The following is a 110,957-nucleotide window of genomic DNA, read 5'->3' as shown; positions in this document are numbered from 1 at the left end:
AAAATACAGAAGTACATACAAATTCCTGGACTCCTTTTATCGTCCTCTGTCTATCCTCACTAGAAGCCTCATTCAACTTGTTGAAGAGACTATTCCAGCAGCCACTGAGAGAATGGGGTGCACAAGCTGCAGATTGTGGCACACACTGAAATAAATGATACCTGTCGTCTGGGCCCCAAAGTCATACTTGGGTCATTCCAGCGACTGACAGAGAATGTTCAGAGGACCAGCTTCGTGAATGGAGTTTCAGTGAAGCCCACAGTTTCCAGTATTGTCCCCAGAACTGATCATAGCCCATTGGTCCTCACTGAAGTGGAAGGAGTGAAACAGAGCCTTCGAAGGTTCTGAGACAAGCTAGGCTGTAACTTCCTGGACTTGTGCCATAGGGTTGAGAACTGTAGAGTCCACCCAAATGGGTCAGGTGTGGTCTATACATCAGGGGCTGCTACTATGGTAACTAACTGCATGAAAAATGAAATGATCATATGGCACAGTTGGCCGGGAGGCCCCATGCGGTAGAGTCTGGCCACCGTATTGCAAGTCCTTTTTAGTTGACACCACTTCGGCAACTTGCGAGTCAGTGATGATGAAATGATGATGAAGGACACACAACACCCAGTCATCTCGAGGTAGAGAAAATCCCTGACCCCACCGGGAATCAAACCTGGGACCCTGTGCACGGGAAGCGAAAACTCTACCGCAAGACCACGAGCTGCGGACACTAACTGCATGTAGTGTGCACACAAGGTTTTTGTTTTTTTAGATCAAGTAACTTTCCATCTGATCCAGCTATAGGAAACCCAGAAATATCAGTGTAAGATTGAAAGAAATGCCTCCCATAGTTGAGAGTATTAAAATCCTGATGGTTAGCTGCTGAAATACTCGCAACGCCAGAGTTTGACGCACTCGCAGAAAGCAGTGAAGCTCACATAATACTAGGTTCAGAAAGCTGGTTGAAACCTGAAATTGATGGCAGTGAGATTTTGGGAAAAATTTAAGTGTATATCAAAAGGATAGGCAAATGTGAAATTGATGAGGCGTATTTGTCATAGCAGACAAGACACTCAAATCCACTGAGATTGAGGCTGTATGTGAGATTGTTTGGACAAGACTTTGTATCAAGGGTGGACATAAAATAAGTGGATCCCTCTATTACTCACCAGACTTATCCCCTCATGGAACCGAACACTTTAGAGAAAACCTCAGTTCGTTTGTAAGTTCCCCAATCTTACTGTACCCATCAGTGGAGACTTAAATCATCCAACAGTTAATTGGAACATTAGAGTTTTGTTAGTGGTGGGCATGATAAAGACATCCGGTGAAACATTGTTAAATGCCTCCTCTGAAAACTACCTAGTGACGATAGTTTGGAACCCCACTCATGGTGGAAATATATTGGATGTAACAGCAACAAATAGACCTGATGTCCTTGAGGATGTCCACATCGAAACTGGTACCAGTGACCATGACACTATGGTGGCAACAATGATTACTGAAGTACAAAGGTCAACTAAAACACGCAGAAAGGTTCAGTAAAAAAGATAAAAAGAATCAGTAGTGTCATATCTCAATGAGGAACTTGAAACTTTCAGCACAGGACAGGAGCATGTTGAGGAGCTATGGCTCAAGTTTAACAGAATAGCTGATCGTGCACTGGATGGATACATACCCAGTAGAACAACTCATAATGGGAGGAAACTTCCCTGGTATACAGCCGCTGTAAAGAAACAGAGGTTATTGCATAACAAGTGTAAAACGAAGTGTGGGGCTACAGATAGGGAGATGCTGAATGGAACACATAAATGATAATTCATAAAACCCAAAGAAATTCTAGTCACATGTAAAGGCTTTTAGTGGCACCAAAGTTAGCGTCCAGTCCCTAGTGAATGAGACAGGAACTGAAATTGAGGTTAGCAGAGCAAAAGCTGAAATGCTTAACTCAGTTTTCAAATGTTCCATTACAAAGAAAATCCCAAGAGAATTGCCCCAATTTAATCCTCATATCACTGAAAAGAAGAATGAAATAAGTATTAGTGTCAGTGGTGTTGATAAACAGCCGAAATCATTAACATTGGACAAAGCTCCAGGGCCTGATGGAATCCCCGTCACATTCTATACTAAATTTGTGGCTGAATCTCTCTTCTATCTGTAATCTATCGTACAGCCCTAAAAAAAAACCTACTGTCCAGCATCCGTGATACTGATTTGTTGTGGAATCTTAGAACAAATTCTGAGCTCAAACATAAAGAGGTTTCTTGAACAGTCTCAATGTCAACCAGCATGGATTCCAAAAACATTGATAATGTAAAACACAGCTTGCACTTTTCTCACATGATATACTGGAAGCTATGGTTCAACTGGATTGAGGATTTTTTTGTATGGAGGAAGCCACAAGTTATCTTAGAAGGAGAGTCATCAGCAGATACTGAAGTAACTTCATGTGTGCCCCAGGGAAGTGTGTTGGGACCCTTGCTCTTCATGTTGTATATTAATGACCTTGCAGACAGTATTAATAGTAAAATGAGGTTTTTTGCAGATGATGCAGTCATCTAAAATGAAGTAATAACTGAAAGAAAGTGCATCAATATTCAGCCAGACATTGATAAGGTTTCAAAATGGTACAAAGATTGGTAACTTACTTTAAATCTTCATAAACGTAAAACTGTGCACTTTATAGAAAAAAAAACATAGTATTCTATGACTGCAATATCAATGAGTCACTTTCGTGATCAACCAACTCATACAAATACCTGGGTGTAACAATTTGTAGGGATGTGAATGGAATGGTCACACAGGCTGAGTGGTGTGTACACCATATGGCAGATTCGGTTTATTGGCAGAATACTGAGGAAATGTAATCAGTCTATGAAAGAGATTGCTTACGAATCACTCATGTGACCAGTTCTAGAATATTGCTCAAGTGCGTGGGACCCATACCAAATAGGACTGATAGGGGATATTGAGTGTATACAGAGAAGGGCAGCTACAATGGTCATGTTTATTTGATCTGTGGAGAGTGTTGCAGAGATACTGAAGGAATTGAACTGGAAGACTCTTTAACATAGACATGAAGTATCCACAGAAAGTTTATTAATAAACAGATCAGGAATCGGCTTTAAATAATGACTCTAGGAATATCCTACAATCCTCTACATATCACTCACATAGAGTAATGAGGATAAGATCAGGATAATTACTACATGCACAGAGGCATTGAACCAATCATGCTCCCCATGTTCCACATGTGAATGGAACAGGGAGAAACCCTAATAAGTGGTACAATGGGACATAGCCTCTGCCACGCACTTCACAGTAATTTGCAGAGTATAGATGTAGATGTAGAAGCGATGTTTAGGTAAAAGCTGCAGTGCCTACCTGTATTAATTTCCAGGCAGTATGCAGATTTTTAAATGCTCTGTCTGATGATATTTCAGCTCTAAGAAAGGTTGAAAAACTATAACGTAAACAAAGTTTGCAACACGTATGTAAATGAATACACGTTCCTATCAACAGCAGTGAGGAAAATGAAGGAAGAAAAAAGACACAGTGGACCATTTTGACATATGTGAAGGTACTGAAAAGTAAAAGCTACAGCAGAGGTTAGCCAGAAAGCTTCATGTGGAAAACATGGCAATAAACAAAATGTTTATTACCATATGCACTTCTTCAGTCTATCAATATGGAACATTCCCGTTCAAATAACTTATGAAAAAGCAGCTGGGTGATGTCATCCACAGCCACAGATATTTGAACAGGTGCACAACCTGTCATTTTCATGTCAAAACTGCAGCAAGTAAGGTAATGTTGGTAAAGCCCCATGGTTTTCATTTTTCCAATTATTGTGGCCAATGAGGGGTTGATTTTCCCACAATTTCAAAGTGAAGTCACAGCTTGGATTGTTACCTATACCCCATCCAAATCCGAACTCAATCTCACTACAAATTACAGAGAATTTACAATTTAGCAAAAACGTAAATTGCGGGTTTCACACCACAAAATGGGGTAACGCCCCACAGGTGGGTCTTTGCATCATTTGAGATAAACATTGATGACTGCATAATGAAAACATTTGAAATAACTCTTCGTAACATTACTGTACACAGTCAAGATATTCACCACAATATTGAACTGAAATGTCTCAAATTTGGACGTAGTGCTTAAAAATACTTGTAAATAAATTATACTTTCTCCTCCATGAAAGAAGTAGTTGTTGTGGTCTTCAGTCCTGAGACTGGTTTGATGCAGCTCTCCATGCTACTCTATCCTGTGCAAGCTGCTTCATCTCCCAGTACTTACTTCAACCCACATCCTTCTGAATCTGCTTAGTGTATTCATCTCTTGGTCTCCCTCTACGATTTTTACCCTCCACGCTCCCCTCCAATGCTAAATTTGTGATCCCCTGATGCCTCAGAACATGTCCTACCAACCGGTTCCTCCTCCTTGTCAAGTTGTGCCACAAACTCCTCTTCACCCCAATTCTATTCAATACCTACTCATTAGTTATATGAACTACCCATCTAATCTTCAGCATTCTTCTGTAGCACCACATTTCAAAACCTTCTATTCTCTTTTTGTCTAAACTATTTATCGTCCACGTTTCACTTCCATACATGGCTACACTCCATACAAATACTTTCAGAAACGACTTCCTGACACTTAAATCTATACTCGATGTTAACAAATTTCTCTTCTTCAGAAACACTTTCCTTGCCATTGCCAGTCTACATTTTATATCCTCTCTACTTAGACCATCATCAGTTATTTTGCTCCCCAAATAGCAAAACTCCTTTACTACTTTAAGTGTCTCATTTCCTAATCTAATTCCCTCAGCATCACCTGACTTAATTCGACTACATTCCATGATTCTCGTTTTGCTTTTGTTGATGTTCATCTTATATCCTCCTTTCAAGACACTGTCCATTCCGTTCAACTGCTCTTCCAAGTCCTTTGCTGTCTCTGATAGAATTACAATGTCATCGGCAAACCTCAAAGTTTTTATTTCTTCTCCATGGATTTTAATACTTACTCCGAATTTTTCTTGTGGTTCCTTCACTGCTTGCTCAATATAAAGATTGAATAACATCGGGGAGAGGCTACAATCCTGTCTCACTCCCTTCCCAACCACTGCTTCCCTTTCATGTCCCTCGACTCTTATAACTGCCATCTGGTTTCTGTACAAATTGTAAATAGCCTTTCGCTCCCTGCATTTTACCCCTGCTACCTTCAGAATTTGAAAGAGTATTCCAGTCAACATTGTCAAAAGCTTTCTCTAAGTCTACAAATGCTAGAAACATAGGTTTGACTTTCCTTAATCTAGCTTCTAAGATAAGTCATAGGGTCAGTATTGCCTCACGTGTTCCAATATTTCTACGGAATCCAAACTGATTTTCCCCGAGGTCGGCTTCTACTAGTTTTTCCATTCGTCTGTAAAGAATTCGCGTTAGTATTTTGCAGCCGTGACTTATTAAACTGATAGTTCAGTAATTTTCACATCTGTCAACACCTGCTTTCTTTGGGATTGGAATTATTATATTCTTCTTGAAGTCTGAGGGTCTTAAAATGTCTTTTAAATATGTCTGCTTGTGTCTGTATGTGTGGATGGATATGTGCGTGAGTGCGAGTGTATACCTGTCCTTTTTTCCCCCTAAGGTAAGTCTTTCCGCTCCCGGGATTGGAATGACTCCTTACCCTCTCCCTTAAAACCCACTTCCTTTCGTCTTCCCCTCTCCTTCCCTCTTTCCTGATGAGGCAACAGTTTGTTGTGAAAGCTTGAATTTTGTGTGTATGTTTGTGTGTCTATCGACCTGCCAGCGCTTTTGTTCGGTAAGTCACCTCATCTTTGTTTTTTTTTATATATATATATATATATATATATATATATATATATATATATATATATATATATATATTTTCCACGCAGAACATAAACAAAAATCTCCATCTGTACTTAAAACATTACTTACTAATTGAATTTCAACTACTTTTCAATAACACCATCACAATAGGTGGAAGTGTATGCCAGAATATCCATGTTGTTATATACTTTAGGGTGACATGCCAAGACAATGTTCTGCAATAGGAGGTTTGCACAGCTGTTGAAACGTGTGATATTTATGCTCAGGACACTGATCCTCCACAGCCCTGATAGTCTAACTGATATATGGCATGCCATGACTGCAAGGAATATGGTAGACATCGACCTTACACGAACCAAGATCACTCCTTATGGGTCCTAACAGGGCCCTAATCTCAGACAGTATTTTAAAAAAACACATTTCACATCATATTTCTGAAAAAATATGACCAATGTTGTTAGAAATGCTTTCTGTGTAAGCAAAAAGGCCATAGATATTCGTGTCACCTCATTACTATCATCGCTTACCCAGTGCGTGGTTTGTCAATAGCGCAACTTGCGTCTGATCTGTCTTTTGCTATATATCCATTCCGACAAAAGGTGACCCAAAAAGGGCTAACTCAGCTGACATACTCTCAGAGTCCAAGCTGACATGGGCCCTGAGAACCAAGGTACGAAAGACCCCTTCACACTGAGTTGGATGGTGACAACTGTCAGCCTGTAGGTACAAGTCAGTGTGAGAGGACTTCTTGTAAATGGCGTGTCCCAAGTTATCATTATCTTTACTCCTGACCACCCATCAAGGAAGGGAAAGGAGCCATCCTTTCCCACCTCCACTGTGAAACAAATATCTAACTGAATTCAAGTGTTCTAAAAAGTTGTTCAAATTCTCACTGCCACGAGGCCAAACAATGAAAGTATCATACACAAATCTAAAGAAAACACGCTCGCATCAAAGCCACCAACTCCAATGCATGTTCCTCGATGTTTTCCACACATAAACTGGAAATAATAGGTAACAATGGGTTTTCCACTGCAACTCCATATGTCACTGAACAAAAAGCAAGCACAAGCCAACTCACGAGTACATAGATTCATTAATTCAAAGTCCAACCTAACCTCAATTAACCACAACGAATCAGACAGAGGAACACAAGTTAAGAGACAGACCACATCAAAACTTTCTAGAATATCAGAGTCATCCAGAAACATTCCCTCTAATCAAAATAATAAATCTTCCAATCTTAATGTGACGGTCACATTAATGTGTTTACATTGGCCAACATTTGGATTTCGTTTCCAGAGAACTGTTTTGGATTCATTTTAAAACTGCTTGAAAAATAACAGCTTTTTCTTGGAACTGGCTGGAAGGTGCCACATGGTCGCAGTCTGACAATGAATTTCTGCAACTGCCTGGTATTTGAAAAGTTTCTGTGGTTTGAAATCTAGTACTATATCTCAACATTCTGCGATGAATCACGTGGAGAAAGCAGCTTTATCCATGCTAGGGAATGGTTCAAATTTTGAACTGATGCCCAAGAATTTGCCAGTGGTTGATTGTATTAGTTCTGTGGCAAAGGGTGTTTTTAAACTATCTTCTGATGTTGCAGAGGAGGCTAGGAGGGAGACATGTCATGAGTTGACTGGGACACATCCAGCCAAGAGTAATACAACAGCAGCTGAGGGAGCTGCTTTACATTCACTTAGAGTTAATCCAAATATTGTTATTTTATCTATGGACAAGGGCAATGCTACGGTTATTTTGATCAAGCAGGATTACATTAAAAGAAATGCAGTTTTTAGTGTATGACACAGTGTTTGGCAGCATTGGTGCTGACCCCCGAAAAAAGTGTACAGAGGAAAACAGGTTCCTGGAGAAAAGTACATTGTGGCAGGAGACGAGTAAGAGTCTTAATTATTTGAGAAACATGCACTGGAGTTGACTTTGAAATCTGTGTGCTTTTTTTTCAGATATGCATATGATGCTTTTGTTGTTTGGCCTCATGACAGGGAGCATTTGAACGACTTTTTAGAACACCAGAATTCAATCCAGCCGAATATTTGTTTCATGACAGAATTGGAAAAGATAGCTCCCTTCCCTACCTTGATGTGTTGGTCAAGAGGAAGGATGATGCTACCTCGTACCATGCCATTTATAGGAAGCCTACTCACAGTGTATTTACAGGCTGCTACTGGTCACCACCCACCTCAATGTGAAGGGGTATTTCATACCTTGGCTCACAGGGCCCATGTCATCTCAGACTGTCAGAGTTTGTCATCTGAGTCAGCCAATCTTTAGTGAAAGACAGCTCAGACTGTGTAGCACTATTGACCAAACGTGCACTGAGTGAGTGGCACCAAATGTTATGTCCTCTTTACCTTACCTCAGAAGCATTTACAATAGAATTGGTCATATTTTGCAGAAATACGATGCAAAATGCATTTTTTAAAATCATCTGAGTTTAGGGCCCTGTTAGGTTCCATAAAGAGTGATTTTGGTTTGTGTAATGTGAGTGTCTACCACATTCCTTGCAGTTGTGACATGTCATATATTGGTCAAACTATCAGGCAAGTGGAGGATCGATGTAAAGAGCAGTTGTCCCACATGCTTACAACAGCTAAATAAATGTGCTATTGCAGAATATTATCTTGGCACACGTCGTCCTATGGAATAAAACAACGCACACATTCTGGCATGCACTTTCAGCTGTGTGATAGTGTTATTAACAAAGTCATTGGAATTAAATTAACAAGTATTCTTATAAATATAGGTGGAGGTATTTGTTTAAATTCTGCATGGAATCCTGCTCTCTCCTTTGTCAAAAAACACACACAAGCATAAGAGTTAATGCTACGTCAGCTGTGGGTTATTAATTTTTCAGTATCAATAACTTCCGACGTTGATCTGTGGTTGTGTGACGGTGCTAGTGTTAGCAGAGACTGTGACTGTGACTGTGTGTGTGTGTGTGTGTGCGTGTGCGCATCTTTTGGGAATTGCTCCGCAAACCAAGTTGTTACATTCCCTTGCATGGTTGTTACTTGCTGCAGTTTTCCTTTGAAAATGACACGGTGTGCATTTGTCAAAATATCAGCAGTTGTCGATGATGTCCCCAGACTAAGTCCCCATAAGTTACTTAAACACTGTATATGCCAGGAGAAATTTGGGGAAAACATTCCTTCCTATACACAGATGTTTACTGCTGACTGCAGAAGCAGACCCACTCTTAAAAAATAAATAAATAAATAAATAAAAATAATTAATTAAAAAAGGAAAACACTGAACTGTTGAATGTTGCTTGTTTCAATAGTTTTCTGAACGAATTACTTATATCAGTATGTCCAATGCCCGAGTGAATTCTTTTGGGAGGCTTCTGATTTAATGACTCATATAAGCTTTCCATAACAAAATTTTCTTTTTCAATATTAGCATTTCTTCACATGAGACATTATACCTTTTCGATAACATTTTTGTACCTAAAACTCCTAGGTTAAATAATAATATAACTATGATAATATTCACTTGCAAATAATTTGAGGAACAGCAAAACATTTAGCCACCTCCTGCTAATAGTCTGCCATGCTGACATATGAAAATAATCTGAAAACAGCAGCCTCTAAATTCAATAAACATTTCTTCCCTGTAGCTGAAAATATAGGAACACAAAACACCCACCCTCCTTTGGAAGCCACAAAACAATTTAATCTTACTCAATACATACCAACGGCAGTGCACTTCAAATGAAACTAATGAAATTGTATCATATGATCCCTAAAAAGAATCAGCTCTTCTGGCTACTGTTGAATATCAGATAGGACATTAAAATTATGAGGTGTCTTAATCAGCAACACAATATGCTATTTATGTAACCAGTTTCTGAAAACTGGGCTATTTCCTTATAGACTAAAACATGCTATAGTGATGCCAATACACTATGGTGATGAGAGACATGTTAATACCCAACTACCAGCTTACCACTCTGCTGCTAGTTCTTCCAAAAACATCTGAGAATGTTTACAACAGGCTACATGTACATCTAACACAACATGGCTCACTGACTCCCTCCCTGTTTGATTTTCACAGTCAACTCCCCAGAAAGAGCAATATTCACACTTTCACAAAAGAAATTCTAAGTAAATTAATTATAAAAGATATCCTATGAGTGTGTTTTGTGATCTCGAAGCTTCTGACGGTGTAAAAAACTTTCACACTATGGCATCAAAGACCAACATTAGCTTGGGTAGAATCCTACTTACATAACAGGAAACGATGAATTGACCAGACAGGTGAAAGTCAAACAATAAAATCAGAGTGGAGAACTATTAAATACAGTGTTCCCCAAGTCTCTAAACATGGAACACTATAATCTTCTTAGATAATACTAATGACCTACCAGCACTCGTAAACAAGGCAAATACAAGAATGTTTGCTAATGATATAACTGCCTTGATAAACAGTGTGAAATCCTCAAGACAGATTACAACTGAAACACCAGGTATACAAACGGTTCACAGAAAATAGTCTATCATTAAACCTCTCAAAAACAAATCTAATATAGTTTCGGACAGCAAATAACAAGCTACAAGGTTTCGGAGGATGTATCAATGTTCAAAAAATTCATGAAACTCCATCTATAAGATTTATAAGGTTACAAACGGATTATCAATTAAAATGGAATGTACACATTGATCAGGTCAGCATGCTTTAAACTAAGAGATATTTTGCCCTATAGAGCCAGGAAAGTAATTTTTGTCATATTATGCTTATTTCCACTCTCTGATTTTCGTTTGGTGTAATATTCAGAGGAAATGCTGCAAATTGATCTGTGGTTGGACATCCTGTAGGCACCTATCCAAGACCCTTGGGCTACTGACTCACAAGTCAGTATATCTGCTCACTGATGATATTTGTAATTAATAACAAAATGCTTACCCAAACCAACTGTGACACTATCCCAAATTATTCGCTGAATGCGGATTTCACGACATCAGCTGCAATGAGTACAGATGTACTACCCAGTTGTGACATATGAAAAATTTTGTCAAACTGGGACTCAAACAGTTATCGGTTTAGGCTAGAATATGTGTTTGGATAGCCAAAGAGGTTAAGGCAACTGTTTGCAGTAAGTGGGAAATCCAGGTTTGACTCCCAGTCTGGAAAAAGTTTTCATATGTCACAATTGGGGAATATATCTATACGAATTGCCATGAAATTCACATTCAGCGAATAATTTTGAATAACCCTCAGCCATAACACAAAGCAGAAGCAAAGCCTTCACAAAGGCTCAGTAACTCAATATAGTGCAAAAATAGTTATAAAGTCTTTAATATGGGTTTGCAATAAGCTTATACTGAATATAAAAAGGGACATTAACAGGCCTTATATGCTCACGAGAAAACTGACAATTTCTCATAAACCATATTTAATTAAAATAAATTTCTAGAGCTGTAAGTTGTGTAAAACACATATCATTATAAATGATATTGTAATATTGTATGCCTTGTATGTAAATTGTTTGCCATATTGTTTTCATTCTCTTATTATCCATACAATATTGTATTCTCTGACTTCCCCTACATTACACGACAACCTTTGTCCAGAATATAATTTAAGATCATGAAGTAAAAATCAAATCTACTAAACTATTTGTACAAATTAAATGTCTTTTTTGTCCTGATCTCCAAGCAGAATGAACATATTTCCTTCCCCAGTACATATTAGTACTTCCTGAAAAGGCAGTGGCCATCAGACAAGCTCGTCACTTCATAAGGCCACTGGGAACAAGTTCCTGATCCTGTGTCATTAAGTGTATTATAGCATCAGCTCCCCAGCAAGCTGGAAAGGCAGCAAAGTTCATCTTATGAATATGATGCAGAAGGTTGTTGAGCCACACTAATATGGAACATGGGTGAACTTTCTCTGAGTACCTATGCAATGCAGCAAGGCATTTTTAAAAAAAAAAAAAAAGTATGTGGACCTCCTCCCTAATGGATGCAACACACTTCACTTCAGACTTCTGATTAACCCTTATTTCAGTGAACCCGGCCGTTACCGTAACTTAAAGCATGGACATAATAATGCAAAGAAAGAAGAGTTGGAGAGAGGAAAAGAGAGGGGGAAACCACCAATGCTATAATTTACAACATATTTCCCCAAAAGAATGTGGGTTATGGAGTGGACATGAGCTGGATAGCACTTAACATACATTAGGAATATGTGATCCCATCGTGGGAAATTTTCCAATCACCTCCACAGGATAAAAATGAATGACACTCAACTTTTTTGTCCAATTCAACTTCAGAAATTGGTTTAAATCACTTATTCTTGTAGTGTATGGATTTTCCTCTTGAGAAAAGTGTTTTCTCACATATTACCAAAGCATCTAGTTTTGGTTAATTTAAATACTTGTGGTATGAATGCCAGCAGTTCTATTCACAGATTTTGAATTCTTAGTTTTTCCTCAAATTCTTCTATCCCCAAAAATGTCCTATGTGTTTCCATATAATTCTATCCATTTATTGTCAGAAGTACACTTCTTGTGTCTTCGAGTGTAACTAAATGAACAAAATCTTCTCCCTCATTCTTGAGAAGATAACATAAACTGTAACCTCTTACTTCCAGTCACCTTCCATCTATAGCTCACGTGTAGAGAAAATTACATTTCGTAATCCGCAGATTGCTTCTGTTTTAATATTCTCTAAAATCAGTAATTACTGGTAGGTAAACTTAGTTATCCAATACACAAATACATATTCCAGTGTTTGTCTACAGCAACCCAAAGAAAATGTAGCAGAAGACAGGATTTCCAAATCTCCTCTCCCTTAATAAGAATGCAGTGACTCTCAATTACTGCATGACCATACTCAGGTCCATTATGTATAGGTATATTAATGTCTGATAATGTTTCCACCAAACCTAGAATCTAGCAGCCCCCTTTATTATTAATTAACACTATCATCTTACCTCATAAAATTCTGTACAGTGTGTTGGTTGAACACACAATGCTGGAATGCTGGGGTAGCTGTTTGGCAGGTCGACTTGGGTGAGTGGTTGAGTCAGACGGAGTAGAGTGGAGTGGAGTGAGGAAGAAAGAGGAGGTAAGCAGGATGAAGGGTGGGGGAGGGGTAGCTGGCACTTCAGATGGAGGCATCAGGTGGGTTGGTTAGGAATGCAGGAGAGAAGGTAACAAGTGCACGGGTCAGGAATGTGACAATACAGGCACTGGACCAATTGAAATTGTGCACTCAGCAAACACGATGACTCGAAGACATGGATTGGGATGCAATGATAGGACAGAGGAAGGAGAAAACATAAAACTGAACAACAACAATGGTGAAATGATGTGAATTGGGAAAACACAAAACTCTCAATGGAAGAGAAAACAGCCATGCACAATCTCATAACAGACCCAATTTAATCATCTTCCCTGCAGACAAAGTGTCCACCATTGTTGTGATGAATAGCAGTGCTCACCAGCAGAAGACTTCTGACTCCCTCACCTACAAGCTCTGCCATAGGTATACTAAAAGTCCAACATAACTTCCAAACACTGATCAAATCCCTAAGCCAATTCCAGAATCTCTCTCCTGAACCCATCTCTCTCATCACCCCAATGACATCCCTGCACACCCACCTTCTACATGCCTCCCAAAATCCACGAACTGAACAATGCTTGATGCCACATTGTACCTGGTTACTGAGCTCCCACTAAAAGAATCTCCACTCTTGTTGGCTTACAGCTCCAACCAACTGCTCATATATCGGTATCAAAGATACAACCCACTTCCTTCACTGGCTTCCTGCTATCCCCACCCATTACCACCCAGATCACTACTCATCTCTGTTGATGCCACTTCCCTATACACCAAGGTCTCTCATGTCCATGTCCATGTCCTTCCTAATATCAAATGTCCTCTCTCCCAAAGTTCTTCTGATTCCAAACCTACTACCTCTTTCTTTATACACTCTATCAATCACATTCCCATATACTATTTCTTCTCCTTTGGGTGAGTGGGGGGAGGGAATTATAAAGTGTGATTCACCTGCCTCTACCGCTGTCACTTTTGCAACCCACAATGTTATAATTGGTGTTCATAAACCACACTTTGAGATTTTTGTATTCTCTCATTTCTATGCATTATTAGTCTTACAAAAAAATGAACAGGACCTTTTCATAGGAGTTTTAATGTATTTAAATTTTGTGTTGGGATACTTTTTCATCTGAGGCTATAGTTTTTGAGTTAATTCAAGAAAAACGTACAAAAATAACCAAAAACAACCCCATTATCACACACAGCCCACACCTGCCATGGCCTGTTCCTGTCACACACTTATTCCACACCATTAGAGACAGTACCAACTTCTCATATACCACTTATACCAGCTCTGCTACAATTACTGCACAGAATTTTATGTGGGCATGACCATCAACCAGCTGTCAACGTGAAAAAAAAAGGCCACTGCCAAACTGTGGCCAAGAACAGAGTTGATCACCTAGTGGCAGAATGTGCTGCCAAGCACAACATGCCTTAATTCAATGACTGCTTCACAACCCATGGCATCTGACCCATTCCTCCAGTACCAACTTTTCTGAACTACACAGATCAGAATGATCCTTGCACCACATCCTTCACTCCTGTAATTCTCCTACCTTCAATCTCCGCTAACCCACTGCATGCACAGCCTCTACTCAATGGAATCCTCCCCTCCAACCCACACATGCAATTCACATAATCTTCTTTGTGCACTGCATGAACTCACCAGTCTGATGCCCATGTGCCATATTCCTATTCAATGTCACTGCTGCTTCTCCCTTCCTCATTCCTAACCCCTGCTCGTTCCCTCCCATCTGACAACTACCGCTTCCCAACCCCTCATCTCACTTCCTACCTCTACCATCCCAGTCGACTCAACTCCTCACCCCAGACTATCTGCTGAACTGCAACCCTGGCTTTGCATGTTCAGATGACACAACGTAACAGCATAGGTGTGTGGGGGTGGGGAGGTTGGGGGGGGGGGGGGGGGGGGGGAGCTGAGGATGGCATGGAAGCTAATTGGATAAGTATGGTGACATGGGTGATGTGCAAAAATTATAAGATGGAAAGTAAGTAAAGGAAAATCTAGTGCTGAAGTAGAAGAGGAAGCAGGAGTTACTGTAGATGATGACTGAATGACTCTATTGAGACCTAAAAATCAGCAGCTATCCCACATAAAAAGTAATGCTTACTTAGTTCACCAAGTGATAAATATATATATATATATATCTCTTTTTCAGATTACACATTTGCAGACATTCAAAGGCTCTGACAGAATCACAAGCATCAAGCAACTTTACAAAAGCCAACAAGTCTTTGCTATTCCATTACTTACAAGATAAACATAGATCCTTGATGGATTATTTACACTAATGAAGTCAGCTCAAGCTTTTATAGTTGGTTATCTGTACTGACATATATATACTCTAAGTATTGCCAGTTTTAACACACAGAGACAGAGAAACAGTCCAAAATCTGCATGGGATACAATGTATCCCATATGCCAGAATGACTTAAAGAAAGCTGTAAGAGAGGAAAAAATGTAATGACTCACAATAGTGCAAATTTTCTGCAGTTTCAAAATTCAGCACGACATTCTGACACAGATCTAATGACTGTTCCCCTATCATAATATATTTTAAACCAGGCTTATTTAGCCTTCCATTCAACTTATCAAAATAATACAATGTCCACAACAACACTTTAGCACATAAGCTATGGTAACATATTGTTACAGCAATGACAACTTCACCATTTATATAAAACTGTTTACAAAATTCTTATAAGTACACCGAATTCCATTTTCAGCATTAACTCAATGCCGACCACTATCTCCCATAGAAAATATCACAGCTGCAATTATGAATTGACTAACAACATTAAATTGTAACAAGAGATTACCTCTTGTACTGAACATCATCAAACTGTTCACTCAAAATTCCACAAGATAAATTGTGAATACATGCAATGAATACTATATGTTCTCTTTGATCCATTCCTGTTAGAATTTGTTGGTCATTCTTATTTTCACCATGTTTTTATTCATTCAGAAAAATATTTAAGACAAATTCTAAATGCAATCGTAATCGCTCAACATCTTTAACATGAAAAAGTAACATATCAAACAGACTGTTACAAGTGCATCAGTGTCACGATGTCTACGCAGTCTTTTTGTCAGAAGCATATTTTTCTGGACCAATAAATACTATTAATTTGCTAGTGCATCAGATTGCAGAAAGTGGAGTTATATACCAATCTGATGGTATGAACACAACATATTATCACACTTTACAGGAATGGATTAAACAGTAGGAACTTCTAATACAATGATGGTTATGCTTTTCACCATTTTTCAATTCTTTTTCATTCTATGTCCCACATACCACATATTGCTAAAGAGAGAAACCTCTTGCGTACACACATTTAAGTTGCTTCAAAAACTCTCTGCTGACTTAAAACATTAAATGAAATTTGGTCAGCTTATGAAACACAATTTTCACAAGATTAATGCTAAATTAAATAATGTTAAAATCATTACTTCATTTGTCTTTCTAAACTTTATGAGAAATAATTTCCTTTTCAGTGCACAAGTAACACAACCTGAGAATCAGTTCAGCAGTCTTACAAAGAGCAACATTATCAAACAAATATAGTTCATTCCACAGAGTAATAATACAGCAACTTTACTGATCATGCCTGAACCATGGCTGTTTAACAAAAATCAGAAGAGACTAATACCAAGTCACAAAGCAAAAACATGATATAACATTTTAACTCTCTATAATGTCCTTTACACAAAAGGACTGCAAAACAAAAGCAACATTCAGTAACAGTTTCCGAGTATTGCTACACCTACTTCATTACCTTTCCCTGCACATCCTTGTTTAACAAGAAAGCAACAAAAAGTTTCAAAACAGCAAGTAAAACAAAGTGTTTGAAAATGACCATAATAAAAGACACAATCTAAGAATATTAGATTTTTAAGCGTATCCAGAAGTGTTCGTGTGAGCACATGATCACTGACAAGGCAAGGAAGAAATAAAAGGAACAGTGAAAAAAGGTCTTATATGTTATAAAATGCCAGAATGTTAAGAACTGCACAACAAGCATTCTTATAGCAAGTCTTTTATATGAACAAAAATTTCATGTGATTTTTTTTTTCTATCCTTCATTTGGGTTCCCTCTCTTATGAGTGGTGTATCATCTTCAGTAAAATTAATTAAAACCAAACAACGGCATCCTATATTTCAGTAGAAGGGAAGGATAAGAAAAAGAAGGGAGTGGTGAAGAAAGGAAACAGAGAAAAGTCACAACCATCCTGAAACTAGATGTAACTAAGCAACTGGACATTTGCTTCAACAAAGCAAGAAAGAAATGCAAACACATCGAGCAATGAACTTCATAGGAGATGTGTAGTATGTATTTAGATAACAGACTTTTTTCCATCAGCTTTTACCTATTAATGCATGGAACTGCACAAACTGCTGACAAGTATCTCAACAATCTGCAAAAGCAAGTTAACACCACATTTCAAGCCAGGTGTCACTAGTTTTCGTGATTTCATTTTAGCAACAGAATACAAACCTACTTTATGAAAACAACCAAGCAACTAAACACAGATGAATACTACCTACTGTGCTAATAGATTCCTTTTCACTCCAAGACCACCGGACAAGTAATTAAAGAATAAAATTATTTTATAGTTGGTGAAACTTATGTTCTGTTATTTATATGGACTTAGATGTGGACACTACTCATCATGTAATAAGCCTTTATAATTCCTAGGTTCAGATGAAATTAAAATGCACTTTTAAACTTTGTAAGAGGGTGAAAGGCAATGACATGGAAAACAATGAAATTTGTCATATTAGTGTTCCACTCTAAAAAGGATCCAAAACAGATACAAAAATTGTTATTAACATGCCAACAGCTGGAACTACAGTCATGACATACAGATGAATGTAGCAAGATATTTGCCAAGATATGTACACTTCCTGCAAATCAAACACAATCAAATGAGTTTACGTGCCTCATCAAAAGGTAGGATTCAGTCCCAGTGGGTATCACATTATCCTCTGAAAAGGAATAAGCAGTACACGCTACAGACGTAGACGGGACAGTATAAGGTACCAACCTATATCCTCCTTACTGTTTTGCAATAATTCATTGCACGAAAAGAGATAATTAAACAATTTGTAAAAGCACATTTCATATGATTATAAATACTGTCAGTTAAGTAGTACCAGTAGCAGATTCTGATCCCTTTTCAGAAAAGGGATGATAATAACAGTACTTAACTTTGAAGAAGAGCAGTGACACTAACATGACACATCTCTACCCTTTCTGTGATGATAACAACACCACTTGTTAAAACCGCAACCTATATAAATTAAATTTTCTGAAAAATATGAAAGGTATAAAATGTCACTGTGCAGCACAAAGACTTTGATGCCTGTGTATTGAAAAATTACATTGAAGTTAAATTGGTATAATTATACAGGAAGTAATATTAATATCGATCCAAAATGGCCAGTAGTTAAAATGTAGCCACAATCATAAAAAAGGATCCACATCAAGCCTCCTTTGCAACATGGATGTCAAACACAAGCAATCTGGATGTCAAATAAAGAGGGCTGACTAGTATTTTTCTCTAAGGAAAGAAAAAAGATTAAATACATCAATAAAATATCATAACAAATTTTGTGTGTGTGTGTGTGTGTGTGTGTGTGTGTGTGTGTGTGTGTGTGTGTAGGAATATTGACATCAGACACTGGTTGTATGACAAACATTGACTATAACCGAAGGAGCAACCTTAACACTTCCAGTTGTTTCAGTGGTTATGAATACACATTGTACAATAAATTAAAAAATATGAAAATAATATTTCTAGAGAACAGGAAAACAGTGAAAGATCTTTACACACATATAAAGAAAGCAGTATAAATATTCATGCAAAGACTAAGTTTGCATAACACTATCACAAATATCTTCAGTGATACTGTGGTAATCATTTCAGATATTTACTTCATTTGTCACACCATTCTTCTGGCAATATCAGAGTACATCAACACTTCTTCTGCTGTATAGCTTATATGCATACTTTCACAAGGAACAAAAATTATTTGCAAAGGAACTAATGAACCTCTTAGGGACTGAAAGTCTTACTTCATATCTCAGATGTCTTTGGGTTCACTTCTAGTGATCTTGCCACTATACTACCATCATTTAGCAGTCCACTTATATAGTATGTGATTAAGTAAAACTTTTAAAAACAGAGTATCCACAAACGATTTGCCCCATTTATTATATACTTCAGTACCATTAAAGCAATTATGGAAGTGAAATACACAACGAGGTTGGCAGTAGCAACATTTCATTTCACCTGCAGGTTTTGGCTGTCTTTTTTATGAGATAAGATGTTCAAGTGCCTGATCTCTGTCATTGTTACAGTTTGCCAGAGCTTCGGCAACACGGTCCTCAGGGAATCCTAGGTCAAGAAGCTGTGTTGTGGCCTCCAAACAACGTTCAGCTTCTTTCAGATCACATTCATTCACCGTCAGTGCTCGTTCTGCCCTATCTCCTGGATACCCTCTCTCCTCCAGTGCTTGCACCAATAACAGGAACTCAACCATCTATAAAACAGAACTGCTGTTAGTGATGACTAACCAACTTAACCAACTAACAAATAAATAAATTAAATACTTCAAACCATGAGATATTATTGTAAGGTGTAATAATGACAGTCAACGTATGTATGAAGAATTATCTGTATAATTCTTTAATCTGCCTGCTCCAAAATACTGTTCACAGCCAGAGGATTTACCACTCAAATTGTGAATACAAATATTCTTCTGCAAAAAGCATAGTAGCATATGCAGAAAATCAACATACAGAGAACTAAGAAATAAAAATCTCCTTCAAATTAAATTTTTAGGTTTTTACTATCAAAAAGAGAAAATTTTGAGGAAGAAGCAAGTGATCTGAGACTGTTTTCAACAAGTTACAGATAGATCTCAGTTAAGTGTGCAACTTGGCATGCGTCAGATGTACATACTTCAAACACTCTTGGAATGAACTGAAATTCCAACCTAGCATCATTACACTCTTTCCCATTTTCAATTGACTGTCTCATCAAACTTGGCATAAAATATAAATATTATAAAAGTAATTATTTTAATAAATATTTATTTAGAGATGGTGATCTTTTGGAGGGCTCACTACTTGCATACTTGTTTCTTTGAACACTAAACATATTTTGAGGATTATTCCCTGAGCAAAATACAATTCCTTGTTTTTCCTCTCTTTATCCTTACACGCTTTGGTTATATAACACAATCATGTTTACCACTACCACTGACTGTTCATGTTGCTTCCTGTCTTGCACAGATTGCCATCTGCAATTTCGTCGTTGGCGGTATTGGTTTTCAGATTGTCACAACTCTGTAAACCATATTCACAACACAAGAGTTTCAATGCTTTTTGGTTATCCAGTAGTCACGAAAGCACTCTGTGGTGGATGACAGAGAGTACATAAATTCAGAACAGCAGCAAATGTAGATGCACAGAAGTAATCTCCTTAATGCTTTACTTACAGAGCTAGCAACTGGTAACAGGAAAATCATTAGGCAGCAGTTCTGAAACCTCTCTAAGCTAAACATTGTCATGCACATAAGAACTAACACATGTTCTCTTCTTTCTTTTATGGCATCTTTTTCCTGCAGTCATAGCTATACAAATTGTCCATTAAACTGATTTTTGTGATTGTAAGAAAAGTCTTATTATGACCAAAGGTATTTCACTTTAAAATAAAGCATCTTCAGTGGTCACTGCAACAATATGGCCTTTCTTAGAAATTTGTTTGCTAGGATCATGAATAATTATTATGCTTTGGATATAGACTATAAACAGAATTAAGTCATTATTGTTACTCAAGCCCAAGCCCCCCTGTACTTCTACACATGTTACGTAGATTTTAGCACAAATCACTTTCACTAACACTAACAATAATAATTTAACACTGTTTATAGAAGACAGTGAAAGCTTAAGAACTACTTGTGATCCTAGCAAACAAAATTGTAAGAAACAACACATTGTTGCAGTGACCATTGAATGGGCTTTAAAGTAAAGTGATACACATTTAATCATAAGAGACTTTTATTACAGTTGCAAAAGTCGGTGTTAACCTATATAACTCAAATAAGAATTAAGTTTTGATGAAATTCAAAATTTTCATACATATGTTGTGCTTCATACTTCTAACATACAATAAAAAAATTTAGGTCTTTCCGCCAATCTCATGAAAAAGGAAACAGCCTAAGACATACATCATTTTAAAAATGTCACCTAAGGACAACAACCATTGTGTCTTGTAATACACAAACTATCTGAGACTCTCAATTACACTTTACTTTTCAACTTTATGGAAACTGGGGGGATCAAATGACGAATTTACAGTGGTAGAAGTTGGAAAAAGTTACAGCTATTGAAAATGGTTAAAGGGAAACCTCACTAATTCCTATTTCTACTTTGTTCAGAACAGTTCCTTGAATAATTGGTTTGATGTGGGCCACCACAAATTCCGCTCCTGTGCCAACCTCTTCATCTCAGAGTAGCACTTGCAACCGTGTACTCAAATTATTTGTTGGATGTATTTCAATTTCTGTTTTCCTCTACAGTTTTTACCCTCTACAGCTCTCTCTGGTACTATGGAAGTTATTCCATGATGCTGTACCAGATGTCTTACCATCCTGTCCCTTCTGCTTGTCAGCATTTTCCATATATTCCTCCTCACTCCTTACCTTATCAGCCCACCTAATTTTTGACAGTCTTCTGTAGCACCACATCTCAAATTCTTCATTTGTCTTCTGTGCCGGTTTTCCCACAGTCCATATTTCACTACCATAAAATGTTATGCTCGAAATGTACAGTCTCAGAAATTTCTTCCTCAAATTAAGGCCTATGTTTTATACTAGTAGATTTCTCTTGGCCACAAATGCCTTTTTTGCCAGAGCTCATCTGCTTCTTATGTTCTCCTTGCTATGTCTGTCATAGGTTATTTTGCTGTCTAGGTAGCATAATTCCTTAGCTTCATCTACTTCTTGATCATCAAACCTGATGTTAAGTTTCTTGCCATTCTTATTTCCAGTACTTCACATAACTTTCGTCCTTCTTCAATTTTCTCTTAATCCACATGCTGTACTCATTTATACCATTCTACATCCTACATCTATACTCTGCAAACCACCATTAGGTGCATGGCAGAGGGTATATCCCATTGTACCAGTTATTAGGGTTTCTTCCCGTTCCATTCACATATGGAGTGCGAAAGAATGACTGTTTGAATACCTCTTAGAGAACTGTAGTAGGTTCCTAGAGACACTAAAGCTAGTTCTGGAAACTTTGTTAATAGGCTTTTTCATGATAGTTTATGTCTATCTTCAAAAGGCTTCCAGTTCAGTTCCCTCAGTATCTCTGTTCCACTCTACCACAGATTAAACAAACCTGTGACCATTCATGCTGTTCTCCTCTGTGTACATTCAATATCCCCCATTAGTCCTCTCTGATACGGGCCCACACACTTGAGCAATATTCTAGAACTGGTCATCCCCCACCACTCCGCTTTATTTATTTATTTATTTATTTTTTGGTTGGTGCTTTAGGGTGTAAAACTGCTAAGATTGCAAGTGCCCATATCGTAAGAAAACACAAGCGGTAAATAAAAACCTGAGGCGAAAAAGGCAAAAACCCAATCAAGGAACTTTAAAAGAGGAGCAGCTAAGGACAAAGACATCCCTACAGAAAATTTCTCAGAATATCGTGAAATGGCAGAGGTCCCCACCAGGGGGATCAAATTTGCTTTGCAATGCCACTGCGGAAAATAAAAAGTGAGACACGATCAACAAAACACACATCATCATCTGCTAAAACATCTGACAAAGTAGACACCAAGCATAGATGTGAACATAAATATTTAAAAAACAGGCACTGGGTCAGAAAGCGGTACACCATCAAAGGCAGAGAGCAGTACGCAGAGTGTGGGACATGGTCACCCCTTAATAAATGGCACTGACTAAAATGACAGTGTCAGACAGCAGCCGGGCTAGAATGACCTCCTCGTGATGTGAGGGCCTAGGGGAAGTCGACCATACTATTGGGAGAGATTTAATGTCCCGGAGTTTGTTCCCCAGGAGAGAAGACCATTGTGCACTCCAAAAGGAACCTGTATCATGCCGACACACAGCAACACAAAGATCATTCATGGGAACAGAATGACTAGCAAGCTGAGGAAGAGAGCTGCAGCCTTTGCAGCAGCACCAGAAGCCTCATTCCCTGGAATCCACACATACACCACGTTGGTTCCAAAGGGTGAACTGAGTACAGCATGCGACAGCTCTAATGAGTACTGAGAGAATCCAAACAAATGACTAAATTTGGAAGCCTGTGACGCCAGACGTACTAGTTGGCCTGATGAAGGTCATAGAGCTTTGTGGTAAAAAAAATCTAGCACTAGTCAAGAAGGCAAAATAGCATCACCAAGTACAAAGACACACCTAACACAATGGTTGGTCTTGGAACTGTTGGTGTAGACGAAGACACTGTCCCCAATCTGCATACGAAGTGCAAGAAACTCACTACAATACACCAGGCCAGGACTGGTGTCCTTAGGAAGCAAATGGAATCCAAAATGAACACATACCTTGTCAAGAAGCCAGGCCAGTGTAGAGCTCACACCCATGGGGAACGTGGCAGGAAGCGTAAAGATACGCAGTGAACTCCTGGAGTCAACAGAGACAATGGGCAAAGCCCATATGGTGGTCTAGAGAATGATCAAAAAGAGTATAGGATGGGTGACTGGGCACAGAAGACAGACAGCTCACGTGTCTGAGGAGAACATCCTGCTGGTAGGGCAACAGTAAGTCAGCAGTCTCAACATAAAGACTATCAATGAGACTAGTACAGAGGGCACCAGTGGCTAAATGTATCCCGTTATGGTGGATGGCATTAAGACGACGTACGATAGACTGACATGCACATAAATAAACAATACATCCACAATCCAGTTTCGAACGGACAAGGGACTGGTATAAATGGAGGAGGATGGTCCGATCTGCTCCCCACAAGGTACCACCAGAAGTTCATACAGACAGTGGAAAGCCAGAAGCCATTGCTGATGCTCCATGAGTGAAGATGATCGAGACACCACTGATGACGCCGTTCATGTAGACAGGTTCATTTTGAGAGCTGCAATAGATCGCAAAGTCATCAATGAAAAGAGAGCTTGAGATACCTGGAGGGGAACAACCCATAATAGGGTTAATGCCACGGCAATTACGACCACGCTGAGCACAGAACTCTGATGCACCCAGTTCTCTTGAATAAAAGTATCTAAAAGAGTCAAGCTTATATGTACCTTAAAAACAAAGCTTGATTTGTGCATAATACTGAGGATACTGTCTCCAAATCAAAAAATAAGCACAGTTTGGCACTTCCACAAAAATTGTTCATAATATGACAAGATGACAAGAGGATCAACTGCAGTGTGGTGCCTACGGTATCCACATTGGGCATTAGTGAGGAGGTTCTGAGGCTCGAGCCACCAAACCATTTGACTATTAATCATACGTTCCACCACCTTGCAGACGCTACTGGTGAGGGAAATTGGGTTGTAGTTTGAAGTAAAATGTTTGTCCTCACCAGGCATGGGAATGACAATGGCCTCACACCAGCGATTGGAAAATGTGCCATCTGTCCAACTGTTTTGAGGAGAATGCGTAGACCCTCAGGAGATAGGTGTTGCAACATCAGAATGTGAATGCCATCTGGTTCTGGAGCAGATGACTGGGACGAAGTTAGTGCATGTTTAAACTCCTTCATAATAAAAGCAGTATTGTAACATTCATGATTCTGGGAGGAGAAAGATATTGTTCTTCTCTCCATTGCCCATTTCAGAGGGATGAAGGCAGGATGGTAGTGGGTGAAACTCAAAATATCTGCAAAATACAGACTCAAAGTGTCTGAGATACCATTGTTCACTATGGTCAGACAAGGAACCGGGGAATAAACTATGGTTCCTGAAAGTCAATGCGTTTACCCCAAACAACTGAAGAGAGCGTAAAACTGTTAAAACAACTTTGAAAAGAAAGCCAACTAGGTTTTTCACTATCCCTGAAAATGCGGCAACACTGTGCATGTAGCTGTTTATAACAGATACAGTTCGCCATTGTGGGATGGCATCTAAAAAAGTGCAGAGCTTGTCTCGACATGTGGATTGCATCATCGTATGCCTCAGTCCACCAGGGGCTGGGGGCATGTCACGGCGAGGAAGAGGTAAGAGGTATGGAAAATTCTATGGCAGTAAGGACAGCATTTGTAAGGTCATCAATGCAGGGGAAATGGTGTTCACTGAAAGTAGCCAGTTAGGAGCAAAGCTGCCAGTCAGTTTTGTTAAGCTGCCAGCTGGTTGGATGCACAGATGGGATAGGCATTATCAAATGAATGAGGCAAGTGCAATTGTTACTCGGGTGTGTGTCGGAGAGAACACACCACCCGAGATGATGAGCAAGCTGAGCAGTGCAGATCAAAAAGTCCAAATGGGAAAAGGAGTGTGTGGAATCGGAGAGAAATGTGGGTGTACCTGTGTTCAAACAGATTAGACTGAGCTGGCTAAAGATATCTACTAGTAGAGAGCCTCTCAGACAGGGGTGTTGAGATCCCCTAAGGGGACAGTGGGCACTGAAGTCACCGAGCAACAAAAAGAGAGGAGGAGGTTGAGCAATAAGTTGCAAAATGTCTGCCACAGTGACAGCAGAAGACAAGGTTGAGTAAACGTTGCAAAGAGAGAAGGTGAAACCGGGAAGGTAAAGATGGAGAGCAACAGCTTGAAGCTGGGTGTGCCAGGAAATTGTGTGACTACAGACATCATCTCGAATTAGCAATGTGACTCACCCACATGCCGGAGTCCCTGCCTCTGGGGGTAGGTCAAAATGGACTGGAGTGAACTGCCAGAGGTGAAAGTGATCATGAGGATGTAATTTTGTTTCCTGGAGGCAGAAAACCGCTGGACAATATCTGATGCTGTGAATATTCCATTGGAGAATAAACATATCCAATGATAGACAGGAGGTGGTCAAATAAGGGAGCAGTAACTGTGGTGGCTGCCAAGTGCCAGAATTTGAACATGCACAATGACCAGGTTCAGAGGCTGGAGGATCTTCATCTATTAGTTTGACAGAAGTGTCTGTAATCACCTCCAGTTGGCCAGTGAACTAGTTGTTGGCAGTGCGTCCTGGTGAAATGAAGGTCAGCCAGGTGAAGGTATCGAATGGTGACACTGTTGATGAAGAACATCGAGGTGGGCAAATGGAAGATTGTTTGCCTTTGTTTGACTGCTTAAAACCTTAGTGTTTGTCAGGTGCAGACCCAGACATCGCCTGGCTAGATGTGCGCACAAGGTCATTGTACGGAACTACTAATTTTTTAATTTCCGTGTTCCTGTTTGCGAGGCATGTAATTTCGCTAGTGCAGGCAGAGGTTTGTTGGTATGGTGTGCACCCATAGCAGGTGAAGACAAGGACATGAGCTTGGAGCTGGACGATTTCAAAACTAGGCACTAAACTGGAAATCGCAAGTCTGCATAGCCATCTCCTTCATAGCTCGGAGTGTAGTTAGAACTGTGCTACAATTGCCAGTGGGTGGTGTACAATGTTTGTGGCTAGCAAATATTTTCTGTGTAATACGAATAGGAACCTTGTTCTTCACCTGGATCTCCTGAACGGCTCTCTCATTGAGGTAGATTGGACAGTCACATGAGGAAGCAGCATGATCACCCTTGTAGTTGATACAGTGAGGAGGAGGAAGAGGAGACACGCACCCTCATGAGCATCCATGCCACTGGTTATGGATTTGGCTGCATTTTCACAAGATTCATGGGTGTGGTTGTAGCACTGACACTTATAGCAATGTGTGGGATTCAGGATATATGGTCTGACAGTAACGGCTTTGTAGCCACCATTAACTTTTGATGGAAGTACCAAATGGTCAAATGTGAGGAAAAGAATATGGGTTGGCACTAATTCTTTATCAACTCTTTTCATGACACAGTGAACTGCAGTGACTCCCTGTCAGTGAGATAGGCTGTTATTTCAGCCTCGGTCAGGCCATCAAGTAGCCAAGTGTATATGACAACATGGGAGGAGTTCAGAGTGTGGTGGGCCTCTACTTCAACAGGAGAGCTGTGAAGAAGTGTTGCATTAAGCAGTTTCTGTGCCTGAAAAGCTCTATCCATCGCCAAAAGCAAAGTCCCATAACTGCAATCTAAAGTACGTTTTCACAGGACCCCTTCTGTATAACAAACTGATTAACTGTTATGAAATTGTGACCGTCTTCCATGCGCAACACCACCGAGGTATTCGGGTGCAGGCGGGAGAGCTGTCTATTCTTTCATCTCAACCCATTTACGTTTGTGAGATGAGGGACTTACTGCAGAGAAATCCCCCATGATTTCCAGTGTTTCCAATGTCACACTCATTCCTGCTGCCCCCACCCCTCAAGGCAAGGGGGGGGGGGGAGGCTCACCTGCCTTAGGTGATAGCCCACACTTCAGGTCACACCTCCCAGACTCCACAGGGGGCTCAATTGGCATAGAGGGAGGTACCAGCTCAGGCAATCACCCCTCCCTGGACCTGGCCTTTACCAGGGGGAATGAACGGGTCCTACTTGTCGAACTGGGGCTGGGAATCATGTGTTGCCCAGTCACCTTTTATGCATCAAATGTTTGGGTTTGCCTTCTTGGACGCACATGAAGGAAGAAAAAAGTAAGGAAAAAGAGACTACAAATGCCAAAGCAGAGAAAGGGTAAGAAAAGGATGGACTAGGAAAGAAAGATGGATGGACAGGATGAAACCATACACAGTTTTACCAAGAACTTTCGTTTCCTGAAGAAGGCACATGACTCATTCCCCAAGGGATGGGAAAGGAACAGGAGGGGGATAGACAATGCAGCATGGAAAGGGAAGTAGCACTGCAAAGGCTGGGGCCCTGTGGTAGCCAAGCACGTACTCACCAAAGAGTGGCGAGCCCCATGGGGTAGAACTGGTCGCATGAGTGATTTGTAAGCAATCTCCTTTGTAGGTTGATTGCACTTCCCCAATATTCTACCAATAAAGCGACATCTACCACATGCTTTACCCACGACTGAAACTATGTGCTCATTCCATTTCACACCCTCACAAAGTGTTACACACAGCTATTTGTACGAGTTGGCCGATTCCAACAGTGATTCAGTGATACTCTGCTTTTTCATTTTGTAAAGTGCCCAATTTTACATTTCTTAACATTTAAAGCAAGTTGTCAATCTCTGCAATACTTTGAAATCTTATCAAGATCTGACTGAATATTTATGCAACTTCTTTCTGATATTACTTCATTATAGACAATTGCATCACCTGGAAAAGGTGTGATTTTACTATTATTATTGTCTGCAAGGCCACCACAACATGAACAACAAGAGTCCCAACACACTTCCCTCGGACACACGTGAAGCTATTTCTACATCTGAAAATGACTCTTCATCCTAGATAACATGCTGCATCCTCCCTTCCAAAATGTCCTCAATCCAGTCACAAATTTCTCTTGATACTCCATGTGATCGTACTTTTGACAATAATCATAGGTGTGGTATTGAGTCAAATGCTTTTCGGAAATCAAGAAATACAGCACCTACCTGACAGCCTTGACCCAAAGCTTTCAATACATAATGTGAGAAAAGTGCGAGTTGGTTTTCATATGATCGATGTTTTAGAAATCCACGCTTGTTGGCACTGAGGAGATCATTCTGTTCAAGATACCTAATTATGTTTGAGCTCAGAATATGTTCTCAGATTATACAACAAATCAATGTCAAGGGTACTGAACAGCAGTTTTGTGGATCATTTCTACTACCCTTCTCATAGATGGGTGTGACCTACGCCTTTCTCCAAGAACTGGGCACGGTTTCTTGTTCAAAGGATCTAAGGCAGATTATAGTTAGAAGAAGGGTTAACTCAGCTGCAAATTCGGTATAGAATTTTACAGGGATTCCATCAGGCCCTGGAGCTCTGTTCAACTTTAACAATTTCAACTGTTTCTGAATGCCACTGACACTATCACTTATTTCATTCATCTTTTCAGTGGTACGAGGATTAAATTGTGGCAAGTCTCCTGGGTTTTCCTTTGTAAAGGCACATTTGAAAACCAAGTTAGCACTTCAGCTTTTGCTTTGCTAACCTCAATTTCAGTTCCTTTATCAATTGCTAGGGACTGAACACTACCTTTGGTGCCACTAACAGCCTTTACATACGACCAGAATTTCTTTGGGTTCTGTGGAAGATCATTTGACAATGTTCCGCTACAGTAGTCACTGAAGGCTCTCTTGACAGCCAAACATGTTTTATTTAGTGTGTCTCTATCTACAGCCCTACACTTTGTTTCACACCTATCATGCTGTAATCTCTGTTTCTTTACAACTTTCTTTTCAGTGCCTGTATACCATGGAGGTTCCCTGCCATTATGAGCTGTTATACTGGGTACATATCTATCCAGTGCATGGTCAACTATTCTTTTAAACTTGAGCCATAGTTCCTCTACATGCTCCTGGTCTGTGCTGAGATATGACACTACTGATTTTCATCTAGTTTACTGAACATCCAACAGATGCTGTAATTCTTCTTCACTTTCAATGAGGATAGCAATGTCATCAGTGAATCTTATAATCAGTATCCTTGCACACTGAATTTTAATTCCATTCTTGAACCTTTCTTTTATTTCCATCGTTGCTTCTTCGATGTACAGACTGAACAGCAGGGGTGAAAGCCTACATCCCTGTCTTAGACCCTTTTTAATCAGAGCACTTCATTCTTGGTCTTCCACTCTTATTGTTTCCTCTTGGTTCTTGTACATATTGTATATTAATCATATGTCCCTGTAGCTTGCACCATTTGATACTGTCTTGACACTGTTTCCAGGTCAACAAGTCCTATGAACGTGTGTCTATTTTTCTTCAATCTTGCTTCCATTATCAACTGCAATGTCAGAACTGCCTATCTGGTGCCTTTACCTTTTCTAAGGCAAAACTTATCATCTGACAGATCCTAAAGTTTCTTTTTGATTCTTCTGTATATTATTCTTGTCAGCAACTTGGATGCACGAGCAGTTCAATTGATTGTGCAATCATTCTTGCACTTGTTGACTCTTGCAATTTTCCGAATTATATGGATCTTTCTCTGAAAGTCTACTGGTTTGTAAACTGTCTCATATATTCTATGCACCAATGCGCATCATTAAAAGTTGCTTTGCTGCCAATTCCCTCCATTATTAGTACTTTTATTTAGGTAGCAGAGTAGTATTTGATATTCCTGATGCAGTGTGGGAAACAATTTATGATGAGAATAATTAAATTTGAATTTAAATTCAGGCAACCACCATACATGGACCCTGTTTGTCTATTAGTTACCAAGTTAACACTGAACTGTGTAAAATACTGTACTGTCTCCTTAGTGCCAAACATAAAATAACATCAAAGAGAATTAAGGTGATACTATACATGAACAATGTAAACTTCGTAGAATGGATGAAAAGCAGGTTAGTTGGTTTAAAAGAGGGGGAAAAGGACCAAACTACGAGGTCATCAGTAGCTTGTTCCTAATAATCCTAATAAAACAATGCCACAAGTGTGAGAATAAAACAGACGAGACATATAACACAACAGAAAGAAAGGAAAGACCACAAGAACGAAGGAAAGGCAGCAAACACTAAAAGGAACAAAAGAGGACAATAGAACAACAGAGAGATCCAAGAAACAGTTAGACAAAACTAAAACAAGGAGGCAGATTACAGTGGCTGGCCAACCACGAAAATAAAGGAAAAGCCAGCCACCCTGCAACACATTAAAACCTTCACCCTAAAAGCACTAGGGTGGAGGACACAGAGAGACAAACGACAGGCGCTAAAATGCAGATCGAATGATAAACCCACCCTCACAGATGAAACGTAAAACCAAATCAGCCAATGAGGCATTGCCTGCTAAATTCAATGATAACAAGTCCAGCAACTGAAGATGAAGTCGTAGGGCAGCCAAAGAAGGACATAGCAGAAGAATATGGGCCACTGTCAACTGGGCGCCGCACCGACACTGAGCTGGGTCTTCACGGCGCAGGAGGTAGCCGTGGGTCGCCCACGCATGGCCAATGCGGAGCCTGCAGAGAACCACAGAGTCCCTGCGAGACACCCTCTTCTAGGACTTACACACATTTGTGGTCCCCTTAACGGCTCACAGTTTGTTGTGCATACTGAGATTTTGCCATTCCGCCTCCCAAAGCTGAAGAGCCTTGCGGCGTAATAACGAATGCAAGTCAGTTGTGGGGATGCCCATGTCCAGAAGTGGCTTCTGTGTAGCCTGTTTGGTCATCCTGTCAGCAAGTTCATTTCCTGGGATTCCGACGTGAGCAGGGGTCCAGGCAAACACCACTGAACGACTGGACTGTTCCAGGGCATAGATGGACTCCTGGATAGACACTACCAAAGGATGACGAGGGTAGCACTGGTCGATAGTTTCCAGGCTGCTCAAAGAGTCAGTACATAAAAGAAAAGACTCCCCAGGGCATGAACGGATATACTGAACTGCACGAGAGATGGCCACCATCTCTGCAGTGAATACACTGCAGCCCTCGATTAAGGAATGCTGTTCAATATGGCCACCGTGCATATAGGCGGAGCCAATGTGACCATCAGCCATCGAGCCGGTGGTGTAAACCACTTCAGAGCCCCGGAACACGTCAAGAATCTAGAGGAAGTGACAGTGGAGAGCCACAGGGTTAATGGAGTCCTTAGAGCCACGTGAAAGGTCCAGATGAAGCTGCAGCCAAGGTGTACACCTTGGAGGCGTACGTGAATGGACTGCAAGTAAAGGTGGTAAAGGGAAGGACACCAGTTTGGAGAGAAGGGACCGCATGCTAACTGCAATTGTAAGCCCAGACCTGGGCTCCGATGCAGGAGAAGGACTGCTGCAAGTGGGAAAAGGAGATGGTAATTCGGATATTCAGGTGAACTACGAATGTGTGCTGCATAACTGGTGAGCAGTTGTGCACGTCTGATCTGCAATGGAGGGAAACCAGCCTCCACCAGTATGCTGGTCACCGGACTCGTCCTAAAAGCTCCTGTTGCTAGGCTAACCCCACAGTGGTGCACAGGGTCAAGTAAATGCAATGCTGAAGGTGCTGCTGAACCATAAACCACACTCCCATAGTCAATTTGGTATTGGACAAGGGCTCCGTAGAGCTACAGCAGCGTAGATCGATCTGCACCCCAATTGGTGTTGCTCAGGCAACGAAGGGCATTGAGGGGCAGCAAGCACTTCTGCTTAAGCTGAGGAAGATGAGGGAGCCAAGTCAATCGAGAATCGAAAACCAGTCCTAGGAATCAATGTCTCCACTACAGTGAGTGTATCGTAATTAAGGTAAAGTGCGGGTTCCGTGTGAACGGTACGATGCCGAAAAAAGTGCACGACACACGACTTTGCGGCTGAAAACTGGAAGCCGTGGGCTAAAGCAAATGACTGCGCCTTGTGGATGGCTCCCTGCAGGCACTGCTCAGCAACACCAGTATTGGAGCAGCAGTACAAAATGCAGAAGTCATCTGCATACAGAGCAGGTGATACGGAGGGCCTGACAGCTGCTGCTAGACCATTAACGGTCACTAAAAATAGAGAGAGACACTCAATGCAGAGCCCCACGGGACTCCATTCTCCTGGATATGGATAGAACTATGGGAGGGACCAACTTGGACATGGAAAGTATGGAGTGACAGGAAGTTTTGGATAAAAATCAGGAGTGGACCCCAGAGACCCCACTCATACAAAGTGGCAAGGATAAGATGTCGCCAGGCTGTGTTGTATGCTTTACGTAAGTCAAAAAAAGAGCAACCAAGTGTTGCTGTCTGGAAAAGGCTGTTCGGATGGCAGACTCAGTGGACACAAGATTATCAGTGGTTGAGCGACCATGGCGGAAGCCACCCTGACATGGAGCCAGCAGGCCACATGACTCCAGGACCCAACCCAACCGCCGACATACCATACTTTCCAAAGCTTACAAAGAACGTTGGTGATGCTGATGCGCCAATAGCTGTCCACATCAAGCAAGTTTTTACCGGGTTTGAGCACCAGAATGATTGTGCTCTCCCGCCATTGGGACGGAAAGACGCCATCGCATCAGATCCAGTTGAAGATGACGAGGAGATGTCGTTTGTAGTCATCTGGCTGTGGATCCGATCAGGCCCAGGAGCTGTGTCGGGGCAATGTCGACTTCTTAAGTAATAAAACCCAGTACGTTGTCCTCGATGGTGAATGTTCATCAGAGGTGAGGGTATCATCTGGAGAGCCCTATGGAAGTGTGGTAGGTCCACTGCTGTTTTCTATCAACATAAATGATCTTTTGGATAGGGTGGATAGCAATGTGCGGCTGTTTGCTGATGATGCTGTGGTGTGCGGGAAGGTGTCGTCGTTGAGTGAGGAGGATACAAGATGACTTGGACAGGATTTGTGACTGGTGTAAAGAATGGCAGCTAACTCTAAATATAGATAAATGTAAATTAATGCAGATGAATAGGAAAAAGAATCCCGTAATCTTTGAATACTCCATTAGTAGTGTACCACTTGACACAGTCACGTCGATTAAATATTTGGGCGTAACATTGCAGAGTGATATGAAGTGGGACAAGCATGTAATGGCAGTTGTGGGGAAGGCGGATAGTTGTCTTCAGTTCATTGGTAGAATTTTGGGAAGATGTGGTTCATCTGTAAAGGAGACCGCTTATAAAACACTAATACGACCTATTCTTGAGTACTGCTCGAGTGTTTGGGATCCCTATCAGGTCAGATTGAGGGAGGACATAGAAGCAATTCAGAGGCAGGCTGCTAGATTTGTTACTGGTAGGTTTGATCATCACGCGAGTGTTACAAAAATGCTTCAGGAACTCGGGTGAGAGTCTCTAGAGGAAAAGAGGTGATCTTTTCATGAATCGCTACTGAGGAAATTTAGAGAACCAGCATCTGAGGCTGACTGCATTACAATTTTACTGCCGCCAACTTACATGTTGCGGAAAGACCACAAAGATAAGATAAGAGAGATTACAGCTCATACAGAGGCATATAGGCAGTCATTTTTCCCTCGTTCTGTTTGGGAGTGGAACAGGGAGAGAAGATGCTAGTTGTGGTACGAGGTACCCTCCGCCACGCACCGTATGGTGGATTGCAGAGTATGTATGTAGATGTAGAATGTGCAAGGGCACTGAGGAGCTCCATCTCTGGGGCATTATAGGATTCACTGCAGCATGTAGTACATGAGAGGACATTCCCTTCCAGTCACCGCTTGAGTGTGCGAAAGGCTGGGGGATAATTCTCAGATGCAGACTCTCAAGCAAAGTGATCGGCAAATGTGTTTGCGTCGGTAGATAACACGCCATTTATGGTAACACCAGGGACACCTGTTGGGGCCTGGTACCCGAAAAGATGTTTGATCTTTGCCCAGACTTGGGAAGGTGACATATGGCACCCAATGGTCAAGACTGCAAGGCAAACTACTCAAGACACCCCTGTGTACCATATAACATACACAAGCACTTGCAGGTGCAACCAAGAGGAAAACAATTCTTCAAAACAAAGAACTTGCTAGAGACTAATGCGAACCTTTTTCTGCAGAGGTTGCCTCACAGATACAGGGAAAGTTGGAGTACTCCGCCGGCCTCCGCTGGCTTTATAAGGCCAGCGCAGCAGTAGTACAGCCAGTTCCTCGCCCAGCTAAAACCAGCTCTGATGGACCTCACTGACGCTCTTGATGAATGGTTGTCTACAAGTTACTTGTTTTTGTGTGTATATAGTGATTGCTCGAGAAGAGTAGTTCAGTTTCAATGAACGACATTATACTGAGTGTTCTACAATACTGAGTATTCTCCAGTGGCGACGAGTATAGTGGAACGAACTGACGAAATCATGCTTACGACAACAGCACCTACGGAATGGCAACAATTCTTTCAAGGACTTCCATCAGTTTTCGAAAACTCAGACGCAACTGATTGCCGAAATCTGAAGCCTCCACTGCCCCACGACGCCACCGCCTTCCCAAGCATTCAACAATGAAGTCGAAGAATGGGAAACATACAAACAGCGTATCCAGCAACACTTCACGATTCATCAAGTCACCCAAGAAGACAGGCAGCGCGCTTTTTTCTTGTCATGGAACCAATCGAAAATGTATGTCCTGCTCACGAAACTACAGCCGCTGGACTCCGACTCCCTCACATTCACTGCCATCTGTGCGACGTTAAATGCCTACTACAAATGCCGATATCATGTACTCGCAGCCTGTGTCAAGTTCTACCAATGCCAGAAGAAACCCGAGCAGACCTATCGTGAGTGGGCCACCGAGCTGCAAGGTCTCAGCAGGAAATGTAAGTTTCACACACATCTTTCCAAGGAATCATACACTGATGACATAGTGTGTGACCACTTGATACAGGCAGTGCCAGATGCCGCTTTCTGCCACGACGCCCTCAAGTTAGAAGACCCGTCCCTCGAGCAGGTCATAGAACTAGCCTATAAGTTCGAAATGTCTACAGCCGCTGATCGTCGACTGGAATCCTGGGCAGATGTAGCAGCAATCCGTGACGACGCCATGACGGACACTCAAGACGTCGCAGCAATCCAAGGCTCAACGCCGCGCTCCTACCCCCACCATGGTTGGAGACTGCCTCCACAACAAGACGCCGAGTTGCATCATCCCTGCCGGAGCCAGAAGCCACTTCAGCAACAACACAACCAGCAACGTCATCGTGGGGATTTTCTCCGCCTGTCCTCCTACCCCACCTGCTATTCAACACATGACAGAGAAGATTGCCCAGACCGCTGGGCGCAATGCACACACTGCGGAAGGGAAGGCCATTTAGCGTCCGTTTGTCGTGCAAAAACAACCACCTCCAGCAACCGCCAGCCCAGGCCATATCCAGATGGCTTGAACAACACCCCAATGGATGTCAACCAGGTAGACAACTCCTTGACATCAAAAATTTTTATAGACGTCACTATCAATAACAAGCCTCTGCGTCTGCAAGTGGACACAGGTGCAGCAGTATCCTTGATTAATTACACTTCATATACCAACATTCCTCCCTCCCATGAACCATGGACCTTGCCGTTGGTGGGGAGGCTTGCATTCCTCAGTGATACAGATAGCCGTACCGTAGGTGCAACTGCAACGGAGGGGTATCTGTTGAGAGGCCAGACAAACGTGTGGTTCCTGAAGAGGGGCAGCAGCCTTTTCAGTAGTTGCAAGGGCAACAGTCTGGATGATTGACTGATCTGGCCTTGTAACAATAACCAAAACAGCCTTGCTGTGCTGGTACTGCGAACGGCTGAAAGCAAGGGGAAACTACAGCCGTAATTTTTCCCGAGGGCATGCAGCTTTACTGTATGATTAAATGATGATGGCGTCCTCTTGGGTAAAATATTCCGGAGGTAAAATAGTCCCCCATTCGGATCTCCGGGCGGGGACTACTCAAGAGGATGTCGTTATCAGGAGAAAGAAAACTGGCGTTCTACGGATCGGAGCGTGGAATGTCAGATCCCTTAATCGGGCAGGTAGGTTAGAAAATTTAAAAAGGGAAATGGATAGGTTAAAGTTAGATATAGTGGGAATTAGTGAAGTTAGGTGGCAGGAGGAACAAAACTTCTGGTCAGGTGACTACAGGGTTATAAACACAAAATCAAATAGGGGTAATGCAGGAGTAGGTTTAATAATGAATAGGAAAATAGGAATGCGGGTAAGCTACTACAAACAACATAGTGAACGCATTATTGTGGCCAAGATAGATACGAACGCATTATTGTGGCCAAGATAGATACGAAGCCCACACCTACTACAGTAGTACAAGTTTATGTGCCAACTAGCTCTGCAGATGACGAAGAAATGTTTGATGAAATAAAAGAAATTATTCAGATAGTGAAGGGAGACAAAAATTTAATAGTCATGGGTGACTGGAATTCGAGTGTAGGAAAAGGGAGAGAAGGAAACATAGTAGGTGAATATGGATTGGAGCTAAGAAATGAAAGAGGAAGCCGCCTGGTAGAATTTTGCACAGACCACAACATAATCATAGCTAACACCTGGTTTAAGAATCATGAAAGAAGGTTGTATACATGGAAGAACCCTGGAGATACTAAAAGGTATAAGATAGATTATATAATGGTAAGACAGAGATTTAGGAACCAGGTTTTAAACTGCAAGACATTTCCAGGGGCAGATGTGGACTCTGACCACAATCTATTGGTTATGACCTGTAGATTAAAACTGAAGAAACTGCAAAAAGGTGGGAATTTAAGGAGATGGGACCTGGATAAACTGAAAGAACCAGAGGTTGTACAGAGTTTCAGGGAGAGCATAAGGGAACAATTGACAGGAATTGGGGAAAGAAATACAGTAGAAGAAGAATGGGTAGCTTTGAGGGATGAAGTAGTGAAGGCAGCAGACGATCAAGTAGGTAAAAAGACGAGGGCTAGTAGAAATCCTTGGGTAACAGAAGAAATATTGAATTTAATTGATGAAAGGAGAAAATATAAAAATGCAGTAAATGAAGTAGGCAAAAAGGAATACAAACGTCTCAAAAATGAGATCGACAGGTAGTGCAAAATGGCTAAGCAGGGATGGCTACAGGACAAATATAAGGATGTAGAGGCTTATCTCACTAGGGGTAAGATAGATACTGCCCACAGGAAAATTAAAGAGACCTTTGGAGATAAGAGAACAACTTGTATGAATATCAAGAGCTCAGATGGAAACCCAGTTCTAAGCAAAGAAGGGAAGACAGAAAGGTGAAAGGAGTATATAGAGGGTCTATACAAGGGCGATGTACTTGAGGACAATATTATGGAAATGGAAGAGGATGTAGATGAAGATGAAATGGGAGATACAATACTGCGTGAAGAGTTTGGCAGAGCACTGAAAGACCTGAGTCGAAACAAGGCCCCCGGAGTAGACAACATTCCATTAGAACTACTGACGGCCTTGGGAGAGCCAGTCCTGACAAAACTCTACCATCTGGTGAGCAAGGTGTATGAAACAGGCGAAATACCCTCAGACTTCAAGAAGAATATAATAATTCCAATCCCAAAGAAAGCAGGTGTTGACAGATGTGAAAACTACCGAACTATCAGTTTAATAAGTCACAGCTGCAAAATACTAACACGAATTCTTTACAGACGAATGGAAAAACTAGTAGAAGCCGACCTCGGGGAAGATCAGTTTGGTTTCCGTAGAAACACTGGAACACGTGAGGCAATACTGACCTTACGACTTATCTTAGAAGAAAGATTAAGGAAAGGCAAACATACGTTTCTAGCATTTGTAGACTTAGAGAAAGCTTTTGACAATGTTGACTGGAATACTCTCTTTCAAATTCTAAAGGTGGCAGGGGTAAAACACAGGGAGCGAAAGGTTATTTACAATTTGTACAGAAACCAGATGGCAGTTATAAGAGTCGAGGGTCATGAAAGGGAAGCAGTGGTTGGGAAGGGAGTAAGACAGGGTTGTAGCCTCTCCCCAATGTTATTCAATCTGTATATTGAGCAAGCAGTAAAGGAAACACAAGAAAAATTCGGAGTAGGTATTAAAATCCATGGAGAAGAAATAAAAACTTTGAGGTTCGCCGATGACATTGTAATTCTGTCAGAGACAGCAAAGGACTTGCAAGAGCAGTTGAATGGAATGGACAGTGTCTTGAATGGAGGATATAAGATCAACATCAACAAAAGCAAAACGAGGATAATTGAATGTAGTCAATTACGTCAGGTGATGCTGAGGGAATTAGATTAGGAAATGAGACACTTAAAGTAGCAAAGGAGTTTTGCTATTTGGGGAGCAAAATAACTGATGATGGTCAGTAGAGAGGATATAAAATGTAGACTGGCAATGGCAAGGAAAGCGTTTCTGAAGAAGAGAAATTTGTTAACATCAAGTATAGATTTAAGTGTCAGGAATTCATTTCTGAAAGTATTTGTGTGGAGTGTAGCCATGTATGGAAGTGAAACATGGACGATAAATAGTTTGGACAAGAAGAGAATAGAAGCTTTTGAAATGTGGTGCTACAGAAGAATGCTGAAGATTAGATGGGTAGATCACGTAACTAATGAGGAAGTATTGAATAGGATTGGGGAGAAGAAAAGTTTGTGGCACAACTTGACCAGAAGAAGGGATCGGTTGATAGGACATGTTCTCAGGCATAAAAGGATCACCAATTTAGTATTGGAGGGCAGCGTGGAGGGTAAAAATCGTAGAGGGAGACCAAGAGATGAATACACTAAGCAGATTCAGAAGGATGTAGGTAGCAGTAGGTACTGGGAGATGAAGAAGCTTCCACAGGATAGAGTAGCATGGAGAGCTGCATCAAACCAGTCTCAGGACTGAAGACCACAACAACAACAACATACCAACATTGGTTCACCACCCCTCTCTCCAGCCCCTAAGCGCCTACTGGCATACAGTAAGCAAGAGATAGCTCTCCTAGGGCAATTCACGGCTCAAGTCAAGTACAAATCGGTTCACCGTCCACTCATGTTTCTGGTTGTAAACAATTCCTCCACAGCAGACTTATTCGGACTGGAAGCCTTCTGCTTATTCGGATTTTCCATTGTGAACAATGTTCACCTAGTGTCTCAGCATGTTCCTTTTCCTGAAGTTGATGCGCTCTGTAATGAATTCCAGGACCTGTTTTCACCGGGCATAGGCTGCGCCAAGAACTTTGAGGCTTCGCTCCAACTCCGTCCCACCGCCCGGCCCCGCTACTTCAGGGCACACCACGTACCAGTGGCGCTACAACAGCCACTCAAAGAACAACTCCAACGTCTTCAAGATGAAGGGGTTCTCCAGCCCATGTGGTTCAGCTTGTGGTCCACGCCTTTAGTCATCATGTAGAAGCCAGACCGCCGCCTTCGCCTCTGCGGTGACTAAGTCTACAGTCAACCCACAGCTTCTCGTTGACGACTATCCCCTTCCACGACTGTAAGATCTTTTTCGCAAATTGGCAGGGGGCTCCTTTACCGAAATTGACCTAGCAGAAGCATATCTCCAAATTCCTCTTTATCTTTCCTCCCGACGATACACTGTTATAAATACTCCTTTCGGCCTCTTCCAACTAAACCGACTCATGTTTGGTTTACCCAGTGCTCCTGCAATCTTTCAAAGATACCTTGAACAACTTCTCACTGATATTGCGGGCTGTATAAATTACTTAGACGACACTGTCGTCATGGTGTCCTCCTCCGAAGAGCACACAGCCAACCTCCGCCTCCTCTTCCTCCGCCTTCAAACTGCAGTTCTGAAATGTAATATTTCTAAATATTCATTTTTCCAACAATCTATTTCCTATCTGGGTCACATCATTTCCCAGAATGTCATTTCTCCATCTTTCTCTTATATCGACGCCATGAACAACCTGCCCCATCCCCGGGACCTTCATCAGTTGAAATCCTTCTTGGGCAAAATTTCGTATTACAGGAAATTTGTTCCTTCTGTAGCTTAAGTGGCAGCACCCCTGTACCACCTTTGCCACAAAAATGTCCCATTCTGTTGGATCCCAGTCTGCAAGACCGCCTTCCATACCCTCAAACAGCATCTCCAATCCGCTGCATGTCTTATGCCTTATGATCCAAATCTTCCTTTGATACTTGCTACAGACGCCTCTGAGTATGGTGTGGGAGCTGTCCTGTCTCACAAATTGCTGGATGGCACAGAGCGTCCCATAGCATACGTCTCAAAAGCTCTCTCCACAGCACAAATCAAATATTCCCAAATCGAGAAAGAAGCACTTGCCATGGTTTTTGCCTGTTCCAAGTTCTCTCTCTTTCTCTATGGCAAGTCCTTTCACATTATTACTGACCACAAACCGCTCCTCTCTTTATTTGCGCCTTCCGCGCAATTACCAACCAAAACATCCATCTCCAGTGGTGGGCATTGTTCCCATCCCAGTTTCGCTACACCATGCATTTCCGTACCACCTCCCAGCATGCGAACGCGGATGCCTTGTCGCATCTATCACAAGGTCGGGACCCTGCTTTTGACCATTTGGACCTCCTTGTTTTTCAGATTGATGACGATGTCCAAGAGGCCCTGAAGGCATTTCCTGTTACAGCTGTCAAAGTAACTGCACCCACCGCAGAAGATTCCCTCCTCCGTGTCGTCCGACACCGCGTTCTCCATGGTTGGCCATCCTCGCCGCATACTCAGGATCAACACCATCTCCGGTTGTACTATTCCATCCGACACCAGCTTTCGGTGGTGGATGGAGTCCTCCTCCGCTTAGCTTCAGCAGAACCGAGGGTCATCGTTCCGAGATCCCTGCAGCCGACAATCCTCCACGTTCTTCACCAACGGCATTGAGGGATTGTTTGCACCAAATCCCTCGCAAGAAGGCATGGTTTTTGGATCGGCCTCATGTCTGACATCACAGAGATGGTGCAGCGCTGTACCGTTGTGCCCAACAATTGCCCCGCCCCCCCAAAAAATTCCTTCTCTGGCCTATGCCGAACGGTCCCTGGGAACGCATCCACCTTGACTTCTTCAAAACAAACAGAACTTGCTAGAGACTAATGCGAACCTTTTTCTACAGAGGTTGCCTCACAGATACATGAAAAGTTGGAGTACTCTGCCGGCCTCTGCCGGCTTTATAAGGCCAGCACAGCAGCAGTACAGCCAGTTTCTCACCGAGCTAGGACCAGCTCCGACGGACCTCACCGACGCTCTTGATGAATGGTCGTCTTACAAGTTAGATGTTTTTGTGTGTGTATAGTGATTGTCTGAGAAGAGTAGTTCAGTTTCAATAAACGACATTATACCGAGTGTTCTACAATACTGAGTATTCTCCAGAGACGAACCTCTCGAAACCCTCCTGCTTCAGTCATTTGTTAAGGTAGCAAACACGGGCACGGAGCCATTTAAAATCTATGAGGTTCTCCAGGGAAGAATGCCGCTGTAGAGCTCACTGACGCTCCTTAATCGCTTCAGTGACTTCAGGCAACCACCGAGGGACTGCTTTACGCCTCGAGCACTCTAAAGAGCGAGGGATCGTGTTTTCTGCCACAGAAACAATTGTTGTTGTTACCCGCTCAACCATCACATCAATGTTACCGTGTGGGGGAGATTCAACAGTGACAGCAGAGGTGAAAGTTTCCCAGTCCAACTTGTTTAAAGCTCATCCTGGCAGGTGTCCATGAGCCTGATGCTGGGGCAGTGACAGGAAAATGTGTAAATGGTCACTACCACATAGGTCATCATGTGCTCTCCAGTGGATAGATGCATGAAGTCCTGGGCTGCAAATTGATAAATCAATGGCCGAGTAACTACCATGAGCCACAATGAAATGTGTGGTGGCCCCAGTGTTTAAGAGGCAGAGGACAAACTGAGACAGTAAAGTTACGACATGTCTGCCTCGACCAGTAAGCATGGTACCACCCCACAAGGGGTTATGGGCATTAAAATCTCCCAGAAGTAGGAAAGGTTTAGGGAGTCTATCAATCAGTGCAGATAATACATTCAGGGGTACTGCACCATCTGGAAGACGATATACATTGCAGACAGTTATTTCCTGGGTCATCCTTATTCTGACAGCCACAGTTTCAATAGGGGTTTAAAGGGGCACATGTTCACTACAGACTGAGTTTAGGACATAAATGCTATCTCCACCTAACACTTGGTTATAGTCGCTATGGTTCCTGTAATATTCCTTATAGCCCCGGAGGGCACGGGTCCGCATTGCCAGGAACCAGGTTTCCTGGAGGGCAATGCAGATAGCAGGTGTAAAGCTTAACATTTACCGCAGCTCAGCCAGGCGGTGGAAAAAACCGCCACAATTCCACTGGAGGATGAGGTCATCATGAGACTGGGAAGGCATGGAACATTCAATGAGGCAGTTCATGCCTCAGGGTCACCTGCTGCTACTGATTTCCTGAGCAGTGTATATACATTTTGTCTGAGGGTCTGGAGAGATCTAGGCCCTCAGCTGACACTGAAATCTCCACCCCATCCTCAGGTGCAGAGCTTGTAGGTAGTGGTGCTGTGGGTGCCAATGCTATTTCCTTGGTCATAGGGGTTTTCTCTTTGAATTTCTCTCGCTTCTACTTGGGTTTCCCTGGCTGGGAGGACTTCACTGGATCAGTCTCGGGGACTGAGGATGAGCGTGAAGCCCTACGACCAGCTGCTTTTGGGCTCTTCAGCCACTGGTGGGTGTCTTCTTTCCCACTAGCAGAAACCTGGGAAGGGAGTGACCCAAGGGATCCTTCCTAGCAAGAGAAACCAAAGAAGACTTATGCTTCTCCGGCTTAGAAGTGGAGACAGACGTCCCCGATGGTTGGGGGGGGGGGGGGGGGGGGAGGGTTGCTCCCAAAGTGGGTGGTGCAGGAGCAAGGGGCAGGTGTAGTCTTCAGGCTGTGAGAGGTGACTTGGGTTGGCGGAGCTGATGGTGCCAGAACTGTTGTAGCAGCGACGTAAGACAATGTCATATGCACAGGATGCAGGCATTCAAATTTTCTCTTAGCCTCAGTGTAGGTCAGTCGGTCCAGGGTCTTGTACTCCATACTTTACCTTTCTTTCTGGAGAATCCTGCAGTCTGGCAAGCAAGGTGAATGGTGCTCTCCGCAGTTGACACAGATGGGAGGTGGGGCACATGGAGTATTGGGATGTGATGGGCATCTGCAATCTTGGCATGTGATGCTGGAAGTACAGCGGGAATACATATGGCTGAACTTCCAGCACTTAAAGCACTGCATTGGGGGAGGCTTTACATCACAGCGGTAGATCATCACCTTGACCTTCTCGGGCTATGTATCGCCCTCAAAGGCCAAGATGAAGGCACTGGTGGCAACCTGATTATCACTCGGACCCCGGTGGACACACCGGACAAAATGTACACCTCACTGCTCTAAATTGGTGCGCAGCTCATCGTTCGACTGCAAAAGAAGATCCCTGTGAAATATGATACCCTGGACCCTGGACCATACTTAAGCTCTTATGGGGCATGATGGTTACAGAAACATCCCCCAGCTTTTCACAAGCAAGTAACTCCCGTGACTGGGCAGAGGATGCTGTTTTGATCAAGACTGACCCTGATTTCATTTTGGACAAGCCATCCACCTCCCCAAACTTGTCCTCTAAATGCTCAACAAAAAACTGAGGCTTCATCGTCACTGAAGATTCCCCATCACCTCTCTAACATAGAAGGTACCAGGGTGAATAATATCCGCTGTCATCCTTAGCCTGATATTCCTCCCATGGTGTGGCGAGGGAGGAGAACGATTTGAGATTGTACTTCTGTGCGTTGAATTGAGCTCGGTATCGCTCAGAGACTGCTGGTGTTTCACCACCAGCAAGAGTTGATGGACTACGCTTCATCGGATGTCATCTGCCCTGATGCCACCCACTCCGACCAGGGGCCCTCCCCACAGGTGACACCCAGCCGCAGCAAAGGCCACCTGGCAGGATGGACATTGCTGGGAGTCCCGATGCCCCAGGGGGATGGGCATCTACCCCTTGGCATATGTGGGGAGTTTATGGCGCAGGCATCAGCAAAGCTATCCCTGTGTGGTCACAGGGCTACAACCAACAGGGTACATGGCGGCCCCACCACAACGGACTGGCTACCGTGCTGGATATCAGATGCAAAGAAGTCCATAGTCATTGTCAACGCAGAAAGTGACACTGCATAGCGCACGGTGGAAAACGCATGCAGGAAGGTGTCCTCGCCCAAGAGATGGAGAATGGGCGGGACTGCAATGTGACGACAAGAAAGTGGGCTAAAGATCTCAATGCACAATGGACATGATGCACCCTGTAAGGTGTCCTTCCCCAGTTGGCTCGCTCTTCGGGAAAATTTTGAAGAATGGAGTTCAAACCCTACAGGGGACCATCACATAAAAGCCAAAACATGTGAAACTCCTTTAGTTGCCTCTTACGACAGGCAGGAATACCTCAGGCCTATTCTAACCCCTGGACCTGCAGGGGGAGGAAAGGCAATTGTTGTAAACCACTGCTGCTGTGTTTTGCAAGTATTCCAGCATGCTCAGACATAGGTGTAAATGACATAATATGTGCCCACCAAATGACAGTCGCCCATGCTGTGGTATTATTTGTGATGACAAAATTTTCACTGTTTGTTTGTCTGCAGGCAATGATGATAGTGATGATGAATTAGCTCACTAAACTGGTGCTCAATATGAAGCCATTATGGCAGACATAGAGACTGCAATGCAGCTGGACCAAATAATTCTTTATTTATTTATTTGCAAACAACTTTGGTCAAACTAATGCTGATGAAACTCCTGTGTGTTTGTGTTGCACATAACCAACATATGGAACTGGCTCAGGAGAAACTTCTCAACTATTCAAGAGCACAAAAATCACTGGGTTTTTTTCAGTATATAGTCAACATTTTTGTGAAAAAAATTATTATTGTTTTGTGAAATTAACATGTATGTTTTTGCAGCATGCAACCCATGTCATTCTATTTATGACTTTCTGGCCTTTTGATTATCCAAATGACTTATGGTCCCATATAAATGAGGTACCACTGGACTCCTGTCTCATCCTAGAACTTAGTATACCTCCTATTGCTCTAACAGTATGCTCATTTCAAAAAATAGCCAAATAATTATTTAAAGATGATGAGAGCACCATACATGAGTGGAGTCATACCATCTGGCAGGAAGACATCCTCAACAGTAGCATGCAGAGCACCTCAAGTATGAGAGCAGATGTCCTTCCACTAATAAATTCTCATGTGCCTTGCACCCTCAGAGCTGCACAGAACTGTACTTTTAAAATCAAGTTGTTCAATTGAAAAGTTACAGACGTTATTATTGTTTTTCCATTATATTTCACCAATTGTGTCACGCTCATGTGTATCATGATCTATTCCATATTTTTCAGTTATACAAAATTGTACAATATAGTCATCTGTAAACTACATTTGTGCTTCTGTGGAAGTTGTCTCAGAAAGTTCATACTAATGAGAGGTTTACCTTTAATTCTATTTATCTTCTCAGAACATTGATCACCCTATGATCGTGGTTTCTTTTCATGGAAGCCTGTGCCCCTTCTTGACAAAAAGCAGTGTTCCTTGCTTCCCCCCCCCCCCCTACCCCCAAAATGTTCCTTGCTCCCCCACCCGCCCCCTCCACCAGCAACAAATAAAATGTTCCAAACATGTGATATAATAAAGTACTGCACTCAAATCGAAACTGGAAAGGCCTGATTCCCCCACCAGATGTCAAATTTAGGTTTTCCATAGTTTCCTTAAATCTATTACGGAAAAGGTTTGGATGGTTTCTTTGAAAAGGGCACAGCTGAGTTTCTTCCCCATCCTTATCTGATCCGAGCTTCTGCTTCATCTCTATCATACTTCCTTCCATACAGTTTTCCATAACAAACCCAATGATAACAGCTGAAACATATACGTGGATTAGAATATTCTGGAAATGATGGGTACAACCAGTCTCCAGATCCTAGGTGGCTGCATTCTCCCAGCTGACAGTAAATAGGCCCCTCAGAGACTTTCTGGTCATATAATCCTCTTTACCTTCTGTAACTAATTTCGTCTGTACTGATATGACTCTCTTTCACTATCTTGATGTCATATTTATTCATTTCTTTATTGACCAGATCAGGGCCTTACGGTCCACTCTTCCACTGGACCAAAAAGAGCACACAAAAAAATTAGAGACCATTCTCAATTTCAGTGAATACTTTTGGTTTGCTTCTGCACAGATGAGAAATAATTATGAGAGCAATTATAATTATGAATACAAATAATAATAATAATAATAATAATAATAACAGACAATAATATTGGCTGACAAATATGGAAATGACAGACTGCTACTCATGGTAAAGATGAACACATTGAATTGCTGACAGGCACAATGGAAAGACCATTACACATTCAACTTTCGGACAAAGACTTCATCACATGCATTCACATGATGAAGCATACCTCAGTCGTACAGAACTGCTACCTCTGTCGGCTCAGGGCAGATAAACTGAAATGTGTGAAATGGAGGCAACAATCCATAGTGGAGGGGGAAAGGAGAGGGATAACAGGGTACAAGTAGTAGTGGAAGAGGAAACAATGCTGCCTGGCTGAGGGTGCATGAACTTATGAGGTGGCAGACAAGGTTACCTAGTACAGTGCTGGGAGGCTGAGGGGAAGGGAGGGAAGGGGAAAAAAAAGAGTGGAAAGAAGGGGCACAGAGAAGGGGAACAGATCGGTGGAAGCACTGGTTAGAGAGCAGTGCGCAATGATGGTAAGAGGATGTGAGTTGGGAGGATATGATAGGACAGGTGAGATGGATTGGGAGGAGGGTGTGGGGTAAGTAGATTACACAGGTTGAGGCTCAGATGATTTCAGGAGTGGAGACCATCTGAGCATTTCAGAAAACCTCATGGTGGAGAGGAGGATCCTTATGGTCAGGGCTGTGAAGCAGCCATTGAAAGCAAACATGTCTTGTCTGGCTGCATGTTATGCACAACAGAGTAATCCACTTTGCTCTTGGTCAAAGTTTGGCAGTGGTCGATCATTCTGGTGGATAGCTTATTGGTCATCACACCAATACAAAAGCTGAGCACTGGTTGCACCACAACTGATACACAACATGATTGCTTTCATAGGTTGCCCAGTCTCTGATGGGGTAGGATATGTCTTAAAAGGACTGGAACAGGCCAGCTGAACTCCATTTTTGGAAAGGTGGGAAGGATCTTTGTTAGGCTGTCCCTCACATCAGGGCATGATGATAGCTAATCAAAAACCTGACAAAAGATGTGGTTCCGTTCTTCCAGTCCAGGGTGGTATTGAGAGCCGAAGGGGAGTTTCTTTGTAGCTGGTTGTCTAGGGTGATGGATGGATTTGGGGTGTACACTGATATGGCACACGCAATCTGTTTGCAAACTATGTCTGGCTGGGGTTAGTGTTTATCTGTTAAGATCTGTGGGAGGACTTCAGTATATTGGGCAAGGGAGGTGCTGTCAATGCAGATACCCCATCCTCTGGTGGCTAGGCTGTATGGGATGAATTTCTTTGGAGTGGAAGTGATGACAACTGTCAAAATGCAGGAATTGTTGGTGGGTGGTGGATTTATTGTGGACAGAGATGTAGATGGAGCCCCCAAAGAGGAAGAGGTCATCATCCAGGAAGGTGGCACAATTGATGGAGAAGGATCAAGTGAAGTGGATGGAAGAGAAGGTGTTGTGGTTGTGAAGAAATGGCCCTGAGTCCAGGTCTTGATGATATCAACAATGAACCTGAACCGGACTTGGGCATTTTGGGGGGCTAGGAAAGCCGCCTCCTCTAGGTGGCCCATAAACAGGTTGGCATTGGAGGGTGCCATGCAGGTGCCCATGAATGTATTACAGATTTGTTTGTATACATTTCCTTTGTAGAAGAAATAGTTTTGTGTTAGGATACAGTTAGTAAAGTGCATAAGGAATGAGGTAGAGGGTTTGGAGTCTGAAGGACATTGGGAGAGATAGTGTTCAATAGCATGAGCATGAGGGGTGTTAGTGTATAGTGAAGCGTCATCAACAGTGACAAGTAGGTCTATCTTTGATGTGGAAGACTAGATTTCGGGCAATTGTTTGGAAGTCTTGGTCAATCAGGGTCAAAACTCTTTCAGTGGAAGCACAATAACCAGCTCCAATGGGGTGTCTAGTATTGTAAAGTTTGTGGGCTTTGGGGAGCATGTTGAAGGTGGGTGTGCAGGGAGTGACAGGAGTGAAGAGGAAAATGGCTGCAGGGAAGAGGTTCTGGGAAGGGTCTATGGTTTTAACCAGGGATTGGAGGTTATGTTGGACTTTCGGGATGAAATCGCTCTGGCAGAGTTTATGGATGAGGGGGAGGATCAGAAAATTGGCAGAGGCCTTCGAGTAGTTAGTCACTGAGATTCATGACAACAGTGGTGGAATCTTTGTCTGCAGGTAGGATCATTAGGCCAGGATCTATTTTGAGGCTGTGTATAGTTGTCTTCTGTGAAAATTTTTGCATTCTTAGTATGGTGGGGCCCAGCTGGAGGTAAGGAGTCCCTGGAAAGTGACAAGGGTGTGGTTAGGTGGTGAGGGGAGAATCATGGTTACATGGTGGTATGAATTGGGAGAGGTAGGGTTCAATGTTGGAATTGGATTAGCTTCAGTTGGTGCGATTGATGGCAAAGAAGTTGCAGTGGTAGGGAGAAGGACACTAGGTCTTTGACAAGCCCAACATGATTCAACTTGGGTGTAGGGTTAAAGGTGTTGCCTTCAGAAGGACTGAAACTCTGTTGGTCTGAGGATTTTGATGGAAAAGTTAACAACAGTGTTCTGGGACTGGTTCAGCTCTAGGTTTGGTGAAGTGTTGGAAGGGATATTTGGGGGACGTGGCAAGTTGAAAAGGTCAGCTACCAAGGTCTGGATGCTATGAGGTGGTGGTATGGAGGAACGCGGCGGGTAGGACAGGTGTTAAACAGTGGTGTCCCAAATGGCAGCAGGTTCTCAGCAGGCTGGGTAACTTATGGATGTAGTGCTACAAGTGCTCTCCAGGTGCAAGGGATCAATTTCAGAGATGTGATGTACATAGCAGGGACAGCACACTATGAGTACCTTGCAGAGGGAGCAGAGATGGTTGTGGGATGTATGTACCATGGAGATGTGTTTTTGCATTACCAGGTGCATGAGGAACAGGGACTGACAAAATCTGAAGAGGTAAAGGTGACTGTGAAAGGTGAGGTGGGATCCAGAGGAAGGAATTTTTATAGTTATGCCACTGGAGGGGGGAGATTCCATAGTGCAGGCAGCATTTAAGGAACACGATGTGAGACTGCATTTTTACCCAGGATCAGGGATTCTTTGTGAGGGGAGCTGGTTACCAGAAGAAGTAGTACACAAATACATAAAAATACACAGAAATAAGCAACAATACATAAAAATATGCACAAATAAATATGTAAAAAATGTTCACATATGGAAAAAAGAATGGAACGAATGATATACGGGAATATGAGCATGGTGGGATCAGGGGAGAGGAGGGGGGGTGGGAGGGAGCTTGGTCGAGGTTCACACTTTCGTATGGCTGGGTAGGTGTGGATGACACATGCGAAAATATGTGACAGTGAGGAAGGAAATGTGCTCACTACAAACAATAAAAATATCAGTAGGAAGAATTTAGGACAAGAGAAAGTGCACCAACAATCTGCACAGTCATGTAAGCATGTGTTCTGTGTGGACAAGACCACTGATACAGTGTGGCTCAGAAGTCAAAGCATATGCAGTTTGTAAGGGAATAAAAAACACAGGAAAGAAGACCCGGGACAGTGAGGAGAGTAATGCTCTAGAGAATAGTACAAAAGAAAACATCACAGGATTGTGGTATAGAAGAAAGGCTGTTAGGCAAAATCAAAACAATGGAAAGCAACTCAAAGTGTCATTATGGTAGAAGAAATCTATCTTTTCCATAGTTATTGGTACTCCAACATGGGCAAAGGATCCACTACTGTTATGAATCACTGCGACTACCTGGCAGAGGGCCTCCATCAATTGGCTGACCCCTCCCCCTATAAACTATGCCAGAGTGATCCCATCCAGGAAGTCCAACATAATCTCCAATCCCCACCGAAAGCCTTAGGGGCTTCCCAAATCTGAATCCACTTCCCTCCTCAGCCCTATCACACCTCACATGTCCACCTTCTATAATCTGCCAAAAATCCACAAACCCAACAATCCTGGATGCTCCATTGCAGCTAATTATTGTGCTGTCAATGAAAGAATATTGTCCCTCACTGACCAACGTCTCTAACCTATTGCCCAAAATTTATCATACCACATCAAAGATACCAACCATTTCCTTCACCGACTTTCCACTATGCTGCTTCCCTATACACTAACATCCCTCATGCCCATGCTCTTGCCACTACTGAAAACTTCCTCTAGCAACGTCCTTCAGATTCCAAACCAGCTATGTCATTCCTCATACACGTTACTAACTATATCCTAACGCACAAACAAATACATGGCACAGCCATGGGCACTAGCATGGCATTCTCCTAAGCCAACCTGTTTATGGGATGTCTAGAAGAAACCTTCCTAGGCTACCAACACCCCAACCACTGATCTGGCCAGGTTCACTGTGATATCTTCATGATCTGGGCTGAGGGCTAGGGCATCCTATCCTCATCTCTTCAGAATTCCAACACTTCCTTTCCCACCAACTTCACTTGGTCCTTCTCAGCCCAGTGTGCCACATTCCTGTATGTTAACCTACACAGCCACACCTCTGTCCACTTTAAACCCACCAACAGTACCTGTATTTTGACAGTTGCCGTCCCTTCGACACCAAGAATATACAACCTAGGCACCTGGAGATGGCATACCTGGATTGATGGCAGCTCCCTTGCCCAGTACACTGAAGGTCTCACAAAAGCCTTCACAGATAAGCACTGCCCCCCCAGTCCTAGATCCAAACAGATTTCCCATGCTATATCCCATCACACCCCCAACCTTCCCACCACCTCCAAGAACCAGCTACAAAGGAGCTCACCCCTCTCCACCAATACCACCCCAGACTGGAACAACTGAATAACATCCTTCTGGAACAACTGCACCACATCCATCATCAGGGCTTTGATTATCTACCACCAAGCTCTGAACTGAGGGACATCCCAACCAAGGTCACTCCCACCCCACCTAAAGTAGTTTTCTATCACCCACCCAACCTCCACAACATCCTAGTCCATCCCTACCTCACTCCATATCCCAACCCCTTGCCACAGGGATCATATAACTGTGGAAGACCTAAGTGCAAGATCTGCCCAATCCACCCACCCAGCACTTCCTGTTCCAGTCCAGTCACAGACTTATCCCACCACATCAGAAGTGAAAGCTGCAATGTTGTGTACCAAAGCTGCTGCAATCATTGCACACCTTTTTATATTGGTATGAACAACAACCAGCTATCCACCAGGATGGGTGGCTACTCCCAAATTGTGGCCAAGAGTAAAGTGGACCACCCTGTTGCATGAACATGCTTGCTTTCAATGGCTACTTCACAACCTGGTCCATCTGGCCCCTTCCATTCATCACCTGCCTTTCTCAACAGCGTAGGTAGTAGTTATCCTTAAAACTCATTCTCTGCTACCGAAGTCATTCTGGCCTCAACCTGTGTGTTCCCACACCCTCTATCAAACAGTTTCAGCCCCCTCTGTCCTATGACCCAACTCACATCCCCTCCCCCTCATTGTGCACTGCTCTCTGCCAATTCATCCTGCTTCCTGCTTCTGTGCTCCCCCCCCCCCCTCCACCCCTCCCACTCCCCACTGCACCAGTTAGCCTTGTCTGCCATCTCTAGTCCCTACACATTTTGCCAGGCAGCATTGTTATCTCTTTCCCCACCCATACCCTGTTACCCTTTCCCCTTCCTCGCTCCACTATGGACTGTTGCTTCCTTTTTGATGCATTTAAGTATGCCTGCCCTCAGCAGCCAGGGATAGTAGTTATGCGTGTGTGAGGTGTGCTTGCTTGTGTGAATGTATGTGAGTTTCTCTTTTCTGATGAAGGCTTTGGCCGAAAGCTTAATGTGTAAAAGTCTTTTCATTGTGCCTGTCTGCAATACAACATGTCATCTTTACGATGAGTAACACACTGTCCTTTCCATAAATGTTGACAGTCCAACCTGGACTTTATTTATTTATTTATTTATTTATTTACACATTAAGTTCTGTAAGACCTAATTGAGGAGCAAATCTCCAAGGTCATAGAATGTGCCAGTACATGAAAATACAACGTAAAAGAAATAACAGGTAAAAAAATGAAATGTTTACGAACCTGAAAAAGGTCAATCCATAAGTTTAAGTAAACGCAATCAACAATACAACAAGAATCAGCTTAATTTTTCAAGGTTACGCGTGAACTTACACCACCTATTGCCAAAAATATCTTCTTAGAATGGCAAGAGTTGTGCCAAAATATAATACCATATGACGTAAGCGAATGAAAATAATCAAAGTAGACTACCTCTCATGTTGAATGATCACTCATTTCAGATACAGTTCAAATAGTAAAAATGGCAGCATTAAGTCTTTGAACAAGATCCTGAATGTGGGCTTTCCACAACAGTTTACTATGTATCTGAACATCTATAAATCTGAACCGTTCAGTTTCACTAATCATGTGCCCATTCTGTGAAATTAAAGTGTCAGGTTTATTGAATTGTGTGTTAGAAACTGTAAAAACTGAGTCTTGTTCTGATTTAGCACTAGTTTACTTTCTACAAGTCATGAACTGAACTATTTGAAACCGAGCCAATGTTGTACACAACATCCTTTACTACCAAGCTAGTGTCATCAGCAAACAGAAATATTTTAGAGTTACCCAAAATACTAGAGGGCATATCATTCATATAAATAAGGAACAGGAGTGGCCCCAACAATGATCCCTGGAGTACCCTCCACTTGACCATATCCCATTCAGACCCCACAGCCCAGCCATTCTCAACATTGTGAATAATGACCTTTTGCTGTCAGTTGCTGACGTAAGAGGTGAACCAGTTGTGTGCTACTCCCCATATTCCATAACCGTCCAGCTTCTGGAGCAATATTTTGTGATCAAAACAATCAAACACCCTAGTTAAATCAAAAAATATGCCTAGCGTTCGAAACCTTTTGTTTAATCCATGGAGTACCTTACAGAGAAAATAGAATATAGCATTTTCAGTTGTTAAACGACTTCTAAAGGTGAACTGTACATTTGATAGCAAATTATGTGATATAAAATGATAAATCATCCTTAAATACACAGCCTTTTCAATAACTTTAGCAAACACTGATGGCATAGATATAGGTCTAAAACTGTCTACATTATCCCTTTATCCCTTTTTATAAAGTGTTTTCTACTGAGTACTTTATTCGTTCAGGAAACTGACCATTCCTAAAGGGAAAATGACATATATGGCTAAATACAGGGCTAACATGTGTAGCACAGTACTTTATTATTCTGCTAGGCACTCCATCATAACAATGAGAGTCCTTAGTCTCCAGTGATTTAATTATTGAACCAATCTCCCTCTTGTCTGTATTACAGAGGAGTATTTCAGACATCAATCTCAGAACAGCATTTGCCAAGAAAGTTATGTGATTCCCAGTAGAAACTAAATTTTTATTTAATTCACCAACAATGCTCAGAAAATCATTGTTAAATATTGTACATATATCTGATTTATCAGTAACAGAAATATTTTTACTATGAACTGACTTTATATCATTGACCCTATGCTGCTGACCAGACACTTCCTTCACAACTGACCATATGGTTTTAATTTTATCCTGTGAATTAGCTATTCTATTTGCATACCACATACGCTTTGCCTTCCTAGTAACATTTTTAAGCACCTTAATATACTGTTTGTAATGGGCTACTGTAGCTCGATTGTGACTACTTCTAACATTTTGATATGATTCTGACTTTGTTCTACAAGATATCCTTATCCCACTAGTCAGCCACCCGGGCTGCCTATTACTGCTAGTACCCAGTTTAGAATGTTCTAAAGGAAAGCAACTCTCAGAGAGCACGAGATATGTATTAAGGAAAGCATTATATTTATCATCTATGTTTGAAGTCACCACATATAACTAATTTCTGGTACTGCCTATCAAGTGAATCAAGAACCCTCCCTGGCTTGAGCAGAAATGCTCTGAAGTCAGAGTTAGGGGACCTATACACAACGACAATTAGAAGTTTAGTTTTACTAAATTCAATTGCCGCTGCATGACATTCAAATATCTGTTCAGTGCAGTGCTGCGATACATCTATGGACTCAAACAGAATACTGTTTTTTTTTTTTTTTTTTTTTTTTTTTTAATGTACATGGCCACTGCGCAACCCTGCAATGAACTCCTTGAAAAACAGCCAGCCAATCTGTATCCTGGTAAAAGAAGCCTTGAAATTGTCAAATTACGTAAGTGGTGCTCCAACATATCAATAATTTCATAGTCAGCTTCTATAAGCAGTTCACTAACTTTATCTCTAATACCATTGTTTAATAATAGTCATCAGTTTAGCACACCTGAAGCCACCTTACCATCACCAAAAACTGAAGGGACAATGAAAGATGATAAGGTTGAAATGACAGTGATAACTGCTGTTAAGTAAAAACAGACTTTCAATACAGAAATTTATAGACAAAGGGGAGAGAATAGTGATTTTTTTTTTGGGGGGGGGGGGGGGGGGCAGGAGGGTGTTCTGACAAGAATTTGGAAGAGATAGCTATTGTGATAGTAGGTGTCTTTGTAAGTTTGAAAAGCATTTAATGTGTCTGATATATTGACAAAGATCATTCCAAAGTTGGATTCCTGAGGTAGAAAATTACACTGAGAAAATGACTGTGTTGTTGTTGTGATCTTCAGTCCTGAGACTGGTTTGATGCAGCTCTCCATGCTACTCTATCCTGTGCAAGCTTCTTCATCTCCCAGTACTTACTGTGTTTCTGAAGAAGAGAAATTTGTTAACATCGAGTATAGATTTAAGTGTCAGGAAGTCGTTTCTGAAAGTATTTGTATGGAGTGTAGCCATGTATGGAAGTGAAACATGGACGATAAATAGTTTGGACAAGAAGAGAATAGAAGCTTTCGAAATGTGGTGCTACAGAAGAATGCTGAAGATAAGGTGGGTAGATCATGTAACTAATGAGGAGGTATTGAATAGGATTGGGGAGAAGAGAAGTTTGTGGCACAACTTGACTAGAAGAAGGGATCGGTTGGTAGGACATGTTTTGAGGCATCAAGGAATCACAAATTTAGCATTGGAGGGCAGCGCGGAGGGTAAAAATCGTAGAGGGAGACCAAGAGATGAATACACTAAGCAGATTCAGAAGGATGTGGGTTGAAGTAAGTACTGGGAGATGAAGAAGCTTGCACAGGATAGAGTAGCATGGAGAGCTGCATCAAACCAGTCTCAGGACTGAAGACCACAACAACAACAACAACAACAACAATGTAGTGATATACAGAAGATTGCTGTGTTTTGTATTGGTACAGAGAAGATTTGACTTTAATGAGAACCAGTACGAGGACCACTATTTCTGCTGTGCTGTGCTGTGATCGTGGAATAAGAGCTAAAGATAAACAACAGGGAGTGCAATAACTGAAAAAAAGGTACAGTAAACACAGAATATGATAATCTCTATGCTTATTGGCATGTATTCATGATAACTATTTGTAGGCAGGAGTAATACAGTTGAAATAGTGAACTTTACAAATGTATCACACACACGCCTTCATTGCCAGTTCCAGCTGGCACGAGCTCTCATTCGAACGTCCTTGAAGAATAGAATTACCATACTTATGTACTGGAAGTATTAGTGATTATAACAGTTTGTCTCTAAGCCTGAAAGGAAACACATTTTTATGCTTCTGTAGTAAATTACTGTAGTAAATTATTCATAAGTTATTTGCAGTTAGTTCTGTAACACTTAGGACTAAGGGTGGATGAGATTCATGAATGAAGATGTGATACGTCTTTTGTCAGCAACTAAGACTGCTTGCATTTTAGATCTGTATGCTGTGACCACTCTGATATAGTAAGCAAGCATGTAAATGCTGGCAGGCTGTGCACAAGTTTGCTGGACTTTTACTTATATACAACTGAAGGTTGTTAGCAAATAAGTGAACATGTAATGAGGAAAGTAATGGACTCCCTACTGATCCTCATACTACATTTACCCCTTGTGACCTTTTTGTTCCAATCATTACACACTGTTGGTGGCATGTAAGGTATGTGTGGAACCACTGTACAGCACTTGAAAAAAAAATTCTGTTTTGGGGATTTAGCAGCTAACATCAAAGCTGACAGTGTCAAAACTTCGCTGAAGTCCAAAAAGCACAAAATAGTTGCCTCTTGTTTGTCCGTAGCTCGTTTCTATTCTTCAGTCACTTACATAAAAGCAGTTGTCATGCTGAGATTTTTGGCTGGTATTTGTAAGCAATTAGTAACTCAATAGTGAACTAAGTATTCCAAAGCTTTAGATAATGCTGATAGGAGGTAAATGAGCCTGTAGTTGGAGGGTCCTTTGGCAGATTCCTTCCTGGATAATTGTTTCCTTCCAGGCTGTTGGGAAGATGCTAGAGATCAGAAAGTGGTTAAAAATGTTATTTTGGGTAGTAGTTGATCAATGCAGAAAGTGATCATTTTCACTGTAACATCATTGTATCCTGCAGCTGTCGAACAAATTCGTACAACTGACTTACTGACTATATTAAACATTAGAGCTGCAGTATTTTTTTTTTAGTTTGCACCCTTGTGCATTGATCAAGTAAAGATGCTTGTGTGGCAAAATACTGATTTAGATCCTCAACAGCAGTTAGAGGTTCAGATGTAGGTTTTGGGTTGTCAATTCCTGTATGTAAGATTTTTCCACGAGATATCAGACATGTAAGAAGTCCTCAGTTAAGAAATGAGCATATCTGAGCTTTGAATTTCTCTCAGACTGAATAACTTGGTTGTGTATTTGCTTGCAGGCAAGAAAATTATCAAAAGTCGGCGTATTTGGGATCATCTGTAGGCCATGGTGCAGGCTCTATCTTTACTCTTACAGTTTTTAGAGAAGTATGTTTATCCTATAAATTATTGAATCTTTAAGTGAAATTATATACTACATGATTTATAAGAGCATTTAAATCTACATACATACCATACTATGCAAGCCACTGTATGGTGCACGGCAGAAGGAACATTGTACCACTACTAGTCATTTTCTTTTCTCTTCCACTCACAAATAGAATGAGGGAAAAACTCTCTTTAAGCCTCTGTAGGAGTCTTAATTTCTCTACTCTTATCTTTGTGGTCATTATGCAAAATGTAAATTGGTGGCAGTAAACTTATTCTGCAGTCTGTTTCAAATGCCACTTCTCTTAATTTCCTCAATAGTGCGTCACAGAAAGATCGTCTTCTTCCATCCAGGGATTCCCATTCGAGTTCACAAAGCGTCTCCATAGTACCTGTGTCCTGACTGAACACACTGGTAACAAATCCAGTAGCATGCCTCCTTCAAGCTGACCTGGTAGGGATCCCAAATACAGTAACACTACTCCAGAATAGGTGATGCTAGTGCTCTGTACATTGTTTCCTTTATAGATGAGCTACACTTCCCCACAATTCTCCCAGCAGAACGAAGTCAACGATTCACCTTCCACACCAACCTTACAAGCCCATTCCATCTCGTATTGTTCTAGATATGTGTCAAGCAACACACTATTAAAGACATATTTAAATGTTTCATGATTTTTTTTTTTCTTACTCATCTGCACTAACTTACAATTTCTGCAAACTGCCATTCATCGCACCTACTAGAAATTCTGTCCAAGTCATCTTATATCCTCTTACAGTCACTCAGCTATGACACATTCCTGTATATCAGAGTGTCGTCACCAAACAGTTGCAGATACCCAGCCAGTCAAATCATTTATGTCTATAGCAAGAGCAGTTCTATCACACTTCCCTTGGGACTCCTGATGATACCCTCATTTCTGATGAACACTAGCCATTGAGGACAACACACTGGGTTCTGTTATTTAAGAAGTCTTTGAGCCACTCACATATCTGGGAATCTTACATTGAAGCTATTTCCTGCTGTTGCTTGCCAAGAAATACCACAGGCATCAGCTGTAAGCTCACACATATTCATGTACTTGAAAAAAGCCACTTCTTAGTGTTTATTCTTTGCACATTGCAAAAAGTCAGTCATGAATATCACATCATCAACAGATATCCCAGGCACAGATATCTTATCAGACCACATCACTCTATTTGGAGATATATCAATGAACACATGAGTGTCTGCTGCATGGTTAGTTGGTCCAAGTGGAAGCAGTGTAAGGTTTAAGCAGGGATGTATAGGCCTGAATTTTTAAACAAATGGACAGTCATTTAGAAGATTTATGTTTATATCTCCAGCCACAATTACACGTGCATACAAGTTTGTGTATATATACTGCCACACCATCCTCTCATCTGCTACATCTGTCTCATGCTAGCTGGAGGTGGTAACCAGCTCCTCCAACAGGAGTATGATATGAATGCAAGGGTTCTGAAACATGTAGTGTAATTCTGACAAGTGTGCTGGTAAAGACTGCACATTTGCATCTGTGAGTTCTAGCATAGAACCATCATGAGTCACCTATGTGAAAAGCCAACATGTAGGATGGACAGTTGTCTGACAACTGGAATGGCCCAGTGTTTGCAAAATGTGAGGAGAATGAGAAGGGAGGGGTGCACAAAGCCAAAACAGTCAGTGCGAAGGGCAGAGAAAGAGTGGAATGGTCAGAGATGTTTAATGTCAGGTTAGCTTCCATAAGAGAGTGTGTGATATTCAAAGCTGCGTTAGTTATATGAAAAGAAAGATCAGTTGATACAATAGCAACAAAGTAAACAGTATATCAAAGTGTAAGGAAGTAACAACAACAACAACAGCAATTTTACTGAACCAGAATAAAAAATAATAATGTAAAAGGAAATAGTAAGAACAATAGAGAAAGAGTATCTAAGACTATGTTACTAATGAATAAAATTATAATTTGAAAGTAAATTAATAATCAAGATCAAATAACTGTGAGAGCAATGAGAAAGTACTGAAATTCAATCTATGTTGGTACTGAAAGTATGAAAATTGAACAGTAAATTGAATTAATTAGTAGTACAAGTAATAATAAAGAAACAAATGATAATAACAGGAAACTATTTTAAAGGAAAAAATTAGAAAGTTCAACAGTTATTAACGAAAGAAAATAATTTGGGGCTCACAGTTGAGATTTTTAAGAACCGTGTTGCCGCTCACTGACTTCTTTCCTGCAGCTGTCTTTACAATTATCCTGCCCTCACATTCTGGATCCATAACTAGGAGATTGCAATGTTAAATATTTTCATCGTTTCATATGTAAGCTCCTCTCACCTAGTCACTCATGAGTTTGATAGTTTCCTCTTTGCCCTAATGGCTTCAGATAAGTCAAATAGGATATGAACTTTATTATGATAGGTCTATGTTTTGTCGAATTTACCAGCCAGCACCCTATTCTCTAGCTTCTATCAACAGCAGGTTCTAAAAGCTATACATGAAATTTTTCAGGAGCATTACTAATGAACACACCCGTATTTTCACCAAGTTATTCTGGTATTCCAAAGACTCTCAGATTATTAATTTGTTGATACCGTTCTGTTGCAACTGATCTCTGGATAGTCCTACAATACAAAGTAAAGATACAACGTATCTTGTCATACATTGTAACATATAATCAATACGTACTATTTATATTTATTTCTGATTCTCATCGTGTCATTATGCAAAATTTGTTAACAGTATAATGTGATCCACAGAAATGCTGATTATAAAAATAAAACAGTTACACTGAGCTGAAACAACTCGAGAGCAACAAACTAAAATACATAAAACCCCACATGTAAGACTACTACAGCACACACGTCACTCTAGTTAAGAGTCTCTCAACATTTATGTTAGACTGTCTATGTGGCACGTTGGCAAGTGAAAATGACTGCAAGCCCACAAGTATGCTACAAATTGTGCTTGCAACCCACAGGAGAGTGTGAACAGCACAAGCAAAGAGCTTGTGCTGCAAATTGGTACAACGTTCACTGCCAGCCTCAAAAGGATCCCAGGCAATAAAAATTGATGAAATTGTCACGGCAAAGGTCACCTGTATATAATACGTGCCGCTAGAGGCTCACAAATTTACACGAGTGCTTGAAGAAACAAAAATACCATATTCTGATAATGTCGTGCAGATATTAGCACTAACTGATTTGATTTGTAAATATATTTTTCAGATGCTCTCATGAAGATGGCATTTATGCCACAAGATCACACAGACCACTTCGGCTCAACTTATGTTTGAATGTGCACACACTGTATGAAAATATAGAATGTACAGTGAAAGCCAAAGACCTGTTGTGGAGTGAACCCCAAGTCCTATGAGTGTAACAAATTGCTGTCTAATTATAATGGACAAAGCTTACTCAATCTAATTCAAACCATTAATGATAACATGCTGCTTGTAGTGTTTGAACTCATCAACACAGATAAACAACTTCCTTGTTCCATCAGTCTATCATTTCTTTTGAGATCAGTTTCAGTAACAATTTTTTCTTAAAAATATAACAATGCTGAAGATTTAACACTTTAATTCATATCAGTACTCTAACAAAAAGGACAGGAAAATATATATAATTACATATAGCTATCCTACTAAACAAATGAATTAGGGAACAATGTTTTATTACCAGTAAAGTCTGTATTCATTATGATACTTATTTGCTATTAATTTTTCCATCTACTCACCTTCTTGTCATCACTTCCCACGAGTTGACAAGCTCTTGCTGTACGTGGTAAAGGAAAACCCATTTCACTTATGTGTATGGCAAGATTTTGTTCTTCAACACTGAGTTCAGCAAATGGATTAGGTAGTGGGCATGCACATTTTTCTTTGTTAGTGGTCTTCAAAGCCGCAGACTGGTCTGGGCTATCCAAATCTGGCCAAGGTTTCCAGTTCTGTGTTAGACACACAATCACAATTCATTATTGAATTGATCTTCTCAAGACCAATAGCCTTTGAATAAATGCATAAAATTTTCAGATTGGTAAGTCACTAATAATATTATTACTGTAACTAGATTTTTCAACACACTTTGAAGATGACAGCTGCTGGAACAGGCTGCTAATTTTTCATGCTATTTTTACCAAAAATTCCAAATTACATATCCTTATGGTAAGTCTTAAGCCTGCGTTGAAAAATAAATTAGAACAAATAAAAAATTATTTTAACAAAAATGTAGACGGCCAGAAATTAATCACTGTATGTACTACAGTACTAAGCAAAGGGCATAATAACCCTTTCTCATCCCCTTACTTAAATGTGCTTCAAATTTCTGTACCATCACTGGTGAGTTCTTATTTTATTTAATGCTTGATAATTTCAGATTAAAGAGTACCGAGCAACAAAGAAACCCAAACCCACTCTTTCAATATACCTACTGCAATGTTGGCGTCTTTTTTATATTAACTGATGTTTGTTATTGTTTATGCAATATTTAACTGTAGTATCTAGTTAGAACTTAACATGTTAAAGTGCGTATGAAAGCTACCACATCATCCAAATACTTGGTTGGTAACAGCTCATAGTATTCTGTATAATGGTGGCAGAACTGTATTAATGTGATAAGACAAGATTTAGAGAACATAGGAATATTTTAAGATTAAGTTAGATAGCCAAACAGAACCAAAACATTAGTTCCAAACTTTCTGTACATTCATTAGCATCCAATGAAGTAACTTCCTGGTAGGATTCTCATACAAGGCATGAAGTAGTTACTCTACAAAGAATAAAATTTGATGTTTGTCCTTAAAATTTCTAGCATTAGCTCTTCATCCAATTCATTAATGAGAGATCAGTTTCATAACATAGCTACTTCCTAATTAAATATGTTATCAGCAGTCAATCACACTTTGAAAACAGGAGGAACACTCATAACAAAGGTACAACTAACAAAGGAGGACAACTTTCACAAGCATTTTCAAGTTTTCATTAGGGAAAGAAGTGTAATTCACAACCTTGCATAGAAGTTGGTAAATAAACACCAATAGGTGATAGTAAAGCATTACATGGGGAATCATTTTCTGATTTTTGGTTGTGGCATCAACAGTCAGTGTCTACAATGACTCAATAAAACTGATTACATACTAGGTCAATGAGATAGGAGTGCGAACTTAAAGTATTCACATTACTGGTGGTGGTGTTTTTAGTAAATACGAACAAGCTATTAGTATCTGGGCTGCACCAGTATTATGGAAGCTGCAGATTGTTGCTGACTTTAGTGTCATCAACTCTGAGGAAATAGCTCTGGTACAATATATATAAGAAATAAAAATGTCATACAACTGCACCAAAAACATATCTCCCCCCCCCCCCCCCCCCCCACCACAATGCCAACGAATCATGGACCTTGTTGCTGGTGGGGTGGCTTGCATGCCTCAGCGATACACTAGGTTTGAACCATAACTGTTGAGAGACCAGACAAATGTGTGGTTTCCGAAGAGCAGCAGCAACACTTTCAGTAGTTGCATGGGCAACAGCCTAGATGGTTGACTGATCTGGGATCATAACATAAATCAAAATGGGTTTGCTTTGCTGGTCTGTGAATGGCTGAAAGCAAGGGCAAACTACAGCCACAATTTTTTCCAAGGACATGCAGCTCTACTGTATGGTTAAACAATGATGGTTACCTCTTCAGTAAAATATTCTGGAGGTAAAATAGTCCCCCATTCAGATTTCCGGGTGGGGACTACTCAGGACGATGTAGTCATCAGGAGAAACAAAACTGGCATTCTACAGGTAGGAGTGTGGAATGTTAGTTCCCTTAATCGTGCAGGTGGATTAGAATATTTCGAAAGGGAAATGGATAGGGTGATGTTACAAATAGTTGGAATTAGTGAAGTTTGACTGCAGGAGGAACAGGACTTCTGGTACAGGGTTATAAATACAAAACCAAATAGGGGTAATGGAGAAGTAGGTTTAATAATAAATTAGAAAACAGGAATGTAGGTAACTTACTATGAAGAGCAGTGATCGTATCATTGTAGCCAAGACAGACAAGAAGTCCACACCCACCAAGCAGCACAATTTTATACACCAACTAGCTTCGCAGATGAAGAGACTGAAGAAATGTACAATGAGATAAAAGAAATTATACAGATTGTTAAGGGAGATGAAAATTTATATTTGACGGTGGACTTACATTCAACAGTAAGAATACTGTAAGGTGCGGAGCAAGTGAAAAACAATGTTTACTGTGTGTGCTTTTAAAAAGAGAATAGAATAGTGCTCAACATCTAAGAGTTTATATAAAAATAAAATATATCTGTAATGCAGGTTGACTTAGCAACATATCAAGTGTGTATAGTGTTTGTTCTTTTTTTTTGTCTATGTATGTGTGTTATTACATTCACATAAAGTTACAATAAAATTAAGATAAAAATCACAGCAGGTTATGGGCCCAGGGCAATAAGAAAATAGAAAAGCTAAAAACTGGAAGGCATGAATAAGGAAGAAAAACAGTTAAAGTTGTTTCAAGAAAATAAAGAATTTTGTGATATACAAGTGCTTAAAGATAGTAGTACATTCCATTTGTGGGATGTCGAAATTAGAATATTATTTAAAACGCAAGACCTGTGTGATATTGTGGATGGAATTGTAATACTGTAAAATTGCAAAACTTTAGAAAAACAGAAAAAATGGCAGAAAATGGGTAGCAAGGCAAAACATTTTATAATGAGAACAACTGATACTGTGTTCTGAAACTTCCAAGGCAATGTATGAAAAACTTGTATCGACGCTCCCGCGCGCTAATTCAAGCTCGCCGGTGTGTGTGTGTTTGTGTGCTGTGCGCGTGTGTCAGTGCAGTGCTGTGCGGTCGTAATTACTGTACACGACGTCAGTGTAGTTCCGCGCTCAGCCTCTAGAGGCGCTTTGTTTTCTAGCTTTTATATACGTTCTGTTTATTGTTATTATTCCTTGTTTTTTGAGTTAGTGAGTAGTTCCGTGCCTCCTGACTTGTGTGGACGTGTACTGTTTCCTCTCCTAACTACGGAAGTTTCCGTGGATTAAGGATCCTCTGTATAGGCCGGAAGCAAATTTTATAGCTCCGATCTGTCCATGCATGCCGCGCGTCGTCAGATACGCGCTCGCAATAAAGTTATTGTTGCTCAACTGAAGGTCTTCATTCTTCTGAATCACGTTAAGCAAAGGTCGGACAGCCACCAGTTTAGCTGAACCCGACAAGTGGTGACCCCGACGTGATTCAAGCAGAGCCAGACGTGATTCAAGCAGAGACCGACGTGATTAAGAAGAAGCAGCCGTGAGCTACGTAAGTAACGAGCACATAATGACCGAACAGCAGGCCGTCTCCAGGATTGCAGTCCGTTTGCCGCCGTTCTGGCCTGACAACCCAGTACTCTGGTTCGCGCAGGCAGAGGCAAGTTTTAGCTGCGCTGGAATAACGGTCAAAGCAACTAAATTTGCGCTTATTGTGAGCCAACTCGACCAACGTTATGCAGCCGAGGTGCAGGACATAATCACAGCACCGCCCGAGGCTGGAGCTTATGCCAGGCTAAAATCAGAGTTGATTCGACGGGTGGCCGCGTCGCAAGAGGACCGGATACGTCAGGTTCTGACACAGGAAGAAATTGGCGACAGGAAGCCTTCTCAATTCCTGCGACATCTACGCAGCAAAGTTGACACAGTTACTGTGCCAGACAGTCTGCTCAGAACACTGTGGAGCAGTAGGTCGCCGCCGCAAATAAAAGCCATAATCGCCTCACAAACGGACATGCCGCTGGATGACGTGACGCAGCTAGCAGACCGGATTCAGGACGCGATCACACCAGCTCCGGTCAGCGCAGTCGCGGCGTTGGACAACAGTGCAAACAGTACCGCGTCTGTAGCACGAGCCGACCATGATTCTCTCGCTGCCAAGGTTGAGCTTTTGTGCGCCCAGGTCAGTGCGCTGCTGGCACGTGACGATAAGAATAATAGAAGAAGCTGATACAGACGGCAGCGTTCGAGAAGCAAATCTTCCGGCGGTACTACCACTCCGCAAGGCGAGGTACCGTTGTGCTGGTACCACCGACGATTCGGCGATCAGGCAAGGAAGTGCACATCGCCATGCTCGCACCCAAACGCCACCGGCGGTCGACAATAGGCGCAACCGACTGCCAGTTATCCTCCAAGCGCCTGTTCGTTACCGATAGGAGTTCCGGCGTTAAGTTTTTAATTGACACTGGGTCGGACCTGAGTATCATACCACGAACAGCCATACATCGATGCCGGCCGCCAACTGCCTTCCGTCTGACGGCTGCCAACAATTCTTCCATCGCAACATATGGCACACAGAGGATGGAGCTTAATCTCGGCCTACGTCGCGCGTACGAGTGGAATTTTACAGTGGCTGATGTCACGGAGGCGATCGTCGGGGCTGATCTCCTCGCGCACTACCACCTGCTGCCGGACGTCGCGAACGCACGATTGGTAGACAATGTCACTGGCTTAGCAGTCACGGATTTCCGTCGCAACACCGCAACGCACAGTGCCAAGTTGGTCCATGCTACGGAGGGTGAGTACACTGAATTACTGCTTAACTATCCGAACTTGACCAGGCCGCCCGGTGCTCCCAGGTTCATACCACATGAACGGTGCATCACATTCAAATGACTGATGGTCCCCCAGTAGCATGCCGACCTAGGCGTCTCGCTCCGGACCGATTGAAGATAGCGAAGGCAGAATTTGACGCCATGATTCGCGAGGGCATAATGCGACCATCTAAGAGCCCGTGGTCCTCCGCATTACATCTTGTTCCGAAGAAGGGTGGAGCTTGGCGCCCATGCGGTGACTACCGTGCGCTTAACGCGCGAACAGTGCCGGACAGATATCCCGTTCCGTTACTGAGGGATTATAATCATGCTTTACATGGTGCCACGGTGTTCACAGTTCTGGACTGCGCTAAAGCGTATACACAGATTCCGGTGGCCAATGACGACATTCCAAAGACTGCAATAATAACGCCTTTCGGTTTATTTGAAAGCAAATTTATGACTTTCGGCTTACGCTCAATTTTTATCGACGACACCTTCCTCACGCTGCGGAGCTGCAGGAACCTTTGACGGCAGCATTATCAGGCCCTAAAGTAAATAGCAAGTATCTGATACAGTGGACAGAGGAAATGTGTTCTGCGTTCGAGGCAACAAAGAGGAGCATGGCCGACGCGACGCTTCTCGCACACCCACGGCTCGACGCGCCATTAGCAATTGTCGTAGATGCGAGCCAGACGGCGATCGGTGCCGCGTTACAACAATGGTCCGACAACGCATGGCAGCCACTGGCTTATTATTCCCACAAGCTTTCGCCTGCCCAGAGAAAATGGAGCACATATGACCGTGAGCTCCTGGCAGTATACCAGGCAGTGAAATATTTTCGCCCCCAAGTGGAAGCGCGAACTTTCACGATATATACAGACCACAAGCCACTCACGTTCGCCTTCCGTCGGAATAGTGTCAACTGCTCTCCCCGTCAATTTCATCACCTTGAGTTCGTGGCCCAGTTTACTACCGACATTAGACATATTTCTGGGATCGACAACATTGTTGCGGATTGCCTTTCACGGATCAGCAGTGTTTCCAGTACCATAGACTTTCCTGCACTGGCACAGGCACAGAGAGACGACGAAGAACTCCTTGCCTATGTTAAAGACACGGCTTCCGCATTGCAACTGAAACTCGTTGATGTTCCGGGGGAAGATACACAGCTATACTGCGATGTTTCTCGCGGCCGACCTCGTCCCTTTCTGATGCCGGCTTTTAGAAGACAAGCCTTTGATATAGTACATGGATGCTGCCATCCCGGGGTACGCCCGACATTCCGCCTAGTAGCGCAACGTTTCGTGTGGCCAGGCATGCAAAAAGACTGCCGCGAGTGGGTCCAATCTTGTCTTCAGTGCCAACACTGCAAGATTAACCGCCATGTACACGCACCAATCGGCGATTTTCCGGATACCACCGCCCGCTTTGCCCACGTTCATTTAGATGTAGTCAGACCACTTCCACCTTCGAACGGGCAAAGATATCTGTTTACAATGATCGACCGTTTTACACGTTGGCCGGAGGCAGTGTCGGTGGATAATATCACAGCAGACACATTAGCTTCCGCTTTTGCAATGACTTGGTTGGCAAGATTTGGATCCCCACTACATATTACCACTGACCGCGGACGGCAATTTGAATCAGACCTGTTCTCACAGCTGGCCAAGTTTTGTGGTTACACCCACCATAAGACCACAAGTTATCACCCAGCAAGCAACGGAATGATTGAACGCTGGCACCGTTGTTTGAAGGCCGCGCTGATGTGCCACGAAGAAACCTGGACAACCGCACTACCAGTGGTCTTGTTAGGCTTACGGACGACTTTCAAACCAGACCTGGGGTCGTCAGCGGCAGAACTGGTTTATGGAGAAACACTGCGCCTTCCTGGTGACTTTGTAGACGCTGATGCCACAGAGACAGTTGCTACTGGCCAGCCGGATTTCTTGTGACGATTGAGGGACCATGTATCAAAGATTCGCCCTCCGAAAGCCACACGTCATGGCAAGCTGCCCACTTTCGTGCACCAGGACCTGGAACAATGTCGTCACGTCATGCTCCGCACTGAGGTCGTTAAACCGCCTCTACAAGCTCCTTATTCTGGTCCATATGAAGTGCTACGGCGCAGTGCCCACACCATGGATATCCTAGTGAACGGCAAAACCACGATTGTCGCGTTGAATCGGGTTAAACCTGCGTACGTTTTTCCTGACACCCCACTAGCGGCACCTCATCGTAGGCGTCCACCTACCGCTGTTCCAGACACTGACGCCACATCTCCGGCGCCGGCTCTTCAACATCCACTGCCCAACACAGCACAACATCCGCCCCCTGACGTTGTTCCTCCTCCTCCGACGAGGACGATCCGTTCTGGACGTCGGGTGCACTTTCCGGCGCGGTATCTCGACGCCGACGCTCCGCTTCTGCCCGGGGGGGCTGATGTAGGGACGCTCCCGCGCGCTAATTCAAGCTCGCCAGTGTGTGTTTGTGTGCTGTGCGCGTGTGTCAGTGCAGTGCTGTGCGGTCGTAATTACTGTACATGACGTCAGTGTAGTTCCGCGCTCAGCCTCTAGAGGCGCTGTGTTTTCTAGCTTTTATGTACGTTCTGTTTATTGTTATTATTCCTTGTTTTTTGAGTTAGTGAGTAGTTCCGTGCCTCCTGACTTGTGTGGACGAGTACTGTTTCCTCTCCTAACTACGGGAGTTTCCGAGGATTAAGGATCCTCTGTATAGGCCGGAAGCAAATTTTATAGCTCCGATCTGTCCAAGTATGCCGCGCGTCGTCAGATAGGCGCTCGCAATAAAGTTTTTGTTGCTCAACTGAAGGTCTTCATTCTTCTGAATAACGTTAAGCAAAGGTCGGACAGCCACCAGTTTAGCTGAACCCGACAAACTTAAAGCAATTTATAAAAGAGATGCGTCTCAAAGAACTCAGCAGTTGCTTAAAGACTTTTATAGTTTCAAGTACGATAAAACCAGACACATAGCTAGTAATACAAGTGCACTACAGAATATAGTATTTTAACTGAATTGTCTCCAGTCAGAAAAGATGACAGATATTATGATCGTACCCAAGATATTGTCTATTTTGCCAGAAGAATACAAACACTTTTCTCCAGCATGGGATTTGTCACCCAGTGGTGAGAAGACTGTGGAAAATCTAATTGCAAGGCTTATAAGAGAAGAGGAATGACTGAAAAACAATAATCAAGAAGAGAGTATTGCCTTTGATGTTGGGTATAACAAAAATAAAATAAAAGATATAATTTGTAAAAATTGTGGTGGTCGTGGGCATTTTGCAAGAGAATGCAAGAAACCTAAGAAGAAAGAACACTGTTCTATATGCAAGAGGAATAACCAAAAAGAAGAAGAGTGTTGCTTTAAAAATAAAAATAAAATTCAAAAACCAAAACTGAGATCTTTCAAGCCCTGTCCTCATTGCAAAAGACTAACCACAAAGAAGAAGATTGTTATTTTAAGAAAAAAGACAGCAAAAGAATATCTTTTGCACTTTTGAAGACATAGAAGAAGATCTAGTCACACAAGAAACAAGACACTGATGAACAAAAGAAGATGGAAGACACTGCACATATTGCATATGAATTTAACAAAGGAAAGATTTCACAAGAAGACAATGAGAAAGAAGACATGATCATGGTTGTTTATAGTGCATGTACAGGACATTTGTGTAGTGAAGTGGACAAGTTAACAAATGTGAGACAGTATGATTGTATCGTAAAAGTTGCCAAACAAAGTGGATCAATGAAAATAGTTGCAACAGGAAACTCTGTAGGGGATAACTGTTCTAAAAGATGTTATGTATGTTCCTAAACTGAGCAGAAATCTAATGTCTGTAAATGCAATCACTGAAAAAGATTGTACAGATGTATTTACTAAACATGCTGTTCAAATCTATAAAGGTGAAATACCTGTTTTGGAAGGACAAAAAGCAAGAAATGGGTTGTATAAAGTGAACATTAAATCAGGAATGCAATCACTACTGACACAAGAAGAAAAACAAGAATGGCATAAGACAATAGGTCATCCAGGCATAAGCTGTACTTCAAAGATTAAGAGAATGTGTGAAGGAGTTCCTAATAGTTTATGCTCAGCAGAACAATTGTGCGAAGCTTGAGTGAGAGCTAAATTAACAAGAAAACCATTTTCTACTGTGAGAGAAAGAGCAACAAGACCTCTTGAAATCATACATACTGATATTTGTGGAGAGATAGAACCCCCAACATTTAATGGATATAGGTACTACATGACAATGTTAGATGATTTCACTCATTTCTGTGTAACCTACTTGTTAAGATATAAGTCAGAAGCTGAAAGATTCACAAGAAAATATGTGTTAGAAAGTGAAAATAAGTTCAATACAAAAGTGTCAAAAATAAGATGTGATAAAGGTGGTGAATACACCAGCCGTGAGTTTAAGAACTGGTGTGAAGGAAAAGGAATTGTGCTAGACTATAGTATTCCTTATAGCCCTCAGTTCAATGGGAAAGCAGAGAGACTAAATCTGGCAATAATGAACAAGGCAAGAGCTATGATATTCGATAGCAAACTAAAGAAAGAGCTATGAGGAGAGGCAGTGCTCACAGCTACATACTTAATCAATAGAAGCCCAACTATCAAAGTGCCACACCTGCAGAGAAGTGGTTTGGGAAAAGACCAGATCTGTCAAGACTTCAAATTTTTGGATCAAGAGTTTTTGCCAAAAATTAAGTCTATTTGAAGAAACAAGATGTAAGAAGTAATGCATACATTTTTGTTGGTTATGCACCAAATGGCTACAGACTGTTTGATGCAGAAAGAAGAAATATTGTTGTGTCAAGAGATGTTGAATTTGAGCAGAAAGTGACAAAAGAAACTCTACAGAAAAATCTTGTTAATGGTGAACTACCAAATGCTACTAGCAATCATGAAAAAGAAATAGAAGACCATGAAAATCAAGGAGAAGAAAATCAAGAAGTAATAACATGCAATGAAGACACAAGAAACTACAACCTTAGGAAAAGAACTAGTTTGAAAAAAACCTGTAAAATATGATGATTATGAAACAGCTTTACTTACCTATGAAAAATGTATGAGTGGTCCAGACAAAGAAAATTGGTTAAAAGCAATTGAAGAAGAAAAGAGATATCTTCAACAGAATGAAACATGGAAGTTGGTTAGTCCAGAGGAAGCAAATGGGAAAGAAATCTTAACAAGCAAATTGATCTTTAAAGTCAAAGATGATGGACAATATAAGGCCAGACTAGTTATCAAGGGTTGTCAACAAGAAAAGGATATAGATTTCAAGGAATTATTCAGCCCAGTAGTAGATATATCCCCCCCCATGAACCATGGACCTTGCCGTTGGTGGGGAGGCTTGCGTGCCTCAGCGATACAGACAGCCGTGCCGTAGGTGCAACCACATCAGAGGGGTATCTGTTGAGAGGCCAGACAAACGTGTGGTTCCTGAAGAGGGGCAGCAGCTTTTTCAGTAGTTGCAGGGGGCAACAGTCTGGATGATTGACTGATCTGGCCTTGTAACACTAACCAAAACAGCCTTGCTGTGCTGGTACTGCGAACGGCTGAAAGCAAGGGGAAACTACGGCCGTAATTTTTCCCGAGGGCATGCAGCTTTACTGTATGGTTAAATGATGATGGCGTCCTCTTGGGTAAAACATTCCGGATGTAAAATAGTCCCCCATTCGGATCTCCGGGTGGGGACTACACAAGAGGATGTCGTTATCAGAAGAAAGAAAACTGGCGTTCTACGGATCAGAGCGTGGAATGTCAGATCCCTTAACCGGGCAGGTAGGTTAGAAAATTTAAAAAGGGAAATGGATAGGCACAAGTACATAACAGCAATCTCAGAAAGGTACCAGTTAGTTGAATGTAGTCAATTACAGTCATTGGAAAAGGAATGGACAAGGTACAGGGACACAGTACTAGAAGTGGCTAAAGAATGTCTTGGAACAGTAGTGTGTAAAAGTAGGATGAAGCAAACAGCTTGGTGGAATGATACAGTCAAGGCAGCCTGTAAAAGGAAAAAGAAGGCTATCAAAAACGGCTACAAACCAGAACCCAGGTAGACAGAGAAAATTATGTTGAAGAAAGAAACAAAGCCAAACAGATAATTGCAGCATCCAAGAAGAAATCGTGGGAAGACTTTGGAAACAGGTTGGAGACTATGGGTCAAGCTGCTGGAAAACCATTCTGGAGTGTAATTAGCAGTCTTCGAAAGGGAGGTAAGAAGGAAATGACAAGTATTTTGGAAAGGTCAGGAAAACTGCTGGTGAATCCTGTGGATGCCTTGGGCAGATGGAGGGAATATTTTGAAGAGTTGCTCAATGTAGGTGAAAATGCGATCAGTAATGTTTCAGATTTCGAGGTAGAATGGGATAGGAATGATGATGGAAATAGGATCACATTTGAGGAAGTGGAAAAAATGGTCAATAGATTGCAGTGCAATAAAGCGGCTGGGGTGGATGAAATTAAGTCGGAACTGATCAAATACAGTGGAATGTCAGGTCTTAAATGGCTACACAGGATAATTGAAATGGCCTGGGAGTCGGGACAGGTTCCATCAGACTGGACAAAAGCAGTAATCACACCAATCTTTAAACATGGAAACAGAAAAGATTGTAACAACTATAGAGGTATCTCTTTAATCAGCGTTGTGGGTAAAATCTTCTCAGGTATTGTTGAAAGGAAAGTGCGAGTATTAGTTGAGGACCAACTGGATGAAAATCAGTGTGGGTTTAGGCCTCTTAAAGGTTGTCAGGACCAGATCTTTAGCTTACGGCAAATAATGGAGAAGTGTTATGAGTGGAACAGGGAATTGTATCTATGCTTTATAGATCTAGAAAAGGCATATGACCGGGTTCCTAGGAGGAAGTTATTGTCTGTTCTACGAGATTATGGAATATGAGGCAAACTTTTGCAAGGAATTAAAGGTCTTTACATGGATAGTCAGGCAGCAGTTAGAGTTGATGGTAAATTGAGTTCATGGTTCAGAGTAGTTTCAGGGGTAAGACAAGGCTGCAACCTGTCTCCACTGTTGTTCATATTATTTATGGATCATATGTTGAAAACAATAGACTGGCTGGGTGAGATTAAGATATGTGAACACAAAATAAGCAGTCTTGCATATGCGGATGACTTAGTTGTGATGGCAGATTCGATTGAAAGTTTGCAAAGTAATATTTCGGAGCTAGATCAGAAATGTAAGGACTATGGTATGAAGATTAGCATCTCCAAAACGAAAGTAATGTCAGTGGCAAAGAAATATAAACGGATTGAGTGCCTAATAGGAGGAACAAAGTTAGAACAGGTGGACGGTTTCAAGTACTTAGGATGCATATTCTCACAGGATGGCAACCTAGTGAAAGAACTGGAAGCGAGGTGTAGCAAAGCTAATGCAGTGAGCACTCAGCTACGATCTACTCTCTTCTACAAGAAGGAGGTCAGTACCAAGACTAAGTTATCTGTGCACCGTTCAATCTTTCAACCAACTTTGTTGTAGGGGAGCGAAAGCTGGGTGGATTCAGGTTACCTTATCAACGAGGTTGAGGTTACGGATATGAAAGTAGCTAGGATGATTGCAGGTACTAGTAGATGGGAACAATGGCAGGAGGGTGTCCACAATGAGGAAATCAAAGAAAAACTGGGAATGAACTCTATAGATGTAGCAGTCAGGGCGAACAGGCTTAGATGGTGGGGTCATGTTACACGCATGGGAGAAGCAAGGTTACCCAAGAACTAAGGATTCAGCAGTAGAGGGTAGGAGGAGTCGGGGCACACCGAGGAGAAGGTACCTGGATTCGGTTAAGAATGATTTTGAAGTAATAGGTTTAACATCAGAAGAGGCACCAATGTTAGCACTGAATAGGGGATCATGGAGGAATTTTATAAGGGGGGCTATGCTCCAGACTGAACGCTGAAAGGCATAATCAGTCTTAAATGATGATGATGATGATGAATGGATAGGTTAAAGTTAGATATAGTGGGAATTAGTGAAGTTCGGTGGCAGGAGGAACAAGACTTCTGGTCAGGTGACTACAGGGTTAAATGCGGGTAAGCTACTACAAACAGCATAGTGAACGCATTATTGTGGCAAAGATAGATACGAAGCCCATGTCTACCACAGTAGTACATGTTTATATGCCTACTAGCTCTGCAGATGACGAAGAAAATGAAGAAATGTATGATGAAATAAAAGAAATTATTCAGATAGTGAAGGGAGATGAAAATTTAATAGTCATGGGGGACTGGAATTCGTCAGTAGGAAAAGGGAAAGAAGGAAACATAGTAGGTGAATATGGATGGGGGGTAGGAAACGAAAGAGGAAGCCGCCTGGTGGAATTTTGCACAGAGCATAAATTAATCATAGCTAACACTTGGTTCAAGAATCATAAAAGAAGATTGTATACATGGAAGAAGCCTGGAGATACTGACAGGTTTCAGACAGATTATATAATGGTAAGACAGAGATTTAGGAATCAGGTTTTAAATTGTAAGACATTTCCAGGTGCAGACGTGATCTCTGACCACAATCTATTGGTTATGAACTGTAGATTAAAACTGAAGAAACTGCAAAAAGGTGGGAATTTAAGGAGATGGGACCTGGATAAACTGAAAAAACCAGAGGTTGTACAGTGTTTCAGGGAGAGCATAAGGGAACAACTGGCAAGAATGGGGGAAAGAAATGTAGTAGAAGAAGAATGGGTAGCTTTGAGGGATGAAGTGGTGAAGGCAGCAGACGATCAAGTAGGTAAACAGACGAGGGCTGGTAGAAATCCTTGGGTAACAGAAGAAATATTGAATTTAATTGATGAAAGGAGAAAATATAAAAATGCAGTAAATGAAGCAGGCAAAAAGGAATACAAACGTCTCAAAAATGAGATCGACAGGTAGTGCAAAATGGCTAAGCAGGGATGGCTAGAGGACAAATGTAAGGATGTAGAGGCTTATCTCACTAGGGTTAAGATAGATACTGCCTACAGGAAAATTAAAGAGACCTTTAGAAAAAAGAGAACCCCTTGTATGAATATCAAGAGCTCAGATGGAAACCCAGTTCTAAGCAAAGAAGGAAAAGCAGAAAGGTGGAAGGAGTATATAGAGTGTCTATAAAAGGGTGATGTACTTGAGGACAATATTATGGAAATGGAAGAGGATGTAGATGAAGATGAAATGGGAGATACAATACTGCGTGTAGAGTTTGACAGAGCACTGAAAGACCTGAGTCGCAACAAAGCTCCGGGAGTAGACAACATTCCATTAGAACTACTGACAGCCTTGGGAGAACCAGTCCTGACAAAACTCTACCATCTAGTGAGCTACTTGTATGAGACAGGCGAAATACCCTCAGACTTCAAGAAGAATATAATAATTCCAATCCCAAAGAAAGCAGGTGTTGACAGATGTGAAAATTACCGAACTATCAGTTTAATAAGTCACGGCTGCAAAATACTAACACGAATTCTTTACAGGCGAATGGAAAAACTGGTAGAAGCCGACCTCGGCGAAGATCAGTTTGGATTCCGTAGAAATGTTGGAACACGTGAGGCAATACTGACCCTACGACTTATCTTAGAAGCCAGATTAAGGAAAGGCAAACCTACGTTCCTACCATTTGTAGACTTAAAGAAAGCTTTTGACAATGTTGACTGGAATACTCTCTTTCAGATTCTGAAGGAGGCAGGTGTAAAATACAGGGAGCGAAAAGCTATTTACAATTTGTACAGAAACCAGATGGCATTTATAAGAGTCGAGGGGCATGAAAGGGAAGCAGAGGTTGGGAAGGGAGTGAGACAGGGTTGTAGCCTCTCCCCGATGTTATTCAATCTTCATATTGAGCAAGCAGTGAAGGAAACAAAAGAAAAATTCGGATAGGTATTAAAATCCATAGAGAAGAAATAAAAACTTTGAGGTTCGCCGATGACATTGTAATTCTGTCAGAGACAGCAAAGGACTTGCAAGAGCAGTTGAACGGAATGGACAGTGTCTTGAAAGGAGGATATAAGATGAACATCAACAAAAGCAAAACGAGGATAATGGAATGTAGTCAAATTAAGTCGGGTGATGCTGAGGGAATTAGATTAGGAAATGAGACACTTAAAGTAGTAAAGGAGTTTTGCTATTTGGGGAGTAAAATAACTGATGATGGTCGAAGTAGAGAGGATATAAAATTTAGACTGGCAAAGGCAAGGAAAGCATTTCTGAAGAAAAGAAATTTGTTAACATCAAGTATAGATTTAAGTGTCAGGAATTCATTTCTGAAAGTATTTGTATGGAGTGTAGCCATGTATGGAAGTGAAACATGGACGATAAATAGTTTGGACAAGAAGAGAATAGAAGCAGATTCAGAAGGATGCAGGTTGCAGTGGGTACTGGAAGATGAAGAAGCTTGCACAGGATAGAGCAGCATGGAGAGCTGCATCAAACCAGTCTCAGGATTGAAGACCACAACAATAACAACAGCAGATATATGTTCATTGAGACTGTTGTTTGCACTGCCAGCAGAGAAATTTCCATATAAGAGTGTTTGATGCAAAACAGCATTACTCTATGGGAAACTGGGTGAAGAAATTTGCATGAAGGTACCTGAAGAATACAAAGAAGCTGGAAAAATCTGTTTTGAAGAAAGCTCTGTATGTATTTGAACAAACCCCATCCAGATGGAATAAAACTTTGACAGATTTCCGAAAATCAGAAGGACTAATTCAGTTGAAATCAGATCAGTGCATATTTAAAGATGCAACTGAAGAAATGTACATGGCTATACATGTTGATGATGGAATCATAATAGGAAAAGACTTGGAGAAAATTGAAAATATACTGAAGAAATTTGAAATGGTTGGGGTACAAAATCCAGATGTGTTTATTTATTTATCTTACAGCTCAAAACATGCATTTAACATGCATGGGCAATGTTACAGTAATTACATTTAGATTATTGATACACCATATATATATATATAGATTACATGCTATTAAATAAAAGATCATTTAAGTATATTTAACATAGCATCCCTGAGGTCAAATCATGTCAGCACCATTTTGTATGGGCACTTCAATATAACCCATTTTTAACTCATTTTTAAAAATTCTAACAGAAAGCTGTTTCAGGTTGTTTGGCAGAGAATTGTAAAATATTGCTCCCTTAATGAATGGGGTATCTGTTGTTAGATTCAATCTTCTGCTCACCATATGTACTTAGGGATACAAATAATGAAGACAGAGGATGGAATATTTTTACACCACGAACAGTGTGCAAAGAAAGTACTAGAAAAATTCAATATGACTGACTGTAAGGCCATGAAGACTCCATTAGTTCCACAGGGAAAGACAAATGAAGAAAATCAAGAAAACAAACACATTGAATTTGCATATCATGAAGCCATAGGAAGCCTTCTTTATTTGTCATGTAAATCCAGACCAGATGTTGGATTTACATTAAATAATGGGAGCGGCTTCACAGAAGACCCCAAGAAAAGGGATTACAAAAATGTAAAAAGAGCTCTTAGACATCTACAAGGTTTCAAGAATTATGGTCTTTTCTATAAGAAAAAAGAAAGTGAAGAAGATGACAGTATTCATCTAAATCTTTATTGTGATGGCGATTATGCACAAGATTTAAGCGACAGAAAAAGTACAAGTGCATACATAGTTCTTTATAACAGTGCTCCCATTAGTTGGTGTTCCAAGAAGCAAAGTGTGACAGCTACTTCATCAACTGAAGCAGGATACATTTCAGCAGCAGAATGCACCAAAGAAATAAAACACATCAATACCCTAATACAAGAGTTTATCAGAAGAAAAGTGAAAATCATTCTTCATGTAGACAATCAAAGTGCTATCCAAATGATCAAATAAGCACAGTTGGTTAGACGAGGCAAACATATAGATGTAAAATTTCACTATGTTAGCAAACAATACAGAGAAGGTTTGTTCGAGATAAAATATTGTAATACGGAAGAACAATTAGGAGACATACTGACCAAAGCTCTACAAAGATCAGAGTTTGAGAAATTTAGAAACAATTACCATGACTGTGTGATACCTAAATTTGTGAAGCTTGTGATTTAGAGTCAGTAAAAACAAACACTGTATTTTAAGGGGGGATGTTGAAAGGTGCGGAGCAAGTAAAATACAATGTTTACTGTGTGTGCTTTAAAAAAAAGGAACAGTGCTTAACATCTAAGAGTTTATATAAAAATAAAATATATCTGTAATTATATATAAAAACAAAGATGAGGTGACTTACCGAACAAAAGCGCTGGCAGGTCGATAGACACACAAACAAACACAAACATACACACAAAATTCAAGCTTTCGCAACAAACTGTTGCCTCATCAGGAAAGAGGGAAGGAGAGGGGAAGACGAAAGGAAGTGGGTTTTAAGGGAGAGGGTAAGGAGTCATTCCAATCCCGGGAGCGGAAAGACTTACCTTAGGGGGAAAAAAGGACAGGTATACACTCGCACACACGCACATATCCATCCACACATACAGACACAAGCAGACATGGTAAATGGACATAGCAACATATCAAGTGTGTATAGCGCTTATTATTCCTTTGAGTCTATGTATGTGTGTTATTACATTCACATAAAGTTACAATAAAATTAAGATAAAAATCGCAGCAAGGAAAAGGAAGAGAAGGAAAAATAGTAGGTGAATACAGTCTGGCAGAAACGAATGGAAGAGGAAGCCGACCGGTAGAGCTTTGCACAGATCATAATTTAATCATCGGTGACATCTGGTTTAGGAATAATGAAAAAAGGTTGTATGTGCAGAACAGATCTGGAGACATCATAGGTTTCAGATTTTGAAGAGTTGTGGGTGAGAGTGCTAAACAGCAAGTTAATCTGCATTTTTCCCCGAATGATATACAGAGGAGCTTGATGAAAATCTATTAAAAACTAATAATAAATTGGAAAATGCAGTTGCATTCACACACAATACTTGAAAAGACCAAGCTGATAAGGTGAGCATTAGCAAGGCTCTCAATAAAAGTCAGGAGAAAAACAACAAAATAACTAGATAAAGTCAAGGATAAAACCACAATACAAACAGTGTTAAAAAGGGGGCAGGTGACTGAATGGCTACCTACTTAGAAATAATGGTTGACCAAGCCAAGCCACTCTGTGACACAAAATCACACACTCAATGTTTTGGGAAGAATTCTGTACATCACACGAAATGTTAACACACAAATCGTACTCAATTCATTATCGGTTAAAACAGAGGGCAGTTAGGAGACCCAGATCAGCCCTCACATCGTTATATAAAACACACTCAATAAAAATATGTTGTATCTATAGGTGTCTCTCACATATTTTACACACTGCTGTGTCCTCGCAAAGTAAAAGAAAGCCGTACACCAATGGGCAGTGTCCACTGTAAGCTGTGCAAGGATACTTCTTCAGCTTATCTTGATCGGAAAGAGGTATGTCACACCTGCACAGAGCATGGCTTATTATTCTTCACTTTCAGCCAGCCTGTCGGGGAACGCACAGCAAGCAGAAGATGGAAGGGAGCAAGCCTCCTTGGCAGCCCCATCCGTGAGCTCATTTCCCTGAATCCCTGTGTGCCCTGGATGATGATTTCCTTGTCTTGCTGTTGCAAGAGAAGGAGCATATCCTGCACTTCTTGCATAATCTGATTTCCTGGGTACATATGACCAACAGTGAGGAGGACACAAAGGGAATCTAAGCAGATGAGGAATTTCATGCCATGTTGCTCCCTCATCTGGTCCAGTGCCCTCAGTATAGCAAACAATTCCACATAATAAACTGAGAACTACTCTGGGAATCCCATCCTGAGGTCAATGTTGGGCAACACAACAGAGCAGCCAATAAAATCCCCCTGCCTGGACTCAGCTGTGTAAATGTTTATAAAAATGTTTGGCAATGTAAAATCTTATTAAATTTAAGTTTTGAAAATATAGTGTGGGGTACAATTCTTTCTGTAAGCAGTCAATTCAAAAAGTCACCTGGACCTCTTTAGATGCTAGGGGGATCTCTTACTCCATGCCTGACTCTGGACCATAATACTTCCCCCCCCCCTCCCCCTCCCCCTCCACCCATAGTAACTCAATGCTCTTCCTTGCATGAATTCCAAATGGCATTATTGCCCATGGAATGTGAGGTAACAGTCACTCCAATGGTGGCTGTGGAATGAAGATGGATACTTGCAATTTTTGGAATGGACAAACCCTTGTGTGCTTGGAGCAGGTGTTGAATAGACAGTAGAGGCTCACCAGCCTTTGCAAACAGGCTAGCAACTGGACCCATGCTATAAGCCCCTGTTGACATCCTAATACCCTTGTGATGAGATCCATAAACCTGGCATCCATATTCAAGCCGGTATCACATGGAGACCTTATATAGTTGGAGCACACATACCAGTCAGCTTCCCAAGAGCTATGACTGACACATTGAAAGATGTTTAAAGCCTAGAGACATCTCAGTTTCAGTTCTTTAAGATGTGGCAGCCACATGACCTCATCACACGAGGCCAAGATGTTGCACCCTTTCCTTAAAAGTGAGAACGGTACCCCCTGTTTTAAAACAGGTACACTTAAAAAGAGACTGGGAGTGATTAAAATCAACATAAATAGTTTTCTCCAACGAGAATTTAAAACTGTGGTGTTAGACCATTCCTCCAACCACATGATCATCAAATGCAATTACTGAGTAGCCATTACAAGGTTGGAGGATGCACTAAAGATGGAGAAGTTGTTCACACTGTAGTGTGGGCGTAATACTGTTTATCACAATGCCGATTGCCATGATACTTAGAACACTCTCTTGAGGCACACCATTCTCCTGCTTACAATGGTCGGACAGAGCATTCCCTGACTTTTATCTGAAATACCTGTCCGAGCTGAAAGAATGTGTCATAGTGGGTAGAGGCCCATGGAGCCCTCACTTATAGAGCTACAATAAAATGTTATGCCTCCAGATAGTATTGCAGGCCTTTTTCAAATCAAAGAAGACATCTAAGGTGTTGCTTACAGAAGCAAGTTTTATGAATTGCTGCTTTGAGCAGGGTCAGGTTATTTACTGGGGAGTGATATCTCCTGAACCTGCACTGGGACCGACTAAGTAGGGGCTTGGTTTGAAGAACCCACTCTAGGCACCAGTTGACCATATACTCCCTTGTCTTTCCTATGCTGCCTGTTAGACTAATTCTACGATACCTAACGGGGTTGGTCCAATCCTTCCTTTGTTTTAAAATCGTGATTAAAATAGATGCTTTCCACAAGTTGGGAAAATCTCCTGTCACTCAAATTTAATTAAAAAGCTGGAGGAGGATATCCTTCAACCACGGATCCAACTGTCTCAACATGCTGAACATTATCAGGTCATGATTGGGTGTAATATCACAAGCTACTGACGAAGAACCAACACCCACAGAGTGAAAGACTGGTTATATTCCTCAGTGTTGGTGGAACAAAAATAAAAACCAACCCTCTCCTGTGCCTCCTGATGACAACAGATGGCTAGAATTGGCTGTAATGGTCTTATGTGATTGAGCCACTGTACTAATGGTAGTCGTGAGTTCTGCCTTCAGATGCTCCTGATGGTTTCCCATAATTTATCTGCATATGTGGACCAACTGATGGAGCTCAGGAACTTTTGCAAAGGCCTCTGTTTATTTTCTCAAATTATTTTCCTCACTTTTGCCCATGCCATTTCAAAGATTGCAAGATTCACATCTGTAGAGCACCAATTAATTCTCTACACAGCTGCCTCTTGTCTCTGACAGCAGACCAACACTGATGACTCCACCAAGGGACATTCTGCCTCCTAGGTGTTCCCATTGACTTCAGGATGGACTCATCAGCAGGATTAGATTAGATTCAGTTTTTGTTCCACAGATCCAAAAATGAGATGATTCTCACCCTCAGAAAATATAAAATAAGAAACATAAAACATTTGAATATATTACTCACTTCCATGATCATATTTCAGGAGATTGTCAAAATATGTGAATTAGTTAATGTAAACTCGAACTGCAAATATTTACAGAATTAATACACTGTCAGAATGAAACACAGTTATGCACTTTTCATAAATTTATCATACTCAAAAAACCTAATCTTGATTACTGTGACCAAGTGCTGTCAAAACTGAAATCCAACAGACATTTTTACTTTATTGAAAATACATGTTTCTGACTATTGAATCTCTTTTTGAACCAAGGTAAGTTATTTTAGGTTTTTGAGTAGATTGTCCGTATTCCTAGTACTGATACTATGTATTGAGCTATTGGTTAGAAACAGAGACATATTACTTACAACAAATTTCATTAAGGAATAATTACACTCAGAAACAGTGGTTAGAATACCCATTTCCTTGAAGAGGTTTCTACATTATGTTCTTTAATTTATGCCAAAAATGTGTCTTACTACATGCACTTCAAAATAACCTTTTCAAATATTTCTGAAAAAGCTATCAAAAGTGGATGCAATGTGATACTCCCAGTCCCACACTGTCACACTCCTCAAAATCAGCCAACTGCCTGCAAAACATCCTGTTAGCATTTTGAACAACTATCTCAGTGGCTTCCTTTTGGGATATGCTTCATCAGGTAGATAGATCCAGATAGGGTATAGCTACTACTGTAAAGGTCGTCCACTCCCTATTCAGCACTACGTGCAAGGACTGGCAAGCAGAAGGAGAGGTCTACGGCATTAGATGAACCCATAGCAGTGGTGAGTTGTGTAGCTTGACCCACGTTCATCAACATGATGTCTGTAATCCACGTTAGATACTCAATGATCCGAGCCATTGGGGAAGTGGTGTTAGAACCCCATGGCGCACTGTGTGAACTAAAGTCCCCAAAAGGAGAGAGGGATAGGTTAGATTACCAAGAAGATGTGCGAGGACCTCGCTGTCAATTATCTCATGAGTCAGTAGTACACAAAGCACACCGTGACAGCAATATGCACCACTATCCGAGCAGGGATTGCTTGTAATGTTGTGGTTAAGGGCACAGGTGAGGAGTGGAATGTGTCTTTGATGAATTTGCTACCCCATCTTTCATCCTGTCACCAGTATGATCGTTTTTTCTATAGAAGTGATAGACTCCAAGAACAGGCACATCAGTCTGTTTAAAATTAGTCTCTTGGAGACAGGGGCAAAACAGTCAGCCCTGTACAAGGAGTCTCATTTCCTGCAGATGAGTCCCATATTTATTCATATGCTACTGGAATATGGGAGCCATTTCAGCAGTGTGGTTTTCATTTACCTCTGCCCTTGCACTTGGGTGGTGACACACTTGTACATCCAGGGAGGGGGGGAGGGACTGCTTAAATCTTGTGACAAGGCATCGAAATCCGTGATATCCTCATCAGTCAGACGTACCAGAATGATGTCCAATGGTGCCTGGGACAGCTTTTGACACATACGTTGTGACCTCCTTTGCTCTCTTTCCCTTCGAGGACAGTAGGCAAAGGGGGCTTTTGGGGTGCCTTCTCAACACTACTTCTGTAGCTGTAGGTGTTGGTGGTACATTGTACATTGTTAGTAACAAGGCATAATCTTTGGAACAGGCTTCTGAACTGTGGAAGCATACGAAGTGGCAAAGGCAGGGGGTTTTGTCACCTTATTTTCTTTTTTGACTTCTGCATACGGGATCTGCTTGACTTCTTTTATTTCCTGACCAGGGTGTATACGTGGATGACGAAAAAAAAATTCCCGGATTTCCCTGTTAAAAATACACTTTCTCCCGGATGAAAATACACTTTTTCCTTGTTAAGTAACAGTATACTTTTCCTCGGAACTGCAAAACTTATCAATCCTTTCAGTGATTGTGGTCTTACACCGGCGTAGAATTTCCTGGCACTTTAGAAAACTAAACTCAGGGGGAAAAACACGTTTTGGAAAGATGTCTGATGTGCAGCAACATTACACTGCATATTTCGTATTACGAAAGTATAAATTCGAATTCCACCAAACACCGCATGTTACTTTCTGTAGAATTGAAATCGAGATTGCAATGGGCTTTTGTAAGCCGGTCGTAGCTCATGTCAAGCGATCTCGCCAGCCGATATTCAGAGCATAGGACATGTGATGTAGTCAGCCAATAGCAACATCACTGTTAAGCAGCGCGAACAAACAAATCGGGAAAGGTAATGGTTTAAATTAATATACATAGTGTTGCTAAAAGAAAAGAAAAGCTTTCACGTACTCTATAATATTGGCCTCTAAGGTTATTAAGCTGCAAGAGAAGCTAGGCTTTCACACGTAATGTTGATCTTTTTTGCGCGTGTTTCACTTCAAGTTACATCACAGAAATGTGCCAGTAAGTTTTTAAAAAACGACATAAATGTCTGACCTTCTGGGCTCGAAAATATTCGAAACGGTCGTTCTCAAAGATTTGAATTTTGAATGAGAGTCAAACGCTCTGTTTTAAGAAATTCATAGGACATTGGCGCACAGAGTTCATCTTGTGTAAAAGGAAATTTACTTTACTTGAAAGTAACGCTTTTCAAACAACCATTCGGAATATTTTCCCGCGACGTTATATTCGTTTCAGCAGTTACGCCAGATGACAAGCGTCGCCGTGCTTGCGCAGCTACGATGACGCAGGAAGCTCCTACGTACGGACGTGTAAAACATTAAAAGATCTTACATTATGTCATAAAAGAAACAAGACGTTAGAGCAGGCCTTCCCAATCTGTGGTCCGCGGACCACTTAGGGGTCTGCCGGCTCTTTCTAGGGGGGTCCGCGGCCACCTTTCACCAAATCGTGTAAAATGATGAGTAAAATTATTGAATAAAAATGTGGAAATCAAATTCATAACTACTTTTTTTCGTGTGAAAAACGTGTGTACTTTTACTTCAGGTAGTATCCCCAAGCAGCCTTTGCGGTTCCTAAGTGAGAACGCATATACAGTTTAGTGCCGGAGGATGCGGCTTCTCTGATCGACTGTTTCGCAACTATACGGGGGTCAGAATGAGAATCTGCCAGGAAGTTTTATACAGGGGTCGTTTGTGCGCCGGCTCACGATGCTAGATGCGCTGAAACCTTTTACGCATGCACGGAGCGAGCTTTGTCGACCAGCCACAGTGCTCGCTGGCATGTATGCGGCCCCAGGCATAATTAAATGTTAATCTTGCTTTGTCAGTGCACTACATATTTCATAAGTCGATTTTTGATCAGTTTATTACTCCTAAGATGGATCGGTGGATGAAGTCAGGATCACTGAAGCAGGGTGCAGTTTCTCTATCGCCTTCACAACAAGGGAAGTTTCCAGTTGAGACGAATGAGGAGGAAGGACGACCAAAGGAAGACTTTACATACATTTGAACATTTTTCTTCGGATTTCATGAAAAACCACACACACACACACACACACACACACACACACACACACACACACACACACACACACACGCCACTGTTACGAAATATGCATGCTCCTTACACAACATTAGCTAAATAATGGAAGTGAACAGACCATAAGCGGCAGCTTGTCAACGGCAAACAGTTTGGATGTGACGTTGATTGCACTTGGAGGAAGACAGCTCCATCGTGTGAAATTTCAATTACCAAGTAATTTTAATCAGGCTATAGTGTGTTGAACAAAGGGAGTAAATCCACTAGTAATTTTAATCAGGCTATAGTGTGTTGAACAAAGGGAGTAAATCCACTAGTAAGTATCTGGATAAAGTGGGAATTCAAATTGGATCGTTAATTTCACGTTGTTTTCATTCACCTCTAAACCAAAGACTATTGATACATCGGCGCATCGGCGGAGGGGGGGGGGGGGGGGGGGTCATTGGGAACATGGCACTTGCATTAAGAAGTTTTCAGTTACCATGGGTTTCGCTCTGAAATTTAAAGTTACTGTGCTCTTAACTGACTAGGGGTCCGCCATGGATTTTCGACTGAAGAAGGGGTTCGCCAGCTGAATAGGGTGGGAAGCCCTGCGTTAGAGGATACTCCAAGAGCATGGGAATTTTGTGAACCCTACTAAAATGCATAATTCGGCTTAAAGTGCACATTCGTATGTCCAGATTCAGATGTACCAGTACTGTATTATCTCATAATTGGTTCTTTATTATGGCATAATGCCATACTTGCTAGACGATGAAAACGTGCACTTGAAATGTAGCGAACAGTTGAAACTAGGCAATAGTGTGGAATTAAACACTTCGTTTCAAATAAATTGACTGCCTCAGCAGAAAAAATTAATTAAAGTCAAATTTCTTTAACAAACCAACAAAGATAACTTCATTGTTCTGCAAGGCGATTAACGCTTGACTGTCAGAAAGGTGGAAACAAAACAAAATCTGAAACTAATAACTTATTTTAGCCTTCCGTAATTATGAGTATGTATTTTAATTCACTTGATAGCTCCCGACTACAGAAAACCGTTTTGTTTTCGTTTGACGTGAGAGCAATAAACGAAGAGGAAACACCAAAATCACTTAACGTAAACACAGGTCACGTAGAGACTACCACCTCCCCACTAGAACTCAGACTGCTCTGTGCACCAGGTCCGGATCTACGATATTTCCTAACCGGGCCAATATTAGATAGTGGCGCTCCCCATCCCTCGAGCGTTTGAGGTAGGAATATTGTAGCGCACGTCTTTCTGAAGTGTCTGATACATAAAACGTATATGATCGAGGCAACGTAAGAACGTTATTTGGTCTTAAGCGTGTCGAAGTGCAATGCCACGCCTCTTCATACAGCATTCTTCTACGGCACGTCACTGTATTTCGCTCTGTGGAATTCAAATACTGGGTGGGATTATTTGTGACCGGCAGAACAAGAACTCTTCAGCAAATTTGCAGTCTTAACTGCCTATTAGCTAATAACTTGCTGTTCTGTGTGACATAAAATTATATATAGGATACATAAAACGAGTAAAGACAAAAGACAAGCAAGACAGTACACATTTCTTCAATCCGTAAGTCCTAGCTTTTTTTCCCCTCTCTAATCTTGCCGCAGCTTTATATGGCGTACTTTCCTTTCTGGGAAAGAATCTATTACGTCATCAAAGTTCGTCAACGTTTTGCTACATGAAAAAACGAAATGTCGTTGTCTAATATCAGAAAACCTGTTAATACAAATAGTACCCAAGACTGGTGTGGTTTCTCGATCTGATTACGTGTATTTTGTCACTGCCTGCTAGATAAAACGAAATAGGCCTGCCTAATATTGCAGTAGTTGTTACACACACCAAATAAACGAGACTGTTTTGGCACAAATGGTCATTTTTATAACACGACAGAATATAATTCAGGAAGCACCAATATCAAAAGCCCATTAGCCTACTACAAGCAAAAAGTTTTATGTTAGGAAATAATTTCATATTTCATTCATACTCTCTAGCTTCAGAAGCATGAGATCGAAAAATAGTAGTATGTAATTTTTATATAAATTTGGAATCGTCATATACTTTCGTAATTTGTGACAGTCTCCGTTTGTTCTCCTTCTTCGTTCTAACAAACAATCTTGTCATCACTAATTCTGTAACTATTACTGCCAGTGTCAAAATTTTTCTCTGGTTAACTTTACTAACCCTGCCACAATCAACGGTTTAGTTATCTCGCATTTGTTCTCCGGTTACGCATTATTAAGAGCTCGTGCAACGCTTTTTCCGCGCTACTCCCAGAATAGAACTTTAGCGGCTGCTAGCCGGGGACTGTAGTGTACCGGTCTGGCCAAAAATTTTCTGTCAAAATTTCATTTTCTTGGATACACGGAGAAGACAACATGTAATCTTAGTTGCCTGTTATTCCTGTTAGTCGTTTATTTCCACTCTGGTAGCCTGAATCGATGGAATTCGCTAGTAATTATAACAACGCTGATGATTTGCAAACCCAGTCAACCAGGAACAGTTTACAGCGATTGTCATTCAGCCTTTCGGCTTTATTCGCTCAGCTCGTATAGACCCGTCCCCTTTTGTCTGCATGAAAGTATTTTTCTAGATGCGACAGGGATTCCCCTGGCAGACACATCACGTACACTACGCACGCATTCAAAAATCAATTTACGATTCATTCAGAAATCAACTTAGAATTTGATAAAAAATGTTCAGAAACCAACAGGGATGCGTTCAAAATCATATGAGTAATCGATAGACCAACGTGCGCTGGATGCTAGGCGCTTTGTGACACAAGGTCTTTTTCCTCAATAATACGAATTTGGTGCATGCCATGATGCCGAGAGTTGATGAGTTTGAGTTCGATGCTTCCGTCTCAGTCCCACAAGTGGCAGGTGAAATAAGTGTCCCCTCACATAGAGCCCCACTTGCCTGAGGTGCATCAGTTTCCCCAGAGGTTGCCCACTAATGACTGTCCCACCCCAACAGCCATGTATCTCACAGGCACGCAGCACACCCTGAGACTGAAGTTTTTTTAACCACCCTCACGATCCAGGTGGCCAAGCCAAGATTCCCATTCCCATTCCCTCTGGCACACAATGATACACTGCCATATCCTGAAGTGATCTCTGAAGCATGCCCAGAGCTTACGGTAACAGGAGCTGTAGTGCTTACTAGTACCCAGTTCAGGATCCCTGGGGTCATCACGCCCATTACCAGCAAACAAATGCTGAGCACCTGAGGGCAAAAGAACCAGAGGTTGTTGAACCCAAACACAGAAAATGGCGGATGGAATGTAACAATATTATGAAAAGGAAAGTTGCCACTCACTATATAGCGGAGATGCTGAGTCACAGATAGGCAACTGTAGCCACACTCAGTGGCTACAGTTGCCTGAGACTGCAGACAGTCTTTTGTTGTGCCTATCTTCCAACTCAGCATTTCCACTGTATGGTGAGAGGTTGTTGAGAGTTTCAGGGTGAGTATTGGGCAACGATTGACTAGAATGGGGGAAAGGAATACAGTAGAAGATGAATGATTACCTTGAGAGATGAACTACTGAAAGCAGAGGATCAAATAGATAAAGATACAAGACCTACCAGAAATCTTTTATTTATTTATTTATTTATTTTCATTTACATTTTCTTTGCGTGGAGTCATTGTAATGATAGCTTTTGCAAACGTCAGACTTAATACTATGGTTATATTTACACCTATAAAATACACTATATTCTGTAGCTGTTGCTTTTTATGTCTATTTTTTACATTTATCAAATTACAACTGATATGCTAATGCCTCATGTTACAATCACTATCTTAAAATTCGTTGAAAGAATATAAACATTTTTCTATTAGAAAACATTTTAATTTTGTTTTAAAAACAATTCCCTTGTACGTTCCTAGAGAGTTTGGTAGCTTGTTATACCAAATCAAACCACTGATATATGGACTTTTATCAGTGATTTTTAACGTTGTTCTGTTATGGAAATAGTTACACTTCGTTCTAGTGTTGTGATCATGTACATCACTGTCCTTGATAGCTTCTGTTGGTTGACTTATAAAAAATACAACTATTTTGAAGATGTACAGAGAACTTATTGTCAGATATTTGTGCTGCACAAACACTTCACTTCACGACATGAATCTCTATGTCCCATCCCATGTATATGTCTTATTGCTCTTTTCTGAAGTAGTAGTATTCTTTTTAAATGAACATTAACTGCACAGCCCCATAGTTCAATTCTGTAATTGAGAAAGGGGTAAAATGTTCCATAATATACTAATTTCAGTGCTTGGCTAGGAACTATCTTTGCGAGCTGGCTGAGGAGATATATGGCCCTACTGACTTTTCCACATACGAAATTAATGTGGTACGTCCACCGCAAATTTTCATCTACATACACACCCAGGAATTTACAGTTACCATTTTCTGTTGCAGAGATATTACACACACTATTCATATTATTGCGGTGAGAACTGCCTATCTTAAATGTCAGTAGTTGAGATTTGGTGACATTCACCTTGAGTCCCTGATCATTGAAGTATTTTGTTACTTCTGTTACACCACTAGTAGCAAGAGATTCTAGCTCATTACATACACTCCCATAGAATAAGAGTGGCATGTCATATGCATAGCTTACAATATGGGAGTTAATGGGTTGTGCAATGTCGTTAATATATAAAAGGAAGGGTCCAAGGATTGAGCCCTGTGGTACACCTTGTAATACAGGTTCACTGGTGGACTGGGAGTTCATGATTTTTTTATCTAGTTTGTTTGACAATTTAGTGCTTACGATTCAGCAGGTACATGGTTAGAAGATTCATGGCTCGATCCCCAATATTATAAGATTTTAGCTTTTTAAGAAGTACCCAATGGTTACCGTATCAAATGCTCTAGTCAGGTCCAAAAATATACCTGCAGTCTGCATCTTCTGGTCCAACAGACAGTAAACTACCTGGATGAACTGTGTAATTGCTGTGGTTGTACTTAGCACTTTTCTGAAGCCATGTTGCGAATCTACAAGCAGTTTATGTTTTGTGAAAAAGGCACTTAGCTGAGAAAGGATAATGCTTTTGAATATCTTACTAAAAGTGGGAATTAATGATATTGGTCTATAGTTGGAGACATCTTCCTTACTTCCCTTTTTATACACTGGTTTCACTACACTCATTTCTAGAACTGTTGGATACATGTTCTCTCTAATACTACAATTAATCAGGTGAGTAAGAGGTTTATAGATTTCTTTTAGGCACACTTTAGTAATAGCACTAGATACGCCATCCCATCCAAATGAAAATTTTTTCTTCAGCATGTACAGTGCCCTGCGAACCTCCTGCTCATTCACTTCCACAAATTCAAATTCGGTACGCCGGGTGAGATGGCATCGGGTCTCTATCTGTGAATCTATAATATGGGTTGATTGTTCACCAGAAATGTAGTAGTTATTAAAAATATTACATATAGTATCTGGGTTTTTTATAATGTTACAATCATGTCTTACGCTGAGTGGTTCCATGTTCATCTTGTTGGGACCTTTTCGGTATTTATCAAGATGCTTTGCTTATGTTGTGAGACTGTTCTATTGTTTTGCTGTTAATCTGCTTCCTTAGGTTAACAATTTCAGTTTTAAAAGTTTTCTTGGCCCTATTGTATTTTTCCTTGAAAACTTGCATAGTAGTAGCTGGTTTATATCATGTACTTGCTGCCTGAGCCTAATCAGATTTGTTGAGAGTTTTAGTCTAGGATTACTTCCATTTTGACAGTGTTTAACTACCTTCTGGATTTCTCTGACTGGACAACTATATTCATAATGATGCAGTAGGATTGAGTAGAATTCATTCCATTTCTCATCTGACCCTTTTACCTGGTACACAGAATACCATTTCTCATTCGCTAGTTTGTCTTTAAGAGCATTAATATATGAGGTATTCAGCATTCGTTTCTGTAGCACAATTTTTGTTATTTTAGGCACAACTGAATTTTTGTATTCTATCACCTGACAGAAATGGTCAGAATAAAGAAAATCTAAGTTACTGTAATTTACCTTATCTATAACATATTTGTTGATTATAGCATAATCTATTCTAGTGGAACATGTGTCCGTCACTCTGGTGTCAGAGTTAACTATATTTACAAGATTGTATGAGGTCAGTACATAACTGCGTTTCAAGTTTACTATACTATTCGAGTTTTCATCTATATTAAAGTCACCTAATATAGTAAGGTCATTAGAACCGGCCTGGCCAACAACACTACTAAATTTATCCATAAACAACATTACATCAGCATTTGGTAGCCTATATACCGGTACTCCAATCATTTTATGCTTTGGTAACTTAAGATCATTAGTGTGGAGTACAATACCTGTCATTTCAATTGATTCTTCTTTGGTGTGGTGTTCAAAAAGAAAATTTTTTTAGCTTCTATATCCTTATTAACATAAACCGCCACACCACCACCTTTATGGTTTTGCCTACAATAACAATTTGTTAGTATGCAACCTTCTAATTTATAATATATTATTTCACTGCATTTTAGCCCACGTTCTGTCATTACTAGTACATGTGACAAGTGTTTCTCTATGAATATTTGTAGAATGTCTAGTTTGTTTCTGAGATATTGCACATTTAAGTGCATTAACTTTAAGGGTGTTATCCCTTCTTGTTTATTTACCATCTTGCATGAATCAAAATTGGTTGAGTTACATTTTGCATACACTGGTTTTTTAGAACTGCCTGCAATGACTGATCACTTATTTCACAGCCTGGGTTTTCTTTGCTTCATATCCGAAATACATCCCTGAAAACTATTATTATGGTCCATTATTCTAAAAAAGTCTCGTGGTTGTAGCCCAGAGCAATAGGAGCTTTCTCCACACTGTCTTTCTCGCACAGATTGCTTATGTGGGAAACTAGCTTGGCCTTCCCTTTCCTGTTTAAGTGGAATCCGTGTTTTGTGTGTTCATCACGACTCATCTTACTAAGTCTATCAAATGTACATGGCTAAATTTATCACACAGTTTCTTTAGCTCAGAATTGTTGTGTCAAATCTCTTTGTTTACACACGACCACAGTGGTAAATCATGCCGCACTGGCACGTTTGTGATGACAATGTTCGTTTGAAATAGTTTTGGTAATATGTTACGGAAGCATCGCAGGGCTGTCTTGCTTTCGTTTTTGTTTACGTCTTTGCCATCGCCAACAATCACAATGTGAGCGTCTTTGTTCAATTGACTTGTTTCTGTTGTAATATTCTCCACCACTGCATTTAACATTGCACCAGGTTTGATTTTCGTGAAAACTGAATGCTTTGAAAGGATACTTTCGCGAAAAAATTTAGCTAGATCTTTTCCATGACTGTCGGCAAACAGAAGGAGCCCTTTGGTGCATCTTAAGGTTGGCAAGTTCTTTTTTGGTTCTTTAGCGGGAGTTTTGTGATTACTTTCTGGTTCGTTTATGTCTGTTGTGTTACCACAATCCGCTACTAGTGCTGAGAATGTGTTTGATAATGGTATCACTGGGGCTGTACTTACATGTAGTTCTTGTTTGTTTGTTTTTTTGGCACACGCCACATTTTCTGCGTGGAATGACTATTAACAATGGCGTTGTCTTGAGTTAGGCGATAATTCCGATACACTGCTTTACATTTAGTTTGCAGCTCTTGATATTTCCTCAGAAGTTCTTGATATTTTGTACTGATTGACACTAAAATCGTCTGTTACTATATTTATTATTTTTTCTTTTGTCTTTAGCGTGTTCATTATTTCGTTTTCCGCGGCACTTACAAAGCACTGTCGGCATGTCAAGTCATGTTCGTCTTTTATATATTTCAAATTGACTTAGACACATTTATTTTGGTACCAGTACTTGCAGCCGCCACACAGGATACCTCTTTTGACCTTCTTCACGCAAATTTTACAAACCTCACTATCACTTTTTAAAGAAACTGAGACATCACTACACAAAAAATGTTCACTCAATGCTGCCAGTTAATTCTTGGATGTCACAGGAGATATTGAATTTAATTCATGAAAGGAGAAAATATAAGAATCCACCTAATGGAGCAGATGGAAACCAACACTAACGTCTAAAAAACAAGTGTGGCAAAAAGTGAAAAACAGGTAAGCAGGAATGGCCAAAACATAAGGATTTAGAAGCACATTTTACTGGGGAAAATATAGATGCTGCCTTCATGAAAATTAAAGCGAGCTTTGGAAAAAAGAGAAGCAGCTGTACAAATATCAAGAGCTCAGATGGGAAACAAGTACTAGGCAAAGAAGAGAAGCTGAAAGGTGGACGGAGTGTATATGGTGGCGAGTCTATAAAAGGAAGATGAACTTGAAGCCAACATTTTAGAAATGGAAGAGGAATCAGATGAGAGATATGATATTGCGAGAAAAACTTGACACAGCACTGAAGACTCAAGTCAAAACAAGGCCCTTGGAGTACACAACATTCTGTAAGAACTACTGACAGCCATGGGAGAGCCAGCCACGACAAAACTATTCCATCTACTGGCAAGATGTACGAAATGGGTGAAATATTCTCAGACTTCTAGAAGAATGTAATAATTCCAGTTCCAAAGAAAGCAGGCGCCATCGAGTGTGAATGACACTGAATTATTACTTTAATAAGACACAGTTGCAATACTAAGACGAATTCTTTACAGAGGCATGGAAAAACTTGTAGAAGCCAACCTCGGAGAATATGAATTTAGATTTCGGAGAAATGTAGGAATATGCAAGGCAATATTGACCCTATGACTTTTCTTAGAAGATAGGTTAAAGAAAGGCAAAGCTATATTTATAGCTTTTGTAGACTTAGAGAAACATTTTGACAATGTTGACTGGAATATTCACTTTGAAGTTCTGAAGGGAGCAGGGGTGAAATAAAAGAATGAAAGGCTAGTTACAACTTGTAAAGAAACCATATATGCCAGTTATGAGAGTCAGAGGGTGTGAAAGGAAAGTAATAATAGAGATGGGACTGAGAAAGGGTTGTAGCCTATCCCCGACATCAATCAATCAGTCCACTGAACAAGCAGTAAAGGAAACCAAAGAAAAATTTGAAGAAGGAAGTAAAGTTCAGAGAGAAGAAATAAAAACGTCGAGCTTTGCTGATGACACTGTAATTCTATGAGACACAGAAAAGGACTGGGAAGAGCAATTGAACAGAATGGACAATGTCCTGAAAGGGGGCTGTAAGATGAGTATCAATGAAAGCAAAACACGGGTAATGGAGTGTAGTCAAATTAAATCATGTGATGTGAGGGAATTAGTTTAGGAAACGAGATACTTAAAGTTGTAGATGAGTTTTACTATTTTGGAAGCAAAATAACTGATGGTGGCTGAGGTAGGTAGATATAAAGCGTAGACTGGCCATGGCAAGAAAAGCGTTTCTGAAGAAGAGAAATTCGTTAACATCGAATATAGATTTGAGTGTTATGAAGCTTTTTCTGAAAATATTTGCCTGGGGTTTACGCATGCAGAAGTGAAACAAAAATGATAAAACAGTTTACACAAGAAAAGAATAGATTGGTTGGTTGGTTTAAAAGAGGGGGGAAGGGACCAAACAGCTAGGTCATCAGTCCCTTGTTCCGAATAAAACAATGCCACAAGGGTGAGATTAAAACAAGTGAGTCTGACAACACAAAACAGAGAGAAAGGAAAAACCACAAGAATGACAGAAGGGCAACAAACACTTAAATACACAAAAGGGGAGAAGAAAACCACAGAAACGCAAGAAACAGGTAGAAAAGATTAAAACGACAAAACAGATTACCATAGCTGTCTGACCATCAGAATAAAAAGGAGAAGCCAGCCACTCTGCGACACATTAAAACCTCCACCCTAAAAGCATTAGGGTGGGGGACACAAAGTGACAAATAACATGCGCTAAAACTTAGATCAAATGATAAAACCCACCTTCGCGAATAAAATGTAAAACAAAATTAGCCGATGAGGCATTGTTAGATAAAATTAGCGGCAACAAGTCCGGTAACTGAAGATTTCATCGCAGGGCAGTCAGAGTGGGACAGTGCACCAGAATATGAGCCACTGTCAACCAGGTGCTGCATCGACACTGAGGCAGGTCTTCATGGCACAGGAGGTAGCCATGGGTCGCCCAAGCATGGCCAATGCGGAGCCAGCAGAGAACCACAGAGTCCCTGGGAGAGGCCCGCATGGAGGGCTGCCACACATTTGTTAATGGCACGCAGGTCGTCATGTGTACTGAGACTATGCCATTCTGTCTCCCAAAGCCAAATAACCTGGCAGCGTAAAAATGAATGCAGGTCAGTTATTGGAATGCCGATCTCCATAAGCAGTTTCCGAATAGTCTGTTTGGCAAGCTTGTCAGTGACATATCCTGGGACACACACACACACACACACACACCACTGAATGACTGGGCTGTTCAAGGGCATAGATGGACTCCTGGGTAGTCGCTACTAAAGGAAGACGATGGTAGCACTTGTCGATAGCTTGTAGGCTGCTCAAGGAGTCAGTACACAGAAGAAATGTCTCCCCAGGCCATGAACAGATGTGCTCAAGAGTACGAGATACAGCCACTAGCTTTGCAGTGAAAACACTGCAGCCATCAGGCAAGGAATGCTGTTCAGTATGTCCTCCATGGACATACGCAAAGCCGACGTGACCATCAGCCATCGAGCTGTCGGGGCAAACCACTTCATGGTCCGGGTACATATCAAGAATCGAGAGGAAGTGACATTGGAGAGCCGCGGGGTGAACAGAGTCCTTTGGGCCATGTGAAAGGTCCAGACGAAGCTGCAGCCTAAGTGTACACCATGGAGGTGTATGCAAACAGACCTCGAGTATAGGTGGTAAAGGCAAGGACTACAGTTCAAATAGAAGGGATCGGACATGAACTGCAATTGTAAGTCCTGACCTGGCCACCGATGCAGGAGATGAACTGCCATGGGTGGTAAAAGGAGATGGTAATTCGGATGCGCAGGAGAATTACAAACGTGTGCAATGTAACTAGTGAGCAGTTGTGCACGTCTGACCTGCTATGGATGGACTCCAGCCTCCACCAGGACGCAGGTCACTGGGCTCGTCCTAAAAGCTCCCGTCACTAGTCGAACGCCACAGTGGTGCACTGGGTCGAGTAAGTGCAATGCTGACGGTGCCACAGAACCATAAACCAGATTCCCATAGTCAAGGTGGGATTGAACAAGGGCTCTGTAGAGATGCAGCAGTGTAGAGTTGGTGTTGCGCAGACAGCAGAGGGCACTGAACTGCTGCCAGAACTTCCGCTTAAGCTGACAAAGGTGAGGAAGCCAAGTCTATCAGGCATCGAAAACCATTCCTAAAAATCAATGTCTCCACTACAATGAGAGGATCATCAGTTAGGTAAGTTTCTAGTTCCAGATGAATGGTACGATGTCAACGGAAGTGCATAACACATGACTTTGCAGCCGAAAACTGGAAGACTTGGGCTAGAGCCCATGACTGCGCCTTGCGGGTGGCTCCCTGTAGGCGCTGCTCAGCAACACCAGTACTGGTGGTGCAGTATGAAATGCAGAAGTCATCTACGTACAGAGAGGGTGAGATGGACGGACCTACAGTTGCTGCTAGACCGTTAATGGCCACTAAAAATAGAGATACTCAATACAGAGCCCCGCAGGACACCATTCTCCTGGATATGGGGGGAATTATGGGAGGCACCAACTTTGACACGGAAAGTACAAAGCGACAGGTAATACTGGATAAAAATTGGGAGCAGGCCTCGGAGACCCCACTCGTATAATGTGGCAAGGATATGATGTCGCCAGGTGGTGTCATACACTTTTCATGAATCAAAATAGATGACAACAAGGTGTTGGAGTCTGGAAAAGGCTGTTCGGATGACAGACTCTAGGGAGACAAGATTATCAGTGGTAGAGCGACCATGGCAGAAACTACCCTGGCATGGAGTCAGCAGGCCATGTGACTCCAGGACCCAACCCAACCGCCAACACACCGTACGTTCCAGCAGCTTACAAAGAACGTTGGTGAGGCTGATGGGCCGATACCTGTCCACATCAAGTGGGTTGTTGCCAGGTCTGAGCACCAGAATGATGGTGCTCTCCCGCCACTGCGATGGAAAGATGGCATAGCACCAGATCCAGTTGAAGATGACGAGGAGATGTTGCTTGTAGTCAGATGAAAGATGTTTAATCATCTGGCTGTGGATCTGATCAGGCCCAGGAGCTGTGCCGGGGCAATGTGCAAGGGCACTGAGGAGCTCCCACTCTGTAAATGGGGCATTATAGGGTTCACTGTGGCATGTAGTGAATGAGAGGACTATCCCTTCCATCTGCCACTTGAGAGTACGAAAGGCGGGGGGGGGGGGGGGGGGGGGGGGGTAATTCTCCAATACAGAGGTGCGAGCATAGTGCTCAGCAAAGTGCTCGCAATCTCGTTTGCATCGGCAGATAACACACCATTTAACAGCAGGAACACCAGTTGGGGTCTGGTACCCAAAAACTCATTTGATCTTTGCCCTGACTTGGGAAGGTGACGTATGGCACCCAATGGCCGAGACGTATCTCTCCTAACACTCCTGTTTACATTGTTTGATGAGCTGGTGAACATGGGGATGGAGCCATTTAAAAACGACAAGGTTTTCCAGGGAAGGGTGCCACTTATGCCGCTGTAGAGCTCACCGATGCTTCTGAATTGCTTCAGCGACTTCTGGCAACCACCAACGGACTGTCTTTCACCGATGGCACCCTAAAGAACGAGGGATCGCGTTTTCCGCTGCAGAAACGATTGTTGTAGTTACCTGCTCAACTACCACATTGATGTTACTATGTGGGGCAGATTCAATGGTGACAGCAGAGGTGGAGGCTTCCCAGCCCCCCTTGTTTAAAGCTCATCTGGGCAGGTGTCTGTGGGCCTAATGCCAGGGCAGTGACAAGAAGATGGGAAAGTGGTCACTACCACACAGTGTCGTCATGTGCTCACCAGTGGATAGACGGGAGAAGGCCAGGACTGCAAACTGAGAGATCAATGGCCAAATATGTGTCATGTGCCACCTGTATTTAAGAGGCACAGGTTGAGTTGTGACAGTAAATTTTTGACATCTCTGCCTCGACCAGTAAGCACGTTGCCACCCCACAAGGGGTTATGAGTGTTAAAATCTTCCAAAAGTAGGAAAAGTTTAGGGAGTTGAGCAAATGGTGCAGCCAATGCGTTCAGGGGTACTGCACCACCTGGAGGAAGACATACGTTGCAGAGAATTATTTCCTATGTCATCCTTATCCTGACAGCCACAGCTTCAAAAGGGGTTTGAAGGGGCATAGGTTCACTGCATACTGAGTTCAGGACATGGACATGGACACAGACTCCACTTGACACTATTATAGTCCCTACGGTTCTTATAATATCCCCTATAGCCATGGAGGGCAGGGATCAGCATTTCCAGGAACCAGGTTTCCTGAAGGGTAATACAGAAAGCATGTGTAAAGCTTAAGAATTGCTGTAGCTCAGCCAGGTAGCGAAAAAAACCACCGCAATTCCACTGGAGGACGACGTTATCGTGAGGCTGGAAAGGTATGAAGCACACAAGGAGGCAGGTTATGCCTCAAGGACACCTGCTGCTGCCAGCAGTTGAGTATTTGTACCCATTTCTATGGTGGAAGAGGCATCAGCAATATCAAGGTCTGCAGGGGACACTAAAATCTTGACCGCATCCTCAGATGCAGAAGTGGTGGTGTTGGGGCCACCAGAGGGTCCTGTTTCTTAGCAGACGACTTCTTCTTAGTTTGCTTGCTCTCTCGCTTCTCTTTGGAGGCTTGCTGGGAAGACTTCTCCGAAGCAGCTTCACGCATGGAGGAAGTCCATGAATCTCTCTGTCCAGCAGCTTTTGGCTCCTTGAGTCACTGGTGAGTGTCCACCATGGCATTAGTGGAGACCTTGGGAGAGAGGTCCCCAAAGGACCCCTTCCACATGAGAGGAGCCAGAGGAGGTCGTTGCTTCTCCAGCGGAGGCGGGGGGGGGGGGGGGGGGGGGGGGGGAGCCCGATATCCCCTTCATTTGGGGGTTGGGGGGGGGGGCCTTGCTCCTGAAAAATATGCTTTGGGAGCAATGGAGGCGGATGTATTCTGGTGGCCCAGAGGGCCCACTGTTCATGGCACAGAGTGAGGAACCGCTGCCACTTGGGACGGTGATGATGGTGTAGCTGCAGCATATGTCAATGTCAATCAAATCGGGTGTAATCTTTCAAATTTAAGTTTAGCCTCTGTGTAAGTCAACCAGTCCAGGGTCTTTTTCTTTTACTCCATAATTTTCCGCTCCTTTTGGAGTACTAGGCAGTCTGGCGAGTAGGGATAGTGGTGCTCTCCACAGTCGATGCAAGTGGGAGGTGGTGCACATGGCGTGTCTGGGTGCAGTGGTCGTCCACAGTCTTGACATGTGGCACTGGAAGTGCAGCGGGAAGACACGTGCCCAAACTTAAAGCACCGCATAGGGGGTGCCTTTTCAGGCAATGAATCACCCTGAAAGGCCAAGATGAAGGCACCGGTAGCAACCCTGTTGTCTTTGGGTCTCCCGTAAACGTGCCGGATGAAATGAACACCACACTTTTCTAAATTGGTGCAGAGCTCGCCGTCAGACTGTAAGAGGAGATCGTGAAGGAAAGTGATTCCCTGAACCACATTGACGCTTTTATGGAGAGTGATGGAAACAAGGAGTATCACTACCACCCAGCTCCAAACTTATCCTCAAGGTCAACAGAAGAAGATGACATACCCCGGACTGACTCTTTGCCCTTAAAAATGTCTGATTGTGTCTGTGTATGTGCGGATGGATATGTGTGTGTGCCCGCGTGCGCGAGTGTATACCTGTCCTTTTTCCCCCCCCCTAAGGTAAGTCTTTCTGAGCTTGAATTTTGTGTGTATGTTTGTGTGTCTATCAACATGCCAGCACTTTCGTTTGGTAAGTTACATCATCTTTGAACCACCTCCTGACAAACGGCAACACAGAGATCATCAGAGGGAATATAAGAACTAGCGAGCTGAGGTACGACGAATGTAGCCTTGGCAGCAACGTCAACAGCCTCGTTTCCTGGCAGACCGACATGACCAGGAACTCACATAAACATCACAGTGGCTGCATCAAGAGTGAGCAAGTGGCAGTTTTCCTCAACTCATTGTACTAAGGGATAGGCGATGTACAGCACACATAGACTTTGAAGGGTGCTAAGTGAGTCTTAGCAGATGACACAACTGAGAAGCCTATGTTGCCGGACGTGCTCCTGGGCCTGATACAGGGCGAAGAGCTCTGCTGTAAATACTGAGCAGTGTGCTGGGAGCCAATTATGAAGGCACACCTGACACCGCAACCAGTCCAAGAGCCATCCATGCACACAAAGGTACTATCTCAAAGATCAATGTGAAGTTTGTGAAACTGAAGGCGATAGAGCGAGGCTAGAGTAGTATCCTTAGGAAGCAAATGAAGGCCAAGGCGAACACGGACTGCCGCACGAAGCAAAGGTGGTAAATTGTTCACACCCATCAGGAAAGTTGGAGGCAGCGTGAAGTTAAGCTGCCAGAGCAAGAGCCAAAAGCGAACTCCAGGAAGGAACAGAGAAGAGGGACGCACCCCATACTGGTGATCACCAGAGTCATTGAAGGAGGCAGCACAGGATGGCTGGCCATGCATGGCAGACAAACGGCATGCATACCTGGCAAGGTGAAGTCACAGGGGTAGGACAGTGGTAATTCAGCAGCTCCTGCATACAGAAGACTCTCGACTGGCCTAGTGTAAAACGTGCCAGTGGCCAAATGGATGCCACGATGATGGATAATATTGAGACAGCATACAAGGGACGGATGTGCAGATGCATAAACAAAGCACACAGTCTAGTTTCGGACAGACAAGGGACCAGTACAAACGGAGGAGGGTGGTTCAATCTGCACCCCATGAAGGGCACGTAGGACATTGAGGGACTGCACACAGTGAGCTGCCAGGTAAGACACGTGGGAAGACCAAGGGTGTTTCCTATTGAGCATGAGCCCCAGGAATTTCATAGTTTCAACGAACGTAATAGCAACAGGCCCAAGATGTAAAGATAGTGGGAGAAACCAATAGCACCACCAAAAATTCATACAAACGATTTTGTAAGTGGAAAAACAAAAGTCACTGTCGATACTCCACGAGTAAAGATGATCGAGATATCGCTGAAAATGGCGCTCAATGATACAGGTCTGTGGAAAACTGCAATAGATGGCAAAATCATCAACAAAGGGGAGTCTGAGATGCCTGGCAGGAGACAGACCATTATAGGGTTAATGGTGATAGCAAAGGGGACAATGCTCAGGACAGAACCCTGAGGCACACCGTTTTCCTGAATAAAGGTGTCCGACAAGGCAGAACCCACACTGGCCTTGGAAACTCTATCTTTTAAAAATTCCTCAAGGAAATGGTACAGGCAACCACGGAAGCCTCATGTGTAGAGAGTACGGAGAATACCATTCCTCCAGCAGGTGTCACAGGCTTTCTCCAAATCGAAAAAGACGGCCACAGTCTGGGATTTCTGCAGAAAACCATTAATGACATACGTGGACAAAGTGAAGAGATGGTCAACTACAGAACAGCGCACTCCAAATCCACACTGCATTCAACAGTAAATTGCGAGACCCAAGCCACCATACCAGTTGGGCATGAATCATACATTCCATCACCTTGCAAGCACAGCTGGCGAGAGAGATGTGGCGGTAGCTAGAAGGAAGGTGTTTGTCCATACCAGGCTTAGTATGGGTATGATAGTGGTTTCACGCCAGCATCTGGGAAACGTTCCCTCTGCTGTACGTATTAATCACAAAGTGCTTGTCCACAAGAGAAAGGTGGTGCAACATCTGAATGTGAGCAGCGTGTGGCCCTGTAGTGGAGGATCAGGATGACGTCAGAGGATTATCTAGCTCCCTCATAGTAAAGGCAGCATTGTAACACTCACCTTCTGAGAAGGGAAGGGTATCACCCGAGCCGAGCCTCCACCGCTCATTTCCAATGGAGGAAGGCAGGGTGATAATGGGAAGAGCTCGAAATTTCTGCAAAAAAGTAGCCCAAGGTGCTGGAGATAGCAATAGGGTCAGTGATGAAATCGTCTGCTACTGTCAGGCTGGAAATTGGGAAATGGCTCGCAGTACCAGAGAGCTGTTGGAGTTTGGCTCACAAGACAGACGTTGGGATGGAACTGTTAAAAGAACTAGAGAATGAAATCCAGCTAGCTTTTTTGCTATCCCAAATAATCCGATGACACTGTACACGCATCTGTTTATAATGAACACAGTTTTCCATCGTAGGATGACTGTTAAAAATGCAGAGAGCAATCACCACACACGAATTGTGACACAACATACTACAGACCGCCAAGGGACTGGGACAGGGCGTGGTAAAGAGCATGTGCGAAAATGGAACATTCTGCGGCAGTAAGGATAACATTTGTAAGATATTCCACCTGGTCATCACAACTGGGGAGAGAAGGAGGAGTCAATCTGCCCGTCAGCCTTAGTAAGGTGCCATTTGGGAGTGCACGAGGTGGGGTAGGAGTCAGTAGGTGGACGGGAAATGGTTGCTTGAGTAGGTGTCAGAGAGAACGGACCACTTGAGATGATGGGCAAGCTGGGCAGTGCGGAAGGATAGGTCCAAATGGAAACAGGTGTGCAAGGAATCTGAAAGGAATGTGGGTGCTCCTATGTTAAGGCAAAAGAAGTTAAATTGATTAAGAAGGTCAGCCAAGAGGGCACCTCTCTGACAGGTTCTGGGAAAACCCCAAAGGTGATGGTGCGCAATAAAGTTACTGAGCAACAGAAACAGGTCAGGTAGCTGTCCAGTAAGATACAGGAAGTTTGTCCTGGTGACGGCAAATGACAGAGGGACATAAATGGTACAAAGGGAGAAGGTCAAGTGAGGAAGAAAGATGCAAACTGCAACAGCTCGAAGACGGGTAGTCAGGGAGATGGGTTGACTGTGATTATCATCCTGTATGAGCAGCGTGACTCCCCCATGAGATGGAATGCCGACCTTGGGGGGAAGGTCAAAACAGACTGGGAAGAAATGCAAAAGATCAAAGAGGTCTTGAGGGTACAATTTCATTTCCTGAAGGCAGAGTAGAAGTAGACACTGGAATTCTAAAAGCAACCATAAATACTCTTTGTTGGATCAAAGGCTGTGAACATTCCACTGGAGGAGAGCCATGAGGAACAAAATGAAGAGGTGTCACCTCGGCGGCTGCAGAGCGCCAGCCTGTGAAGACTCGCTGCTACAGGGCACAGAGGCAGGAGGATCCTGCTCCATGAGGTCCACAGATGCATCGGCTTTCTTGTACTGTTGGCCTGCAGAGTCCTGCACAGAAAAACGGTTGGTGGTGTGCACCAACAACATGGAGACCAGCCGGGCGAAGGTTTCACGTGGCGATGCCATCGAAGAGGATCTTCGGGTCGGTAAAGGAGAAGACCATTTGCCTTTTATTGATTTCTTTAAGCCTTTCTGGATAGTACAGGAAGACTCAGGTGTCGGTTGGCTGGAGGGATGTAGGAAGTCTTAACAGGAGTATTCCTTCTATCCTTTCCGGCCTGCCAGTTGCGTAGTTGCTGACTTCACCACATGAGGCGAGTTTGAAGGTTTGTTGCACAGCTGGACGAGGGGACGGCGAAGCTATGATGACACTGGGCAATTTCACAACCTCAGAGCTGAATTTGAGGTTGCATGTCTGCGTGGCCATGTCCTTCATGAAGTGAAATGTAGCAAGAACAGTAGGCTACTATAAGTGCCACATGGTACATCGCAGGGTTTGCGATAGCCAATAACTTGCAAGCGACCAGGTAAGGAACTTTTTCCTTTACCTGGATCTCCTGGACAGCCCTCTCATCGAGATACACTGGATAATCTTGAGAGGAGACAGCATAGTCACCATTGTAGTTGATACAGCTGAGAGAAGGAGGTGGACAACCACCCTCGAGGGCATCCCTACCACAGGTTACACATTTGGCCGGGTGTCAACAAGACATTAAGAGCGTTGTTGAAATGATAACACTGGTAGCAGCGCATCAGGTTTGGAATGTATGGTTTGACTGTGATAACTTCATAGCCTGCTTTGCTCTTGTACGGAAGCACCAAACTACAAAAGATGAGAAAAAGTGTGAGTGTGGGGACTAAGGTGCATCTATCGTTTTTATCACCCAATGGACAGCAATGACACCCTGATCCGGCAGATATGTTTGGATTTCGCAGGAGGACAGACATGTAGCATGGAAGGGAAAAGATGTTGCAAAGGCTGACAAGCAAGAACCTGTCAAAGTGCGTCGAGACCCCTGGGGGGATGGGGGGGGAGGTCTGTTTAAAGGTATTACGTGCTTTAGAATATATAGGCCAAACCATCTAATTTTGCATAAATTGGACAAGTGAAAAAATTGAAATTTATTTTTTAAGAAATCAACAAGTATAATTTTGCACCATCGTGGAGGTAACAATGTCAAAACTTCATAACTATGAAATGCTATAAAATGAAAACAGAGAGATTTGAGGTAGGCTTATTAATATTTCAGTGAAAACATGTTTGTAGACACAAACAACACAACATACATAGAACTACAAGCATATAAAACTATACGCACTGACAATATTTACCTCAAACTAGGTAATCCAGTTCTCAAAGATGTAGAGAATCAAGTTTTTGGTTGTCATCAGTGATAAATACATGAAGTGGGAGGACCATACCAGCAAATTATTCCATTGTAAGCACTAGCCTATTGAGAAATATGTCTAGGACAGCAAATACACTGTTAACAATGACAGTGTTTGTTGGTAATGAGGATCACCCTGTGGCTAAACATGCCTTGGTGCGTGGCCAGCACATCTTGGCACAGTGTTACACCGTCCGGGTTATCTGGATACTTCCCACTGACACCAACCTATCAGAACTCCGGAGATGAGAACTTGCCCTTCAGTATATTCTCTCTTCCCGTTACTCACCAGGCCTCAACCTCCGCTAATTTCAAGTTGCTGCCCCTCGTACCTCACCTGTCATTCAACCACATCTTTGCCTCTGTACTTCCTCCTCGACTGACATCTCTGCCCAAGAACATCCCCTAGGCTGTGGCTAAGCCATGTCTCCACAATATCCTTTCTTTCAGGAGTGCTGGTTCTGCAAGGTTCGCAGGAGAGCTTCTGTTAAGTTTGGAAGGTAGGAGACGAGGTACTGGCAGAAGTAAAGCTGTGAGGACGGGGCATGAGTAGTGCTTGGATAGCTCAGTTGGTAGAGCACTTGCCCGCGAAAGGCAAAGGTCCCGAGTTCGAGTCTTAGTCCGGCACACAGTTTTAATCTGCCAGGAAGTTTCATCTCTGCCCAACTTCTTTGCATTTACATATGTCTGCCTGTGTCTGCATATGTGCGGATGGATATGTGTGTGCGCGCAAGTGTATACCTGTCCTTTTTTCCCCATAAGGTAAGTCTTTCTGCTACCGGGATTGAAATGACTCCTTACCCTCTCCCTTAAAACCCACATCCTTTCGTCTTTCCCTCTCCTTCCCTCTTTCCTGATGAAGTAACCTTGGGTTGCGAAAGATTGAATATATCAACATACGAGCGCTTTCTCGTTTGATAAGTTACAGCATCTTGTACAAATAAATTCACAAAACTTAATAACATGACTGTCCCTTCACTACATACATTTGCAATAATTATGCACATGAAAGCAAATAGTACTGCATAGTTAAGTAGAGACATGTATGATTACAATATGAGAGACAGAGAGAATTATTACCTGCAGAGGAAATGACTAAAGTTCACCAAAAAAAGGTCCCATAACTGTTGGGCAAATTTTTTACAATAAATTAGCACTCAGAATCAAATGCAATGAAAAGTCATTTGTTTTCATAAATAACTTAAGATGTTATTTTGTATAATCATCTCTATGTAGCCTAAAAGAATATCTGGAAATTTAACAGCAGAGAGGATCTCCTTCAAACAAGAAAGACATCATTAACTGTCTGTATATCTGTAAACAAGGAAGCACAAATATGCAATACACGTACTTCCAATATTGTGAAAAGAATAGGCTGTTACATGCCATATAGTGGAAATGTTGAGTCTCAAGTAAGGGAAATACGGAAGTGTCCGATCCCGCCCGTCTGCTTTGACCCATGACGTCATAAATATGGCGGAAACAAAAACAAACACACACACTTTCCACAAGAAGCCTAATGACACTAACGAGACAAGCGCGGGAAATGGGGTGTTTTGGGTGGGGGGCAAACTAAATATAAACAAATTTAGACGCCTTGCCTAGCTAAAATGTGTAAGTGAAGACAGCCATGCATGAATACCCACCCACCTCCCCAGGGGTCGTAACCCCTGCAACCCATAGAAGATAAAGATGCTTCAGTAGCTGATTAGTGTTATTTGTCTTTTTTAAAAAAAATCTCACGGGATAAAACGAACAGATCAGAAAGATAAATATAATAAACTAAAACAGAAATTGAAGGAAACATAATTAAAATAAGTAATAAGTGTTTTTAAATTTTTAAAAAAAATCTCACAAGATAGAACGAACAGATCAGAAAAGTAAATAAAATAAGATAAAACAGAACTGGAGACAGCCACACCTCAAACCAAACTCCGCGCCGTCATGACGTCACACACGACAACACCCTTACGTCACGGGTCAAAGCCGACGTGTGGGATCGGATGCTTCTGTCGACCCCAAGTAAGCTTTTGACCAAAAAGCCTTCTTTTGACCCCCCTCACCCGCCCCCCCACACTCACTTCAGAAGAAGGCTTTTTGGCTGAAAGCTTACTTGTTTAGCAGTCTTTTTGTTGTGCCTGTCTGTGACTCACCATCTCCACTACAAGGTGAGCAGCAATCTATACTTCCTATAATATTGCCGTTACCCCATCCTGGATTTTCCATACATGTATTTTCTCATTTTGAATCATCCTACTGCAGCTTCCTCTTTTTTGTTTGTTCCAGGTACCTTGGACAGACATGGTGCTACAATGTGATGCTGCCAGAGTACAAGATAGAGGAGATTAGTGACAGCATGGTGCACACTGTAGAACTGAAGCGTAAAACTGCAAAAATGTGAAGAGGGGTGTGTGAATTTCGTGTACACAATGTGTTGTTAGTCATGTTTTTATCTTATTCACCTTCTTAAAGGAATTTTTGTTAGGGTTGCATATTTACCTAAGTGCAATAAATTACATTTTGACTAAATCACATATGTCTGTTTAATGTTATAACTGTATAAATGTAATTGAAACCGTATATCCTGACCACATCTATAGTATGGATTACTGAATAAATAAATACACAAATATGCTAGGTTTCATCTAAATCTGACACGGTGGCTGAGGATTTTTTTTTTTTTTTTTTTTAAGTTGAAGTGACATGGAATGATCCCACGACTGGTTCCAGAACTGCTTGGGATATACTACACACATGCTGGCAAGATTCAGTTCCCCGATTAATAGCCAGAAAGAACCTCTGAATGTTAGAAAATATACCCTTCTGAGTCAATATAAATGTACTACACTTTGTCTGCTAAAATATCCTTAAGGAGACGTGTGTCCTCTCTATTATACCAAATTGGTGTATATGTAATATGAGGTAAGGGTTTTGAAAGAAAGCTGAAGCTCTTATACAACAACACAAAACTATCATGCAAAGCCGAGAACATGTCATGAATAGAGAATTACAAAGCAGTTACCTGCAGCTGTGATGAAATGCTTTGAAGCATGTATGACTGAAATTCAGGTTATTTTTATTTAATTATACATGTGGCAACTGATCCAACACACACCAGGTGTTACCTTCATCCTGTGACGTACAGTAATGATGCTGTCGTGTGCATGTAACGTAATTCACTGGCAAACAGGAATAGAACAATGACTTCTTTTTGCCATCTATATTATGTTTGCAATGTATGCTGTAGAGACCTATGGATCCCAAGCCCGAGGTATAGGGTAGATTGAAAGTTAACAATTTGGGAGAGAGTTGGGGAAGCCAACAAATGTGAATACAAAATCTCAGACCCGCATTCACAAAGTGCAATGTGCATCCAAAATCTGATCACCAATCATATCAAAATGCAAATATTTACATAAAATTAACAAACTTAACTATGAATAGAATTTATCTTACCAAAAACACACAAATATATGTCTGTCTATGATAACTGGCACTAACCTCTAATCCTGTGGAACCAAGACTTGCTGGTCTGCTTGACATTACTGTAGGTGGTGTTGGTCCTCTTCGTTTTTCTTTCAGTTCTCTATCAAGTTCTTTCATAATATCTGGCACACTTTTAGACAGAGCACCATAGCCAGCACCATCCTGCTGGGAGGATCGCTGGTTAGTTGTCGCTTCATTATAACTGTCACCCCATAAATTAGGGTAGTTGACATTAGCACTACTCTTCTGTTGGACTGGTAAAGTTGCGAAACCCCCATCCCTCATCATTCGATAACCTGTGAGGCCATTCAGATGTGGTAGTATAACAGAGTCCTTATTGCTTTCCACCACCATGCCATAGTGTTGAGAAGAGTTGTAGGGCAAAGTATAACAATTAGGCACAGTACTTGTTACTGGTATTGTTGGCTGAAGAACATGAGCCAACTCCTCCATATCATTTATTGTCTTTAATTCAACTGTATCAAAAGGGTCTGAAGTGTCTGTTTCAAAATCTGACAGATTGAAGTGGTGAGAGTGATTTTTATGATGGGTAGTTGTACTGAGGGGCATGCTAATGGGAACTGGGGTAAGTATTGATGCATATTGTTGTAGTAGTTGTTGTTGTTGTTGCTGCTGTTGTGAAGCCTGTTGTTGTTGTTGCTGCTGCTGTTGTGAAGCCTGTTGTTGTTGTTGTTGTTGGCAATGTGAGGTGGAAGCATCAGCACTATTAGCTGTAACACTCACTGATGTAGAAACAGTTGCTGGGACATTCCAATCAGTTTCTCCCTTTGAACTTGCGTCTTTCTTTTCAGCATTATGTTGTTTGATGTTTTCCCTCCTCCTGGATACAAGTTGTTCTTGCAGTTTTCTCCATTCTGCAATCTTTCTAAGCACAGTATTTTCTAAAGAGAAGTCATACTGCAACAAAATTCAAAAATGCGTTAATCAGTATTCTGTTTACAGATATTTTGCAACTGTTTCATGCTGATGTACAAACTAAAATGCTCACCACTTCATCCACTGATGCTAGAGGTGCTCTATTTTGATAGCCAACAGGTAGGTTGATTTTTCTTGGTGGCTTGTATTTTTCACTTATTTTAACAGGAACCCCATCCATAAGAGAGCTGGCTGAATAAAGAAAATATCTCGTAACAGCACCAACGAAAAACATAACACTGCTTGAGCAAAAGTATATTCAATGAATTCAGTGAACACTGAATAGTCAATTTGGAGAATGAAACAAAAATGATCCTTTGAGATGGGCTATTTCCTGTAAGACTTTATAATTTTCTAACCAACTGGGGCTAGAATTAAGTTTTCCAAAAGGTGTCGTTAACAATTACTAATACTTATTATGCCCCCACTGAGATAAAATATAAATTCTAAGATTTTTTCTTGTAGAAAGGAGGAGAGAGGGCGTGGAAGCAAAGGGCATCTAACAGCGGTGCATCATAATCCAAAATTATGAGACGTCAAATGCAATTAACGTTATTCCAAAGGTCACAAGAAAAACATATTTTCGTATGCATTGTGAACGGTGTGTAAATATCACATAGGCCCTACATCCTAGTATAACACGAAGCCACAATATCCAACTCACGTGAAACGTGGTCATATCACTATCTACTTTCTAAGCATCACAATTTATAATGCTGGAATTTATTCATAAAAACTAAGTCACTGTTTGAAATTTTCAATATGAAACTAAACATAGTCAGAAACTAGAAAATACCTTGTTTGTCATTATCTTGTCCATAGTGAGACATGGCAATTTAATTACATCCACCACGAAAGTAATAGTAAATCATTTCCACTAATTATTTGTAGATTTAATCACGAACTTTCAATACTGTACGTTCTCCACTTGTAATTCGCCTTCACTCCTCGATCTAGTTGGGCGGAAGAAAATCTCTTTACCATTACGTTATTAGGAAAAGTAATGCCATCACGTCCAAATCTGGTAACAAAATTTTATGATCCAAACACACGCTAATTAAATTATTGTCTTAAGCAACAGAATGTCATACACGAACGATACAAAACATTTTTCACTCTTCCCAGCTGACATATGTCATCTGTTACGTTAGCAATCTGTGCAACTCTGCAAAATGAATTTCCCTACAATCGATAATGGAAACTATATTTTATTTTCAAAAGTTGTCAGTCTATTTCCATCCGCAGTAATAAAAGAAATAACAAACGACTGAAAAGATATAGGACATTGGTCACTGCGCAGTATATGATTCTATCACTAGACGAAAGTCTTATTACTTTTAATTTCTTAAATGA

At 41.8% G+C, this 110,957-nt stretch overlaps 1 protein-coding gene across 2 annotated transcripts; it reads right to left on the bottom strand.

Moving 5' to 3' along the window:
• Positions 1–18,663: 18,663 nt before the first annotated feature.
• Positions 18,664–110,724, bottom strand: LOC124622275 (probable basic-leucine zipper transcription factor Q). Of its 2 annotated transcripts, none has more exons than XM_047147941.1 (5): positions 110,401–110,724; positions 109,678–109,796; positions 108,684–109,586; positions 61,307–61,516; positions 18,664–19,518 (listed from the first exon to the last, which is right to left on the bottom strand). In XM_047147941.1, the coding sequence occupies exons 1-5, from the start codon at positions 110,432–110,434 to the stop codon at positions 19,291–19,293; spliced, it is 1,494 nt and encodes a 497-aa protein (XP_047003897.1). In that variant the 5' UTR covers positions 110,435–110,724; the 3' UTR covers positions 18,664–19,290. The 2 variants fall into 2 exon arrangements, with proteins under 2 accessions (XP_047003897.1, XP_047003898.1); XM_047147942.1 differs by having other exon boundaries at positions 109,678–109,792.
• Between the last annotated feature and the right edge of the window lie 233 nt (positions 110,725–110,957).

This window comes from Schistocerca americana, chromosome 7 (genome assembly GCF_021461395.2).
Source record: "Schistocerca americana isolate TAMUIC-IGC-003095 chromosome 7, iqSchAmer2.1, whole genome shotgun sequence".
NCBI classification, from domain to species: domain Eukaryota; kingdom Metazoa; phylum Arthropoda; class Insecta; order Orthoptera; family Acrididae; genus Schistocerca; species Schistocerca americana.
Note: the sequence above shows the minus strand (reverse complement) of the source record. Positions and strands in the feature narration are given on the sequence as shown.

Bases quoted from the DNA above. Each gene is read 5' to 3' on its own strand.
- LOC124622275 (XM_047147941.1), bottom strand. From the start codon at position 110,434: ATGTCTCACTATGGACAAGATAATGACAAACAAG. The intron at 109,587-109,677 runs GTGAGCATTTTA...ATTTTGTTGCAG, and splicing joins TAGCATCAGTGGATGAAGTG to TATGACTTCTCTTTAGAAAA. The intron at 61,517-108,683 runs GTTAGTGCCAGT...TGTCTAACACAG, and splicing joins TTGGTTCCACAGGATTAGAG to AACTGGAAACCTTGGCCAGA.